The 142,417-nt window shown below is 44.7% G+C and overlaps 4 protein-coding genes across 8 annotated transcripts; 1 reads left to right on the top strand and 3 right to left on the bottom strand.

Annotated features, from left to right (window-relative positions):
- Positions 1 to 1,301: 1,301 nt before the first annotated feature.
- Positions 1,302 to 52,853, bottom strand: Slc39a14 (solute carrier family 39 member 14). 3 transcript variants are annotated; one of them, XM_042667211.1, is made up of 10 exons: positions 52,718 to 52,853; positions 51,509 to 51,627; positions 18,694 to 18,972; positions 15,709 to 15,895; positions 11,541 to 11,710; positions 8,590 to 8,712; positions 7,379 to 7,567; positions 6,723 to 6,930; positions 5,977 to 6,161; positions 1,302 to 4,389 (listed from the first exon to the last, which is right to left on the bottom strand). In XM_042667211.1, exons 3-10 carry the CDS (start codon positions 18,955 to 18,957, stop codon positions 4,243 to 4,245), a joined length of 1,473 nt encoding a protein of 490 aa, XP_042523145.1. In that variant the 5' UTR covers positions 18,958 to 18,972; positions 51,509 to 51,627; positions 52,718 to 52,853; the 3' UTR covers positions 1,302 to 4,242. The 3 variants fall into 3 exon arrangements, with proteins under 3 accessions (XP_042523145.1, XP_042523144.1, XP_042523146.1); XM_042667210.1 differs by lacking the exon at positions 11,541 to 11,710 and adding an exon at positions 13,859 to 14,028; XM_042667212.1 differs by lacking the exons at positions 11,541 to 11,710; positions 51,509 to 51,627 and adding an exon at positions 13,859 to 14,028.
- A 6,323-nt stretch (positions 52,854 to 59,176) lies between these two features.
- Piwil2 (piwi like RNA-mediated gene silencing 2) lies at positions 59,177 to 94,245 on the bottom strand. Of its 2 annotated transcripts, XM_042667214.1 has the most exons (22): positions 94,048 to 94,245; positions 91,875 to 91,962; positions 91,598 to 91,736; positions 90,982 to 91,185; positions 88,838 to 88,948; positions 87,115 to 87,232; positions 85,740 to 85,864; positions 84,662 to 84,742; positions 84,280 to 84,393; positions 81,169 to 81,357; positions 79,731 to 79,815; positions 78,693 to 78,782; positions 76,533 to 76,673; positions 74,423 to 74,536; positions 72,419 to 72,607; positions 68,880 to 68,981; positions 67,563 to 67,679; positions 66,787 to 66,875; positions 65,401 to 65,506; positions 62,096 to 62,349; positions 61,218 to 61,325; positions 59,177 to 59,687 (listed from the first exon to the last, which is right to left on the bottom strand). In XM_042667214.1, the coding sequence occupies exons 1-22, from the start codon at positions 94,228 to 94,230 to the stop codon at positions 59,531 to 59,533; spliced, it is 2,904 nt and encodes a 967-aa protein (XP_042523148.1). In that variant the 5' UTR covers positions 94,231 to 94,245; the 3' UTR covers positions 59,177 to 59,530. The 2 variants fall into 2 exon arrangements, with proteins under 2 accessions (XP_042523148.1, XP_042523147.1); XM_042667213.1 differs by lacking the exon at positions 61,218 to 61,325 and having other exon boundaries at positions 94,048 to 94,230.
- Positions 94,246 to 113,305: 19,060 nt separating this feature from the next.
- On the bottom strand, positions 113,306 to 119,079 carry Polr3d (RNA polymerase III subunit D). Of its 2 annotated transcripts, none has more exons than XM_042667206.1 (9): positions 118,972 to 119,079; positions 118,517 to 118,690; positions 117,136 to 117,179; positions 116,004 to 116,155; positions 115,731 to 115,855; positions 115,359 to 115,527; positions 114,781 to 115,046; positions 114,235 to 114,387; positions 113,306 to 114,066 (listed from the first exon to the last, which is right to left on the bottom strand). In XM_042667206.1, the coding sequence occupies exons 2-9, from the start codon at positions 118,679 to 118,681 to the stop codon at positions 113,944 to 113,946; spliced, it is 1,197 nt and encodes a 398-aa protein (XP_042523140.1). In that variant the 5' UTR covers positions 118,682 to 118,690; positions 118,972 to 119,079; the 3' UTR covers positions 113,306 to 113,943. The 2 variants fall into 2 exon arrangements, with proteins under 2 accessions (XP_042523140.1, XP_042523141.1); XM_042667207.1 differs by having other exon boundaries at positions 118,517 to 118,686; positions 118,967 to 119,079.
- Positions 119,080 to 134,919: 15,840 nt separating this feature from the next.
- On the top strand, positions 134,920 to 141,775 carry LOC122096634 (phytanoyl-CoA 2-hydroxylase interacting protein). Its single transcript, XM_042667220.1, has 4 exons — positions 134,920 to 135,084; positions 136,240 to 136,414; positions 139,422 to 139,539; positions 140,700 to 141,775. The coding sequence occupies exons 1-4, from the start codon at positions 134,920 to 134,922 to the stop codon at positions 141,232 to 141,234; spliced, it is 993 nt and encodes a 330-aa protein (XP_042523154.1). The 3' UTR covers positions 141,235 to 141,775.
- Positions 141,776 to 142,417: the final 642 nt, after the last annotated feature.

Here is a 142,417-nt window from a genome sequence, read left to right on the forward strand (position 1 = left end):
TTAGTGGAGAAATTTGCCTAGCATGCACGAATCCCTGGGTTCGATTCCTCAGTACCGCATAAACAGAAAACGCTGGAAGTGGCAGTAGAATGCTAGCCTTGAGTAGCTAGGATTACAGGTGTGAGTGATGGGCACCCAGCTCCACTTAATATTATTGAGATTTTTGTTTTTAAAGAAAGGACTACCTGGGTGTGGTGGTGTATATCTGTAATCTCAGTACCAGGAGGCTGAGGCAGGAGTTCCAGGCCCATTTGGCTACACAGAAAGATCCAACTGAGAACTAGTCATTTGGGGACTTCAGATTTACATAAGTCATGAGGGTAAATCAGTTATTTTACCTAAGGGCTTATTTCCATTGTTGAAGGAAAGTAACTTCCTTCAACCTTACAAGTAGGAAATGTAAGTTTAGAATTTTAAGTCTACAAGAGGATAGTTTCTCATAAGAAACACACATATGGCTTAGATAAATAAGCCAACTCAAATTTAAAATAGTGGATTTGAAAAGGGAAAAACAGATTGATGGGAAGCTTTGTTTTTTGTTGTTTTTGCTGAGCTGGGGCTAGAACCCAGGGCCTTTTGACTATGGTTGGAAGGCAAAGCATGCTACCACTGAGGAAGAGTCCCAGCTCAAAAGTTCTTCCTAAGAAATCTCACAATTCTTTTGTCCTACAAGTGAGTGAAGACATAGGCTCCGTGAAAAAGAAATAATCTTTTATTTTACTCAAGGCTAGCACTCTACAACTTACCACTTGAGCCACAGTGCCATTTGTGGCTTTTTCTCTTTATGTGATACTGAGGAATTGAACCCAGGACTTCATGCGTGCTAGGCAAATACTCTAGCACTAAGCCACATTCCCAGCCAAGCTATTCAGTTTTAAAGTGAGCATACTATGGGCCTGTCTTTCTTTCTTTCCTTTCTTTCTTTCTTTTTCTTTTCTTTCCTTTTTTCTTTCTTCTGGTTGTGGGGTCTGAACTCTGGGCCTGGAGGCTGTCCCTCAGCTATTCAGCTCAAGACTAGAGCTCTCCCACTTGAGCCAGAGTGCCACTTCTGGCTTTTTCTGTTTATGTGGTGCTGAGGAATCAAACCCAATGCCTCAGGCATGCAAGGCAAGCACTCTATCACTGAGCCACCTTCCCAACTAAGCTGCCTTCCCAGCCCCTACTAAGGACTTTTCTAAACTTCCATAGTTAAAATCTAAAACCTGGTAAAGCAAGCTTTGGAAAGTCAGCAGGACATGATCGCCACCTTGTGTTAAACAGTCTTCATTACACCCCAAGACAACACATCGGACTCTTAACAGTTACAGAATATAGCTTTATTTATAGAATCTTACAAATAAAACATTTACAGTCCACATAAGTTAATTTTCTTTTCTAATTCTTCCCATAACACCTGAGTTATTTAAAAAAATACTGTGATGAAATTGCAGAACTGTAAAAGAGGAAATATGAATAAAAACCTAACCTCTCTCTTGCAAAAAAAAAAAAAAAAAATTACTTAAAAAAGCAGATTTCCAGAATATTACTCAATTCTTTTGGAAGAAGACTTGCCAAAAACAGACCTTAGCCTACCTAAACAGAGAAGTCTTTTCCATCCCAAGTTGAAGGACCATTGAAGTCCCATATGGACACTAGACACAAAATGCCTTTGAGGACAAGGACAGAGGGGAGGTATGCAGTGAGGTGAAAGTGGAACCCTCTTGCCGGCTAAGGGGTCCTTGCTTGTGTTGACAGGAAGCTGGTTCAATTGTAAAGAGAGAGACTGATGGTGTAACACCAGGGGACAAAAGTCCACTGAACAACTCAGTCTCAGACTTCTAATATGTACAGATGCTTGAAACTGCAAATCTACCTTTTAAAAGACAAAAGAAAAAAAAAAGACACTGCCATGTTTTCAATTCATGGGCAAATCTGTGGCCAACGGCAGCAACCTGCTGACTCAAGTGTGTCCACCCCTCCCTCCCAAGCTCTGATTGGGGCTGGCCTCTGCACCCATGCCCTTTCAAGAGGGCTACCCTTGGAAGCAGCTAGCTGTCTGTAAAAGCAAAGTTCATGGGTTGTTTATTGTAGGTGCACAAAAGAAAAAGAAAAACAAAAAAGGCACGCACCCTGTCATTTCATGCTTACTGTTCAACTTGTTAAAAGATTTTAAGCTTCTCTCCTAAATGAAGAAAACTCACTAACTCTTAACTCCATATTCTACTCAAGAAAAATGGTTATATTAACATTTTAATACATCAATGTGAGCTAGGTAAAGCAAAACCTTCCACTCTTTTTTTTTTTGGTGATGCTGGGGATAGAACCCAGGATTTCATGCACACTAGGCAAGCACTCTACCACTGAGCTCCAACCCAGCCCTAGAGTGCTATATTCTGCCACCTCCTGAAAGCAGTTTAAAAACAAAACTGAAAAGACAAAGAATCATTATAAACAATAACAACAATGATAATATAAAAAGTTAAATTCTGACATTCAAGGAATTAATTCTTTGGTAAAACTAGACCCCAACCCTTCCAGGATTCAGTCCTGACATTCAATCTAGAATCTTGATTTAGAAATTTCCTCCTTCCTCAGCCTTGTCTCAAAACTTACCCAAGTCAACAGGCAACAACAGGCGAGACATTTAGCAAGTATCACAACCAGTTTTCTCACTCATCTTCATTTCAGGAATATTCCTAGCAAAGGGCTGATTCCCATGGAGAAGAAAAAAAAGATGCTGCTTTTAATTACTAATGGGACAATTGATATTGGCAATGAACTTGTACTCGTCGGTCATGTGAATGAACATGGCCCCTGGGCTGCAACTGTGGGCACCACTAAGAAAGGCTCCGGGAGAGACTGGCTCCCCAAAGTAGCTAAAGAATCCACATTATCAATATGATAATAATAAATCAATTCACCTAGTGAACCTGGAGATGAGCTCCCCTGGAAGCCAGAGTTATAGAAGGGGGAGAGGAGTAGGGAGGGTGCCACAGTGCAGAGGCTGGTCTATAGCGTTGAAAGACAAGCATACCCATCTGTTTTCTGGAGAGAATTAGAGCGATTCACACTCAATACAGGGTTCACCTTTTTTCTTGTTTGGAGCAAAGGAGGAAGTGGTAACCTAGCCAGTACCTTTAATTCCTATTCACAGCAATGGCACCTGCAATGCCATAACTCACAATCTTGACCAGAGTCCCGAATCCCTTAGTACTCAAACTTTTATTCATATGATTAGCAAGTCCTAAGTTATGCCTGATTACCCTTTGTCATAGTAAAGCACAAACTGCTGCATCCCAGTTCTTCAATTCAGCTTGCTATTCTAAAGCAGAAGACGTGTCCAGGGATAGGAAGTGTGTGCGATCTCCCCCTCTAATACAAACAAATGTGCTCAGAATGTGCTTTAAGGGAGGCATTAAAGTCTTAGAAGAAGGAAACTGGGAAGAGAAGGTGGAAATCACTGCAAGACCAATTGTTTTCTGTGGATCTTCTGCCTCTCCATTCTGTCAGTGTTAATTAACCAAAACAGAAGAGGTGACCCAGGGAAGTAAACCTCCACATTAGCTCTCGCGACAGTCCTGAGGCGCCAGGTACTGCACATAACCAACACCCAGCATCCAGCAGGAACAAAGGAACATTACAAGACTATTTCCCTCCTCACTCAGGCTGATCCTTGCCTCTCTCTGCCTGCCCTGCTGAGGTGCTCTGACTTTTAGTTCACACTGACAGAAGTTACAGGCAATGAAAAGACTGGGGAAATGGTAGGGATTTCTGTCTCTTGCTCATTCTCTCTAAGAATAGAAGAACCTATTCTCAAAATGAGCCAGCTTGAGGTCCAAAGAGTACATTTTGATTGATGGGTCCCAGAGTATGAATGCCTGGTATTTATAACCAACCTATGACCATGGGCTCCATTTTTACATGTAGGGTATGAAATTCAAAATCTCTTGGTGCTTCTTCTAAGAGAGAAAGGCCAGAGTAGCCAGAGAGAAAAGGGAAGCTTGTCCTGTACGTGGCATTCAGGTTCTAGAATCCTTGTGAGAGGAGGAAGCTAGGCACTACCTAGAGAATGGTTATCAGGGGCAACTTCTTCCTAAGACAGAGTATTTTAAAACAGCTGACATCTGAACAAAGGCCGGCAGTCTGAGTCAAGTTCTAAGGGAACTGCCTCTTCCAGGTGTTTTGTGGATGCTGAGTCCTCAGGCCGGGGACTAGATACAGCCCACGGCCCGACGTGCAATCCCGCTGACTTCCGGCAGGGTCCTACCCGATCTGGATTTGTTCTGAGTATTTAGTGAGGACCAACATGATAGTGAAGCCCGTGAGCAGGCCCAGGTTCTGGATGGCAAAGGGGATCAGGACGCTGCCCTTCCTCTCATCCTCCTGGCAGACCTCATTCATCTCAGGAAACTGAGAAAAGAGAAATGGAAGAATAGAAATTCACCTTTCTTTACCATCTAAGAATGGGACAATTTTGGGGTATATTGCAGTTTGGTTGACAAAATGGGCAGCAGCAGTAGCTAGGACTTGAATGTGACAGCATCCCTCCCAAGTGTTTCCGGTGATTACAGCTACACAGGTAAAATGCAGCGCTGAGCATTAGTCAAATAAATTCTTGAGTTATTGATAAGGTTAATATAGAAAATGACCTAGTCATTAATAAAACTGAAAGAAAGCCTGTAGACTTGAATATTTAAATGCTGGCTAAAGACAAAAATCCTGTTTTAGAAAAAAAAAAGTCTTCAAAAACACATGAAAAATGGCTAGGGATATAGTTCGGTGGTACAATGCCTACTTAATATGTATAATCTTGGGTTCAATCTCTAGCACTGCAAAAAAAACAAAAAACCAAATAAACATTTGAAAAAATATATTTTTACTACAAAATGTCATCACTGGAGACCTCTTGGAGAAATCCAGCAATTGTATAAGGGGTCAGAGAATGGGCTAACACAGGATTTAAGGTCAAGGGCTGCTAGGTCAATAAGGCCAGTGACAAGGTGAAGCTGATTAGATACATTGTATACATGAATGGAAATGTCACCATGAACCCCCTCCCACAACAAATTTCAAAAGAAGACACACTTGGGCTGGGAAGGTGGCTCAGTGGTAGAGTGCTTGCCTTGCATGCATGAGGCCCTGGGTTTCATTCCTCAGCACCACATAAGAAAAAAAAGCCAGACGTAATGCTGTGGTTCAAGTGGTAGGGTGCTAGCCTTGAGCTGAAGAGCTGAGGGACAGTGCCCAGGTCCAGAGTTCAAGCTCCATGACTGACAAAAAAAAAAAAAAAAAGACTGCTGGGAGCCAGTGGGTCACGCCTGTAATCCTAGCTACTCAGAAGGCTGAGATCTGAGAATCACAGTTCAAAGCCAGCCAGGGCAAGAAAGTCTGTGAGACTCTTATCTCCAATAAACCATCAGAAAAACTGGAAGTGGCACTATGGCTCAAGTGGTAGAGTGCTAGCCTTAAGCTGAAGAGCTGAGGGACAGCGCCCAGGCCCACAGTTCAAGCCCCAGGACCGACCAAATAAAAAAAGGTACACTCACAGCCCCTTCCAAAACCTAATGTGTTCTTAAAAACTATTGCATTAAAGCTGGGTGCTGGTGGCTCATGCTTGTAATCCTAGCTACTCAGGAGGCTGAGATCTGAGGATCTCAGTTTAAAGCCAGCCTAGACAGGAAAATCCAATTAACCACCAGAAAACTGGAAGTGGCACTGTGGCTCAAAGTGGTAGAGCATTAGCCTTAAGCAAAAGAGCTCAGGGGACAGTGCCCAGGTCCTGAGTTCAAGCCCCATGTCCAGAAAACAAAACAAAACAACTACTGAATTGTACATGTCAGATAATTAAATTATGTGATTTATGAAAGATCTCTCAGTAAAGTGACCCAAAACAAAGTAACCAGTGTCCCTTAGCTGTCCTCCTATCCACACATTCAGTCATCTAGTCCAGTTCTGCCTACATAACATAGACCAGGGCATAGACCATGGCAAACTTACCATATCAGCCAGAGATATGTACAAGAACATGCCTCCTGCCAGTGCAAAAATCCAGTTGGCAGAGAAGTGGCTGCCGGCCAGGATGCCAAAGGCCAGACCCACATAGCAGCAGCAGGCAGAAAGGAAGTTGAAGAAGAGAGCCTGCTGGATGCTCATGCCAGCATTGAGCAGGATGACAAAGTCTCCTACAGGGGGAGAGTAAGAAGAGGACGGTGGTTGAGTCGGCACACAGAGAACATCGATGAGTCATTCTGCTTAAACCATGGATGAAGTCTGAGTAAAAATAAAGATAGCCCCAGACTGCTATGAAAGAGGAAGACACCTCGTCTTCCTATTCAGGAACTGTCTTCATCTGTCACACTGGCAAGCACACTGACACATTTCCAGCTTAGATGCTGGAAATAACTTGGAGGGTTTTTAAAGTAGATGAGCAACTACCAATGACCCCATTGACAGTGAAATAAAATGAGCTCTCCAACAAAATTAAGAGGGAGAAAAGTTAGTTACAAGCCAATAAAGGCCAGGATTTGATTGTGAGTTCAAGTCCTGGTACCAGCACCAAACAAAAACCTTCCAGAATCAACCAAACCTCTGCACTCTAAACTATGATCTGTACAACGGTTATAGTGGTTGGATGTGCAGAGCTTAGTGGAGGTGTTAAATGCAATGTGTACTGTGAGGAGCGGGAAAGTAGGTGGGGGGGCTGTGGTGAAGGAGTAGGTACAGTGGGGGGACTCTTAACTTACCCAGTTCATGTGGGAACTCCTCACAGAGAATGGCTACTGAGGTGCTGACGCCCTGAAACACGGACACGGTGAAGGAGGCGCCGATGGCCAGACCGTCAATAAAATTGTGGAGGCCATCACTGAGGGTGATCATCCAGGCCAGGGTACCAATATCAGAGTAGCGAACACCTTTCAGCCAGTAGCAGGCACTTTGGGATGCCTGCAGGTCCTAGGAGAAAGCACATGCCCAGGGCCACAGAGGGTTACAGTGTGGACCCCCTGCCTGTCTCCCTTAGGTCATGACCTTGCCTTTTGTTTTTTTGGCCAATCCTGGGGCTTGAACTCAAGGTCTCGGCACTGTCCCTGAGCCTCTCTGTGCTCAAGGGTAGCGCTCTGCCATTTGAGCCACAGTGCTACTTCTGGGCTTTTCTGTTTATGCAGTACTGAGGAACTGAACCCAGGGCTTCATGGAGGCTAAGAAGGACTCTACCACTAAGTCATATTCTCGCTGACCTTGCCTTTTATTCCCCTATTCTTGAGAAAGGTCTTATTATTCTGACCACGCTAGTTAGCAACTCCTCCCACCTCAGCGTCCCAAGGACTACAGGCTTGTGCCAATCCACCTAGCTGAGACCATTATCTCCTAAAAGATCCTCTTGCAACTGATGGCCACTAACCTGCACGGAGAGTGAGCCTACAATGACCTTCTCGTCCAGCCCAGGGTCCTTGCCATCCAGCTCGCTGTCGCAGTGCTGAGGGATCATGTGGTCCAGATCCCCATTCTGTAGCTTCTCGGTCACACCCTCTTCCTGGTCCTTCTTGGAAGGAAGCGTGTCAGATGTGAAATGGTTATGTCCATGATGATGCTAGAGGGACAACAGGGAGGGGGTCAGTGTGACTGTTCCCCAAAACACCAGCCCAAATGGGCATCTGCTTAGATTTTACTGGGGGGACCTCATTTCTACATCCAAGGAAAGCTAAACAGGCCACATAGGGACACAAGGGAAGCTCTTACCTACAGCAACTCGCCAAGTGGGAAGGCAGAGATAAGAGTGTTAAAGTATCAAAGTAGACCTGTGAGGACATCACCCAATCCAGTGAAGATGGCCACTGTTCTAAGTGCTCAGAGGCCCACCTTCATAAGGGCTATACCCTTTCAGCTCAACCACCATTTCAGCACCAATCACATGCCAGTAACTGAAGAAAGCTTTTTGGAACTATATACTACTAGTCAACATCAGCCCTATTTTTTTTTTTTTGTACCAGTTCTGGGGCTTTAACTCAGGACCTGGGCACTATCTCCTAGCTTTTTCTGCTCAAAGCTAAGTGCTCTATACCACTTGAGCTACAGATCCACTTCTGTTTTTTTAGTGGTTAAATGGAGACAGAAGTCTCCAGCGATTTTCTGCCCAGACTCTGTTTGAATTCCAATCATCACATCTAAGTCTCCAGAGTAGCTGGGATCACAGGGATGAGCCACTGGCTCCCTATAGCCCTTGTACTGATTACACAATGTTATCATAAATATATGTGTGTATACACATACACATCTATCTATCTATCTATCTATCTATCTATCTATCTATCTATCTATCTATCTACCTATCTATCTATCTATCTATCTATGTGCATATATATAAAATCTTAGCTCAGGACAAATTACCACTATTAGTAGTGGGATTCACTGGCCAAATCCATTTCTAGTCCAACTTCTGCTCCACAAATATCCTTCCATGGGCTGATCCTGGTTTTAAGACCTCTGTCATTTCTCATATAACTTGGCAGAAATCATGAACCACTGGTACAGTACCATACCAGGCCCCCACAACAGTGTGTTGTGAGGCAGGTGGTTTTCCTAGAAACCCCTTTATAAGCAACTGGGCCTCACCTCGTTTTTTGGCTTAAGAAGCATCTTCAAGATCTTCTCTGTGAAAAAGAAAAGGTAGAAGCCCCCAAATACTACCGCAGACTTGGAGACATAATCATCTTTCAGTGGGTTGAAACCAAAAGCCTGTGGACCCAGGAAAACACAATGAGTTGAAACAAACAAAAAGCCTTTGCTGGTTGTCTTTTACCTCCTAACTGTTCCTTGACTCTAATAAAGGAAAAAGCTGTCCTGTGGCCTATGATAACTTTGTAGACTGCCCATTAGCAAAATCTAATCTTGATGTTTCCCGGATGTGAGGTCACTATCCTGGCTGGGTTCCTTCTTGCTCACCTTCTGATGCTGAAGCCATTTTAATCTCAGGAAAAAACAGTCCTGTAGATGGTTTTCTGTTTTTTTCTTTCTTTGAGGCCTGTCTAGGCTGGCCTCAAATTCCCTATTTTCCTTCTTCATCTATCTAGTGATGGGATTACAGGCATGTACCACCATGCCTGGTAGTTCTCTACTTTTACTGGAAACCCTATCTTAATTTCTTTTGGTGTTTAGCTTTAAAAGCTATCCTGTCAGCAAATTCCATGTGTCAGCAGAGGTCACTTGTGTTTGTTTTCAGCTTATCTAGTGTCCCTGGCTGACCTGCCTGTAAACACAATGGGAAGTGGCTTAATGATGCCTTCTAAAAAGGGAAAATTCATTCCCCAGAAACCAGTAAGGATTGCAGTGTCTTCCTGACCACAGACCTCACAGGGACCACAGACTAAGAGCAGGCTATGTCTTGCAGGCATCAATCTCAGTGGTATTGCGCAGGGGTTTGAAACAATGCATATTGACAAAGGCTTGTACTCAGGAGTTCAAAGCCAGCCTGGGCAGCACAGGGAGAATTTGTCTTTAAGGAAGAAAAAAAAAAAGGGAGGTGGGGATGGGGAGGAGGGGGGCGGGAGCTGGGTACTGCTGGCTCATGCCTGTAATCTTAACTACTCAGGTTCACAGCTCAAAGCCAGCACAGGTAAGAAAGTCCATGAGACTCTTATCTCCAAAATATTTTTCAGAAAAAGTTGGAAATGTCGCTGTGGCTCAAGTGGTAGAGTAGTAGCCTTGGAACACAAAGAGGCTCAGGGACAGCACCTAGGCCCTGAGTTCAAGTCCCAGGACCAGCAAAAGAAAAAAAAAAGGGAGGGAGTAGTTATTTTGAGTCCTTTTTTGATAATCTCAATTGTTAAGAGGAAGAAAAAGATGGGAGTGGCAATTGGGAAGAATATCCCAAGTTCAACTCCTGATTTAAAGTGCCAAAGCGTCCAGTGACCTGCTTCAGGAAACAGGTCTCTGACATTAACTCCAATCCCAGGGCTTGAGAAAGCTGAGACAGGAAGATTGCAAGTTCAAGGCCAGCCTGGGCTATCTGGCAAGACCTTTGTCTCCAATAAAAATAATTTCTAGCTAAGTGCTGGTGGCTCAAACCTATAATCCTAGCTACTCAGGAAGCTTAGAGCTGAGGATTGTGCTTCAAAGGTAGCCTGGATAGGAAAGTCCGTGAGACTCTTATCTCCAATTAACCACCAAAAAACTGGAAGTGGTGCTGTGGCTCAAAGTGGTAGAGGACTAACTCTGAGCAAAAGACCTTAGGGACAGCTCCTAGGCCCTGAGATCAAGCCCATGACTGACAAAAAATAATAATTGCACCGGGAGGAAAAATTTTTTCATCACAACCCTCTAGTGTTATTTACCAAGAGGTGCAAAGGCCAAGTCGGGTAGAAACAACACAGTCAGACCAGGAGAATGGGAGAATCACAGGGAAAGGCACGGTGGAAAGAGTTAATAACTATCACCTCTCCACACACAAAGCCAGGCAGTATGGCAGAATTCACGAAGCATGCTTTGGGTTTCATGGGACCTGGACTCAGCTTGGGATGTTGGGGGTGGGTGGGAGGGGGGGGGGGTAATCTCATAAAGATCAGGATCACGGGGGAAAAATATAACTTGTTCTGCAGATTTCACAAGAGTTAATCCACTAAAAGCACACACAGCATTTCAGAAAAGATCATGTGTTCTAAGAAGCATGTGGAATCATCTCCTGGTTTTGTCCAGTCCTGCAGACCACCTACAGTGAAATGCCTTGTGCTTATTATAATGAATAGGTCTACTGAAAAGATTACACCAAAGCTGAAGAAGTATCTCCAAAGCTGGCTATCAGACCTTGCAAATACTAGGTTCCTTTCTCTTCTATGGGAGGTTTTTTTGTTGGTCAGTTGCGGGGCTTCAGCTCAAGGAGGGCCACAGCCGCCACTTCCAGTTTTCTGGTGGTTTATTGGAGATAAGAGTCTCACAGACTTTCCTGCCCAGGCTGGCTTTGAGCTGGGATCCTCAGATCTCAGCCTCCTGAGTAGCTAGAATTACAGGCGTGAGCCACCAGCGCCCGGCTCTATGGAAGGTTTTCTCAAGGTAAGCAAAATCTGATTGTTATTTTAGTGATTCCCTTTGCCCCCAAACTCCCTACTGAGAACTGGTCTTTTTATTGAGACCCATGGATTCTACTGATGTGTTTATACTTCTCTGCACCAAAGCCTCAAACTGACAGCCATGAAATAACATACCTACAATACTTCTTTTCATGAACAGTTACAGCACTTTACAGGTACCAGGTGTTTTGCAAATATTAACTCAGTGAACCCTCACAACATGACCTTGAGGTCAATCCTACTGTTTCCCTATTTTACAAGAGGAAACAGAAGCAGAGCGAGGTAAATGGCTGGCTTAGATTGTAAAGGCTGGGATTTGAACCTGGCTCTTAATAACTCTGTCATGTGGCCTCTCCTAGGTCTTGCCTAAGTCCTAGCTTCACTTTCTAAAAAGTGGTAATTACCCAGAGGTCCCCCTCCCGGGGCCTTCCCCCTGGGCTTGCCCACACAGTGTCCTAGCTGATGGGCAAGCTCCAAAGGGAGTGCTCTGGCTTGCCATACCTCGGGGATGAGCTGGAAGAGGGCGTTGGAGTAGAGGGTTCCAATCGCCAGAGCTATGAAGTAGAGCAGCAGCCTCTTGTAAAAGGTCTTCTTCATGAAGGGCACCACGCTAGCCCCCATGAGGGAGCAGAGGGAGATGACGGTGACACAGAGGAGACCGTATCCCCACACTGCCAGCCCACCCGAGACAGGGAGCCAGGCAACCACCATTTGAGGGAAAGCAGATGGAGAGGCAGGGAGGCCACAGTGAAAGTTGTGGATATTAACAAAGGGGACAAAGGAGAAATCAGAGAGACAAGCAGGGAGGGAGAGAGAAATAGAAAATTTGTTAGTGATTCAAATCTGATGAAATTGTCTTCAATCAGTGCAAGAGAAAGGAGTGTGAGGTGGCCTTGGAACCCTGTGACTACCATCCCTTCTGCATTTGGTGGCCTGCCATATCTGCCAGCTTGTGTGATGGCGGCAGGACAGGATGCTGTCTGATCACACATGTGAGGTACCCTCAGGCCTGCCACGGATTTTAACAGATCACAAAAGCACGAGAGAATGCTCAGTAGGCTGCTTTTGTTGATTTACACGTACAATTTGTGTCACAGAGGGCAAATGTGACACTACCCGAGGATGGTTTGGTTCATCCAAAATACAACCAAGTCACATGGAGGGAAGAAGGGACACAGATCAGATAAGACTCAATGTCCATGACATTCAGGTTTTGAACTTCTCAGTTCTTTTGGCTTATTTCCATTGGCTTTCTGAGGGATGCAGAGGTAGAGAACAGAGTTCCAAGACCAGCCTACCATACACACTCACACACACACACATGCACGTGCGCGCGCACACACGTGCACATACACACACACACACACACCCCACACAATTTCAAATGTATTACCCAAGGTGACACACTCTAGGCTATGAGTCCAGTCCCAGAGAAGGGCAGGACAGAGCAGAGCTGGTGTGACACTCCCTGAAAGCCACAGGGTAGATCATGTACAATGAATGACAGGAATTTCATTCAAACAGGCAACGATGATTTTTTTTCATTTCAAATCTTTAAAAAATTAATAAGTTCAAATTCTGGAGCTGAAAAAATAGCCCAAGATGAGGCCTCCCTAGAGAAGGGACCCAGGGGGATCCACGATGATGGAGCTAGGGATTCTTAAACCATTTCTTCCTCCAGGAACTGGCGAGGTATGACACCCTGTTTGGCCCCTTCTCAGGTGAGTCTTTTGAATAAAAAGGGACAGGAAGCCACTGACATGGGCTCTTTATGAAAGGCAGTCCCACTATTCCAAAAAGAAAAGACCAGATGTCTGAAATACTGTTGTAATACCCCTATCTGAAAGGAAATGATGGGTAGACTATCAACTTGGGTCTTATTTTTATAGCTCCTCAGTGATAACAATTAAAAACAAAATTACCAAACAGTAAAAACAGTTAAGTAAGGGTACCAAGTCAGCCCTATCAGGAAGAAATCAAGATGCAAGGCACAAGAGATTTGAGTTCTCCTTTTTTTTTTTTTTTTTTGGGTATGTTTAATTTTGCTTATTTGTTTTTATCAAATTGCCTTTGCTCATATATACACACACACACACATATATAATCCGCTTAAAAAACAGGATCCTAGCTACTCAGGAGGCTGAGAGCTGAGCATCAAGGTTCAAAGTCTGTTTGGGCAGAAAAGTTCACAAGACTTTTGTCTCTACATATCCAGCAAAAAGCTGGAAGCAGAGTATGGCTCAAGTGGTAGAGTACCAGCCTTAAGTGAAAATGCTAAGCAACAGTATTCAGGCCCTGAGTTCAAGTCCCAGCACTGGAACACACAAAAAATTAGGATTCTCACTTTTTAGGCCAATTCTACATCTAGATTGGTAACCCTTTCCTCTGCCTCATTCCAGATGGATTGTCAAATGGGGTTCAAACCCAAGTACCCCCAATTTCTTTGGATCAGAGGTATAGTACATAGCACCAAACACAGGGAAAGGCCGACTAACTTCAGCTTCTCTTTGGAGTCCTACCAATGGGGCTTAGGAATGAGACAAACAAAGGGTATAAACGGGGAGGGGTAGAAATGCTAGAAGCCTTGCATCTGACGTCACCTGAAGAGGCTAGAGGTCACCCTGAGTGCCTAGAGGAGAGAAGGCCCTGAGGTCCAGAGTGAAAAGTCATTGGTGCCCCTTGATATGAAGGGCTGGTTCATTTCACAGGTAGTTGTCGGAAATCTAAAAGTATGGGGGGCAAGGAGAGGGGGTCAGCCAGAAGGGAGCTCGGCTATGGCAGCCCAGGGAAGGAGGTCCTGGGTGCCTGTTCTACTGCACCTCTGGGATGAGCTGGAAGAGCGCGTTAGAGAACAGCGTTCCAATGGACAGGGCGATGAAATAAGTGAGCACACGGCTGAAAAACGCTTTCTCTGTGCACGGCAGGACGAGAACTCCCAGGAGAGAGGCCAGGTTAATCAGTGAGACACTGAGGAAACCAAAGCCCCACACTGCGGAGGAACAAGAACAGACGAGGGCCTCCATTACTGATGGCAGCACTCCTGTGGCAGGGCCAGGCCCACAGTGATCTGGGGGCTCCGGGGGAACCCAGGCCGACAGTCCCACCAGCCCCTCAGGAAATGGCTGTTGAGTCTAGTCTCTTATGAGGTGCTGTGGAGAAGTCAAAGTTGCTGTGTCAAAGAAACTTACCTTATAGATGACAAGACTGGGAAGCAAACCAATAATGAAGATTAAATACTGTGAATTAAATGACTAAGAAACAAGGAGACCTAACCATGGCAGCATGTGCTATGGGGTAGCCTTCACTCTATCTGACTTCCGCAGGCAGCCAGGGCCCCACTTGTCATGTGGTGCTTGTTCTCATACTAGGTCAGCCCCTTGTGGTGAGAGCAGATGTACTGGATGGTAAGGGGTGAAGAGGCCAAGGCAGGTCTTTCAGGTTGGTACTCCTGTGGTTTAGTGGGACCAAAAAGAAAAGTAGGGCCAGGTACAGTGGCACTTTCCTACAATCCTAGCTACTCAGGAGGCTGAGAGTTGAGCTGAGGATTGAGATTCAAAGCCAATCTGGGTAGGAAAGTCCATGAGACTCTTATCTCCAGTTACCTACCAAAAAGCTAGAAGTGGAACTGTGACTCAAGTGGTAGAGTGATAACCTTGATCAAGAAAGCTAAGGGACAGTGCTCAGGTCCTGAGTTCAAGCCCCAATTAGTGGCAGAAAGAAAGAAAGAGAGAGAGAAAGAGAGGAAGGAAGGAAGGAAGGAAGGAAGGAAGGAAGGAAGGAAGGAAGGAAGGAAGGAAGGAAGGAAGGAAGGAAGGAAGGAAGGAAGGCAGGCAGGCAGGCAGGGAGGGAGGGAGGGAGGGAGGGAGGGAGGGAGGAAGGAAGGAAGGAAGGAAGGAAGGAAGGAAGGAAGGAGGGAAGGAAGGAAGGAAAGAGGGAGAGGGGGAGAAAGAGAAGAGAGAAGAGAGAGGCAGAGAGAAAGGGAGAGAGGCAGAGGGAAAGAAGGAAGGAGGGAAGGAGGGAAGGAGGGAGGGAGGGAAAGAAGGAAGGAAGGAAGGAAGGAAGTAGGGAAGGGAGGAAGGGAGGGAGGGAGGGTGGGCTAAGCCAGGCATTGGTGTCTTACACCTCTAATCCTAGCTCTTCAGGAGACTGAGATCTGAGGATTATGGTTTAAAGCCAGCTTGAGCAGACCAATCCAAGATACTTCTGACTCCAATTAGCCACCAAAAAGCAGGAAGTGGATGTATGGCTCAAATAGTAGAGCCTCAGCCTCAAATGAAAGAGTTAAGGAAGAGTGCGAGGCCTCAAGTTTAAGTCCAGGTACTGGCACACATCCACACACACACAAAAAAGAAATAAAGGAAAGAGGAAGGAAAGAAGGAAGGAAGGAAGGAAGGAAAGAAGGAAGGAAGGAAGGAAGGAAGGAAGGGAGAGAGGGAGGGAGGGAGGGAGGAAAGAAGGGAGGGAGGGAGAGAGGGAGGGAGGGAGAAAGAAAGGAAGGAGGGAGGAAGGGAGGGAGGGAGGGAGGGAGGAAGGAAGGAAGGAAGGAAGGAAGGAAGGAAGGAAGGAAGGAGGGAGGGAGAGCAGGCCCAAAAGCCCAACACCAAGGGCTCACCAGCCTGTGTGACCAGGGTCTGGCAATGTGGTCAAGCCATCAGTCCATCACACTCACCTTCAATGGCACTTGGTTTGCCCTCTTTGGTCTGCTCATTCTCCTCATTCTCTTGGTTCTCAGAGGCACAGGCCCGGGAATCCAGCTGCTGGAGAATGGTGGGGCAGAACTCCTGAAACTCACTCATTCCAATCTGGGACTGTTGGCTGAAATTGTGGGCAGCAAAGAGATCTCTAGAACTGAAGCACTGAAATGAGACAGAGGAAGAAAGACTCTCAAGAACTAATGGCTACTCTAATCAGCAACCTACTCAACACTCAAGAGATAAAAAGACAGATATGTCCAAATCGCAGGAAGTCTGCAGCCTTATGTGAAGAAATGGAAGGGTAAGTCTTCAAAAATGAAAAACACAGGGGCTGGGAAGGTGGCTCAGTGGTAGAGCGCTTGCCTTGCAAGCCTGAGGCCCTGGGTTCGATTCCTCAGCACCACATAAGCAAAAAGAAAGAAGCCGGAAGTGGCACTGTGGCTCAAGTGGTAGAGCATTAACTTTGAGATGAAGAGCTGAGGGACAGTGCCCAGGCCCAGAGTTCAGGCCCCATGACCGGACCGCCCCCCCCCAAAAAAAAAAAAAAAGAAAAAAGAAAAACACACAGGGAAGTTCCACGTGCTGAGCACATCCATCTGTAAATGGTTTCAGGGCAAAGTTTTAGGAAGAACCAGTTTTTAATCATTATGACAAGGGTTTGGTTAAGAAAAGTACATCATGCCAGGTGCCAGTGGTTCATGCCTATAATCCTAGCTACTTAGGAGACTGAGATCTGAGAATCATGTTTCAAAACCAGCCCAGGTTCCCTCCCCCACGGTATAACCCCTGCTTTCACTGTATTTGTATAATTTGTGGAGGGGAAGGGAAAAAATAAATCGTTTAAATAGGGAAACAGGTGGACCCATTGCAACAATGAGATGTACAAGTCGTTATGTCAAAAAACGAACTTTACAACTTTGGTGGGGGGGAGGCTCGGGTAGGGGGGGCTGGGAGGGTAATGGGAAGGGATGGGAAGAGGAAACAAAGGAGGAGGCAACAATGCTTGATAAGAAATGTACTCGTTATCTTGACCAGGTAATTGTAACCCCTCTGTACGGTTATTTTCACAATTAAAAAAAAAAAACCCAGCTCAGGCAGGAATGTCCATGAGACTCTTTATCTTCAATTAACTACAGAAAGACGGAGTGGGGCTGTGGCTCAAGTGATAGATGCTAGCCTTGAGCATAAGAGTTCAGGAACTGTGATCAGGCCATGAGTTCAAGCTACAAGCCTGGCAAAAAAAGAAAGTACACCTGAAAACATATACATCATTCAGATACCGAATGTGGCTACTCATCACAACAGCCCAGGAAACTACCATGTTCAAATGCAGATTATGGATATTTCTGTGCAGTCCTGGCATGCTATAGAGTTCATCCTCCAAAGGTGGGGCTCCAGGACACCTCAGCAACAGTGGCACTGCCCAGTCAGAGTCACACCTGGGCAACATTAGTCTCCTTGACCTTAAAGAATGGTCCTCAGCCTGAAGGAAATTGATGGAGGCAGGGAAGGAAAATCTAAAGATTCAAAGCTGCCTGCAGAACAAGAAGGAAGGGCCAACCAACTGGAACATGCAGGCACCTTGGGAAGTATCAGCACGTGGTTCTCACATACCGTGCTCTGGAAACTGCAATTTCACTAATTACACTTTATACATGAAGCCTCCGGTCTTTTCTGAGTTTAGACTGACCTTGGCTTACCTCTGAGAGTCAGACCGCTGCAGGTGCTGATGACATAGGTTTCTGCATCTATAAGATTGAGGGCTGGCCTCTGGTGACCCCAGACTAAGACTACTGCTGCAGGCTCTAAGGCCCACACACAAGTCCTCTGGATTCAGGCAAGCTCATATACTCCATGGCCTCTGCTGCTATACTGGGTTTCTTTACTGATGCAGACATCAGCCAAATATAGCCACATGTAGCTCTGCATCCATGCTATGTGGTATCCATGTCCACTTGTGTGTGTGTGTGTGTGTGTGTGTGTGTGTGTGTGTGTGTGTGTGTGCTGATACTGGAGCTTGAACTCAGGGCCTAGGTGTTCTCCATTAGCTTTTTTGCTCAAGGCTGATGCTCTACCACTTGAGTCACATCTCTACTTCCAGCTTTTTGCTAGTTAATTGAAGATAAAAGTCATGTGGACTTTCCTGCCAGGTCTTTGAACTTCAATCTTCAGATCTCAGCCTCCTGCATAGCTAGGATTACAAACATGAGCCACTGAGCTTGATTCCCTTGTCTACTCTCTTATTACAGAGTGTTCATCCTTCAAAGGTATGGTTCAAGGACAGCTTATGCACAAACTCTCCCTGACTATTCCAGCACACTCATCTCTCCCTCTCATTTCTGAATCCCCCAATTACTGTCCAGCCCATAAAATAGGATGCTTTGTTTTCATTCCAGCTAACTGAGCTCGCCATCTTGAAAGCAAACTTAAGTATGACAAGCTTCTCTGTTTCTTACAAACATCCAGTAAACACAGGAACAAGGCAGATGTATAAAGATCCTCCTGGCTGGCTTCCATTGGACTGCCACAAACAGCATTAGAATTACATTGGCCAAGATGGTCTAGAAGGGAGAACAAGACACAAGAGCCAAAAGACCTCTGTTCTCTGGGTTCTGGAACTGGTACTCCCAAAGTTCTCAGGGGACCTTGAGGATAATTCTTCCTGCCACTGGATAGAGTATAAGGCTCATTTGCCACAGCCTCTTAGTAGATTCAAGTGGCCCATGTACAGCTCCAAAGAATAATACTTTGAGGGGTGCTGAGAACCCCAGTTCATAGCTTCTCTCAATAAGGGCTTAAAGAACCACATTAGATGCCAAGACTGCACTGATCCTGATGGGTAAAAAGATCAAATGGCCTGTCTGCTGTCACTAAGACCTGCTTACCAAACTGCTCAGCCATCCTGCCCTGACAGGGCATTGACAGGCCAGGGATGCTGCTGGCACAGAGGAAAGCCTTACCTTTGACAAGTTCCTGTGTCCCTGCTCAGGCTGGGTGACATTCTCCCGGCCTACTCCCACATCCAGGTGGTTGAGCAGGTCCTTCAGCTGTGGAAGGGTGAGGCTGCCATTCTTACTATAGCGCTGCATGAGGTCCTCCAGGAAAGATGCAGCGCTGACCAGGGGAACTGCCTCAGAAGAGGCCTGAACCTGGAGAGCAGGTCTCCATAGGCTAAACAAGGCCAGCAGGAAACAGCCAGGAAGGGTGGGACACAGCAGCTTCATGGTGACCAGATGCACCTACAAGAGAGGAAAGCCAGGTAAAGGCAAAGCCTTTTTCTCTCCCTGTCCACTACTATCTGTAGACCTTCTAGCCCCATGCCAACTACAGGGCTACTTCTTCCTCCCAGCCTGAGAAAAGCTTCATTGAAAAGGATAGAATGACAAGAAAAAGGGCAAAGCCAATATGTTTGACTAAATTTAGAACTTAAAAAAAAATTGAGGCAGAGCACAGAGAGTTCACGCTTATGATCCTAGCTACTCAAGAGGATGAGATCTGAAAACAGAGATTTGGAATCAGCCTGAGTAGACAAATCCACCAAGAGACTCTTATCTCTAATTATCCAGCAAAAAGCTGGAGCTCAAGTGGTAGAGTGCCAGCAATGAGGGTAAAAAACCAAGCAAGATTTCAAGGATCTGAGTTCAAGCCCCAGAACCAACACAAAAAAATAAATGAATGAATGAATGAGAACACATATTTAAAACTTGGACCACAGCAAGTACTGTGGTGTACACCTATAGTCTTAGCACTCAGGAGGATGAACATGAGGAGTTAAGGACAGCGACATATCTGTCTCAATAACCCCTCCAAACTTGGACTCATACTATTTTACACTTATCATGAGAGTAAAATAGATTTTCGATTTAAACCTTGGAATAAGGATGTGGCTCAGTGGTAGAGTACTGGCCTAGCATGCATGAAGCCTGGGTTCAATACTGTTGCTAGAAATAGTTCTGGATGTTGGGGTGTCACATTGGAATAAGGATATCAACTTGAAGGGATGGCAAGGCAAAGCTTACTTTGTGTGTCATCAGCCAAAATTCTGGCAAGCAAGCACACAGAGGGAGCAGGCTGATCCTTTTTTATCCCTAACCCAGCAGGCCCTACCACTGTGCTCACATTGGCTGAGGTTCACAATCTACAAAAGGATATAGCTTAATTAAGCATGCAAGTAAAATTTAAGGCGCATCTAACAGGATGTCTTAATTAAAGTGCTCAGGAAAAGGATGTATGTAACTAAAATGTAATTAATAAGGGCCAAAACGGAACCCTTCAGAAAAATAATTCTCTCAAGATTAACAGAAAGGAAGCAAACTATTTTGATAGAAAAGATACTTGTCTTACAAATCCTCAGCACTGGGGCTGGGAAGGTGGCTCAGTGGTAGAGTGCATGCCTTGCATGCCAGAGGCCCTGGGTTCGATTTCTCAGCACCACATAAGCAAAAAGAAAAAAAGCCAGAAGTGGCGCTGTGGCTCAAGTGGTAGAGCGCTAGCCTTAAGCTGAAGAGCTGAGGGACAGCGCCCAGGCCCAGAGTTCAGGCCCCATGACCGGACCCAAAAAAAAAAAAAAAAAAAACAAAAAAAAAATCCTGAGTACTATAAATAAAATTAAAATATAAAGTATTACCTCGTGTTCATAAAGCTGACTAAACAGTAATGTACTGTCAGTGGTGGTTAAAAGAATGGGAGCCTTTGAAAAATTATGCGATAAACCCTTTAAAAGTATTATCTTACTTCTAGAACGTACCCTGATTAAAGTAACGAAAAAAGAAAAAGGCTATATACCATAAGATGTTACATATAAATAAATTATATCAACTTAATGGAATAACATGCAGCTATAAAAAATATCATGAATATAAAGTTAAGTAAAAATATAAAATTAAACTGCAGAGTAAAGAACAAACAACAGAAAAATGACAGCTGAGGTAGCCAGGCTGGCAATGTTTTTTCTTCTGTTAATCATTTCCCTTAGTAGAGTTATAACTTAATTAGTGACATAAGCAAACAGCCACAGGGAAATGAGCCTCCCTGCTCGGAACCAGGAAGACCTCAAGTCACAGCAGTTTCCCGCCCCAGAACTAAGCATTCAGCTCTATCCCTCCCAATGTGTCCCTCCACCTTGGGGTCTTTGCTTCTGTCAGAGAAACAAGAGCTGAGTTGCTAAGAACCCTGAGTTGCTGGAACTCTGGCCCACTCTGGAGAAATGTATTCTCGGGTAAGTTATTTAATCAGAGACAACACAAACCAACCTAGGACAGCCACGTAGCTTGCCATGGCTGTTACCATTAGATAGATTCTGCTTGAGTTTCCACTCTGCTGCTTACAAAGTGGAGAAATAGCACTGGGCAAGTTACTAAGTTTCTTCCACCTCACTTTTTTTCATCCACTACAATGGCGCAGCCATGGCACTGGATTATCATGAAGATGGAATGGCTTAAGCCATGGCCAAGCTTTTGGAATTTGTGCATAAGAGCCAGACACGGTGGTGCACACCAGTCATCTCGGCACCTAGAGGATGAGACGGAAAGATCTCAAATTTAAGGCTAGCCAGGGCTATACAGTGAAACCTTGTATGCATGCATGTATACACACACACACACACACACGTATATATACACTAAGATAAACAAATGAATAAATAAACACATCCTGCTGTTATTATTTAAGCAGGGCTCCCCAGCTCTGGCTCTCAGCCCAAACATAAAACTGCTGATGAACTTGTCAGAAATAACCCTGTGGCTAACTTTACATTTTTTTTGGGGGGGGGGTTATGCCAGTCTTGAATTCTGGGTCTGGGCACTATCTTGAGCTTCTTTTGCCCAAGGCTAGCTAGCATTCTACCACCTGAGTCACAGCTCCACTTCCATTTTTTTTTTTTTTTTGGTGGTTATTGGGAGATAAGAGTTTCACGGGCTTTACTACCCGGTCTGGCTTTAAATCATGATCCTCGGGTCTCAACCTCCTGAGAAGCTAGGCATGAGCCACCAGCACCTAGATAACTTTACTTTCAACTTAAAGTATTACAATGCTGTAGCACACACATCTTATAAATCTTCTACTATAATATAACCAGGGATAGTGGGCACTGGTGGCTCACGCTTGTAATCTTAGTTACTGAAGAGGCTGAGATCTGAAGATCAGGGTTTCTTATCTCTTAATTAATCACCAAAAAGCTAGAAGTAAAGCTGTGGTGCAAGTGATAAAGTATTAGTCCTGGGCAAAAATGTTAAAGGACAGGCCCAGGCCCTGAGTTACAAAGAAAATCAGGGACATCCAGGTTGCACACAGGTGGCATATATAGAATCTGGGGTCATAAAATCCCACTCCCCAACAGAATACAATTTAAGTTACACATGGATGAACTAGGTAACTTCAAAGATGGTTTGTAAAAGTCATAATCAGAGACTCAAAACTCTGAAATTTAATAGAAAGCTAAACGATGTAGTAAAGTCAGGAGTATCTTAGGCAAAAAATGACTACAACTGGGTGCTAGAGGCTTACACTTGTGATCTTCACTACTCAAGAAGGCAGAGATCTGAGGATTATGGTTGGAAGCCAGGTCAGGTATAGTCTGTGAGACTGATTCTCTTATTAACCAACAAAAAATGCTTACTGGATGCTGGCTTAAACTGTAGAGTGCCAGCCATGAGATAAAAGTCTAAGAGAAAGCATGATTCTGAGTTCAAGTCCTAGTATCCATACCAGAGAGAGAGAGAGAGAGAGAGAGAGAAACTCATTGTTCAAACAAAGCAGTTCTCTACCCAGCCAGCATTGAATGGCCAACAACGTGTGCTATGCTGGCAAAATGAGGGCAGGACATGGGTTCAGGAAAGCAGCGATAAAGAGATGACGGGCAGTGGCTAGCATTTGCCATGGCCAGATTGTGCTAAACACTTGGCATTCATTGTTCCCTCTTAACAGAATTTGGGGACCTGATTACTACTTCAAGAATAGGGAGCCAGGCACCAGTGGCTCACACCTATAATACTAGCTACTCAGGAAGCTAAGATCTGAGGATTGTGGTTCAAAGACAGCCTGGGGAGGAAAGTTTGTGAAACTCTGATCTCCAATTAACCACCAGAAAACCAGAAGTGGTGCTGTGGCTCAAGTGGTAGAGTGTTCATCTTGAGCTGAAGAGCTGAGGGATAGTGCCCAGGCCCAGAGTTCAGGCCCCACAACTTAAAAAAAAAAGAAGAGGGAAACTTGGTTTCAGAGATTAGGAAATATAGCCCACAGCCAGCAAAGCCAGAAATGGAATTCTTCAGGAACTGAAGCTGAGTTTGAATGACATTAGAGTCAACGTGTCTTTAACTAGTGGGCACAGGGCATGAAGGCATAAAGGGCACTTTCTGGGCACCATGCAAAAGCACAAAGCACACATGCCTCGGAGCAGATCTTCATCAGCTTCAGGTGCCACCCTAGATCCAGGCTTGGCTGCCCTGTAGAGCTAGAAAAGGGAACACACAGGGTGTCTCAGAGACCAAGAATCAAGAACAGAGTATTGTTCTTACTGCAAATAAAGTTCTCAATTTATCAGTGGCACCTCAGGACACAATGAGAAAGCAAACAAAACTGCTTTAAGTGTAGGCTCCCTGGGGTGGCTGTAGCAGTTCACAGCTGGATGGGCAACCAGGGGGAGGTGGGCATTTATACAGTGTTTCTTCTCAGTAGGCGCCCATCCCCTATGTGGCTGCTAAGGCATCTTGGATGAAGCTTCTCCCAGATAACCTTTCCTCCCTTGCTCACCCTGCCAGCCTGGCTGCTCACTCCTCTAGGGAACAGGCTGCTTTGGGCTTCTGCTCACACTCCCAGGACAGAACCGGAGCTCCATAATCCAGGCCAGCCCCGACAGGGCAGGCAGAGTCAGCAGGCAGTCCTGCCACATGGACCCCACTTGAGAGCTAAACTCACCCTGCAAAGGCTCAGGGACAGTAAGGAGCCTAGGGCGGTCCTGGAGCTGCTGAGGACACACTCCAGACCCAAGCAGACCTGATCATTTGGCAGAAATGAGAGGGGTGCTTTCTGCACCAGTGGAGATATTTTCCTTCCTTTAACTGTAAGTTGTTCTTAGCAAACCCAAAGTTTATACAAGGTTCTTTGGAGAGAAGAAAACAAGAAAGAAACCACACACAGCTCTTGCCACAGCTGGGAGGGCAGGTCTAGGCAGTGGGCTTTGCCAGTGGCAGCAGGAAGCCCGCCTGCTCCATGTGTGGCCAGAGACCGAGCCAGCTGCCCTCAAGGGCAGAGGACATTTGCCAGGAGTGCTCTTCTTAGCAGAGGCCAAAGACAAAGGTCCAGTGTGGCACTGGAGCAGGCCTGGACTGCTGGAGAAAAGATGAGGCCTGTGCTCCTTGTCCACTGGGCTCAGAGTCTGAGAAGTAAATTATTCCAGTACCTTGGGTCTGTCTTCAAGTATCAGACCTGGTGTTCCAGGGAGAATGAAAGACAAAGGAGAAAGTCAGCAAGACATTTGGTCTAGAGCCTTCTGAGGAGCTTGCAACATTTCCCTGAGATCCTTCCAGGGGTCCAGGAGCATGTCGTCCTAGATGTGGCAGTTCTGCTGGGCACATTTACTGCTAAGCTTCCCATGCTCTCTGGGCTTTTTAGCCCTGCGTCCCTTCTCAGAGAGGGCATTTACTTTTCCTTGAAGTGACCAGACTGTTCCTAAGGCCAACAAGATGTGTTCTTGAAGATCTTCCTCCAACTCCCTTTGTGTCCCCCAACATTGTTGGGAGCACAGTACACCACAAGGATGATTTGAGGGCACAGAGGGGAGGGGTGGAAGAAGCCATATTGATAGAAATGTCTCCCCAGGTAACAATGCTCGATAGGACATGTACTAATTACCTTACTCATTTAACTGTAACCCCTCTGTACAGTATCTTTTTTTTGGGGGTGGGGGGTCCGGCCGTGGGGCCTGAACTCTGGGCCTGGGCGCTGTCCCTCAGCTCTTTAGCTCAAGGCTAGCGCTCTACCACTTGAGCCACAGCGCCACTTCTGGTTTTTTTTTTTTTTTGCTTATGTGGTGCTGAGGAATCGAACCCAGGGCCTCATGCATGCAAGGCAAGCGCTCTACCACCTTCCCAGCCCTGTACAGTATCTTTACAATAAAAAATATATACAAAAAAGGAAATGTCCCCTCCCCAAACAAGGATGAACAAATATAACAGTGGTACTCACTGAACAGTATGTGGAAAATGAATGGCACACTAGACAGTATGTGAAAAATGAACTTGTAGGTGGAGATGGGAGGGAAAACTGGGAGAGAGTGATGGAAGGGAGACATGGTTCAAAAACACTTGTACTCGCTACTCGCTACTGACTCATGTAACTGAATTTCCTTTGTGTATCAACTCTACAAAAACAAAACACAAATTTTTTTAATTAAAAGAAAGAAATGCCCCCCGCCCCCCACTCCACTATTGCTTTTACCACTCACTGGCCCTGGTGAATTATCTTCAGCTTTCTGCTTGTCATCTGAAACTCCATGGACATAAAAAGAGAGCCCTGTTTCTCCTACGTGTCTCTCAGGAGAGACTGTGAGGCACCTATGGTTTCTATCCATCAACCAGATGTCACAGACGGGCTCTCACCACCATCTTAAGAGTTCTGGCCCAGGAAAAAATTTACTTATGCAGAAAACCTTAATGCAGCCAGGACTTCAAGTGTCTGTCCCCGCCCATTCCAGGGTTGTATGACCTGTCAGATGACAAGCTACACTAACATCAGGGTCATGGTGACAGGGGCTTACTGGCCTCCCCCTTCATTATGGATTCCTATCTGGCCATGTGATCTCTCCCACCAAGGAGATCCAGGGAAAACAGCATCGAGTCCTTGAGCCTACAGAACTGTGAGCTAAATAAACCTTTTCTTTATAAAGTACCCAGACTCGGGCATTTCTTTTTTTCTCTTTGTCGGTCATGGGGCTTGAACTCAGTGCTTGGGTGCTGTCCTTAAGTTCTTTTGCTCAAGGCTAGCACTCTGGGCTAGCCATACACCATTGAGCCATATACTATGTCCAGTTCTCTGGTGGTTAATTGGAGATAAGAATCTTAAGAAGACTTTCTTGCCTGGCCTAGCTTTGAACCATGATCCTCAGATCTCAGTCCCTGAGTATCTATGATTATAGGCATGAGCAACCAAAACCCAGCTTGGGTGTTTCTTTATAATATAAAATAGATTAATACAGAAATACACTTTTAGTTCTATGAATATTTTTTAAAAGAGAAAGTATGTTGAAGAAGTATACTGATTTCCATTAAGATGGAAAATTGGGGGCTGGGAAGGTGGCTCAGTGGTAGAGCGCTTGCCTTGCATGCCTGAGGCCCTGGGTTCGATTCCTCAGCACCACATAAGCAAAAAAGGAAAAAGCCAGAAGTGGCGCTGTGGCTCAAGTGGTAGAGCGCTAGCCTTGAGCTGAAGAGCTGAGGGACAGCGCCTAGGCCCAGAGTTCAGCCCCACAACCGGACCAAAAAAAAAAAAAAAAAAAAAAGATGGAAAATTGACATAGCAGTACAATTTTTCCTTTCCTTCATAGGAAGCAAAATGAGTTTAAAAATAGCAAAAAAGGCAGGCACCAGCTGCTCACACTTGTAATCCTAGCTACTCAGGAGGCTGAGATTGGAGGATCCTGGCTCAAAGCCTACAAAATCCAACAGCCAATAACCAAGCAAAAGGGTATAAACAGATACTTTAAAATCAGACAGGAAGAAAAGAATAAAGGTGTACTACATACTGCTTACCTACCCCTTTCCTGCCAGCCCAAAAGAAAAAAGCAGAACTTGGACAATTCTCACTAAGATCTCCAAACCTGAGGAAAGGTAAACTGCCACCAATTTTTGTCCATGTGGAGTGGTGCGAGAAACTAATGAGGGAGATGAAAGTAGAATAGCCAGGCACCAGCAGTTCATGCCTCTAATCCTACCTACTTGGGAAGCTGAGATCTGAGGACACCAGTTTAAAGCCAGCATAGACAGACAAAACTTACCTCCAGTTAAACAGCAAAAAGTTGGAAGTGGAGGTATAGCTCTAGTGGTAGAGTGCCAGCCTGGAGCGATAAAGTCAGGCAAGAGTGCAAGGACCTAAGTTCAGTTCAAGCCCCAGTACTGGACTCTCTCTCTCTCTCCCTCTCTCTCTCTCTCTCTCTCTCACACACACACACACATACACACTCACACAGTAGAGAAATGGGTTGACTCTCTAAGTCCACATACTGACCTGGGGAAAGTACCCAATTTCAGAGAGTCATCTTTTCCTCCCTCCCTCCTCCCATTTATTCCAAAATGAATAGAATACAAGTCCCAAACAAGTGGGCTCAACCACATTATCACAGGGACCCTCCCAAATCCCAGAGCAGAAGACAGACTCTCTTTCCCTCTGTCTCTGTCTCTCTCTCTCACACACACACACTCTCACTCACTCACTCACTCTCCCCAGACCACACACTGTAAAGTATGGCCCTTAGCATACCTGTGGTTAAGGTGGGAGACAAGCAGCCCCAGGTTGGTGGAAGGAGAGTTACTTGTTTTTTATGATCTACGTACAGAACATCTGAGCAGAATAGAACCAGCATGAACATGATGAAAAGGAAAAGCGGGTGCTGGGGTGCAGCTCAGTGGTACAGAGTTTGCCAAGCAAGCAGGCAGCCCTGGGACTGATCCCACTACCCACCCCACACACATAAAAAGGCAGGGAAACATCACAAAGACACCAACTCACTAAGACACCTCCAGAGGAGGCAGTGAACAGAGAGGAAACCATACTACAAAATGAGACAAAGATAAATTGAACATCACTGAACAGCTAATAAGTGATTGTAACTGGATAACCAAATTCTACCAGTAATTCAGAAGAGAATACATTAAGGAAAGCTGGAGACGACCGCAGGGAACATAGGTGGAAGAGACCAATAGAAGCAAACAGGAACAGAGACATCAGTACCAAGATACCTGGTACTCCCAAGAATAGAATGGAAGACATGTTCAAAGGCCCAGGACACAGTATTGCTACAGATGGGCTGTACTCCATGCCACTAAGCTGTACTCATCACGTCAGAATTTTTTTTTTTGGGGGGGTGGGGATGGGGGTCAGTTGTGGGCTTGACCTCAGGGTCTGGATGCTGTTTTGTTCAAGGCTAGTACTGTACCACTCTGAGCCACAGCTCCACTTCTAGCTTTTTGGTGCTTAACTGGAGATGAGAATCTCATGGACTTTCCTACCCCTACTGGATAGGGATTTCAGTCTCAGTCTCCTAAGGATTACAAGCATGAGCTACCAGCCCCCCCGCCAGAAAAATCTTTATTTCACATAATCCATTGTGAAAATTAATAAACTTAACTAAGACCATTTTTTTTTTGGCTTGTTTTTTGTTTTTTCCAGTTGTGGGGTCTGAACTCTGGGCCTGGGTGCTGTCTCTGAGTTCTTCTGCTCAAGGCTAGCACTCTACTACTAACTAGAGCCACAGCGCCACTTTTGGCTTTTTCTGCTTATATGGTGCTGAGGAATCGAACCCAGGGCCTCATGCATGCAAGGCAAGCACTCTACCACTGAGCCACCTTCCCAGTCCTGGCTTGGTTCTATGAAACAAGATCTCACTACACATAACCCAATCTGCCCTTGAACTCTATCCATGATGCTGCCTTAGTCTCCCTAGTACTAAGTGCTGGGATTACTAGTGTACAATATCATGCCCAGACTTAAGTGGGGGAAAATTCAGACTATCTTCCTTATGGTATCATTCAGTATCAGGGGATGTAAGGATGTCTATACAATTCTAAGGGAAAGAAAATATGGACCTAGAATATTATTATTATTATTATTATTGCCGTGGGGCTTGAACTCCGGGCTTGGGCACTATCCCTGCACTCTTCAGCTCAAGGCGAGTGCTCTACCGCTTGAGCCACAGCGCCACTTCCAGTTTTCTAGTGGTTAATTGGAGATAAGAGTCTCATGGACTTTTCTGCCAGGCTGGCTTTAACCATGAACCTCAGATCTCAGCCTCCTCAGTAGCTAGGATTACAGGTGTGAGCCACCAGAGCCCGGCTCTAGAACATTATTGTTAAGATTTTGTACAGATTTGTTTAAGATACCAGGCAGAAATCTCCAACTATGAAAGAATTCAGAGAACAAATCAGTTTCCTTGCTAGGAAGAAAATGATTTCACAGTGAAATGTAGTTAATAGCACAGTAATAAAATTAAAAGAAGAGTTGTAGTATGGTTCAGTAATAGAGTGCCTGAGGCCATAGTTTTTTTGTGTTGGCTTTTGGTGTTAATGTGCCAGTGTTATAACTTGAAATCAAAGTCTCACACTTTCATTCAGTTTTCTTGTTCATGCTTGGCAGTCTACCACTTTAACTATGCCTCCAGTCCAGCTTTTTTTTGCTGGTTAATTAGAGATAAAAGTATCTTGGATGTATCTTCCTGGACTGGCTTCAAACCTCAATCCATGGTTTTGATCCACAGCACAACGAATGAAGAAATAAGCAAACAAAGAGCTCAAGAACATTGAAACCATGACAATGTGACTGCTAAGTGTGAAAAACACTTAAATAAGAAATAACAATAATAGCGGGCACCAATTGCTCACGCTTGTAATTCTAGCTACTCAAGAGGCTGAGATCTGAGGATCTCAGTTTGAAGCCAGCCCAGGCAAGAAAGCCTGTAAGACTTTTATCTTCAATTAACTACCAAAACGCCACAAGTGTGGAGCTGTAGCTCCAAGTGGTAGAACTCTATCTAGTCTTGAGCACAAAAAGCTCAGGGACAGTGCCCAGGCCCTGCATTCAAGCCCCAGGACATAATAACAATAACAACAACAACAATAATAATATTATGGGTACAAGATATAATCTAAATGTTATAAAAATGGAATTTCAATAGTATAATTAAAATGATCAGGATATGATCATTTTAATTCACAGCTAACAGTCATTTCACAGCTAACAGTCATTACAAACTGTTTGAAATGAAAACACAAAAGTACAGATAGGGCTCACAAGTTATTTTCTAAATTATCTTTTATAAATAATGCATTTCTTTAAAGCTTAGTAGTTTTACTTTAATCTCACTGCAATTTCTTTTTCTTTGTTCACATTCAAAGAAATTTTAAGTCTATTTTAAGTTTATTAAGTCTAAGAATTTTAAGTCTATTTCTCCATAACCCAATAGCCTGATATTGATGACAGATATCTCTGCATAATCATATTCAAAGTGTTTTTGGTGTTGCTTTCTCTTTTTTTTGTTTTTTTTTGAGTTTTTTTTTTTTGGGTCCAGTTGTGGGGCCTGCACTCTGGGCCTGGGCGCTGTCCCTCAACTCTTCAGCTCATGGCTAGCGCTCTACTGCTTGAGCCACAGCACCACTCTGGCTTTTTTCTTTTTGCTTATGTGGTGCTGAGGAATCGAACCCAGGGCCTCAGGCATGCAAGGCAAGCGCTCCACCACTGAGCCACCTTCCCAGCCCGCTTTCTTTTTAACTTCAGTCCATATGGGTGCAGTAGTCTAAGATGGGTGCACATAAAATCACAAGTCAGAAAAACTTTCTAAGTATGGTTCAAAATTTAGAACTCATAGAAGTCAGCACTTATACATCTCATTACAAAAACTGTCCAACTGCTCTTTTTCCCTAGCTACATGCCCCCAACACTTTCGTGTTTACTGCTTTGTTTTTTGCGACAGGGTTTCAGTAACTTTGTCTGAGCTGGCCTTAAACCTCAGTCCCCCCTCCCTACAATCCCAAGTAGCTCGGGTTACAGGCATGTGTTGTCACTTCATCTTAAAAACTTCCAAGCAGTCTCCAAATACTTAGGAATATTCTTGACATTTCTAGTCAAACAAACATCAATACAGTCACTTGTGTAAGTTCTAGTATCTTCAACCAGAAAACCAGCAATCTTGCAGTTTAGTATTGCGGCAAACACTTCTCTAGAGTAGTTCAAGAAAAACTATCCAGCCTATGGCCCTCCACTCACTCACCAAATGAACATCCCTAAGAACAGGCAGCCGCTCTCACCCCATAGGAGCTATCCCCGGCTGGAAGCTTTACCCAAGCGCAAATACCACAGAGCCTGGCTCAAAAGCATTCAATGAGCCAGTTCTCCAGCCTCCTTTGACCCTCCTACCTAGTTAACTGTTCACTCTCCTACATACCCTAAAAGGCCATGCTCTCTGCTCCCACTTCCTAAGCCTCAGGCTTTGGCTGGACTAAAGGCCACCCAGAGTGGGAGATTTTCACAGATAGATGTGCAGTGCCCCATTTCTTCTCCCCAAGAAAATTCATACTGCTGGGAGGGGCAGGATAAGAACACTCAACAACAACAACAACAAAAAACCCACAGTGATGATGACCCAGAAGCAGGAAATAAAATTAGAACCAGCAGCCTGCTGCTCATCAACCAATATTTACTGAACCCCCTGTGTGTGTGTGTCAGCAGCAGTGGGAGGAAGCTATGAGGCCAGAGACTAGTGGTCAGGACAGCCAGCATAGATAGGCCCAGAACGTTTATTTTGTTCCATGCTGAGCCCAGAGTGGGTTTAATGGTGGACAGGCCCAAGGCTGAAGTCAGAATTGGAGGAAAAGCACATGCTGGGACTTCAGCCCAGCCAGGAGTTGGGGCCTGAGGAAGCCAGGAGGACTTCCAAAACTGAGTCAGGCAGCTGAGGACAGGAAAGGGGCTCATCGGAGCTAGCCAGCACTCCCCACCCAACAACCCATTCCACCCATGCCTGGCCTAGTTCAGTCACCCTTCTCATCATTCACCCATCAACAGTTCCCAGACACTTGATTGCAAAAGTCTGACCTGTGGTGCTGGTAAGTTCACTCCTGTTTGCCAGACCATAGGGTCCAGCATGCGGCTTAGGAAATACGGTGCTCATATCCCACACTTACATCACCCACTAGCAAAAAAAAAAAAAAAAAAAACCAACCCTGGCTTTCTCGGGGTCAATGAAAAAAGGCATGTTCTAGCAGATAAATCATCAGATACCACGGTGAGTCAGAGCGAGAGCCAAAGGTGGGGGCTGCCCCTTGCATACTGTCTGCAGTGCACAGTGGCGCTATGGAATAACGGCCCTCATGGGGGGAAGGCAGAGGTAACCCGTACATCACTTAGTTCATGCAGCTCCTTCCCAGTTCCATCTTCTGGGTGCCACATACTTGCCCTCATCTTGTCCCAAATGCTTTTTCTCAGAAGTCATCTCAGCTACTCCCTCTTCCAGAAAGCCATGGACAATTCCCATTACTTCTCCCCTACTACTTTAAACTGAGTTAAGTTCTCGCCCTGGAAGCTTCTCTAACTAGTTTTTATTCCTTAAAAATCAAAGAGGTCCTCACCTACTAAACCTTCTATATTTCCCCCAGCTCCTTTCCTGGGTCCTGCACCATGCTAGGCATAAAGGGGCCAGAAGCAGAGAATTTCTGCTAGAAGATGAGAAGTGTGCTGTGCCCTCTTGTCACCTGTGTGACCCCCCACAGCCTGAAGAAGAATACAACACTTCTTCCATAGGCCCCCCATCCCCCAGGCCCACAGGCCACGTGTCCCCCAGATCATCTGTAGTCAGCTGTCAGGGTGATGGCTTCCTTCTCCTCTAAGTTCCCCTTTATCTTAAAGTTCACTTATACTAATTGAGCTTAAAAGCTATTTTATACATATCAGGCTTAGAACTCAGTCCAGGAGTTCATTCATCCAACATATTCATTTCCCTTGGTTACCAGGAATAATTACCATGAATTAAGCTACTCACTGGGATGGAAAGGAAGCACTGAGTACCTGTCCTTATACAGCAGGAACACAAACATTGGAGAAGTCACTGACAGCATAATGACAAGGCAATGCAGAGCTCAGGGTCCAGGTGGGCAGGCTAAGCAGAAGGAGAGTCTGCATAGGCTATTAAATGGCCTGAAGACTGATGGGTACTTAAGAGACAGGCTCTAGGCTAAGCACCCAGAGAGTACACCCAGAGCCTGGGAGATGCTGCCTCCTTAGCCATTAGTAGCTAAGCTGCCTGTGCTAGAATTCTGCTGCCCCTATCAGAGACCATGACAACAAAATGGATGTCCCAGGGTCCACATTGAGGAAGAAGGGCCAGCCTCTTTCCACAGGCTGTGTTACAATTCAAGGCCATCCCAGGATTGAGACCTTTTCTCAATTAATAGCTGGGCTTGGCAGTATGGGTCTGTCATCCCAGCTACAAGAGGAAGTGTAAAATAGGAAGATTGTGCCTATGAATTGAGACCCTATCTACAAAATATCCAGTGCAAAAAATGGCGGGAGGCATGGCTCAAAGGATATAGCACTGTGCGGAAAAAAAAGGCTAGAATGCTTGTCTCCTAAGCATGAGGCTCTGAGATCAAATCCTACTACCTCCAAAAGAAACCAGTCAGGGCTGCTCTGCAGGTCACATGAAGGTGAAGAACCTTCATGGTGTTGGGCAGGAAGCATCTTACAAGCTCATTGTGGGGTTTGAGGGGTGAGATGTTGATGATGAGACGCAGAGCCTTAAGCATGCTAGGCAAGTGTTCCATCACTGAGCTACATTCAAGTCCTTGATTTTTATTTTATTTATTTATTTATTTAGGTCAGTCATGGGGCTTGCACTTTGGGCCTGCGTGCTGTCCAGTTGAATCCAAAGATCAAATCTTCGTTTCAGGCTTAACAGCAATCCTAGCCTGGCACACTTGCCCTTCCCCAAGAGGGCTTCATGCCTCAGAAGATACAAGTAGAGTCAGAAAGACCACTTGACCCCAGCACTATTAACAAGTTGGCCCAAGTACCCTACTGTAGAAACCACTCAAAAATGTTAGCTCCAGTTCTCTGGCAGCAACACTTGGCAAAATTTGCCCTCAAGGCCTCTGCCTGCATTGCTCCACCTGCCAAGACTGCCTCCATCCTGCCCCTCCGGCCCTCCTGCAGGCCTGCTCAAGTCCCATTTCTCAAAGGCTATGACCTGACCTGGCCAGTCTTCACAGCTAAGATGCTGAAATGCCCAGCTCTATGTGTATACACGTGTGTGCATGTATGCACAGCAAGGTTGCACATTTCTCAAGAGAAATAGCTCTGGAGCAACGGCAGCACCATCACCCACTAAGTGTGAAACTGGCCCAGTTATGTGCTTTTAGATGAGCGCTCTGGTGATCTTGGAGGAGGCCTTGGAGCAGAGCCTTCCCTCTACTTCCTGCACTTTAACAAAATGGGGCAAGAAGGAATGCCCAGGCTCCCTTCCTGCCCGGCACCAACATTCCTACATGGATACTGCCCACCAGCCTGTGACCTGGCACCCTGTGCTTTCACCTTCTTAGTGATCACAATTCTTATCCACAGACTGATAAGTGAGCCCTGTTCCCATGAGAAAGAAAAAAGAAAAAGGCCAATTTCTAAAGTGGCTTAGAAAGGTGGCAACAGAAGAAATGATAATCACAATCATGAATCATAATTTCTCCAGCTCCTCTCCCACTGTCTGTCCCTCCTCTCCCTCCCAGCACATTCTCTGACCAAGGCCACAGAAAGCTATCATCCAATTACTGAGGCAAGGCCTTCCACATCCTCTGCTCACTACATTGTGAGGCTCGTCATGGAGCAAAGCATCCAGCTCCCTAAGATACCACACACCCAGAAAGAGACCACTCCTTCCAGCTACCTGGGCCTTGCTTTCCTGTACTGGTCCAGCTTTTATCACACATCAGTTTGCTCAGATAAAGGCCTGCTGTGCATTGGGCAGACATCTGTGCTCTGGCCTTCTCATCAGGCATTACTGGTTCTGGGCCCCGTGCTCCCTCCAGAATGCCCCGCCTCTCCGGTCACACCTGCATTTTCCGATCTTCACTTCCCCACTGGGGAGTGTCAGAAGGCTGCACCTGCTCCAGCTGCTCCCCTAGCCTGGGTGTGGCTGGATAGGAAAAGTGGTTTCTCTTTCTTTCCTTTTGCTGAACTCAGCTCAGCTTGATTGTCCTCCAACAGCTCTATGACTTGAGCCATGCCCCCAACAATTTCTATTCTATTCTATTCCAGGACAGACTTCCCTGGAACCAGCCTCCCCATCCTCCTCAGTTTCAATGTCAAGCAGACTTAGAAACTTGGAACAGGCTTAAGTTTCTTTTTTTTAGTTCCTACCTCCCCCTTCCCCATGGAAGGGGCATTAAATTCTGGGCTTCTTGAACCTCACCCTCAGCCCATTTGGATTTAGTTTATTTTTCAGATAGGGTTTCTCACTCTCACCAGAGCTGATTTTAGACTGTGATCCTCCTACCTCTACCTCTACCTGCCTCCCAAGTAGTTGGGATTATAAAAATGCATCACTACACCCATCCTTAGAGGCTTATTAACTGTTTGGGCTTAACAGTCTGATGAAATTGGCAGGAACTTCCTAAGTACTCATTGTGTGGGTATGCAAATCCAAAATACTTATTTAAAAAGGCATAACCTCACTCTGTGTAGCATTATGCATGGTCACAAGGTCAAGGGTGAAGCACAGGCTTGGTGTCTTCGCAAAGCTTTCCCAGGTAAGGTACAAAGTTGGGGCAAAGGCAACCAGATTTATAGTTGTTATCACACTAAAGCTGTAGATCAGGGCCACATGGTCAAAGTTTCAATTTTTCAGGTTATGATGGTTGTTTCCAGAAAAGATCATACAAAAGAAGTATCATCTTCATAAATATGGCTGCTTATACCTTATTTCTATGTGCCCTCTCCTCCCCCTCCTACACTGCTTTCCTATTAAAAAGGGATCAACATTCTAACAGGACTTAAAGGCTTACCCTTTCCAGCCAACACTAACCCCAAGAGGCAATCGGATTGTCACACAGAAAGGGTTCTTGATTGTGGTTTGTATCTTGGAGACAAGCTCAGGTTTGGATGACTTTCATCCCCAGGGAAGAAGAACGGATGGACCTAAGCTTCGTTATAAATATACTATTCACCAAAAACCTGTAGACAACCCAAAAGCCCCTGAACAAGAGTATACTGGCTGGGCAAAGTGCAGGTGATTCTCAGGAAGGAACCTGAATATGTGGATCTGAATGTGTGCAACCAAGCACACATTCAGAGATTTCATTTTATTTATTTATTTATTTTTGGGTCCCGTCATGGGGCCTGAACTCTGGGCCTGGGTGTTGTCCTTCAGCTCTTCAGCTCAAGGCTAACACTCTACCACTTGAGCCACAGCGCCACTTCCGGCTTTTTTCTTTTTGCTTATGTGGTGCTGAGGAATCAAACCCAGAACCTCATGCATACAAGGCAAGCGCTCTACCACTGAGCCACCTTCCCAGCCCCACATTCAGAGATTTTTAATAACAACTGCCTTTTCAAGTTTTTTCTTGAAGACCTTCTCCAGCAAAAGCTGGAAGGACTGTCTCAATCTGAAGATGGGGAAAACCCATCCAAACTTTCCTACTAAAACCAACAGAGCACAAGAAATCTGAGTGGTAAAATGTTGAAATATCAGTTAAAATAGAATTTCCTAACTGGCCTTCCAGTTAGCACCTACCCCTCTACTATTAATCCCCATCCCTGCCCTAGCACACAACAAATACACATCATATACTCAAATCTTCTAGCTACAACCTTAATGACTCATTCTCCTAACATATAAATCTGGCTGGGTTTGGTAACTCAAACCTGTAAGTCTAACTACTCAGAATGCAGAGATTGGCAGGATGGAAGATGGAAAATGGAGGTTAACCCTGGCAAAAAGTGAAACAAGACACATCTCAAACAATAGAGCTGGGCCTGAGAGTATATGTATGCACCTGTCATCCACACGAGTTAAGAGGCATATATAAATAGGATCAGGGTCAAGATAGCCTGGTCAAAAACATGAGACCCTATTTGAAAAATACTAAGGCAAAAAGGGCTCAGGAGGTAGCTAAAGCAGTAGACAACCTGTTCAGTAAGCACAAGATAATGAGTTCAGAGCTCAGTTACAACAAATTAAACAAAACAAAGGAAAGTATGGATTGGATTACAGTTCTTTCTTTGCATTAATCCTTCCAATGACTTTCCAGTTAAAGTAGATGGAACTCTAACCTCTCATTCCAGACCCTTGCCTACCCAACTAGCTCTGTGGTAGAAGACCCTTCTGACTGGTTCAGCACCCAAGCCTTCTTTCTGTCCCTTTAACCCACCAAGCTCTTCTGATCTCAGTCTTTGCACTTCCTGTAACCTGGGCCTAGAAGGCTCTGGTCAATATCTTTGTAACAGGCTTGGTTCAAAGGTCTCCTCTGGTGTTGAAGGTCACTTTGTACCAAAACAAAAACAAACAAAAACAAAAACCTTTCTCCTAGTCGTTCAGAACTCTAGCATCCTACTTCATTTCCTCTAAGCACAAATCATTTTCCAAAATTCTTCCTCTCTCATGATATATATTAGCTGTCTCCTCTTACTAGATAGACAGTAAAACCCCATAAGGGCAGAAACTGGGCTCCTATTTGATTCCTGGAGCCTGGCACATTGTCAGTCTCCAGTGAACACCCAAGACTGGGTTCCCTCTGCCCATTTATGGCCAACACACAGCTGGGCTTCTCTTCGGTGTCTGGGATTCAATAAACCACATCAGCCTGGGAGTGGGGGGTGGGGGGTGGAGGAAGCCCCTCTCATGAAGGGCCACTTCAGGGAGCTGAAGATCCCAGATGACAAGTTAGGTAGCCTATGGTGGGGTGCAGGATCCAAAAGAAGGTAGAGGAGAGAGGGAGGCCCAGGTAGACAGCAAAGGTACCCAGGATGGAAATCATCTGATAATCCCAGCAAAAAGGAACATTTTACCTTTCTGTACAGCAAGGGAAGAAAAAGGGAAACCCATGAGTACTGGCTGTCTCTAGAATTTCTCAGCTACTCATGGAAACTCTGAGTTTCCTCCCATTACGCACACAACCCCCAGGACTTGCCAACAGCACAGAGGCTGGGGGAGGGGGCTTGGCAGTGGCTGCCAGGAAGAGGGTGTGTGAGTGAAAGTAAGCAAGGTCACAGTTGCGCTGGTCCCCAGAGCTCACATCCAGTCACCACAGCCACCCATGGCCAAGGACTCTGCCACATGGGTCGGCTGGCAGTTAGCAGGGCAGCCAAAGAGGGACGGGCAAGGACAACACGGGATATCTGTTCTCAGGGCTGGACAGGCTGTCCCACAGGGAACTTTGGTCAGCTGCCCGGGTCTGGGGGAGTGGATGCCTCTGTACTTTTTGCACCTTTCTGGGAAAGGAGATGGGAATCACATGGCTTACTGCCCTGGAAACTACCCAGGGACCTAGTATCCTGACAACCTGCCCAGCCTGTCACATGGGAAGTACCCGACTCTGGAGGGGACGGGGGATGAGAAGTGGAGAATGATGCTTGGGCTGGGGAGGGCAGCGCACAGGACACATCACCTGGGAGCAGAGCCAGCCTTCCCGCAGGCCAGCATGCTGCCATTGGTTCCAAGCCCTGTACTCTGTGCTCTAAGAAAACAAGCATCCCTGGGGACTGGCAGGGGAGCCCTCTGGCTTCCAGGAAAGGACAGACAAAGTGCAGGGCCTTCATGACTGACAGACCCGTTTGGACTTGCAGTAAAAGAAGTGAAAGATCCCCAGCTGGTAAGAGCTGCTGCCTTCCTGGAGGAGGAGGAGCACTCAGGAAAGCTGTTGGCCTCTGTGTCCCACCTGGAACAGGCACAGGAAAGGGCCCCCAAAGAACGGAGAGGATCTTCTCAAATTAAGATCCAGGGATGAATTGGCAGGGACTGCAGTTCACCAATATTTAAGGGCTGACTGAGGGTTGAACGTCTCTTACCCAAAATGATTGCTATCAGAAGCTGCTCAGGTTAAAAAAAAAAATCAGATTTGGGAACATCTGCATGGACTTTCTTGGGTTTCAGAAATTTATTTGTTTCATACACACCTTGTAGACATAGTCTGCAGGTAGTTTAAGATTTGTGTGTGTGTGTGTTGGTCCTGAGGCCTGAACTCAGGACCCAAGCACTGTCCCTGAGCTTTTTGACTCAAGGCTAGTAGTGCTCTACCATTTGAGCCATAGCTCTACATGTTTTTTGGTAGTTAATTAATTGGAGATTAGAGTCTCACAGTTGTAGATAACTTTTTTTTTGCTTGATCTTGGGGCTCCAACTCTGAGTCTGGGCGCTGTCCCTGAACTCTTCAGATCAAGGCTAGCAACTTCTAGTGTTCTAGTAGTTTATTGGAGATAAGAGTCTCATGGACTTTCTTGCCTGGGGTGGCTTTGAACCTTGATCCTCAGATCTCAGCCTCCTGAGTAGCTAGGATTACAGGTGTGAGCCACCAGCACCCAGCTACTTTTTTTTTTTTTTAAGGATTTTGTGAAAAGGTTTCAGTGTGTAATCTTCTATTTGTTTGACATTGGCATTCAAAAAGCTTTGGGTTTGGGAACATTTCAGATCTCAGATTTTGAACATTTACTCAATTCCATACTTCTATTCCCTTTGAGTATCTATTTTACTGAATTCTCATCGATGTTCCAACTCTGCCAATGTGACACTAAAAAAAAAAATGACTTTATAGTTCTGGTAATTTGTACTTCTTTCACTCCCAGTTTGGCTGAACACATTCTTAACTTTATAAACATTAATATTTTTGTTTTACAAATTTTCTATGGCTCTGCTTTGTTCATGCTTGCTCAGTTTGCTCAGTTACATTCATCATCTTTTACTGGTTTAAGAGTTTACTGGACAATGAAAATAGTAACCTTCTGCTGTATGTTTAAATAATCTTTTTTTTGTGTGTGTGTGCTGGTCCTGTGCTTGAAACTCAGGGCATGGGCTCTTTCCCTAGGCTTCTTTGGCTGGATACTAGCATTCTACCACTTGAGCCACTGTGCCACTTCCAGCTTTTTTTCTAAATAGTTAATTGGGGATAAGAATCTCACAGACTTTCCTGCCCAGACTGGCTTCAAACCACTATCCTCAGATCTCAGCCTCCTGAGTAGCTAGGATGACAGGTGTGTGCCTGGAAAAACTTCTTAATTAGTTGTTTTGCCTTTAATTTTTACTAACTGGTATAAGTAGCACTATTTTTAAACAGAGGTGAGATTTTAAGAAAAAAGTCACCATTTTCTTTAAGGCTCTGATTCTAATACCATGCTTGGAAAAGCCTTTGTCACCCTGAAATAAGACTGCCTGCATTTGCTTGCACTTTAAAAACTTAAATTTCATCCAGGCTCTAGTGGCTTACTCTTGTAATCCTAGCTACTCAAGAGGCTGAGATGGGACAATTGTGGTTCAAAACCAGCCTGGGCAAAACCTCTATGAGACTCTTATCTTCAATTAACCAGCAAAAAGCTGGATTTGAGGTGTGGCTCAAGTGGTAGAACACCAGGCTTGAGTGAAAAAAGCCAAACAAGAATGTGAGGTCCTGATTTCAAGCCCCAGTACCACCACATATGTAGAACTTAGAAAGAGGATTTCACTTTATTTTTTTTCTGGTCAGTCAGTTATCCTAGTATTGTTTAGTGTGTAATTGACCTCTTTTAAAAACCTAGAAGCCATTTCTGAGCGGTAAAAACTAGAAGTAAAGCCAGTCACGTCCTGTGTACTGGAGCCCGCATAGTGCTGCTCCACGTGCATTTTCCCCTTCTCCTTCCTGACTGTGAGTATAAGCTAGAGGGTGACAAGCACCAAGGACATATATGGAAGATGGCAGAGCAGAAAGACAAGCGAGAAGAGCCTGGGTCTCTTCAGGCACCAATGCTCGGGCATATTGGCCTCCAGACTGCTCATCTCCGGAGACTTAAAACACTAGCACTGTTTAGACAGTCATTCCCAGCTATACCACACACTTGTATGCACACCACTTCTTCCTCTTTAGTTTTATAGTAATGGTAACAAGAACCGCTAGGATTTATTGCTGTTGCCAGGTATGTACCATGCTAAGCAGTTTGCATTATTTCATTTAATCTTCCCAGCATTTTACAGCATGTCCCTAAGTACAAGATGTATTGGTGACAGATTTTCAAAATAGGGGAAAAAAAGACTGTATTAAGTATACCCATCAACAACACACTTCCCTATTTTGAAAAATACAACAGTAACAGTTTGAGGTGATCAATATGCCAATTTCCCTGGTCTGGTTAATATATTTTGTTTATATGTATTGTCATATTATACCTTATACGGCCCCCTAAGTATGCTATCACATGTCAGTTTTATTATTTATCTTTTAGTACTAGTATTTGAACTCAGGACTTTTGTGTGTGTGTGTGTGTGTGTGTGCCAGTCCTGGGGCTTGAGCTCAGGGCCAGGGTACTGTCCTGAGCCTCTCTGTGCTCAAGACTAGCACTCTACCATGAGCCACAGTGCCACTTCTGGCTTTTTCTGTGGTACTGAGAAATCAAACCCAGGGCTTCATGTATGCTAGGCAAGCATTCTACCACTAAATCACCTTCCCAGCCCTGAATTCAGGACTTTTCTGCTCAAGTACCAGAATCTTGAAGAGTCCTGCCTTGCAAGTAGCTGAGATTACAGGTATGAACTACTGGTGCCAGGCCAATTTTGGTGTTTTTTTCCTTTTTTAAGCTAAATTTTGTCAGGTGACTTTTTAAAAAAATAATAATTTACAAACAACCAGTGGGATGCTCATGACACATATATAAGTCTAGCTACTCAGGAGGCTGACATTTGAGGATTGAGGTTCTGAGCCAACCAAGGCAGACAAATATGACTCTTATCTCCAATTAGCAAACAAAAAGCCAGAAATGGAAGCATGGCTCAAGTGATAGAATGCCAACATTGAGCCCAGGTATCAGCAAAACGTAACTAAAAAAAAAAAAAAAAAAAAATCAAGGAAATGTGATATCACCCCACTTTACAGATGAAGACACTGAGGCTAAGAAGGGAAGAAGCTGTCATGATAGTGTGTGTCTATATTCCTAGAACATGGGAAGGGAAAGCAGGAGGACTGTAAGTTCATGGCCAGTATGAGAAACAGAGGGAATTCAAGGCCAGCCTGACCTATACATACAATAGGCCTTGTCACCCAAAAAATAAAAAAGAAAATTCACACATGAAGAATGAAAGAACTGATTCAATACTACAAAGTGGAGCCTGGTAGTATACATCTATAATCCCAGCTACTTAGGAAGCAGAGGCAGAAAGATCACAAGTTCAAGGCCAGTTTGGGCTACCTAGTGAGACTTCATTTCGAAAACAAATATAGGGGCTGGGAAGGTGCCTCAGTGGTAGAGCACTTGCCTTGTATGCATTTGGCCCTGGGTTCGATTCCTCAGCACCACATAAGCAAAAAGAAAAAAGCTGGAAGTGGTGCTGTGGCTCAAGTGGTAGAGCGCTAGCCATGAGCTGAAGAGCTGAGGGACAGCACCCAGGCCCAGAGTTCAAGCCCCACACCGGACCCAAAAACAACAACAACAACAAAAAAAACCCAAAGATATACAATAACAATTCAGAAATAATACTATTTGCTAATTACTACAACACATACTGAGGTCTGTTTTAGGGCTTTGTACTTTTTTTTTTTTTTGACATGGGGCTTGAACTCAAGACCTTGGTGCTTTCCCTGAGCTTTTCTGCTCAAGATTAGTGCTCTACCACTTTGAGCCACAGTACCACTTCCAATTTTCTGGTGGTTAATTAGAAATAAGAGTATGAAGGACTTTCCTGCCCAGACTGGCTTTGAACTGAGATCCTCAGATCTCAGTCTCTGGCCAGCTAAGATTACAGGTGTGAGCTACTGGTGCCCAGCCGGACTTTGTACTCCTGATTGTTCCATTTATCCATCCTAGGCCAATGACACATTTTTCTTCCTTTAGTGAAGTAGGTCACAAGCTTCTTTTTAAAGTTGTTCATGGCTATTTTTCTACATATATTCTTTCAGAAACACATTTCAAATCACTTGGTCAAGTCCTCAAACCATTTCAGAAATTCACTGGATGAAAATTATCTTTTTGCGGGGAGGATGCAGTACTAGTGCTTGAACTCAGAGCTTGGTGATTGCTCTGCTTGCTTGCTCAGCACTTGAGCCATGCCTCCAAGTTCTGCTTTTTTGCTGGTTATTTCGAAGGTGGAGGCCCAAGAAACTTTTTTGTTTGAGCCTCAACCTCCAATGCTCTGGATCTCAGCCTCCTAAATAGTTATCATTATAGGTATATACCATCACACCCAGCCTCAACAGCTAACATTAACAGACTACCAATACTCTTGGGCATGGGTAACATAACGATGAACAAACAGATAAAACCTCCCACCCTCACAGACCCGGCATTTTTGCACTAGCTTCAATAGTGAAAAACAAACTGGGCATGGTGGCTCCTACCTGTACTATCAGCACTTAGAAAACAGAGACAGGAGAATCATGAGTTCTAGGCCAGGCTGGGCGATATTGCAAAAGAAAGCAATATAACTATACCATGGAGGGGAATTGTTAAAATAAAGGCAATCCATATAACAAAATATACAGAGATCAAAAGGGGATTCTAAGTCAGTCAGACTTCAGTTTAAACCTAGAATCTGAATTCACCAACTTCAAAGATTTGGATCAAGTCAAAACTCAATTTTTTTTTTTTTTGGAGGGTGTGGGGAGTGGTACCAGTGTTAGGACTTGAAAGCAGGGCCTGGCTATTGTCCTAAGTTTTGTGCTCAAGGCTAGAACTCTATCACTCCACAGCTATACATCAGGCTATTTGATGGCTAACTGGAGATAAGAGTCTCACAGACTTTCCTGCCCAGGCTGGTTTTGAAATGCTATCCTCAGATCTCAGCCTCCTGAGTAGCTAAGATTACAGAAGTGAGCCACACCTTCCTTAGAGTAGCTAAGAAAACTAATAAATAAAAAGTATCTGGCCGGGCACCGGTGGCTCACGCTTGTAATCCTAGCTACTCAGGAGGCTAAGATCAGAGGATCTCGGTTCAAAGCCAGCCCGTGCAGGAAAGTCCGTGAGACTCTTATCTCCAATAAACCACCAGAAAACAGGAAGTGGTGCTGTGGTACAAGCGGTAGAGCACTCGCCTTGAGCTGAAGAACTGAGGGACAGCACCCAAGCACAGAGTTCAAGCCCCACGACTGACCAAAAAAAAAAAAAAAAAAAAAGTATGTGATATACAGAACTTGCTTTGTGCAAGAAGAGTGATGTGGGAAGAAGTTTGTGACAGGTCGGTACAGGGTTCAATCACCTAGCAGCATGGGAGTGGGGGTTACCTCAGTTCTGGACCAGGGCTTCCTGTGTGAGGCCCAGTGTCTCTCTATCTACTTCTGATTCATCAACCTTGTGCTAGCCTGACTTTTCACATGGGCTAGATGCTGGCATACCCTCTAGCTAGCTACAGAGGCTTACTTGAACTCTTTGAACTCCGTTTTTCCTCTGTTAGAGAAGTCCTGTGGGATACCCGCTCACATTCTCAGCCGTGCATGTTACAGGTCACTGTCACGCTCAACAGGACCTCTTAGTACAGGCTGTACTACAAAGCAACTGGATCCAGAATGGGGAGGACCCTCCCCCCCGAGTTTTCAGATCTGAGCCAACACTGTGGACACAGAGAGCCTGGGGCCCTAACCCCTATAACAGCTAGCCCTGATTTCTGTCTTAGGTCTGGAGGGAATTTCCCTTTTTTGCTGGGTGTGGTGGTGCATGTCTGTAATCCTTGCACTTGAGAGGCTCACTGAATCACTGACTTCCAAGTCAGCCTGGGCTATAGTAGCAAAAACATATCTCAAAAAAGAAAAATAATTTAATCTTGTTTTTGTTTTGTAGCTCCATCTTTCCACTATTCTGAGTCTAGGAGTTTCAATAAGACTCTCCAATTCACCTATCCAAAATCTCAGGATGTGAGCTGATTGGGAAAGAGGAATTTGATGAAGAAATTTTGTTAAGTTTCAAGAATTTGATGATGAAATTATGTAAAATTTCAAGAAGTCATTGGATGTGCTCTAAATCCAATGACTCATGTCTTTTTTTTTTTTTTTTTACTTCCCTGCTCCCCAGTACTGGGAATTGAATCCAGGACCTTGTACGTGCTAGGAAGACTTCTACCAACAACTTGAGCAATGCTCTGAGTCCCTGCCCCACTGAGGTTAGGAGGATGTGGACACAGACACACAGAAGGGAAGGCCACGTGAAGACAGAAGCAGGCATTGTGATGTTGTCACAAGAAATGCCAAGAGCCACTGGAAGCTGGAAAGGATAAGGAAGGATTTCCCCTGTGGCCTATTGGAACAGAGTCCTACCCACACCAGGGTTTCACACTTCTGATCTCCAGCACTGTGAAAGAGCCTTCCTGTGGCCTGTTAGGGAACATCCTAGGCAAACACCTCTGGTGCCCAAAGTCTAGCTTGATCATTTGATCTATGGTTAGAACTCTAAGATGATCACCAATAACCCTGTCATTGTGTGTGGGCAGGAACTGTAAACAAGAGACTCCAAGCCTGGGATTTTGTTACACAAAAGGGATTCTGCAGTTCTCTGTTGACATTAAAATAGCAAAGGAACCACTAGGGACCTAGAGGAACTGAGAGAGGCTCCAGATTGTCACCCAACAGGGGAACAGTGTGGGGGTGGGGGAGGAACCTCAGTCCTTCAGCCAGGTAAGCTTGGTGGTGCCACTCTTCCAGGTGAGAATGCCAGCTAACACTTTGTAGGCATTGTACTAATCTGCTTGCCTGCTCTGATAGAGAGACTTTTACTTGCTGCAGCAGTTCTGGTGACAGGTGGCAGGGCCTGCCTGGGCACAGGGTTGGAGACGTAACACTTGGAAGTAAAGTGCTTACCTAGAACACATCAGGCCTTGGGGCTCCATCCTGGTACCACAAAGAGGCCGAATCTGCATGCCTTCCCATTCTAGCTGCCTTCTCATTGACCCATCCTACCCATAATGTTAAGTGCAAGCCCAGCAACAGCAGATGGTATTGTAGAAATGCATAACAGGTATTTCTGACTAGGTGTTGGGCCAGGCAGACTTTGACTTCTAACATCACAGTACAGTATGTTCAATGGGTCAAAGAGCTCTAAAACTAGGAAATGCATAGGAAGATTGCCTAGAACAGATGAGGAAAGTAAAACAATGAAGAGAGTACAAGCATGTGTATTGAGGGGCAGACTTGAGGGACAGACTTGAGGGACATATAGAATAGACAGATGGAGTGTTCAGTCCATCCCAGTGTAGCTCTACGTGCAGAATCCCATATTTGTGAGGGATGCTCACCTCCACTCTGGATTCCGTCATCCCATAGCTGAGGAGTGAAATAAATCCACACCGTAGATTGGTGTCATGGTAACATCAGATAACACAATTAGAAAATGAACTACAACCCAACATTAAGACAATGATTCAATGGACTAGGTATGGTGACGCATGCCTGGAATTACATCTATGTGAGATACTGGGTAGAAGACTGTGGTCCATAGACAGTCCCAGGCAGAAACACAGGTCTGCTATCTGAAGAAACAGACTAAAGCAAAAGGACTATAAAGACTCAAGTAGTAGAGTGCTAGCTAAGCAAAGGCCTAGAATTTAGGCCCTGGGAGGAGAGAGGGAGAAAAAGGAGGAGGAAGAGAAGCAAAGAGAGGGAGGGAAGGAGAAGATGGTAGATCATTGAGAGGGGTTTTTCTCTGTTGGAAAGGAATAAAACCTTGGTATTAGATTGGAGTAAGTGGTATCAGCACAAACTTATGTTTTCAAATACAAATACAGAAATCGTGATATGTAGATGTATTTATGCATGGGTTAGTGTCCATATTTCACAGCCTCCATGTGCTAAGAGGTCCAGCAGCAAAGATAACCCCAGTAGTGAACAGCACTTTAGCAGCAATCAGTTTTGTTTCTCTATACCATCTGGCTCCCTGGGAAGTGGCTGATTCTAGAGTCAGAGCAGAGAAATGACAAGAAAAGCTCACAGGAATATCTTAATGTACTATAACACAAAAAAAAATTAAAATAAAAAAACGAGAACATAGTGCTTGTCAAAGAACACAGGACAGAACTAAGGAAATCTTAAAATGGCCAAAGCTGGGTTCAGTATATGTGAAGCCCTGGGTTCCATTCCAGGTACCCCAAAGAAGCTTAAAGCTGGAACAATTTGAGTGATAAATAATGATCATAGAGTTGTATTCCACAGAACAAAACCTGATATAAATGGGAAAGAAAGGCCAGCTCTTCCTGACAACAGAAACAATAAACCTAAGAGGAAAGAGGGAAATTGAGACTCATTAGGCAAACAACTCAGAAATTGTTGTTGCAACTAAGATCCACAGATGGATGCTAAAATTAGAGGGGGAAAGTACAAGGAGAAATAGGATTGCAATCTACAGAGGGAGGAAGATAATAACTTTTCCAGTGAGAAGATGCAGTAGACACCAAGTGGTCAGGTAAACATCAGCAGCAGAAAGACGGAAATGGTTGAGAGTGTAGCTCAGCACAAGGACCTGGTTTAGCCCTCAGAAGACACGCTCACCTAAATGCCGGACATGACTACCTCTTTATGATCCTCTGAAAAGGATGTAACATTATGCTTATGTTTTTGCTTAGAATCCATGACCACATTCTAATAAGAGCAAAGACCTGTGTGCTACAGAGTAGAGGAGATATGAAGAAAAAAATCTCAACTAAATGAATTAAAGGGTGGCAGGTCAGATCCTAGACCAGAAAAACAACATCAGGAATGATATTTGTTACATTTTTTTAAAGGTCTACAACTTATAATACACCATGCCAACGTTGATTTCCTGCTCTTGATAATTGTACTACAGCATAAAGAATCTACTCTTGCAACTCTTTAGAACACCTCAATTTAAAATAAAAGGCTGGGTGCCAGTGGGTCACACCTGTACAGTAATGCTAGCTATTTATTTATTTATTTTTGCCAGTTCTGGGGCTTGAACTCAGGGCCTGAGCACTGCCTCTGAGCTTTTTTGCTCAAGGCTAGCATTCTACCATTTGAGCTACTGTGCCACTTCCGGCTATTTCTGTGTATGTGGTACTGAGGAATCGAACCAGGGCTTCATGCATTCTACTACTACTCTACTACTAAGCACTCTATTACTAAGCCACATTCCCAGCCCTAGTTATTTAATAGAGGTTAAGGTCTAAGGATCAAGATTTGAAACCAGCCCAAGCAGAAATGTCTGTGAGCCTCCATCTCCAATTAACCAGCAAAATGCCAGAATTGAGATGTGACTCAAGTAATAGAACACTTGAAGAAAGAAGAGCATCAACAACCTGAGTTCAAGCCCCAGTATCAGAACAAAAAAATTAACTACAACTAGAACATAGTGTGGTAGCCATTGCCTGAAATCCCTGCATTCAGGAGACAGAAGCAGGAGAATCTTGAATAGAAGGCTATATATAGCAAGAGATCTTTTTTTCTTTTGTGTGTGTGGGTTTTTTTTGGTTGGTTGTGGGGCATGACAGCATTGTCTCTGAGCTTTATCGCTCAAAGCTAGTGCCATACCATTTTGAGCCACAGCACCACTTCTGGTTTTCTGGGGGTTAATTGGAGATAAAAGTCTCACAGATTTTCCTGCTCCGGCTGGCTTCAAACCATAATTCTCAGATCTTAGCATCCTGAGTAGCTAGGATTACAGGTGTGAGCCACAGGAATCCAGCACAGCAAGAGATCCTGTCTCAAAGAAAGGGGGCAGCAATTAAATAAGGTGTGTGCATAAAAGTGGGATTGTAAATATGGTTCAACTGTTTTAAGCTCTAATATTTTTTTAAAAATAAAAAGCTAAAAGGCACCAGTGTAATCCTAGCTATTCTGGAAGCTAAGATTTGAGGATTGCAGTTCAAAGCCAGTCTGGGAAGAAAAGTCTATGAGACTCTTATCTCCAATAAACTATTAATCTCAAGTAGAGCTGTGTCTCAAGTGGTAAAACATTAGTTTTAAGCAAAAAGAGCCCAGGGACAGAGTCCAGGCCCTGAGTTCAAGGCCCAGGACTGGTACAAAAAACAAAAAAAGAAAAACTAGTTAAACAGATACAGCTAAACTTTTACCCAGCAATCCCATTTCATAGAATTCCAGACTCATACACATAGGAAACACCACTTGCACAATGTTATTCATTGAAATCTGGTACATAATGGAAAAACCTAACTTGAGGGAAATACATTTTAAGAAACAGAGTACTCCATGGTGTGGAACACTAAGCAGCCATAACAGAGAACAGCAAAAACATTCCATGAATCCATATGGAAAGATCGGCAGATCCAGACTAAACAAAGGGAAGGAGGAAGAAGGGAAGCAATAGAATTACAGGGGCTATTCCTAAGCGTGATTTTTGGGTACAATCTCAAGTCTACTTATTGGACCTAAAGCTACAAAGAAAAGGCCTTGACCCTAAACCACAAATCTCAGAGAAGGGACCAGGATGTAGCTTGGTGGCACAGTCCTTGATTACCCAGCATGCTCTAGGCTCTGAGTTTGATCCCCAATACCACCTTAAAAAAACGTCTCTGTGAATAAAACAAAGATATAATTTTAAGAGAAAACAGATTACTGAAAGCATGGTTGTTTGTTTTTTTTTTTTTTGGTACTACAGATGAAACTCAGGGCCCTGTGCATGCCAGGCAAGAGCTACCTTGTTGAGCTACATCTCCATCCCTTTAATTCCCAATTTTTTTTTTTTTTGGTTGTGGGGTTTGAACTCTGGAAAGTGCACTGTCCCTAAGCTCTTCAGGTCAAGGCTAGTGCTCTACCACTTGAGCCACAGGGCAACTTTCAATTTTCTGGTGGTTTATTAGAGATAAGAGTCTCATGGACTTTCCTGCCCAGGCTGCCCACAATCCTCAGATTTCAGCCTCCTGAGTAGTTAGGATTACAGGTGTAAGCCACCAGCACCCAGCTAATTCCCAACTTTTAATGGATATTTTATTAAGTATGAATACTGAGTGCTCTGAGAGCCACTAGGGACTCTGGTAATAAGCTTAGGACTGTCACACAAACCCCAGAACTCTCCAGGGCCTGCGGCTGCAGGTCAGGAGGCTGTACAGCAGTCAGGTCTCTGGTTGCCAAGATAGGGAATTTGGTATCCCAAGACTGAGCATGTTCTCTTGACAGATAGATTCTGTGACTGTCTCATCTTACATGGCAGGTTCCTGGCCTGGTCCAGAAATCTGGACCAGGGGGCAGGAGGCTCTGCCTCCCCATCTCATCTGGGCCCAACGAGAGGCACATCTGGAAGGTAAGATGGCTGTTGGGGCTTGGAGCCATTGTGGTGCCACTGCCCTTTGCAGGCAAGAGGCCCTGGGCTGGCAGCAGTCCCAACTGAGCAGACTCTGGACTCTTTATCTCTTGGCATTCCGACAGCCGCCAACCTGGAGGTCAGAGAAGGCCCTCTATAGAATCTTGTGTGTGTTGTTGGGACAGAGGGTGGAAGGGAGGTTGACAGACATAACATGACCGTTCTGTGATCACTTCTCATTCTCTCATCTCTGGAGTCTGAAAGAGGAAGTAGGAGATGCTCCAGAAGAAACTCCTGTGACAAAAGCAAAATCCACCTCCCTTTCCCTCAATACACAGAGACAATTGTCACCTGCACTTCAAGGTATCAAGAAAAAAACAAGTACGATCAGCAACTTTTCCATACTTAGGAATCAAAATAAACACTTCTTTGGTATTCACCTACCAATTGGACACTAGGGAGCAATGTTACCTGGGGACACCAATTAACCTCTCTGGATCCAGTATCTTTCAGTTTTTCAAATAAACTCCATCCAGATAACATGCTACCAGGTCTGTGGTTTGCAAAGGGCGGGGCATTCCTTTCTTCCGGCATCAAATGTGACCAGGTGGAAGTGCTCTGGCACAGTGAGGAGAGGAGTTCCTGATGCTAGACGGCACTAAGGAGATCCCAAGACTGTATGGATATTGGATGTGGGTTGAAGTTCATCTGGATATGACCAGGTAAGGAAAGGGGAAGATAGGAAGCCTTTGAAAACAGGAACACACACACACACACACACACACACACACACACACACACACACACACACACACACACACACACACACACACACACACACACACACACACACACACACACACACACACACACACACACACACACACACACACACACACACACACACACACACACCCCTTTCCTGAACATTATTAGCTTAGAGGAGGAGTATCTCTTCTTTGAAGAACTATTTCCAGAATTAAATACAATGGTAAAGCACCCATTCCACCCACAAGGATGACAAGTTCTAGGCACAATCACAACAGCCCATGAGACAGTTAAAACAGACCCAAGGGGTTATGAAATTTCTCACTAGAGTAAGGAGGCCAGGATTTGGACACGTAGACATCTGACTCGGAAGTCCTAAACTCTCCTTCCTGTCACCATGCACTACCTGAACTTCACTGCCCCTAGCAGCAAGAATCTCAGGTAACCACCTCACTGTTCATCTATGGTGCCCATCAAAGTGCCCCACTCAGAGCACAGCCATGTGCATCAGACCTGCTCTTCTCAGCAACTCTGGCTTTGGATCTGTATTCTGGGAATCATGGGGCTCTGTACCTCAAGGAGCCCATAATTCTGACTCCTCTTCTTGCCTAAATGACAAGGATAATAACACAGTTACCCCCACCCCCACCCTTTGTCAGTAGGCTTCTCAGCCAATAGTGGTCCTCAGCTTGTCCTCTTCCATAATCCCAGAGGCTAGGTGAGTAACAAAAGCCAGAATAGGTAGGAATGTGTGTTCCTTCCAGAAGAAGAGACAAGACCCAGAGTTTTCCCTCTCCACTGTTCAATTCTCCTCATCATATCTAGAAAGTAACTTAGTCTACTAGTCCATCTCCTGACCATTACACAACTGAAACAAAACAAAACAAAACTCACCTGAGGTGCCAATAAAACGGGAATACGTGGTTTATAACCCCAGCCTCTGAAAGTTTGATTCTGGACAATCCTTCAGGTGCTTCCTCAAAGAAAGTTCCTTTCCGTGTTTAGGTGAGGGCCTACATTTTAAGAGGTAATGATTATAGAAACGTACATACTGTAGATAAGCCATCTAGTCGGACCTTAGTCATCCTAAAGCTAGAAGCTAAGCCTCAACAGAAGCAGAAGCCAGAGTGACCACCCTCAGGCCAGCTCCTACCATCACCACCCCCAGCAGGCAAGTGCTGATCTCCATGGCTGGAGGCTACCAGGAAAGAAATGACGAAAAGTCAGAAATTCAAATATGGATTGCTCAGAGAGGAAGAATCCGGCACTCTGTCCCTGACCAAATCATACTCGAGTCCTTTTGGACACGTGGAACCATGCAACTATTTGGAAAAAGCAGTTTTTTGGGGACCTAGGCCCAGGCTAGCACTAGATCCTTTAAACTGGACCCTCAACCTAGAGAAAGGGCAAATTTCTACGTTTTGATTGGACCTCAGGATCCCAAGATGAAACTGCCTGGATTTTTTTTTTTTTTTTTTTTGGTCCCGTAGCCCTAAGACGCCAAAAGAGGGCAGCCTGAACCCAGACCACCTAACTTGGTCAGTCGGAACAAAAATAACCCAAGAGCCATCCTCGCGGTAAGCCAGGTTGCGGGGGGAGGCGGTCAGCGCCTCCCAGGAGTTACCGGGTCCCGCTACCGCCCCGCAGGAAAATTCGGGGCATCGATTTTGAGCTTCGAGGTGATGGGGACCCACAATCCCCAGAAGGCGCAGCGCAGACCCCAGTGTCCCCTCGAAGCGGACCCAGGGTCCGCGCATCAGATTTGCCCGTGCGCCGGGCTGTCGCCACGCTCCTGCGCTCAGGGTCCCCAGGTCCCTGGAAGCCCACCGCCGCTCTCTGCGCAGCTACCGGCGTCCTGGGCGCCCTTCTCGGCCCCATCCCGCGCCCTCCTGCCCAAGGGACAGTCGCTGTGACCTCCTTCCTTCCCCCTCGCCACCGTGGCACCGCGGCCAGGTGCCGGCCGCATCCGGGCGCGCGCGCTCCCCGGAGCGGCTCCGGGTCCTGTGTGCGCCGGCACCCCCGCCCCCACCCGGCGCCCCCACCCCGGAGCGCGCCGCCCCTGCACGTCAGTGCCCATCCTGAGCGCCCGCTCTCCGCTCTCACCTGATGCCCGGCGGCTGGCAGCAGGGCCCGCGCAGCCTCTCACGCCAGGCCCGGGGGTGACCGGCAATGAAAGAGCGGTTCAGCCGGAGTGTCCGCAGAGACAGCTAGAAGCCCCCCTCCCTGCGTCCGGGCTCCGTCGAGATGCGCATGCCCGGCTATATACCCCGCGCGTCAGCGACAGGCCCCGCCTACTAGGGCCCCGCCCCCACGTGGCAGGCCCCGCCCTGCCGGGCTCCCCTGGGCCTGCCACGTGGGGCGACCGGCGTGCAGCCGCCAGGGAGCCAGCCAGCTCCGGGCTTCCGGCGCCGGGCAGCCCGGACTCGGCTGGTTCGGCTCTCTCCAGCCTTCCCTCGAATTCCATCCCTGATTCACCGAGGCCCACGGGCTCCTCCTTCTTCTGGAAACCTCCCATTCCACTACACCTTCTCCCCACCTCCGTGGGAAGCGCTCACACTCTGGCCTCCGCCCTCCCAGGTCGAACGCCTTCCTCGCTTGAAATGAAGCCTGCACTTTAACTCTGCTGACCGATGTCAGCAGGCTTCTCCCCTCCCGGCCCATCCTGAGACGCTTTCTAGGAGGGGGCGCCCCGGACTCTTTCCACTGCAGAGCTCCCACAAGCCAAAAGAACGAAAATGTCCCGTTCGAGTTCCAAATCAACCAAATGATCCTCGCTTTTCAAGCTAGATCTCACACCACTTAGCCGCAATAACCCAACACCTGAAGGAGTCAGACGGGGCTAAGTGTGCCTTTATGTGCGAGGGGACATCCTGGAATCTCTTCCGTTGGGGGACTGGCCTATTGAGATGGAAGTCTGCCTTCGGAAATGCAAATTTCTTGACAAAATAAACCACCATTTAAACTCTGGTTGTCCCACCTCGGGCGAGTTGTGGATTATTTCCTCTAAAGCCAAACTGCTGACACCTGGGTCTGTGGAACTCAAGAGGAAAAGGCTTTAAGTAGAATGAGAGCCGACGGAGTCTCTGCCTCTGAAATTTGGGTAGGAAAAGAGGGACACACAAGTCTTGGAGAGCACCGCCCCACCCCCCACCCCCCGCCGTGAAGGCAGCGTTAAGGGGTTCAAAAAAAAAAAAAGCAGGCAGTCCCTAGAACAGAGATGGCAGGAAGGACCACTACCCATCCCCCCCATCCCTTCCCCCTACCCGCCCCCCCTCCCGCCCCTCAGCCTGCTCTCTGGGCTGGGGGGAGGATGGGAAAGCAGCAGTGAAGCCAGCGATGGATCTTCTGGTCACTCTGGAAGAAGAGACTTGCAGGACCCTGGGATTTCTAAAATTCATTTATCCTCACCTGTAATTACAATGCTCCAGTGGGTAAGGGGGACAAAAGTGCTATTGAATTCTCATTTATTTTCCAAGTAAATTTAAGGTAATGATAACTCTTGCAGAAATTTCCCCAGAGCTCTTTCATCTCTGTAATAGCCCTTTATATTTGTATTTCTTAGTTAAACTTGCTGTTCTGCCAACCTTATGTCATTCACTTGTGACTAAACCAAAGGGCTGTCAGAAAAAGTTCCTCATCAGGCTTTTCCTTAAAGAATGGGAAAAAAAATGCGTAGCCCATCAGAAATAAAATACTTCAAATACATAGAGCCCTGGATAGTATGAAGTCCATAAGCACAATTTTTTTTAAAAAAGTTCTTTTCTTGCTATAGCAAGTAGTTCTATGGTTGTTTTTTTTTTTTTTTTTTCTCCAGTCAATACAATAATGCTACTCCTGGGAAATTTAGGTATTCAAGCACTCAGAAAGTGCGGAGAAGGGAGAGGAGGAAGGACAGACACCCACCATAGGGCCTAGCATGCCATTCTCACTTCTCTGCAACCAACTAAAGGTAGAGAGAGCTGCCAAAGTCCACAGGGGCAACCAACACTGATAAGCTATCAGTAATCCCAGAGGGGCATACAATTAATTATTAACGTAGCTCAAAATCAAAAGGTCATGTCCCCATATCTAGACTCCCCAATTCTATAGGTTTATGTTAATTAAATCCTACATTGTCATTGTCCTGCATGCATAGTGCCAGTTCAGTGCCCCAGTGGTCCTACCTTTTACCCCCTCCATCCCACAACTTAAGTATGTCATTGTTAGAATCCTAACTATTCCTCCCCCTCTCCCGCAAAACGTCTCTATTATTCTGAAGTATATTTGATCTCCTTCCTTCTTTTCTTCTTTCCTCCTTTCTAATTCTTCTTTCTCTTTAGATTGGGCCTCATTCACTTTGTAACTCAGGCTGGCCTCAAATTTAAGGTGCTCTGCCTCAGCCTCTAGAGTATAAGTATGAACCACCACACTGGAATTTTTTTTTTTTACCATAATCCACATTAGAAAATACCTTACTCCAATATAAATAATACACCAAACATTATACAAAATGTCAACTGGGGTTATAGGTCAGAGGAAGAGTGCTTGTCTAGCATTTGGGAGGCCCTGGGTTTGATCCCAGGACACACATACACACAAAAAGCAAACTACAACAAAACCCACAAAATGTTAATAATACTCAATGCACTGGTAATACATAATTCCTTTTTAAAAAGTAGTAACAAGGATGGAATGTGGCTTAGTGGTTGAGTGCTTACCTAGCATGCATGAAGACCTGGGTTTGATTCCTCAGCACCACATAAATAGAAAAAGCCAGGAGTGACGCTGTGGCTCAAATGGTAGAATGCTAGCCTTGAGGGAAAAGAAGCTCAGGGACAGTGCCTAGGCCCTGAGTTCAAGCTCCATGTCTGGGGGGAAAAAAAAAAAGTAACCATCTGACTAAATTGATTCCATGACCTTTGTTGGATTGTGATCTACAGAATAAGGCTTATGATCCACTTTTCCCTTCCATGTACCTCATTTCTATTCCTAGTATTACACGCAATCTGCCTGGATTTTAAGAAATTCAGTATAACATCTAGTGTAACATCTTACACATAACCAACTCTGAAGAAATATTTGCTGGATGAATGAATAGTCCAACACACCAAGTTTGATGCTGGGCAATATTTAAGATAACTGAGCACCAGAAACTGATAGAACATTGTTGCTATTCTGCTCAAACCATGTCTTTGTGCCAAAAGTATGTAGACAGATTTCTCCTATGTGAAGTGAGGGAAACAGCATTAGGCAAAAAGCAAGAGAATGGAGAGCTCCTCCTCCTACCTTGGCTGTGCAGAGTGGAGCCAGGGACTCAGAAACCAATACCCCATTAGGTAGTGTGTGGTGAAAGGGGACAAAATTATCTTCCTCTCCCACCTCTGTATCTATAAGTTCTCTACCACAGTAGAGAACTTATATGCCAAAGAGAACTTATATGCCAAGAGTCCATAGCTTTTCTACAGCCTGTGAGATCAATGACCAATTTCTCCAGTGCTTACAGTTTTTGAGGAAAAAAAAAATGTGATTTCTATATTTGGTATGGCTTAACAAATTTAAAAGGATTGGTGGGAGCCAGGCGCCAGTGGCTCACATCTGTAATCCTAGCTACTCAGGAGGCTGAGATCTGAGGATTGCAATTCAAACCCAGCCCAGGCAGGAAAGTCTGAGACTCTTATCTCCAATAAACCATCAGAAAACCAAAAGTGGTGCTGTGGCTCTAGCGGTAGAGTGCTTACCTTGAGCTGAAGAGCTCAGGGACAGAGCCCTGAAGAGCTCAGGGACAGAGCCCAAGCCAAATTCAAGCCCCATGACCAAAAAAAAAAAAAAAGATAGGTGATGATGTGAAGGTCCTTTGCAGCTCTGAGGACTCATGTGCTAGCATCTTACACACTGTCAGCCAAAGGGTTAAAAAGAAGTCTTAATTGTGATTCCTGTTCCCATCTGATAGATTCACAGCCAAGCAAGACAGCTGAGAATACATGCTTGGTTGCAAGTGACCTCCAGGAATGTGTGAATTTTATCTACTTTATCTATTTGTTCATAGTAACCCCTAATGATCCCTTTTGCCCAAATATTAGCAATTTGAGTCTTTATTACTGATCAGTCTAATTAATGGTCTGCCATTTTGTTAATCTCTTCAAAGAACCAAGTTCTGGTTCCACTTACTTTTTTTTCTTTTTTGGGGGGTGGGGGGAGGTCAGTCGTGGGGCTTAAACTGGGCACTGTCCTTGAGCTCTGCAGCTCAAGGCTAGCATGCTACCACTTGAGCCACAGTGCTTCTTCTGGCCTTTTTTTCTATTTATTTGGTGCTGAGGAATTGAACCCAGGGCCTCATGCATGCGAGGCAAGCACTCTACTGCTGAGCCACCTTCCCAGCCCTTGTTTCTGTTTTCTATTTCATTAATTTCTGTGAGATTTTGTTGTTTTGTTGACAGGTATAATGGAAAAGTCAACGGGCAGAAAAGGAAGCAGATACACCAGAAAGTATAGGTAAAAGACAGACATTTCATAAAGGGTGGAGAGCCACGCTTGGACATTAACTGACTCTCCCAGGCAAATGGAACCTATGGGAAGAGAAAACACACATAAAATGTATATATGCCTCATTAGTCTCTGAGGTAAGACTGCCAGAATGTTTTCTGGTTAAGCATTCCTGCCCTGTTCAGGGTGAAATTACCTAGCTAACACAAGTGCACCTGGCTTGCAGAATGGACAATCTGGTGGTACAGCTCTCTGAAGGAAAAGGAACTGTATACATTTGACATATAAATAACACTTTCCAACAAATTACACATTTATACAAATTTGTTTTTATTTCCCACCTTATGTTAACCCAACTATTTGACATTGAAACTGAAAACACATGAATAGAACACTAGGAGTAAAAAGTGGGGATATTAGGCATTATATTCAAGTATTTGTTCTGATTAAGAGAAAAAGACTATTAGTAAATCCAACTTCAAAAGAGAAATTCAAAATGCTTCCAAAGAAAATGAGAAAATGGGGTTGTTCTGCCAGAGATCAGTGGTTCAATCTCTTTGGGCTCAGTGCTTTTAAATTCCAAGTCTGAGCCTTGCCTCAATAGGGGGGCTCCAACTAAAACCAGGAGTGCACCTGAGGACCATCGATGCTCATCCCTTCCCAGCCTCTTGGTGTTACAACAGATAAAGCTTACTTGGTGTCTTTTTTCTTTTCTTTTCTTGCTGTATCAGGGATGAAACCCAAGGCCTTGCATATGCTAGGCAAGCACTCTACCACTGAGCTGTATCTCCAGTCTAGTTTCTTCTCTGAGATAGCTTTAAAGGCTAACCTTTTTCTATACACTCTTGTTTTATTTTTCCATATTGTATTTCCAGTGCCGCAGATTGAACCTGGGCCTTCCACCTGGCTAGGTAAATGTTGTACCACTAAGCTAAATTCCTAGCACCAGTACTCTGTCATTTAAAATGAGCATTTCTGCTCTATCTCCTCTTTTTCCATCATATAAAAACATGAATAAACAAATAGAAATTTGAAAATGTTAAATAATTTCGCTTTGAAAGTCCAGCCTGAAAGAGCTGGATGGTTTTGAGACAGGACTGGGGAGAGCCACGCAGAAAACCATCGCTTCCTCACAACACTGAGATTCAAAGGTCTGGTGACTACAGTCTAGACTTTGCAAGAGTGTCTAGTTTTACCCAGATGGCTTCTGGATTCTGGAAAACTCCTAGTTAAGTGAGCCCACAGCTGCAAGAGCTTCATTTGCAAGAGAAATGTTCTATCTCACAGACAATACAAAAGCAAAGGCTATGCACCTCCAAGAAAGGGTCAATAAAAACTCAAAACTACCCAGAACTCTCCTAACTGTTCCATTCTTTTCTGTTGAAATTGTTACTTAAAAACTCAAACTTGGGGCTGGGAATATGACTTAGTAGTAGAATGCTTGCCTAGCATGCATGAAGCCCTGAGTTTGATTCCTCACTACCACATAAAAACAGAAAAAGCCAGAAGTGGCGCTGTGGCTCAAGTGGTAGAGTGCTAGCCTTGAGCAAAAGAAGGTCAGAGACAGTGCTCAGACCTTGAGTTCAAGCCCCAGGACCAGCAAAAAAACAAAAACAAAAAGAAAAACCCCTGAAACTTACTGCAGACCAGTCACAAAGAGCAAACTCTGCCTTACAAACCCACCTTTTCAATGTGTGTGTTGGAGGAGCAAGAAAGTAATATAGTACATAGTAACCAAAATGGTCAGAAAAGGCTCAGCTAAACATTCAGAAAGCCAAGGCATAGCTGCAAGCTACTTTTAAACTAAGTCATTACAGGTGTCATCAAGCTCCTCTCCAGGAAAGGTTAGACAGCAAGGGCCTGCCTGACCATGCCACAAACTATTTTACTACATGCCTTCCACAGATGTCAGCAACAGCAAGATCTCTGAAAAACTCTGCCTTACAGACTAATTTTTAACTGTTTCAGTTGCTCAAATAAAGTAACTCTCTAAGACATTTGCAATGACTTCATTATCACCTATGGCACTAGAAATGGCAGTAATTCTGTTAAGCACAACTTCTAGGTGTAAGTGCTGTCTCTACTGGCCAAAAAAGCTCATATTGTCTTGGGAGCTCTTTACTGACATATGAGATATTTGGGGCCTTCCACATGATAAACATACATCTATCTACCTTGGGAAGTTCTTAATGGCCCATCCTGCATTCACACCACTCTAAGCAGTAGCAGTACTGTAGTACCATTGGCAGCAAGCCCATTTATATCTGAGACTAAGAAACTTGCTTCTTGTTGATATCAGATTTTAACACACAAAAAAGAAATCTTATTCTACAAGGTTGGAGAAAGCAAAGAATGAATGCTGACATAAATGCCACTTTGGTATGTCGATTCTGTAAGAGATGCAGCTGAGTTAGAAGTCCAATTTCTCCTTGCCAGCCTATTCCTAGGCTGCCATCACAAGAAGAACAGGTTCTCACACAGCTGGATAGCTGGTTCCTGATGTAAGATCTGTCCAGACAGGAAAGCTAGCTTGTGGGCATACTTGCAAGGAGCTGGAACTCTGATGGTACCAGGCCAATTCCAGTACATGTGGCATAGTTTGAAAGTCAACCTGTAAGGCAAGAATAAAGTATGATCCTTATCACCCTCCACCTCCATTTCAGGGTAGGATAATGCTTGGGGATGTGACACAATACATTCACTAGCAACTGGTGAACCCTGGAATACATGATGCCATTCTTTCTAAGTCAGAGAATGGGTAAAGCCTCTCATTTCTAATTATCTCTTGTTTGTATATTAAAGTAAGAAAATCAAATCAACATGCAGAGAAAACTTTTTTTTTTTTTGGCCAGTCCTGGGGCTTAAACTCAGGGCCTGGGTCCTGTCCCTGAGCTTCTTTTGCTCAAGGCTAACACTTTACCACTTGAGTCACAGAGCCACTCTTCTGTTTTTGTCGTACTGAGAAGTCAAACCCGGGGCTTCATACATACCAGGCAAGTACTCTACCACTAAGCACCCACATTCCCAGGCCAGAGAACACTTTTTTTTGTCTGTAGGCAAAGTCAGCAGAAGGAGTACCTTATAGAGTATTTATATACTCTGAACTTAAAGACAGTGGGTCCCAAACCTTAGTAACCTGGAAAAGTTTTTAATAACAATGCTAGGGGACCTGGAAGCATGTATCTGTATTCCCAGCTACTTGGTAGAGGCTGATGAAGAAGGACTGATTGAGCCCAGAATTTGGAGCAACCTGGGCAACACAGCGAGATCCTCCCTGTTTAAAAAACAAAACAGCCAGGCATTAGTGCCACATGCCTGTTATTCAATCTACTCAGGAGGCTAAGATCTGAATATGAAGGTTTGAAGCCAGGGTCAGCAGAAAAGTCTTCAGACCCATCTCCAATTAACCAGCCAATGGTGGACTGGAGGCATGACTCAATTGGTAGAGTAGGCCAGCTGTGAGTGAAAAAGCCAAACCAATGAAGAATGTAATGCTCTGAGTTCAAGGCCTGGTACTGGCAAAAATAAATAACAGGGGTTGGAGGCATGGCTCAGTTGGCAGAGTGTCAGTTAATGAGTAAAAGCATCAGGTCAAGCCCTGGTCTCAGACCTAAAAAGAAAAAAGAACAAAACAACAGCAGCAACACACACACACACACACACACACACACACACACACACCTTAAGGTGTTCTGATTGGAAGTCTGAGGCTCTTCAACTCATTTTAATGTAGAATTAGGATTATCAAACACTCCTTAAAAACATATACTATTCAAAGATCTGAGGCTGGGCTCTGGCAACTCATGCCTTGTAATCCTAGCTACTCAGGAAGCTGAGATCTGAGAATCTCTGTTTAAAGCCAGCCAGGCATGAAAAGTCTGTGAGATTCTTATCTCCAATTTACCACCAAAAATCTAGGAGTGGAGCTGTGGCTCAAGTGGAAGAGTGATAGACTGGAGCAAAACGTCAGGGACAGCACCAGGTCCTGAGTTTAAGCCCCAGGATTGGCACCAAAACACAAACACAAAAACAAAAGATGCGAAAAAAGGCGAGGGATAAAAATATTTATTAGCAGAGGCAGTAACCTCATCTTAGCCAGCTGGTCTGAATTACAGAGAGAGAGAGTTCCTGATAGACTCACCTCTGCATGTGATCAGGGCTCAGGTTTGCAGTGTTGAGAACACAGACATAATGTGTAGGAATGCCACAGCCTTGCCGCACGTGATGTGCAAGAAGGTAGAAATCCACCCTAGTCAGGAAAAATACCAGTTAATGAACAGACAGTTGGATTTGGTCAGAGAGCACTGCAAAGGATCTTGGGCATCTTTCACCAAAGTCTCAGAGACATAAATGACTGGATCAAGAACACACAAGAACCAAACCAAGATTAGAACACAGGCCTCCTTGCTTATCACGTTAGAAATTCCTTAAGTAAGGGGTTTCTTAAGCATATGCTGTTTTAGGAAAGGAATGTATGTTCAATATTTTATACTGAGCTGGGCATGATGGCACATGCCTGCAATTGCAGCAACTTGGAAGGCTGAGGCAAGAGTACTGCAAAGTTATAAGCCAACTTGAACAACATGGCCAGATTGTCTCAATTTTTAAAAAAAGAAGGGAGGGAGGGAGGGAGGAAGGGAGGAATAAATTATACCTAAGAGGTAAAAGCTTTGCTATTTATATTTTAAGCAAGTTCGTATGTCCAGGCTGCTGGGTAGAGTTCTCTGTACTTCCACTGACTCAGGGTACTGCCTATCTCATGAAAAATTTCTCTGACCATAAACTTGGCTAAATTTAAAAAGAAAGCTTGTGTGTATGTGAACACACATGTGAACATGTGTGCGATAATGTGTTGCTGGGATAGCACTCATGGTAGGCAAGTGATTCTGAGCTGCATCTCTAGCCTAGGCCTTATTTTTTAACAGTACAAATCTCTAAGATTCCATTGTACACCTGTCCAGGCAATACTCAGCAATCTATTCTTTCCCACATGAGGAACTACCTTTTTTGCTAACTTACCACTCACAGCTTGTTATCGTGTGATCAACCACAGTCCCTGGGGATGGAGTCACAAAGTCCTTGGAGGTAGCAAGATACAGATTGGTGCTGATTTTCTTCTGAACTACAAACACCACCATCTTGGGCTGGTAATTCTCAAAAGATTCAAAACACTTCTGCAGCTGAGGAATCTCATAGTTGGCAACTGTCTTTAGCTGGCCATCCGACACTCCATCACGGTACATAACAATCTTTTCAGGTAGACAATGGTTCACCTGAAATATGGTTCACTTGGATGAAATGACTGATAGGGCACATTCAAATTGTGTAGCCTGGAGACCTGGTAGTAGATGCCTCTGACAGTTGGCCCTAGAGCTACGTACTTGATAGGCAGGGATTAAAAAGCTTCTAGTCATTTCTAGATTTTCTCAGGGTAGTAAAACGGGCCGGGTGTTATAAAGTATGAAAGGAACAGCAAGGTGTGAGTCACAGGCATAAAGCATATCATCAAAGTGAGTAAGTTAAAGGGAACAACAAGAAAATTATGGGCTGAGTCAGTCCTCCTTATACTTGGATTTAATATTAATAACTGTCTAGGCAAAGAACACTAAAATGTCTGAAAAATTCTAACAAATGAACACACATGCCACACATCTACCATCCTTGCATTTGACATACTTGTAATACCCAAAGCTGTTGAGAAGTAGAAGGGTTCTTCACTAAATATTATTCTACAATCTGGTGGTAATGTGAAATATTTGTACTGTAGCTAATTAAATGCTGGCTCAAATCAGTTTAAAGAATAACTGTTTCCCCGTTTGGGGAATGTAATTATGCTCAGGTTGTGTTCAAATAGTCCAGAAAATAGTTCGGTTCCATTTTAACCTACACGTCCACTTGCAAGTACTTTGGATGGATGAAGGTGTGGCTCAGGTGGTAGAGCACCAGTTTAGCAAGCATTCAAACCCTAGTACTGCCCTCTCTTCTGGAAAAAAGTACTTCAGTTTAATTTTAGTTTTGATCCAAATGTGCTCACTCTAGGTTTTTGTTCACATTTCCCCTCAAGAGCTAAATTATGAATTTGATTTAAGAATTATTTACATATATTCACTATTCGTTACATGAAAATTTGATTTCAAAGAACTCTGGTTAAAAATAATCACCTAAAGCTGGGCACTGGTGGCTCACACCTGTAATCCTAGCTACTTAGGAGGTTGAGATCTGAGGATCACGGTTCAAAGCCAGCCCAGGCAGGAAAAGCTGTGAGACTCCTATCTCCAATAAACCACTCAGGAAACCAGAAGTGGCGCTGTGGCTCAAGTGGTAGAGTGCTCGCCTTGAGCTGAAGAGCTGAGGGACAGCGCCCAGGCCAAGAGTTCAAGCCCCATGACCAACCAAAAAAAAAAAAAAAAATCACCTAGAATCTCTTGGAAGTTTAAGTCTGTGTTTCAAATATTGTATAATTGTTCCCTCTTTTTTTTTTGTCAGTCGTGGGGCTTGAACTCTGGACTTGGTTGCTGTCCCTCAGCTCTTCAGCTCCAGGTGAGTGGTCCATTGCTTGAGCCACAGTGCCACTTCTGGTTTTCTAGTGATTTATTGGAGATAAGAGTCTCATGGACTTTCCTGCCTGGGCTGGCTTTGAACTGCAATCCTCAGATCTCAGCCTCCTGAGTAGCTAGGATTACGAGTGTGAGCCACCAGCACCCGGCTTCCCTCTTTTTTGTGCTAAAAAATGTCAAGTACTCCAACATTTACAACATATATTTTATCTTCACAGAAACTGGAATTACTGCCTAGTTTGGGGTACTGTCTTGTGGAGAGAGAAGGCTAGCATCTTCTTCCTCCTCTTCCACAAAAGAACTTCGGTTACCTCCTGCCTCCAATAACAATCTTGTATAAAAAGTGTGACTCTTAAGGTGTCAGGCCACAACTCAGGGTTTCTTAACCTTGGCATGCCAGTATTTGTTAAACAAACACACACAGACTTATATAACTATAACTCCTGTGTATATTACCTTTATAATAAAAATTAAAACACATAAACACAAACAATAACTGTTTTTAAAAATAAACAGCCAGACACAGTGGCACACATCTGTAATTCTAACTACTCAATGGGCTGAGTTCTGAAGCCAGACCAGGCAAACAAATGTGATAAAAATATTTTTCCAGTTAGCCAGTAAAAAGCCAGAAGTAGATGTATAGTTCAAATGGTAGAGCACCAGCCTTGAGCAAAAAAAAAAAAAAAAAGCCAAGCAAGAGTATGAGGCTTTGAGCTGAAGCCCCAATATTATAAGCATGGGAAAAGAAAAAGACACAAATGGTATCAGACTCTCTAATTTCTACATAAAGGACTAGCCCTGGACCTACAAGCACATCTCAGTGCTTCCTTTGATGTACTGTACTGACCAAGGCAAAAGCCAGTACTGGGCTGGGAATGTGGCTTGTGGTAGAGTGCTTGCCTAGCAGGCATGAAGCCCTGGGTTTGAGTCCTCAGTGCCACATAAGCAGAAGAAGCCAGAAGTGGTGCTGTGACTCAAGTAGTAGAGTGCTAGGCTCGAGCACAGAGAGGCTCAGGGATAGAAACCAGGCCCTGTGTTCAAGGCCTAGGACCGGCAAAAAAAAAAAAAAAACAGTACTGTGCTTGCTCACTGTTCCAGACCTAATTATCAACTTAATGACAGTAATTCTCCATGGTTAGCATTCTTTGGAGTTCTTTTACAGGGAAGTGATTTATAGGGATACCTTTGTCTTAGACCAAAATGAAGAGAGTCAGCACCTAATGATAGTCATAAAAAGCTGAGTAAATTCATAAGCTACTTTAATTGCTGAAATTTACCCTTAATTCTTTGATAAGAACATGAAGATTATATCTACAGCCATCAGGTTGACAATCAGGGAAATAATTACTACTTACCAAACTGAATTGAGGCATTAGGCTCTTTGGACTGATCAACACAAGCAGAAGCTTAAAAGGAGAACTGAGCTTGTTGGGCAATAACTCTTTCAAAAGAGACTAGCCTTTGATTTGAGATCCTTCCACTACACCAGAATACTGTTCAAGAGGTCAGATATAACTGGGCCTTTGTTGCATATACCTGGACTTCTAGCTATTCTGGAGGCTGAGAGATGAGGATTGTGGTTCAAAGCCAGCCCAGGAAGAAAATTAACCATCAAAAAGCTGGACGTAGAGGTGTAGCTTAAGTTGAAGCCCCTGGCCCAGGGGCTGAGTTGAAGCCCCAATAACCAGCATAAAACAAAACAAAAAGAGTTTCGGTAGATAGTCCTTAAAACCTCCCAAATGGTAAGATTTCTGTTCTCCTCACCTCATAGTACTTTCTCAAGGAGTCCATCAGGCACAGTTTCAGGCTATCCACAATCTCCTGATGAGGTATCTGGAACACTACTCTCGAATACCACTTAGTGAGGGTGCTAAGCAGGGTGGTGCGGAGAGAGAGAAAGGAAGATGAATAGACACGAAGAAGGCCAGGGTCTGCTGTTCACATACACAGGTTTCTCTCTTGATCAACCCAACAAACACTGCCTAGAATATTTATTTGTGTTGAATATAAGAACATACAGTGAGGGGCTGGGAAGGTGGCTCAGTGGTAGAGTGCTTGCCTTGCATGCCTGAGGCCCTGGGTTCGATTCCTCAGCACCACATAAGCAAAAAGAAAAAAGCCGGAAGTGGTGCTGTGGCTCAAGTGGTAGAGCGCTAGCCTTGAGCTGAAGAGCTGAGGGACAGCACCCAGGCCCAGAGTTCAGACCCCATGACTGGAACCCCCCCCCCAAAAAAAGAACATACAGTGATCTGGGAAGACATACTTAAGCCATATACAAAATACAAAATAAATATAATTGTAGTTATTTCCTACAAAAATGTTTCCAATAGAAAATATTAGTAACTGAATAAATTCTGTGTAGCAGCTGAAAAGACTTGTCTGAGCTGTTATTGAAATGGAAAATATTCAAAATACATAGTCTAAGTGCATAAAAGAAACTAAGAAATTGAGTAGTGGGCTCAGTAGTTGAGCACTTGCTTGTCTAGCATGTACTAAGCCCTGGGTTCTATCCCCAGCACTGAAAAAAACCAGAAACTGAGGAAAAATATGAATATCTCATTTGTGTAAATAAATCAGTATACATGTGTGTGCATCTGCCCCCCCCACACACACACACATAGAGTCATACACCACAACTGCATATTTGACAATGGTCCCTTAAAGTTTCTATCACCTCCTGATGTCATGACCATCACAGTTTGTGTAAGTACACATTACTAATATCCATGCAATGATGAAATCACCTAAGCAACATATGACTGTATATTCACCACACAACTGTGTAAATACGTAAGAAAGAATTGGAAAGTACACACACATCAAACTTTTGATGGTGGTTAACAAGAGATGAACCATGAGGAACTTTTTCTAGATTTCTGCAGATATTTGGAAGAAGCATACCTTACATTTTTGTAATTAGAACAAACAAAAATACCTTATTTCTAGGGAGAAAACAATCAACAATGCAGGGAGCAAACTTGCACCTGGGGCAAGTTTGATAAGTAGGCCATAAACAAGTATCACATTAAGAGATAAGAGAAGGAAGGAGTTAGTATTCTTTATATTGAACTACCAAGTACTTAAAACATTTCTTCTATAGTTATAATAAATAGACAATCAACTGTAGTAGAGAATATGGCTAGCACTTACAGATTGATGCTTGCAACAAAACCAACCACAGATCGCATGCCTCTACTGGGATCATGGTAAACATCCATTCCAATCACCATCAATTTTTTCTATAGTAAGAAACAAAAGCAAAAGGCAAATTCAGATCAAGGAAATCTATTACTCCATATTTAACTATTATTTGAACCCCAAAGCAATTATCCTCCCATCCCCACACTTTACACATGGGAAAAAAGAGAAATGGTGCAATCAATATGACTTTACCTAAACATGATGCCCAAAGTCAGATCCAGACCAAGGATCAACAAACACTTTTCATGAAAGGACTAATGACCTAATGGGCTCTGTGACCTCTTTAGTCTTTCAGGAAGCATTCAATGCTACCTTTATAACAAAACAGTCACAGCTATTACATAAACCAGGATATTATGTTCCAGTGAAACTGTATTTAAAGACAATGAAAAGTGAATTTTATTTAATTTTTCATGTATCATGAAATATAGGTCTTATTTTTATTCTTTTTCACCATTTTATTAGGGCTCGGTTTGGTGGCACAGGCTTATAATCTTAGCTACTCAAGAAGCAGAGGTAGGAGGAGTGAGGTCTTCGACAGGCCTTGGGGAAAGGTATGAGACCCCATGTGAAAAATCAAGTAAAAAGGGCTGGGGGCAAAGCTCAAGTGGTAAAGTACTTCAGCACAAACAAACAAATAAAAAGATCATTCTCAGCATAGACAGCAAGAAAGGATAACTAGACAGCTGAACTGAATGATGAAGACACATCTCAGCATCACTCACCAGAGGAATATCCACTCCCCAGAGCTCACCACCCAATTTGCAGTTCATCTGAAGTAAAATTTTCTGAGCCACACTCCGAAGCCTGGTGGGCTGACCAATGGTTCGGACATTGATGACCTACAATGAAGGACCAAAAAATATAAGAAAAGGCAAAAAGCATCCGTCTCTCAGAAAATGTGAACAATTTAAAATAAGTTGTCTTTCATTTCAGCACCATGTCCACATGCATATATAAACCTTCCTGATGCTCAACACTTTCATATAATACAAGAGTATTTGCATATAATCTGTGCACATCCTCTAAATCATCTCTAGGTTACTCATTACATCTAATACAATGTAACTGCCATGCAAATAGCTGCTATACAGCATTGTTTAGAGAATAAACACAAAGAAAGAAGTTTGTTACGTGTCTGGTACAGATGTAATTCTTCTTTTTTGGTTGTGGGGCTTGAACTCAGGGGCCTGAGTGCTTTTCTGCTCAAGGCTAGCACGTTGAGCCATAATGCCACTTTTAGCTTTCTGGTGGTTAATTGGAAATCAGTCTCACAGACTCTCCTGATCAGGCTAACTTTGAACTGTGATCCTCAGATCTCAGCCTCCTGAGTAGCTAGAATTACAGGCATGAGTCACCAGTGCCCGACCAGATGTAATTTTTCTGTTTTTCTGGGTTTTTTTGTGTTTTTTTCCCCCCATTCCTAGGGCTTGAACTCAGGGCCTAGGCTCTGTACCTGAGCCTCTCTATGCTCAAGGCTAGCACTCCACCATTTCAGCCACACCACCACTTCTGGCCTTTTCTGTTTATGTGATACTGAGGAATGAAACTCAGGGCTTCCCAGTCCCTTTACGAGTATTTTTGATCTATGGTTGGTGAATCCATCGTGTGGATCCCATAAATATCAGGGATACTATATAATAAGTTTGTTTAAGAAACTCAAGTTAGTGAATAAAATAGTTGGCATTAGTAATTAAATTCTAGGGTCTCTAGCCATTCATGCCTGCAAAGACATATTACCTATAAACAACCCTAACAAATGAAAATTTACAAAAGTATCTCCTGCAGAGTGGGTATTCTTTAAAACCTTCTAGGAAAAGCAGCCAACACTCTCAGACAGTGTATCTCTCCCTAAATCAAGCAGAAGGGATCACTGGGGAGAAGGATACACTTGGGGAAGGAGAGCTTCCTATTGCCTGCCAGATTACCCTTACGGGCCCTACAGCACAAGATGCCTGGCTTCTAAAAGCTATTTTTGTCTTTTTGAACAGATATCCCCTCTTCCCAAGAGTCAGGGGGGCTGCAATGTTGTCTCCTCTTACCTGTGAAGGCACTGGGGACTGCACACAGCACAACTTCTTGATGGCCCCATAGAGATCATCTCGTGTGCCCATGATAATGCACACAACCATCTGAAGCTTTCCCTGGGGGAGAGAAAATGTACACAGTCAGGATTTAAACTGTCTGGGACTTTTATGGGAATAAAGGAACTGAAAGAAAGAGGGTGGACATTCCACCCAGAAAAAGGCTGTTGAATCTGACTCAGTATTTGGCTCAGAATGCTCTGTAATAGACAGGTAATATGTTGTGATTAGCTACCTAGTGCTAACTCTCACTACCAAATATGTATTTTCTGGGTGATCTTAGGTCCTGGGAAAGGACCGGGCTTGAAAGTATGCAAGGGTTTTGATTTACAGCAGTCAATTCCTGTAATATGTGTACCACTCTCTTAGTGAACTAAGAAACTACTTTTATGCTAAGGATTCCATTCCTTTAGAGACAAATGCAGAAAGAATGAAGCTACTGACAAATCCACAGTAGTCCTTCCTTACTTTCTGGTTAGGGAGAGAAAATGATACCAAAAGCAATACTGTATCTCTCTCTGTACCTCTATCTCTCAAGTCAGTAGCACTCAAGTGAAGTTAGTTTGTCCATTCTTATGCCAAGCACTGCCAAACAAAGTAATCTGTAGTAAATTGCTCCTAATCAAGACTGGTGTTAAGACTTCTCAGAGGACGGCAGTCTAGCAATTACATCAAAGTCTAGCAATTACTCAGTCATGTAGAACTTGCTACACACAATGAGCCAATAAGCTGAACACAGAAAATCTCTCTTTCTCTCCCTCCCTCCCTCCATTTATCTACCTAATCTATCATATCTCTATATATACTTATCTACCTTTTTACATTTCTTTATTATTTTGGGCTTAGATGCTATCCCTGAGCTCCTTCTGCTTGAGCTCTATCTCTTTGAGCCACAGCTCCACTTCTGATTTTCTGGTATGTACCTGGAGATGAGTCTCAAGACTTGGCAGCTCTGGCTTGCTTCAAACTGTGATCCTCAGAGCTAAACCTCCTGAGTATTATAGGTGTGAGCCACCAGGGCCCCACTATCTACCTATATTATCTATCTATCTATCTATCTATCTTTCCAATTAATTATCTGTCTTAGTGGTATTGGGGATTGAATTAATAACCTTATACCTGGTAGGTGAATACTCTACCATGTTCCAGTCCTGTTTGCTTTAAACTTAACATTTAAACACAGTAAGGTTCACATATATGCAAATCCAGAATTTTGGTTTCCATTAAAAAGGGAACAAATTAAAAATCAATTTGGTAGTGGTACTCACTAGACACTATGTTAGAAATTAACTATATAATTTGTGGGGTGGGAGCAGTAGGAAAAACTGGGAGAGAGGGAAGCTGTAACACTGTCCAAAAAGAAACTAACTCAATTTTCTGACTTACCTCTGTATACCATCTTTATAATAACAATTTTAAAAAAGAAAAAATTATCAATTTGGCAATAGAGGGTTTTTATTTCTAGTCACACAGATTACCCTGTTCAATTCACTGCAGGCCTTTCTTGGTCCACCTTATTCACGTTTCTTTCTTTTTTTTTTTTTTGTCGGTCGTGGGGCTTGAACTCTGGGCCTGGGCACTGTCCCTCAGCTCTTCAGCTCAAGGCAAGCACTTTACCACTTGAGCCACAGAGCCATTTCCAGTTTTCTGGTGCTTTATTGGAGATAAGAGTCTCATGGACTTTCCTGCCCAGGCTGGCTTTGAATCATGATCATCAGATCTCAGCCTCCTGAATAACAGGATTACAGACATGAGCCACCAGTGCTGGCTTCATTTGTTTCTTACATAACTTCTGCACACCTGGGCTTACAATCCCTCCCAAAGAGAACAGTAAACAGAATGTTTGGATGATGAGAGATACTGTAGCAATACCAGTATAAGGAAGGGTGGGTAGCCAGGCACTGGTGGCTCACGCCTGTAATCCTAGCTACACAGGAGGCTGAGATCTGAGGATCATGGTTCAAAGCCAGTCCAGGCAGGAGAGTCCATGAGACTCTTATCTCCAATAAACCATTAGAAAACCGGAAGTGGTGCTATGGCTCAAGCGTTAGAGCTCTTGCCTTGAACTGAAGAGCGCAGGGACAGTGCTCAAGCCCAGAGTTCAAGCCCCACCACCAACAAAAAATAAATAAATAAAAAGGAAGGGTGGTAAAAAGTATTAATGAATCTCATATGAAAACTGTACTCTCATACTCAGAATGAAAGAAGCTCCAAAACAGGATTTACTAAACTGACGTACTGAGCTATTCCTTTTGAAAGGAAGGACTTACCATTGGCCAGGCTGCAGAGAACATGGAAGGCATAGGAAGTCAGGAAGAAATCCTGATGAAAACATGCAAGCAACAGGAAGTAACATGCTACGGACAACATGCTTCTAGCCTCAGCTATTCAAGGAAGTTGAGGTAGCAGAAAAATTACTGAATCTGAGAGTTTGAGGCCAGCCTGAGATAAAAGTTCTAGGTCAGCCTAGATGACAGAGTGTGACTCTATTTAAGAGAAAGAAAAAACTTGAACAACACACGTGTCAAAAGAGAAAGCTATCAGGCACAGATAATCTAATTCCAGCATAGATCTTATCAGAATAAGCTAATTACTTCTATAGACCTTGCTTGTACCTTTGTTGTCTCCCCAGTCTTCCTCTACTTTATTTACATACAGATAAGAGTGAGAAGCCTCAACTTGGAGTTGGGAGTGCCCAGGCTCCAGCATTCCTGATCAGCTGTCAGGACTCAGGTAATGGGCCACCAGCCAAGTTGTTCACTAGAACAATTTACATCTTGAGCCAAACCAGAGAAGTGGCAGCTCAGTACAGAATAGTGCAAGAGGGTACCTGGTCCAAGCTGCTTTCTGAGTACAACATGTTTTCCAGATAACCAGCTAAAGTTAAGTTAGCTATACATGAAAAAGGTTAGAGAGTAAAGAGAGGAAGGGAGTAAAAGAGAGGGAGGAGAGGAAGAAGGAGAAAGTAGAGAGAGAGGGAGGAAGAAGAGAGAGGGAGACCCTGAGTTCAATCTGAGAGAGAGAGAGAAAGAAAGAGAGAGAGAAGGAGGGGAGAATACAGCCTACCACAAACAAAAATAATCAAAGGGGCCAGACATGGGTGGCTCACACCTGTAGTCATAGCTATTTAGGAAGCTGAGATCTGAGGATCACAGTTCAAAGTCAGCCAAGGCAGGAAAGTCTGTGATTCTCTTATTTCCAATTAGCTACTAAAAAGCCAGAAATGGAGCTGTGGCTCAAAGTGGTAGAGTATCAGATTGAGCATAAAAGCTAAGGGATAGTGCCCAGTTTCTGAGTTCAAGCCCTAAGATTGGGATAAACAAAACAAAAACCCAAAAACAAAAGGCATAGAGAATATACTTTCTAAGTTCAGTGTTTTATGTGCAAATGAGTATGATATTATTGATAGAAGAATAGTAGCCAAGATAATTTAAAATTAAGTATCCAAGTACTCTGAAAGGGAGATCCTATAAGTTACAGTTACGTTAGCTTATTACCTCTACTCCCAATGTGGACTGGATGGTTCTGATGTAGGTCTCTATCCGGTCATCCTTCAGTTCAACACAGGTTGGTGGATTTATGCGCATGCCGATGGGGCCAGCCACCTTCTCTAACATGTTAACCAGTTCTCGGGCATGATCAATTGCTCTCTTTGGGTAAAAAAGAGCCCAGAAATGCATGGGCACCTAGGAACAACAACATCCTACTTTTAAAGTTTCCTACAACTTAAAAGATTTTAGAGGATATTTTATTACAGAAAATAAATGCCTCTTCACTCTCACTCCTTGAGTCCTGTTTTATCTAATGCTTATCATTCACATAGATTCATCAGTAAATTGTGGCATAGTGTCTTCACAAAATACCATACAGCAATGAGAATTATACTCAATAATATAGATGAAATGCATGAACACAAGGAAACCAGACATACTCTATGATTCTACATTTATGTAAAGTACAAAAACAATCAAAATGAGCCTTGCTCACTACTAAGAAGCCTATGTCCTTACTAAGTCTGGACAGTAGTTTACAATGTGTGTGTGTGTTTGTGTGTGTGTAGGTAAAGGGTAGGTAATAACTAGAGAAGAATGTAGGACAGCTTTGGGGACATTACTGTTTTTATATCTTTGGTATTGATTACAGATTTAACTTGTGAAAATTCTTTTTTTTTTTTTTTTGGTTGGTTGTGGGGCCTGAACTCTGAGCCTGGTCACTGTCCCTCAGCTCTTCAGCTCAAGGCTAGCACTCTATCACTTGAGCCACAGCACAACTTACGGCTTTTTCTGCTTTTGTGGTGCTGAGGAATCGAACCCAGGGCCTCATGCATGCAAGGCAAGCACTCAACCACTGAGCCACCTTCCCAGCCCCACTTGTGAAAATTCTTAAGTGTGCTTTTCTTTTCTATTTGTTATTTTTCTTTAAACATATTTCAATATACCTTTAAAGATGAACTTATGTATTTTATAGAGGACCACAAAGATGAAGATGCTCAAAACATATAAACATATACTATACTGTCCTTTTGTGAAAATAGTTATTGAACTATTTGCCTTGTGAGGTACAGGCAGTAGACTTCTTTCATGAATAAATACATCTTTCAGTGACCCTCAGTGGCAAATAAGGAAAGGAAAGAGAAAGGAATGAGAAACATGGCAACATATGTCCTTCTATCCAGTCAGTGGGCAGGCAGAGGGCTCCCAGCTCTCAGCTACCTCATTACTGTATAGGAAAGACCTTGATTAGGAAGCAATTCAAGACTTTCGGATCGGTTCCCAGGGAAGATGGCCACGCTGCAGGAGGCAGACGTGAAAGTGGGTAGCAAGCTGAAACTGAGCAAGAATGAGCTAAAGAGACGCCTGAAAGCTGAGAAAAAAGTGGCAGAGGAAGCAATTCAAAGTGGATTTCAGTTAACTTCCTCTTAAAAAGAGGATACCACATCATGTTCTGTTTCTAATTCCCACACTTGGGAGGAACACCGATTTTTTTTTTTTTTTTTTGTCAGTTGTGGGGCTTGAACTCTGGGCCTGGGCTCTGTCCCTCAGCTCTCAGCTCTCAGCTCAAGGCGAGTGCTCTACCACTTGAGCCATAAAGCCACTTCCGGTTTTCTGGTGCTTTATTGGAGATAAGAATCTCATGGACTTTCCTACCCAGGCTGGCTTTGAACCATGATCCTCAGGTCTCAGCCCTGATTAGTTAGGATTACAGGTATGAGCCACCAGTGCCCAGCTTTGTGCGTGCGTGCGTGTGTGCGTGTGTGTGTGTATGCGTGTGCGTGTGTGCGTGCGTGCGTGCGTCTCGGGGACTTGAGCTCTGGGCCTACGCGCTGTCCCTCAGCTCTTTAGCTCAAGACTAATACTCTACCACTTGAGACACGGAGCCATTTCCGGCTTTTTTTGTGGTGCTAAGGAATCAAACCCAGGGCCTCATGCATGGAAGGCAAGCAATCTACCACTGACCACTTTCCCAGCCACTGGTTCTTTAACACTTCAAAAATCACTCACAGTCAAGATGGAAACATCTCTGGTTACTTCCTTACTCCAGTTTAGGTCCTGAGATGTGATAAATGAAGTATTTCTTAAGTTAATTCTTTCCATTGGTAGAACACGTCCATCAATCTATACAAAAAAAAAAAAAATAATGTATGTATGACATGAGTATCATTGGTACGGTTGTCTCTGATGCTCATCACATAAACTTGGCCTTGCTACAACTTTTAAGAATAGCAGAAAAGGGCTGGGAAGGTGGCTCAGTGGTAGAGCGCTTGCCTTGCATGCATGAGGCCCTGGGTTCGATTCCTCAGCACCACATAAGCAGAAAAAAAAAAAAAAAGCTGGAAGTGGCACTGTGGCTCAAGTGGTAGAGCACTAGCCTTGAGCTGAAGAGCTGAGGGACAGCGCCCAGGCCCAGAGTTCAGGCCCCACGACCAGACCAAAAAAAAAGAATAGCAGAAAAACAAAACTTCTAGCAATGAAAAGTCCATGTCAATAAAGGCCTGCCTACACAAATAAAATGCTTATAGGTATATATCTTCTTTTTACTATTGAGTTTCCGGAAAGGCCCTTTACAACATTGTGTGTCTGCTTCTCTTTGATTGGCAATACTGAGGTTTAAACTCAGGACTTTGTGCTGTCTAGGTAGGAACTACTCCAGCTAGAAAACATTGTCTTTTTAGGACAGTGGAAAACAGAGTAAGTTTATAAAGTTCAATAAAGCCGTGAAATAAAGTAGTGGAAACTCTCTATCAGGAGAGGTGTCTCAAAGAGGAGTCCCAAGAATACAATCTTTGAAAAGTATTTTAGAGGAAACACTGAAAAGAGAAAATTTAAAGCAAAATTTCTTGCTGGGCACCAGTGGCTCACACCTGTAATCCTAGTTACTTAGGAGGCTAAAATTTGAGGATGCCAGCCCAGGCAGGAAAGTCCCCAAGACTCTTTTATCTCCAATTAAACACCAGAAAACTGGAAGTGGCACTATGGCTCAAAGTGGTAGAGCGCTAGCCTTGAGTTTAAAAGCTCAGGAACAGTGCCCAAGACCTGAGTTCAAGTCCCACAACCAACAAAAAAAAAAAAAAAAAGAAAATTCCTTGTGTTTTTTTTTTTTTTGAGACAGTGTCAAGATGTAGCCCAGCATTGTCTTAAATTCATGATTCTTCTGCCTCAGCTTCCCAAGTGCTGGAATTATAGGCATCACTATGTTCAGCTAAGGCAAAATGTCTCAATAAAGTTAAAAATAGGCTACATTCCAGGCCTATCCTTTTTTTTTCTTTCAGTCTTCCTTCCTGGAAATAGAACCCAGGCCCTTATACAAGCTAGAAGTGTTCTGCCTACCACTGAGCCATATCACCAGACCCTACTTCATTCCTTCAACCCATTATTATCCTCATTACAGATAAGGAAACTAAGACAAACTAAAAGCAGCTTGCTCAAAGTTATCAAAATGACTTGGTAATAAAGTTGGAATTCAAAGCCAAAATAGTTAATACCAAAGCCTGAGGACTTTGCACCACCCATGCAGCCTCTGCACTGTGGATCAAATCTGCACAAACATAACACTGTATGTCATAAAACAATGAGACCACACAAGTTGGAGACTCTCTTATACCTATATCGAGAATAGAAATAGTATACTTAAGAAAACTCAAGTTAATTATTGATAAAGAAAAAAAATTCTGTCCAGGCAGAAAAATCTATAGGCCTTCATATCCAAAATAACCAGACAAAATAGGGCTGGAGGTGTTCCCCTCAAGTGGTAGAGTGCCATCCAAACAAGCATGATGTCCTGATTCAAAGCCCAGTAGTACCGAAAAATAATAATTTGGGTTAAAAAACTAAAATAAGTTGTAACTCAATATTATTCTTGCTATTTGTTTGGACAGAAATGAAAATCCTCTGATCCATGGGAAATACAACAGGGAGAAAATTTTGGCATTGGCACTCACAAATTAAGTCAAGGAAATTCAAGTACCATGACTAAGATGATAAAATAGTTTAAGACTAAGCAAAACCTAAAAACTAAAGACAGGTCAGGAGGCTATCACCATGTCTCTCTCACAAAGCTCTCTAACCCTTGGCTCAGTCAGCGTCATTTGCTGCATCATCACATCTGGTTTACCTTGTGTACATCCTTCTCCAGACAGAGTCCCCAACGTATCAGCTCATTGTTGGCGGCCTCATTCTCTGAAATTCTCTGCAGCAAGCATTCCAATGCATTATGGTGCTGTTTGGGGCTCAGGTTGATCTGCTGAGTCAAATCCTGAATTGAATTAAATAAAAATAAGAAGTATTATTTCTTTTCATAAGAAATTAAATAAATCCCAATATGGCTGAAATGTTTCTAAAAGAAACCTGCTTTTCACTGAAATAATTACAAAATTTCAAATATCTCTAATGACTTTTATAAATCTTTCACAGAAATGTGAATGAGATATAAAGGGTTCTTCATTGTTTTTGTTTTATTTTTGCTGGAACTGGGCTCAAATTTAAAGCCTTGTGCTCTTGCTTGGCCTTTCTACTCAAGGCTGTGTGATCTACCACTTGAGCTACAGCTTTTTGCTGGCTAACTGGAGATAAGAGCCTCCTGGATTTGTCTGCCAACGCTGACTTCAAACCGGATCCTCATATCTCATTCTCCAGAGCAGGGAGGATTAGGCATGAGTTACCAGTGTCAAGCTAAAAATTTAATAATGGAAAAGATTTAAAAATGTTGCCTCTTTCACTCTTGTGATGTCTTTATCTCTTTCTAAAAACATCATCTGAATTTAAATATTCCTAAGAGATTCTATGAAAGAGAAGCAAAAATTTTAGATACACATATCTAAAATTTGGGAAAGGCAGGAAAAAAAGCATCCAGCATCCAGCCAAACACAACAGAATAGCAAACGACAATTAGTCTTGCAGTCTGTCATTCTACACTACCAATTTGATGACAGCACAAAGCATTTTCTGCCTAGTAGCTGTCATAGCGTCAATGAATAACAGGTACTTTCTAAATAATTATTCGGTGCTATCTAATAGGTGGGTATGAAGATTTGTGTGAAGGTAAGTGAGTTCTTTTTTTCTATTTGCTATTTAGAACGTCCCTGGAGCTATGTAGATAATTCTGTGATCATAAAGTCATTAGGCAACCCAGGGTTGTAAGGAAGAGGCCTTGACCTACATAGGCAAAGCAGAAGTACCAGAAGTCAAGCATGAAAGAAAGAAATCTCTCCTAGGATCATCAGCTTTATGTTAGGCTTTTTATGATGTTATTAAAAATTCTACGTGGCATCTGGGTGGGTGGCAGAGAGCAGTTCAAACATGAACAGACCTTAAGTGGTAGCAGTGGTAAAAATTAACATTTTGCCCAGGGGATTGCTGTGGCCATCTCTGACTCTCAGCTAGTCTTGTACAATAAAGGTCTACCCTTATTACTTTTTTTTTTCTTTTAATTTTGTTTTTGTTTGGGGTGGAGGTACTAAAGTTTGAACTCAAGAGATATGTACTAACTGAACAGGCACTTTACCACTTGAGCCATGTCTCCAGTCCTTTGTGTGCTGATTATTTTTGAGATGAGGGTCTCAATTTTTCTCTGAATCAGCATGGACTAAAATCCACGTATTTTACAATTCCTCCCATAGCTGGAAGGCATATACCACCACACCTGCTTTTTCTGATGAGACGGGTTCTTGCTTTTTGCTATGGCAGGGTTGAACTGTGCTCAATCCTGCTATTTATGCTTTCTCCCATAACTTGGATGACAGGTGTGCATCACAGTGCACAGCTTTTTTTCTGTTGGGGGGGGGGGTCTCACAGCTTTCTTCCCAGTCTAACCTTAAACCAAAATACTCCTGATTTCTACTTCTCAGTAACTAGTAGGCATAAGTCACCAACATTTAGTGTTATGTGGTAAGTTAAGGCTTCACTATCTCCTCTACACCTTCAAAGCCTTTACAGAAATGTTAGTTATTTGGTATTCTTCAGAAACTTCACTTTGGTCATGTGACCAATCATTAACCACTGTCAATCTGACTAATGAGGAAAGGGTTCTTTAAGCTCTATAATCCAATGCCCTCTACTCTTCTAACACACTGTGACACACTCTTTACACTGTGTGGGGGAAGGGATAAGATCATGTTTCACAGAGAGAAAACCTAGAGCCTGGAAGAAAAGATGTGCCCAGATGGCAATGCAGGCTAGAGTCACAGCAGAACCTGGCCCTGGTCTCCCTCAAAGTATTATGAAAAGATCACTGCTCAAAGCAGGCATATTCTGCTAAGAACAGCATGATTCCAACCTTCATGGCTCTGAAGTCCTTCTTCATCTTCTCTGGGATCCCAGTCATGAAAGAAAGCTCAGGCAGCAGCAAGATTTCACCTTTCAGGAGCTTTGACAAGAGAACAGAGAGGCAAAGTAAGGCAGTGAAGAGGATGGCTTCCTTTTGCCCACATAAAACAGCATAGTCCTAAGTGGCCATGGTGATATTCCTCACCACTAAGAAACACAAACATAAAAGCCCTGGGGGAGGGGACAGGGAAACACAAGTATTTTATTTTGTGCTAGTACTGGGGCTTGAACTCAGGGCCTGTGTGCTGTCCCTGAGGCTTTGTGCTCAAGGCCGATGCTCTACCATTTGAGCCACAGCTCTACCTCCAGCTTTTTGGAAGTTAATTGGAGATAAGAATGCTATAGACTTTCCTGCCCAGACTGGCTTTGAACTGTGATCCTCAGATCTCAGCTTTCTGAGTAGCTAGGATTATAGGCATGAGCCACCTGTGCTCAGCTACACAACAAGCATTTTAATTTCCCACTCAGTCACCTTACAAATACCTATTATATTAAATAAAGGGGAAATAGTCAAACTGCCCAAAGGAAAGGGAAAAGTAGAAAACAAACACCAAGTCTGTCTCTTTGTAGATCCATGACAATGGTAAGACAATACGTCCTGTCAGGTTGAATGCTCTCTTCTCATCTTACCTTGCTGATCCTCAATCTTCACATTTAAGACAGGAGTCAGGTGACAGGGTACTTCCCCAAGCCCTTCCCAGTTAACATAATGTCTTCTTCCCTACTGGATCCAGAGTTTTAATTTTCATGCACAGGAACTTCTTATTCCTTTTACCTAAATTGCTCATGTGGATATTTAGCTCTTCCTTGTGGAGACTTCAAAAGCAAGTCCTAGCAGTTTCTGTGTCTAGATGAGAGACCAAATACTGCCAGGCTGGCCACAGTGTAATCATGGTACCAAGGCTCTGGTGGAGCATAAGGAAGACTGCAAATGGCCGTCAGGACAAAGAGCTTCTGCTGAAAGTATGAACCAAACACTGCTACTCACTGTGCCATGGTTGCTCTGTCTCTCACTGGGCCTGTGGATCAGAAGTGGCTGGTCCTCTTCCTTAACTGTGATACCATAGTTTTTGCTAGAACAGAGCAGAGGCAAGAAACATATCAACAACAGCACCACTATAGCAGTACATACTGTATCTCCCCCCACCCTTTTGGTGCCAGTTCTGGGGCTTAAAACTCAGGGACTGGGCTAGGCACCAGTGGCTCATGTCTATAATCCTAGCTGGAGGCTGAAGTCTGAGAATCATGGTTCAAAGCCAGCCTGGGCAGGAAAGTCCATGAGACTCTTATCTCCAATAAACCACTAAGAAACTGGAAGTGGCATTGTGGCTCAAGTGGTAGAGCACTCACCTTGAGCTGAAGAGTGCCCAAGCCCAGAGTTCAAATTCCACAACCAACAAAAAAAAGAACAAAAAAAACAACAACACACTTCAGGGTCTGGATTCTGTTCCTGAGCTTTTCGTTCAAGGCTAGGGCTCTACCACTTAAGCCACAGCTCTACTTCCTGCTTTTTGTTAACTGGAGATAAGAGTTTGATGGACTTTCCTGCCTAGGCTGGCTTTGAATGGGCTTACAACTAGCTAACACTCTTGTCAAGGATCCATTAGAAATAACGTAACATGGTTACAACTGTAAAAGCAAAACTTCAATTAAATAAAGGAGTACTAAGGCTAAAGTCCAAGAAAGAATTACATTAAAACTATCAGGCTGAACAGGCATTGGTGGCTCATGCCTAGCTACTCAGAAAGCTGAGATCTGAACCAACAGTTCAGAGCCAGCCCAGGCAAGAAAGTTTGTGAGACTCTTACCTCCAATTAACTACCAAAAGACTGGAAGTGGGTTGTGGCTCAAGTGGCAGAGCACTAACCTTGAGCAAACTGCTGAGGGACAGTACCCAGACCCCTATTTCAAGCCCCAGGACCAGCACCAACAAAATAAAACAAAAACTACCAGGCTAAGAGATACAGGCAATCAAAAGACGAAATGATAATCAAATAAGTAATGACTAAGGTTTAGTCTCTGGTCTCAAAGCCCTGAGACTAATTTGTGTAGTAAACTTCCAAAGTACCAAAAGTATTAAAACTGTTAAGAGTAACACATTAGGTCAAACCCTACAAATGTAGGTGTATTACTAATCTATTTTTTTTTTTGCCAGTCCTGGACTTGAACTCAGGGCCTGGGCACTGTCCCTGAGCTTCTTTTGCTTAAGGATAGCCCTCTACCACTTGAGCCACAGCACCACTTCTGTTTTTGTCTATTTATGTGGTACTAAGGAATCGAATCTAGGGCTTCATGCATGCTAAGCACTAAGCCACATTCCCAGCCCCTAATTATTTTTTTTAAAACATATTTCACTCAATATCCTTTTGAGAATGGGAGGTTACATCCCAGATCCATTCTCAGCATGAACCAGTGTCTATTTCCACCTGTAGTATTCCAGGAATGTGATCTCCTTTCCATCAGACATAGTGAAGCTGTCTTTCGGGGTTTTATCCCAGTCCACATCATCAATACGATAGGTACGATTGTTGTAGCGGGTGATAACAATACTGCCAACCAGAAGCTTACTGAACTCATTCCGGAAGTTTTCTTTGTTCTGCTGATACATGGCATACCTTCGGAAAGAAGCACAAGGCTTTTCAATTGCATTTGTACATATAGGGTAATATGAAAGGGAAAGGGGACCCACACAAGTCATTTAGAGGTCTAATGGTTTAATCACAACTAAACACCAACAGAAAGTTGTATCATTTATTTATTAAATTTACTTGTTCATTTGTATGGGTGGTACTGGGATTTACTGAACTCCAGATGTGTGCTTGTTACAGGTAGGCATTCCACCACTTGAGCCCATGTTCCCTGCACTTTTTACTTAAGTTTTTGTTTGTTTCAGCTAGGATCCGACATTTTTGCTTTAGGGCTGTTCTCTGTCTTCCCATTTCTACCACCACTCAAGCTAAAATTAGTTATGGGTGTGTACTAACATGACTTTTTTTTTTTTGCCAGTCCTAGGGCTTGAACTCAGGGCCTAGAAGCTGTCCCTGAGCTTCTTTTCCTCAAGGATAGCACTCTACCATTTGAGCCACAGTGCCACTTTCAGTCTTTTCTGTTTATGTGGTACTGAGGAATCGAAGCCAGGGCTTCATGCATGCATGCTAGGCAAGCACTCTACCATTAGGCCATATTCCCAGCCATGACTTTTTTGAGACACGATCTTAATAACTTTTTTTTTTTTTTTTTGCCTGCACTGGTCTCAAACTACCAGTTTAGCTAAACTATCTAAACTAACATTTTATCTATCTGATCATTTTCCATATCTGATGAGAGCTTTAGTCCCCACTCCCCATGTGACATTTGATACTCCCCTAGGCTTGCCTCTTGGGTCTATTTAGCCAGAATTTCCCTAGACCTGATGTTTCCTGTTAGAAAATTCCCAACCAATGTTGACATCCCCCCATCCATCCACTAGAACAAAGTTCCTTAGTTATAAATTTCCACTTTTCAAGTCAGGTGTAGTAGAGTGCTGTCCATAAGGTGCTGCTTAAGGAAGGAGGGACTGAGGCAAGAGGCTCTACTTGAACACAGGAATTTGAAAACAGCCAGGATTGGTCTCAACAAACAAATAAAATTTACAATCCCACTTTTCTTTATATTTGGAGCTGAGTAGGTTTCTCTCCCTTACCGCAAGCCTACTTAAGAGTGATCACTGTACCATCAACAATCTGCCTTACCATTCTCTTTTTCTTTTTTTTCTAGGTCCAAGAGCAGAACTTGAATTCAGTACCTGCAGCCACTTTTGCTCATTCAATAGTGTTCTGCCAACTGAGCCACACCTCTAACCCCATGCCTTACCATTCTTTAACAACTGCCATGAATTATTTAACAAACACCACAACTAGATACATTATAGTAAAACTTCTAAAAAGTGAAGACAAATTTAAAAAGAAGGCTGGTACTGGTGGCTCATATTTGTAATCCTAGCTACTCAGTAGGCTGTGGTTTGAAGCTAACCTGGGCAGTAGAGTTTGTGTCTCTTATCTCCAATCAACCATAAAAAACTTGAAGTGGAGATGTGGCTCAAGCTATAGAGTACTAGCCTTGAGCAAAAAAGATCAAGGACAGCACCCAATCCCTGAGTTCAAGCCTGAAGATTGTCATTTAAAAAAATTAAAAGGCCCTGCATGCATGAGGTCCTGGGTTCAATTCTTCAACACCATATAAGCAGAAAAAGCCAGAAGTGGCGCTGTGGCTCAAGTGGTAGAGCACTAGCCTTGAGCTGAAGAGCTGAGGGACAGTGCCCAGGCCCAGAGTTCAAGCCCCATGACCGACAAAAAAAAAATTTTTTTTTAATTAAAAGGGATTTAAAAGTCAACAGCTACATGACCAATTGATCGGTCAATAGAAACAATGATGCCAGAAGATAATAGAGTATTTCCAAACTCTTAAAATATCTGCTAAATCTAGAATCTTTTTTTAAAGGAAAAGTAAAAGACATTTTAAGATAAAATCTCAAAGAATGTATCACTGACAGATTCCACACTAAATGTCCTATTACAGGGAGTTCCTTTAGACAAAAAGAAACTTCCAGGCCCAGAGTTCAAGCCCCACGACCGACAAAAAAAAAAAAAAAAAAGAAACTCATCCCACATTGAATCCTAAAATGTGCAGAAAGGAATATACAGCAACAAATAACATTTCAGGAGATTATGGTAAAAAAAAAAAAAAAAAAAAAAAAGCCTATGAAGTTTCCAAAGGGATGGAAGGTCAAGGAAGACCTACAAAGACTCTGGAATCAGAAATCAAAATGGCTTTTATCTTTCAACAGCAAATCTAAACACAAAGAACTAGATAAATGAGGTGGCATAAACCCAGCAGTTAGGAGATGGAGGAGAAAGGATGGTAAGTTTGAGGGCAGCCTGGGATGGATAGTGAGACCCTGCCTCAAACAAAACAAAACAGAACTAGAAAGCAATACCTTCACAATTTTGAGGGAAAAGTATCTCCAACCTAGAACTTCATGCCCAATAAAACTTAGATAAACTAAAGACATTTCAATCCCATAAAGTAACTAAGTCATTTCTTTCCATACAGACATATTTAGGAAAATATTGGAAGACATGCTACTTGTTAGAATCAGGGAACAATCCCAGAAGAAGCGGATAAGCTATGAGGGGAAAAGAAGGGCTTGCCGAGAGACAGTGAGGGTGAAATCAGCCTGGACAGCCAAGCGGGGGCCCAGGATTTACCAGCCATTCTAAGATGGTACTGAATTCTATGGGAATGAGCCATGAAACGATTACTGAGAACTTAACAGCAATAGATGATATCTGCTCTTAACTGGTAAATTTTAGTTGGCTCATTAACATTTGGACCTATGTAAACCAATCCTGGTGATGAAGGGAAGCTGACTATGTTTCTAAAGGCTGAGCTCTTCTGACCTATCGGAAAAGTTACTCCTTTTAAAGAAAAAAAAAAAAAGGTATACCAAAAAGTCCTTATCAGCATGTTAAAGAATCCACCATTCACCATCCACTCACATGACATCCAGCACAGAATCGTTACGGATGACCTTATGAGAGACATCAGCAAGCAGGAAAAGACCTCCATCTGTCCTCCGGATGCTAGCTGCATACCCAGGCCAGATCTGCAATCTGAAGAGAGATAATCTTTACAGTTCTGAAAGGAACAAGGCCAATTCCATGTCCTCATTTGAAACAATTGTTTGAATCCAAACTGCTTTTCTGTCGTAACAATGAGGAAGCCTCAGAAAATAAACTAAATCAGTATCAGTGCAAATTTACTGAAAAAAAGACTTAACCAATAAATTATGTTCACTACCATAAAACACTGTTGAAATATTTGTCCTTAGTAGTTTCTTTCCAGAATATTCAAAGGTAAAGGAGAAAAAAACCCACCGACCTGTGTTGCTGTAGTACCATGGCACTTGTAGGGTCATAGAAGTTTCTCCCCACAAGCTTCATATCTAAAAGTTTCATTACCCTGAAATTAAAAATCAGAACGTATTTTATTTTTTTCTCTTTTGTAGTGCTGAGGATGGAGTCAAGGGTATTCATTCATGCTAGGCACATATTCTACCACCAAGCTACACACCACTCCCCAGCCCTTGAATGGGCTAACAGAAAAATGTTCAAATTAAGCTCTATTTCTCTTAGCTATGTTTTCCTTTGGAAGTCTAAAGGGTCAGAAATGTTTGTGTTCTTTGCAAAATATAGCTTTTATGTTAAGAATAACCTTGTTAAAAGAAAAACCATTTATCTTGCATTTTGTACAAATGACAGTAACTAATTAAACACCAAGTTATTTCCCAGACTCAGTTTCCACGTTTGGAATCAATAGCCTTCCAAAGGGTGTTATGCTTGTTCCTGGCAGTTCAGTTTACTCAGCAAAAATTAAGTTCTGTTTTATCAAATGAGAGAAGTTTTGGAATAATAGCTATAGAATTAGAGAGTCTCAAAGGAAGCTAAATAATTGTTGCCTTGTCTTTAATCAAAAAATCCAAGGGGATTCTTACAGCACATGTTTCTTGCACTCTTTGAGTAGTTCCCTTACTAACAACACAAGTAAATACATAATATAAACATCTTTTTTCTTACAAGTTTCTTTTTTTTTTTTTTTGTCGGTTGTGGGGTTTGAACTCTGGGCCTGGGCGCTGTCCCTCAGCTCTTCAGCTCAAGGCGAGTGCTCTACCACTTGAGCTACAGCGCCACTTCCTCTTACAAGTTTCTTGAAAGAAAGCTATATCCCTACCCAGCTACCTCCAAATCTCAATTAGTATACTCAAATCTGCCCAAGCACACTTATGAGAGAATTTTTGAGCAAGTGAGTATCAAGATCTTCCACTTATTTACTACAAGTTTCCAAACCCATCTAGGGTTATATCCATGATAGATGTAATGCTAGCCACATTGCTTGAAGAGTATTATCAAAAATACAAGGCTGATGTTGAAACCCAGCAAGATTAAAGCTGTTTTCTTACCGCCGGAAGACAACATTGTAGAAGGGAATGCACAAGTCAGAACAGGGCTCCAGGATCTTTGTCAACTGAATCTTTACGCTTATCTCCGCGTCATCAGTTTTCCTTTGACTTTTTAACTCAACAACCTAACCGATAAACATACACAAATAAAAAAGAAATGACTACCTGGCACTGGTGGCTCATGCCTATACTCCTATCTACTCAGAAGGCTGAGGTCTGAGGATCATGGTTTGAAGCCAGCCCAGGAAGAAAAGTCCATGAGATTCTAAGTGGAGCTGTAGCTCTACTTGAGTTTTACCTTGAGCAAAAATGCTCAGGGATAGTCCTCAGGCACTGAGTTCAAGCTCCAGGACCAGCACAACAAGAACAACAAAAACAGAATCACCAAGCTATGATCTAACCCAACTGTATGAAAAACACTGCAATATCACAAAATATTTTGTTTTCCCTCACTTTCCTGCCCACATCAGCAAAACTACAGCATGACTACCAAGAGTCAAGAGATTGTTTGGTAAGAGAAATCCATAGTTCAAAGTTGAAGTTTTAAGCCATTTTTCTCAAGTTATTTTTTGGTAGTACTGGGGTTTGAACTTCAATGCCTTGTGCTTGCTATGCAGATGCTCTATCACCTAGCCATGCCTTAGTCCTTGTTTGTTCTGGTTACTTTGAGATAGGGTCTCTTTTTTTGCCCAGGCCTGTGTTTAGACCTCAGTTCTACTTTACACTTCCCACCATGGCTGAGATGACAAGATAGGAACGCACCACGGTGTCCAGTTACTTCCATTAAGATGGAATCTAGTCAACTTTTTTTTTTTTTGCCCAAGGTGGTCTGGAACCATAATTCTCCTAATCTTAGCCTCCTGTGTAGCTAGGATGACAGGCAGGTGCACAGTTAAGCCATAATTATCACAGAAGCCAAAGTCTTCCAACCACTTTTTCTATGTGAGAAAGTACTTCTTGAAGACCTCAAATGCTAAGTTTTCTATTAAATCTTCAGACATCTGCCTTCTTTTTAATCTTTTATGCCAGTACTGGGGCTTGAACTCAGGGTAATGTCTTAGAGATTTTTTTTTTCTTTTCAAAGCAAACACTCTACCACTTGAGATACAGCTCTACTTCCATCTTTTTGAGAGTTATTGGAAAAGGAGTCTCATGGGCTTTCCTGCCTGGGCTAGCTTTGAACCACAATCCTCATATCTCAGCCTCCTGAGTAATTAGGATTATAGGCATGAGCCACTGGCATCCAGTGAAATCTTCTTTACTTCTAAGAATAAGTAGATGTAACTCAAATGTGCAGGAAAGTCTTTGATTTCCTAACATTCAAGACACTAGAGCACTCAGGTTTCATTTAAACAACTATTTCTTTGGGTCTTACTTGTGGAAGTTTAACAGGTAGATAAAGAATAGATCCATCAAAAGCAGTGACGTTTCCAGTGACAGAATGATGATCCCTCAACATGCCAAATCTCATGCTTTTGCACTCCACGTTGGGGCTGGAAAATAACAAAAGAGTTGTTTACTTACATTTGACTGAAATCTTTACCACAGCTGTGCTCTGGGTACGGTAGAGAAACAGTCATTTGTAACCATGCTCCATCTAGTGGTCATATTAAAAATAATATAGTTGATTGAAAAGATGACTCAAGGATACTTTCTCACAGCAGCATTAGAAAATACAGGGAAATAATGGAATGTGGTGGTACTTGCTACTTAGGAGGCTGAGGCAGGAGAGTTTAAAGCCTTAGCCAGGTACTGGTGGCTCACATCTGTAATCCTAGCTACCCAGGAGGTTAAGGTCTGAGGATCACTGTTTGAAGCCAGCCAAGGCCAGAGAAGTCCCTGTGAGACTCTTATTTCCAATTAACCACTCAAAAATCAGAAATGGCACTGTGACTCAAGTGGTAGAGCACCAGCCTTGAGCAAAAGAGCTCAGGCCTACGCCCTGAGTTCAAGCCCCTCAACCCCTCCTACACACACAAAAATAATAAATAAAATAAAGCCTTCCAGGAGGGAATGGAGGAAGTTGGAGAGGAAGGAAATAAAGAAGAAGGAGGAGGCAGGCAAACTTAACATGTATGTATCAGAGGGAAGGATACAGAGAGTGAGATACTGGGGTGAAACTGGAATACAGTATAAACATGTGTGGGTAGGTAACAATGAAATCCTTCCCATCTTTTGTAACTCATATAAGGCAATAAAATTATATGTACATGCTAAGTAGTGTGCAACTACTTAGTAACAGTAATTTTTTAAAATAACTAAAGCACCAGGCACCAGTGGCTCACACTTGTAATCCTCCCTACTCAGGAGACTGAGATCTAAAGATATTCGTTCAAAGCCAGCCTGAGCAGATAAGTCCAGGAGACTCTTACCTCTAGTTAACCACAAAAAAAGCCAGAAGTAAAGCTGTAACTCAAGTAATAGAGCACTAGCCTTGAGCAAAAAAAAGTTCAAGGACAATGCTCTGGCCTTGACTTCAAGCCCCAAGATTGGTACCAAAACAAAATAAAAACATACAAACCTGAAACACAAAGAGCTAGAGGAATAGCTCAAATGGTAAAGCATTTGCTTACCAAGAACAATGTCTAGATTTCAAACCCAAGTACTGCTTAAAAAGAAAAGAGGAAGATGCCAGTGCCTTCCACCTGTATTTCCAGCTACTCATTTCCAGTACCTAGAATAATTCCAGTATTCAGTTATTCCAAAGCTAGCTGGTGGCATAGGTCAAGTGGTATAAGGTCAAACTGTGACACTAGCAAAAAATAAAATAAAATGCAAAATTATACACAGAAAGTTGCAAAGTCATGGAAGAAGCCCATGCCAAGTAAAACACTCTGAACTTCTGCTTCACATTAAATCCACTTCCAGCATCACACATAACCACCACATATCTGTTATGTTAAAATTTGAGTTGGTAATATAGCTAAAAATATGCCCACAAAATTGTTAACCATAACTTCCTGCTAGCATCCAAGTATGGGCATCCTTCCATGGAAAGGTTCATGAGGAATCACACAAGTGAGTATTCAGTTATTCCAGGAGATGTGCACCATTCCTGCCTTCCAAGAAATGAACAAGAGAAAAAGAGGTGCAAATACCTGAAAGTCACATGATACTGATAAACTGCTTCATTATGACACTGTATTTTGATGAGGTTTAGTCCCAAAGACTGAAGTGTTCCTTTTGATCCTTGTTTCACAAAATGCTCTCTGGAAAAGCAAAAATATTTATGAAGTATTTTTTATCATAATATATTATATGTATGCTTAAAATATCACAATGAAGGCCAGGCACCGGTGGCTCATGCCTGTAATCCTAACTACTCAGGAGGTTGAGATCTGAGATCAGGGTTCAAAGCCAGCCAGGGTAGGAAAGTCTATGAGACTCTTATCTCTAATAAATCACTGGAAAACTGAAAGTGGCGCTGTGGCTCAAGTGGTAGAACGCTCGCCTTGAATGAAGAGTGCAAGAACAGTATCCAAGCCGAGTTCAAGCCCCATGACCGACAAAAAAAAAAAAAAAAAAAAAAAATCACAATGAAGACCTTTTGTACAATTAACTTATGCTAATAAAATTTTTTAAAAAATCACCAGCCACATGTAATGCACCAAGATGAAGTTCATGGTACAATTAATGCATGCTAAAAAGGGGGGGGAAAAAAGAGGAAAAATGAATGACAAGAAAGTAGGGTAGACTCCATGAAGAGAATTAGTACACCTCTGAGAAGGGGGAAAACTAACAAGTGGGGAATAAATAAGATGAAATATGGCTGAAGCAGTTCATTTGCAGGTATGAAAACCGAATAATGAAGCTGCGTACAGGTGGCTCATGTCTGCAATCCGAGCTACTCATGAGGCTGAGATCTGAGGAACATGGTTCAAAATCAGTTTGGGAAGAAAGATCCTTGAGATTTTTATCTCCAATTAATCACCAGAAAACTGGAAGTGGAGCTGTGGCTCAATGTGGTAGAGTTCTAGTCTTGAACAAAAAAGTTCAGGAATAGTTCTTCAAACCCAGAGTTCAAGCTCCACAACTACCACCACCACCAACAACAACAAAAAATGTACTAATAAAAGCTGTTGAAAATGTTTCAGAAGGAGGGAGAGGCACAGGGGAAAGCCATAGAAGGAGTGTAGTTGATGTATGTGGTTTGAATGTGTGGAAATGTTACAATGAAACCTCCTTGTGCAACAAATGTATGCTAATAAAAACAAGAGCACCAGGAGAGTGGTGAGCACAGATTTCAGAAGCATTCATACTTCTTCTTTTCTCAGATTTCAGCTACTCTGGAGACTAAGTCCAAGAAAATCCCTTGAGCCCAGGAATTCAAAGCCATCCTAAACTACAACACCTATAGGTACTCAGAAGGTTGAAACCTAGAGGACTTTGGTTCAAAGCCAGCACAGGCAGAAATCTTTGAGACTCCATCTCTAATTAACCAGCCAAAAGCTGGACTGGCACTGAACACGGAGTTGGTAAGTGGTACACATTGTCAGATGAAATTTTCACCACACAGCTATCATTGACACAAATACCTTCCAGAAAGTAATTCACAGTAAAATAATTGGGGAAAAGCAAGACTGCTCAGGTGGTACAGCACCAGATGTGAACAAGAGAGCTGAGCAAGAACTCAGGAGCCTTAAGAGCAAGTCTCACAATGGCAGAAAACCCACAAACCTAAATATACTAAAACCAAAGCCAAAGCTTATCAACCAACCTATATCACCAACAACAAAAATACTGGGGGAAGTAATGTTTTTCTACTTTTCAATTATAGACATACAAACCAAAACTCCAAGATATACAAAACCAAGCAGTGTCTAATTAGATTTGGCTACCATACCTCTCCTAGTAATAGGACTGGAATGAACAATGCCAACTGCTTCTAGAAAGATGTTGGTAGTATTTCTCCTAAATGACTTGGTTGTCTTTGACATGCCAGAGATGTGTCTACCAGAACTGGGAAGGAAATGACTCGCCATGTCTATTCTCCATACATACTATCACATACATTCATTATTAAACCCACTGATCCCACTGGCAAACACACACACACACACAGACACACACACACAGACACACACACACACACACAAAACAGAAAAACCTCCCAAACACCCCATGATTCTTAGCATCCATGGAGGACTATGGGCACACACTGCTACATGGCAACCCAAATACAGGAACACATGAGGTGCTTCTTTCATAGTCATTTTACCATAGAACAGGCAATGAGACTTACTTTTCTTTTTGTTCCAAAGTTAAGCTGGGAGGGGAATCCACAGAGTGCAGTGAGGTCAAGGGCAGTGTTGGGGGTTGTGACAACTGTGGGGGTTCCCGAGCAATCAGGCCAACTGAACCAGGAGACTTATTCACTCCTCTGCCTAAACCACCAGCTCTTCCCAGTGGAAACATAGAAGCATCCAAATTCCCTCTTCCAAGCACTCTGAAATGGGGAAGAGAGAAGCAAATCAGGCCTTTCTCAGTCATATTTCTATGTGCTCTGCATCTAGGTAACATTCTACATTCTCTTCTTGGAGGAGTGAGCCAAAGATGTCCAAGCACAGCTGTGGGATTCACTCAAAATGACGACTCATCCTCCAACAGCTCTTGATAGTCACTCTCAGAACCACCTTTCAGAGCAGAATTGACTCATCTAGACTAAAGAACAATCAGGATAGAGGGTTAAGTGGAGAAAAGAAAGGGTTTGTGACCCACTGGTTGCATGGATCACAACAGAGCTTCTTCCAGTAAGCATCCACTTTGTAAAGGCTCATTCATGAGAAAACGCTGAGTTCCCATAAACTCTCTTCCCACCTGAACACTGGGGTCACACAGGAAGGTGACTTATTACCTACCTGTTCCAAGCAACAGAGACCTCTGCCAGCTTGCTATCTCCAGTTGCCAACACAGATGGATCAGGGAAAGGAGGATGAGGTTCTTCTTTATCTTTGTGGGTCATATTAGCAGAAAAACCTCTGCCTAAAATGCCTCTGCCTGAAAAAAATTTTAAAAATCAAAGCTTAACTGAAACAGTAAGTATACAGCTATTTTTTCTGAAGGCAAACTGCATGGATTTCAAAACAAAGCAAGCATCCATACCTCTACAGTTCTCAAATTAAATTTTCCACATACCTAATGGAGGCACTTCACGTTTGGGAGAGGTCGGGGACATTGTGGCAAGGCCCATGCCTTGAAACATGGAACCCAAACAAGCAGACTCCTGTGGGAAGTAGGTAAGTAAAGTTATTTGGAGACATAGTTTAAAACTCCACAAGTAATGGCTTTTCTGGAAGTCTGGAAGTTTACAAATTCTATGTTGCAATTATAAATGATAAGAACGATTGTACAAGGCTGAGCACTGGTGGCTCATACCTATAATCCCAGCTACTCAAGAGGCTGAGTTCTGAGATCTGAGGATCCTGGTTTGAACCCAGAAAATAAGAGTAACTGTACAAAAATTTTCTCAGTGTAGCAATGGCACTCTCTGAACACTATGTTGGAAATGAGCTATACAACTTGTGGGTGGGAAACAGAGGGAAAAACTGGGAGACAGTGAGGGAAGGGGTGGCATTGTCTAAAAAGAAATGTACTCTTCATCTGACTTACATAACTGTAACCCCTCTGTATATCAACTTTATAGTAATTTTAAAAAATTTGGTACTTATGGTCACATAATACTAGATTTTTAAAGCATAGTTAGTTGAAAAGTCAATTTGATGCACAATGTAACAATTATTTCCTGTATACCAAAAGGGAATAAGAATACTGGTTAAAAAATTTTCAAAATAGGGGGCTGGGAAGGTGGCTCAGTGGTAGAGCGCTTGCCTTGCATGCCTGAGGCCCTGGGTTCCATTCCTTAGCACCACATAAGCAAAAAGAAAAAAGCCGGAAATGGCACTGTGGCTCAAGTGGTAGAGCATTAGCCTTGAGCTGAAGAGCTGAGGGACAGCGCTCAGGCCCAGAGTTCAGGCCCCACGACCGGACCCAAAAAAAAAAAAAAAAAATTTTCAAAATAGCTAGACCATTTGAAGTAGCAAGTTTTTTTTTCCTGTGTTAAAACAACATCCAATGGAATTACTACTGCTTTCCAGTGGCAGTCTTGAAAGATTACTGCTATACCAGTCACACACAAACCTAATCAGTTAATCTAATTAAACAGATAAGATTACTGTCACACAGTTTTATCACAACTCATTACATTTGACAATGTCATCTCTTAAAATGATCATAACTAAATGACTAGGTTCTTCCTATACATGTAATTTGTCTTTGACACAACTTACTATGGATTAATACTATTTGTTAAATCACAGCTATTAAAAGATTAAGAACACACACATGTTCACACTGCAGTAGCAAGAGCTGAAGATCTCTGACTTAAAGATTTGGGCAAAGTGGTTTGAAAGAAACAAATCTAACAATTATTATCTCAGAGGCAGGAGTTACTACCAATACCATAGAGTCCAACCAAGGTAAAAACCTAAACACTGCCGGGCGCTGGTGGCTCACGCCTGTAATCCTTGCTACTCAGGAGGCTGAGATCTGAGGATCGCGGTTCAAAGCCAGCCCAGGCAGGAGAGACCGTGAGACTCCTATCTCCAATAAACCACCAGAAAACCGGAAGTGGCGCTGTAGCTCAAGTGGTAGAGCGCTTGCCTTGAGCTGAAGAGCTGAGGGACAGCGCCCAGGCCCAGAGTTCAAGCCCCACGACTGACCAAAAAAAAAGAAAAGAAAAAACCTAAACACTGAGGAAAAAAAAACCCCAAACAAACAATAACATACAACAGGCTGTAATTTTGTTTTTGAGACAGTCTTACTATGTACCTCAGGCTAGCCTAGAACTCACTAAGTATTCCAGGATGGTCTTGAACCTGCTATCATCCTTCCTCAATTTGACAAGTTCTAGGATTATAACCATGTACCACCACACCAAGCTCTTTTCACTGGTATATATTGGCAGTCTGTATCTTTAAACCCAATTATGGCTGGAAGGATACAAGCTAGAGAACCAACCTAAGGTGATTATCCAAGTCTAGTATTTATTACAAAGCACTTATTCTAGGCTTGCAACTTTAGGTTTTGAATTGTACACCCAGAAAGAAGTAACTACTTGGAACAAAACAAATTAACTTCCCACCTCCCTCTTTGTCCCTCTTCCTTCCCCTCCCCCGCCCGCCCCCAAAGCTCCTGGCCTTTTAGCTGGTTTTCTGTCTTAAGTACTTTGAAATCCATCATGTCCACTAATTACATACATTACACTGAGTACACATGCATGTTACTCTTGTGCATCTAGTTATGGTCTTACCCTTTGTATTGGCGGCTTCTGGGTGTTGTCCAGCTTTCTAAACATATGGCCTCTGCCTACAGGTGCCTTAACCAGAGCTGAGTCCAAAGGTTTAGGAGAATGTGGCCAACAGCCTGGCATGCGAATACACTGAGATGAGTGGATGGGAGCAGGACCCCTGAATGGTGGTTGAACAGGATCCATCCCAAAGCTGTAGACACAGGTGTTGATTCTGTTCTGGTTAGTCACCTGTCAACATTTTTAAAAGAGAAAAGTTCCCAATTCTTTTCCTTCAAGAAAGACAGGCTCACAAAGCATAGGGAAAAAAGTAACTGAGTCAGATCAGTGATTCTATTAGCCTTCTGAAACATATTCACTTCAAAAGTTTCTATGTTTAAGGCCAGGCTATTCACTTCAAAAGTTTCTATGGTTAAGGCCAGGCTCACGCCTGTAATCCTAACTACTCAGGAGGCTCAGATCAGATCATGCTTCAAAGCCAGCCCAGGCAAGAAAGTCCATGAGATTCTTATCTTCAATAAACCACTAGAAAACCGGAAGTGGCCCTGTGGCTCAAGAGGTGGAGTGCTAGCTTGAGCTGAAGAGCTGAGGGACAGCACCTAGGCCCAGGGTTCAAGCCCTATAACTGACAAAAAAAATTTTTTTTCCTATGTTTATATAAAGAATAGACTGAGCCAGGTGCTGGTGGCCCATGCCTATAATCCTAGCTAATCAGAAGGATGAGCTCTGAGGATAAAGGTTCAAAGGCAGCTACGGCAGGAAGCAGAACTGTGGCTCAAGCAGTAGAGCACCAGCCTTGAGTGAAAAAATCTAGGGATAGTGCCCAGGCCCTGAGTTCAAGTCCCAGTACACATACACACAAAGATTGAAACATAACTCCTAAGTGGCTAGTGTAGAAGTAGCTAAAAAACATGGTTAATTCTTTGAACCCAGCCTTTTTTACACTATCAAAGCTTGCTATTATTCCCTTTCTCAAAGGCATCCTTTCTCCCCCATTACTGCTAAAATCATGCTTATAACTCCTTGCTCACACCACCCATTGCTAAAGAAGTACATACTAAGAGGTGCTATATCATGAACCAATCACCTATCTCTGGAATCCTCCCCCTTCACACTTCCCTCACCCAATCTGCACATGAAATGATTTAGGCCCCTCCTTAAATGTCTGCAGTGGTTAGCAGCAGACACTTAGCTAAATGAAAGGCTTAACAGGAGGTGGCTCCATCTGAGGATAGCCCTACCTTTTGACTCCTGCAAGCAGGTGGTGAGGGCTGGGGGCGCACTAGGCCCAGCGCCTAACGGAAAGCCAAGCGAGGCCCTGAAAGCGTATCCCGCCCCCTTTCAACAGAGCCAGTTATCTTCCCACCAATAGCTCTGCCGGTAAGGGCGGGAGGGGGCCTAGCCCAATCTCCTTCCAAAGAGGTCTCAGTTCAACCTCAGCTGAGCGCCCTCCCTTCGTAGGCCGCCACCTCGTGTGTGAGGCGGGCCGCGCTCTTCCGGTCCACGTGCCTCGAATAACGACTTCCCGCCATTCCCCTCCCCCGCCCGCACACCTCCCACATGGCGGAGGAGGCGCCTCGAGGGGCCGGAGCTCTGCCGTCCTCAGGTGCTTCACCAAACGCCCACCTGGGTTACACCACAGCGAGAGAGACTTTATCCTCTTTGCCCTGCCACTCCTGACCTCTTCTCACCTGAGCAGTAGGGAGAGGGAACACCGTCTTCCCCCACCTACCACGCAGGAGCCCAGAGGGTTCGCTGGGTCCTGAGACGGGAAGGGGAAACCCGAGGCTGATCCCATTGGCCAAACAAAATGTCACTCGCAAGACCTAGCCATCTCATTGGCTTATCTGCATAAGGCTTACCCTTTCCTTCAGTCTGCAGGAAGTTAGTTCTAAGGGGGTTCAGGAAGTTATGACGAACCCTAAGGCCTCAATGCTCTACCTTTTGTTGTTGGTGGTGGTGGTCGTGGAGCTTGAACTCTGGGCCTGGGTGCTGTCTCTCAGCTCTTCAAGCTCAAGAGTTGTGCTCTACCACTTGAGCCACAGCGCCATTTCCATTTTCTGGTGGTTATTTGGAGATAAGAGGCTCATGGACTTTCCTGCCCTGGCTGGCTTTGAACCTCTATCCTCACATCTCAGCCTCCTGAGTAGCTAGGATTACAGGCGTGAGCCACTACCGCCTGATTCAGTGATAAATTATTTTAAAAGCTCAACAAGCTTGGAGTTGGAAATGTAACTCACTGGTAGAGTTTTTGCCTAGCATGGACAGGCCCTGGGTCCATCTCCATCCATCTTCCCCTGCACACATCCCCATCTCCTCTAACCCCCCATTTTCCCTTATACACATCCTCCAACTCCCCCAAACCATCTCCCTACATTCCCAATCTCCTACATACACATTCCCCAACCCATCTTCTCCTGTACATAATTTCCTCCCCCCTCAAATGAGCTTCGATTCACATTTAAACTCCACAATGTATGATCTATACACTTCAAGTATAAAATATGAGACTAGTGATTTTGATTGGTGTAGGCACTTGTCGAGTGTGTGTGAAGCCTTAGGTTTGATATTCACCAACAAAAGTATACGTTCAGCAGGGCAGCTGGGGCTCATACCTGTAATCCTAGCTACTCAGGAGACTGAGATCTGAGGATTGCAATTCAAAGCCAGCCCCGGAAGGAAAGTTTGTGAGACTCCAATTAACCACTATAAAACTGGAAGTGGTGCTGTGGCTCAAGTGGTAGAGCATTAGCCTTGAGCTGAAGAGCTGAGGGACAGTATCCAGGCCCGGAGTTCAAGCCTCATGACCAACAACAACAACAAAAAATCCATTAATAGGGTTGCATACAAATATAAATACCATTTTAATGAAATAATATATGTAATATACTTAGTACAAGGAGATGGCTCCCCAGTAAATGTTGCCCATTATTATTTATTTATACCAGTTAAGTCATGCCTCCAGCCTGGCATTTTGTTGATTAATTGGGGAAGGGAGTATCACAACTTCTTCTGCACCCAGTTGGCTTGGAACCTTGATCCTGTTAAGTCTCAGCCTCCCAAGTAGCCAGGATTACAGACATGGTCATTGGCACCCAGTTTATCATTATTGATGCATAAATTTGTGAGCCAAGAACTTTCTTCAAATTATACAGAATTATTAGTGGTTGGTTCTTCAATCATAGTATATTTCCACCCAAAGAAACATTTTTCCCTCTGTCCTATTTCATCCTATTTCTGCCCCTGTATTTGTGTGTGTGTGTGTGTGTGCCTGGTGCCGTGCGCACGTACACACACATGTGTGCATGCCAACCCTGGAGCTTATACTCAGGGCCTGGACACTGTTTCTGAGCTTCTTTTGCTCAATACAAGTGCTCTACCACAGCTCAACTCCAGGATTTTTTAAAGCAGTTTATTGGAGACAAGTCTCAAGGATTTTTCTGCCTGGGCAGGCCTCAAACTGAGATTCTCAAATCTTAGCCCCTTGAGTTGCTAGGATTACAGATATGAGCCACTTGTATCTGGCATCCACCCCTAGATTTTAGGAGGTCATTGGGGTCATTTCTGGAGGTATCAGAAAAGACCAAATGGAGACCTTCAAATGCTCTTCATGGAATAGGACAGAGGTCGACTTCACCCTTCCCAGGTTGAACTATCCCATCCAATTGGACTACAACAGTAATTCTGGAATCTGAAACTGTCAGTCAAATGAAATCTTTTCATCCTGTCAATTGTTCCTCTCAGGTACTTGTCACAATGATGAAAAGCTAACTAACACAAGTGAAATCAAATGTCTCATAGTGCCCTTACAGGAACAGAATTCAACTTTTATTAGTTCTGGATCTGACATTCAGTGGTGACTCATGCATCTGAAACTTTTACAAAGTTCTCTGCTTGGTGCCCAGCCTGTGGTAGTGGGTGTACTGCCAAGTGTAGAACATGATGGATCCAGGAAGCAAAGGTGGCTATCGGGAAATGGAGGCTAGCCTGTACCTTGATTGCAGTTGGTCTCATCAGAGAATGGGCCCTCACTTTGGGCCCCTACATAATTGACCCAGACAATTCTACCAACAGCCATAATTTGTTTCCATGTTTCATGGCTCCAAAGAGGGAAATTTTTAATCGCCAGTCTGTAGTTTTCCAAGTGGCAGACCAAATAGCTAGGCCATTGTCAACATGTCAGTAAAAAACAGACCAAGATTCATCAATAAGTATCGGCCAGAGCTTTGAGAACAGCTTTGAGTTCTGTCCACTGAAGCAACTGCATCCATTTTGTGTTCCACACAGCTGGCACTGTTGCTGAACAGTCCAGCAGTTGAAGAGACACCACTGGGGTCAGCTTAGCAAAGCATCAGTACAGTTTAGGACCTAGAATTTAGGGGTTCTTATATAAACTAATTGCTGCATGAGCTAGTGGCTTTGCTCTGGGCTGTGGAACACAGGATAAACTTCTCTAAAAGAACAGCTGCTGCCTTTTTTGTTTTTCTTACACAAAGCTGAGCTGTAACTGGGGCCAGGGTAGCACGGAACATACCATCTGATCTGAGAGGCTTACTGGATCTTTTCTGTACAGCAAGATGTTGAATCTGAGTTTTAGCCCCCTCCCCCCCACCAAATGTATCAACCACAGGTTTTGATAGATATTATGTGGTGACCCTTTATCAGGTGTTCAGTTTTGATGAGAACTCAGTAGCAAGCTAAGAGCTGTTTTTCAAGAGGGATGTACCCTTAGTTACATCAGGGAGGCAACAAAGTCATAATACCCTAAGGGTATTATAATGGAGGTTGTCTCTCTTTGCCACATGCTTCAACCAGCAAATGACCAAAGACTTTTAGCTCAAAGGAGTCATTAGTGTTGTGGGGTCCTGAAAATATGGTGATATCTCCGCACACAGCATTTCCTGATTGGTATAATCCACTTTGACATTTATAAGTATACATAACACAGTAATGTAAAGCAATAGTTGATCACTCACTACAACAAGCCACAAGAACAATACAAATAAGTCATGCCTTTATCCTTTCGGGCAACATTTATTTGTATCTTTTTTTTTTTGGGGGGTCCGGTTGTGGGGTCTGAACTCTGGGCTTGGGTGCTGTCCTTCAGCTCTTCAGCTCAAGACTAGCGCTCTACCACTTGAGCCACAGCACCACTTCCGGCTTTTTTCTTTTTGCTTATGTGGTGCTGAGGAATTGAACCCAGGGCCTCAGGCATGCAAGGCAAGCGCTCTACCACTGAGCCACCTTCCCAGCCCTATTTGTATCTTTAATGTGCAAGAATATATTAAGTTCACAGTATAAAGTCATACCCAAAATTACCTATACTCTTGTGTTCTAGTAGGAATATCAGATTAAAAAATATACTGAAAACATGGTGGTGAATGCTATAAAGAAAGCAGGAAAAAGCAGATTGGCAGGGTTAGAAGTTTGGTTAGTAGTTTGCTTTAAGGTGTTTGTTTTTTTAGCTAGGTGCTAGTGGCTGATGCCTGTTAATCCTAGCTACTCAGGAGGCTGAAATCTGAGAATCGTGATTCAACGCCAGCCTGGGCCGGAAAGTCTTGACACTTTTATCTCCAATTAACCACTAGACAAACAAAAGAACTGGTCGTACAGCTGTGGCTCAAAGTGGTAGCATTCTAGCCTTGAGCAAAAAAACTCAGGGATAGCTCCAGGCAGAGTTCAAGCACCATGACCAACCAAAAAAAAATTTTTTTTTTTGGTAGGGTCTTGATATATAGTGTAGGCTAGCTTTCAACTCACAATCCTTCTGTTTCAGCCTCCTGAATGCTAGGATTATAGGCACTCATGGCTATCTTTATGGAATAAGGGAGTAAGGGAGTCTCAGAGAACGGGAAGACTTCTAGAAATAAAACTTACAGATATCTGGATATAGGCAGGAAGAAAAAGACTGGTAAAGCCCCAAAGCTAAAGCAGCCAGATCTGCGCGGCTGTAGCAGGATTACCCAGGTAGAGACTACTGGCATATGATACTGTCTTTTAGAATGAATGGATTTTGGCTTCTTAATAAAAGAAACATATCTATCTGAAGTGTTTTGTTTTTGGTCATTGGGGCTCGGCTTGAACTCAGGGCCTGGGTGCTGTCCCCGAGCTTTTTTGTTCAAAGCTAGTGCTCTACCACTTTGAGCCTCAGCTCCACTTTTGGTTTCCTGGTGGTCAATTTGGAGGTAAGAGTTTCATGGACTTCCTTTCTTGCTTAGGTTGGTTTCAAATTGTCATCCTCAGATCACATCCTCCTGAGTGGCTAGGATTACAGGTGTAAAGCAACAGCACCTATCTATCTTATCTAAAGTATTTTAACCTATAAAACCTAGATGTATGTTCCTTGGCTTAGGGAGAAGTCCTTTTCTTTGGCACAGGCCTGCTGACTGTGATTCCATGGGATCTGAAATCCTTGCCCCTCCCCCTCCAGTATACTGCTAAGATCACCAGTTTGCATTGCTCTAAGTGTCCTGAGGAAGTGGCACTGTGGCTCAAGTGGTAGAGTGCTAGCCTTGAGCTGAAGAGCTGAGGGACAGAGCCCAGGCCCAGAGTTCAAGCCCCACGACCAACCAAAAAAAAAAAAAAAGCAAAAGTGTCCTGAGAAATCAAAGCACAGAGATCTTGTAAGATGGTCAGAGGGCAGAATTACCAGGGACGTTCATGTTTCCCTCCTAGTTTTGTATCCATCTTGTCTAAACTTTATTTTTTTTTTGGGGGGGGGGGGGCGTCCGGTCGTGGGGCCTGAACTCTGGGCCTGGACGCTGTCCCTCAGCTCTTCAGCTCAAGGCTAGCGCTCTACCACTTGAGCCACAGCGCCACTTCTGGCTTCCTTCTTTTTGTTTATGTGGTGCTGTGGAATAGCCCAGGGCCTCAGGCATGCAAGGCAAGTGCTCTCCCACTGAGCCACCTTCCCAGCCTCTTTACTGTATTTTTTTGAGCAACTTGTCTGTTTTTCCCAAGCATTTTCCTTAGCTCCTCTATCTTTGGGCACTCATATCTTTGAAGTTTATATAACTCATTTGAATTGTTTACAGCATTTTCAAGAACAGTAACTTTCTTCACAATTGTGTGAGTTATGTGATTATGAGTGTGAACATGACTGGCCACAACAAGCCTGGGAATACACATGTGTCATGGAAAGCATTTCCCTCAGCAATGGGAGGGGAGCAGCATGCCCTAGCACACACTGACACTGGCTGAGAGAGGACGACACTTGTTAGTATTAACCCCATCTTTGGTCTTCAGCTCCACCTAGACCTGAGCTCCTCCCTGCCCTAGAATTCCTGCCCTCTCTCTCTGTTCAGACCTACCTTGCACTCACATCCTTCTGCCCTAGAGTTCCTGCCCTCACCTCCTCCTCCAGACCTACCTGCCACTTGGATAGGGGCAGACACGCTCTCTCTTCCAGGGAGATATGGCTCCTCTAATAAACGTTATAATAATCTTTCTCCTATTTCTGCCTGCCTCTGCGTGGTCCCCTGGGATGATTGTGAAAGATTCTTACATTTGGTGCTTGAAACCCAGGATAGGTTCCCCAGTGGATTTGCTCCCCACTCCACTTCAGACAGGGGTCTGACCAGCTGCCCTGGGACCTACCAATAGTCCTACCATCTGTCACTAGAGGACCACCAAGGTAACTTTTCTGAGTGTTCTACCTCCTGCCCATCTAATACCGGCTAATTTATTCCTACTCCCAGGTTAGTGACCAGTACGAAGGCTTAGATTCCGCTGTTCGGGCCACTGGCCCTCCATGGGGGCTCTTGGGCCCCAGAACGCTTGGCCAAGTATCTAAGCCTCATTCCAAGGGCCTTCCATGGCCGAGGGACCCAGTGATTCAGTGAGACTCGAATTGGCTGTTGAGTTCCCTTTTAAAGGAACCAAAATGCACTACCAAGGATATTTGGCAGCAAGCTCGGGTTCCAAAGGTCACTTACCATGGGAAGGAAATTACAAAGGAACTTTAGCTGAAAGGTTTTCTGTTCTTACTTAGCATGGAGATTCTGTTAAATTCTGTAAATCTTGAGCTCTCTCTAGCATTGACCACTTGGTAGATAATAAAGAAGCTGAACAGGTACCATCTTGGCATTGGTAAATCTCCAAAAAACTCTTGGAGGTGGAGTCACATCTACCCCTCAGGTAATGCGTGTGCCTGAGTTCCTAGAGGCAGGGGCTGTGATATGATCTCAAGCTCCCGATGACCCTGCCCCCTGCTTAGCTCAGCTGCTAATTTCAGCCAACTATGAACCTTCCCCCTTGACCTGACCCAGGCCCCCAATCAGCCCAGGAACCATTATGGTATGCCACATGTCTGTGTTTATGTCCTGTCTCTTGTCTACTGAAAAGTTTTTTGCTGTTGGCAAAGTTTTGTTTTTATAACGAACCACATGGTTCCATCATAATTAGGCAAAACAATACCACTAAAATTAAAAAAACCTTAAATGGCCAATATTAAAATATAAGCATGCTCTATAATTTGTGCACAAACATATCTATTTGTCTATATGTAAAATATGTAAAATGGTCATAGTTTCAAAAGTTACCAAGTGTTCTGCTTGCTAAAAGATCTTTGTCAGTAGAAGCTGTGGTTTCAGTGGCACCAGCCTGCAAAAGCCAGTGTGAATCAGGTCTTTAGCCAGTATGTATAGAAATTTTGCAGGTAAACAGCAGGAGGTGCAACAATCCATACACGCTGGGAGGCACCACAGCCTCGCCCAGACCCCAGCCTTGCTCCATCACACATGACCAAAGCCTGGTGATTCAGGGTGAAAAGCAGAAGCCACTTCAGATCCACTGAAGCTCAGACCTTTACATCATCCTGATTTGTGTTCCCTTCCACCTGTCTGTAATGTTAATCCACACAAGTTAGACCATAAGGGTATATAAGCAAAAAATGTGATTTGATTTCTGTGCTATGTTGCAATTGGATCTATTGCTAAAAGAAAAAAGGATGCTAAGTATAGATTCTTGGTACAGTGCTGGTACTCATAATTGCTATTTGTTCAAAATTTCCTAAATGTAACTCAAACTACAGAAAAAAATGGCCATTTTAAACAATAGACCAAGAGGTAATGGGGGTTGTCCACTGTTTCAAAGGGGCATTTAAATGTAAATTAAAGTGATTTTGGGAAAAGGGATTAAAAATGGCATCCCCTTTGTAAAAATTTTGGGAAGTAGAGTGGCTGGCTTCCTAGAAACAAAACAAAACAAAAAAAATTAAGTAAATGTTTGTTTCAAAGTGGAAAAAGGTAAATTAAGATTACTAAAATGATTGTTTAATTGCTTTTCCAATTTGCTCTTATACTTTTTTTTGTAACAGTTTCTAGCAGGCTCACAGCAAAGAACAGAGGATTCTTACAAGTTTTGTGAGATGTAACTTTGGCCCTTAATAAGTTCCAGGTAAAACCATGGTTATAAAACTACTTCCAAGCCGTGCGCCAGTAGCTCACGCCTGTAATCCTAGCTACTCAGGAGGCTGAGATCTGAGGATCACGGTTCAAAGCCAGCCTGGGTAGGAAAGCCTGTGAGATTCTTATCACCAATTAACCAGCAAAAAACTGGAAGTAGCACTGTGGCTCAAGTGGTAGAGAGCTTGCCTTGAGCTAAAGAGCTGAGGGACAGAGCTCAGGCCCAGAGTTCAAGCCCCAAGACCAACAAAAACAAACAAAAAACTCTACTTCCAATGACCACCCTTGTTGCTTTTTTTTTTTTTTTTTTGGGTCCAGTCGTGGGGCCTGAACTCTGGGTCTAGGCGCTGTCCCCCAGCTCTTCAGCTCAAGGCTAGTGCTCTACCACTTGAGCCACAGCGCCACTTCCGGCGTTTTTCTTTCTGCTTATGTTGTGCTGAGGAATCGAACCCAGGGCCTCAGGCATGCAAGGCAAGCCTCTACCACTGAGCCACCTTCCCAGCCCCCTTGTTGCTTTTAATTGGAGTAATAGTGGCCTTTTGAGAGACTCATTGATCTGAAAACCTCTGTTTGAAGCCAGCCTGGGCAGAGAAAGGTTCCTGTAAGATTGTCATCTCTAATACACCAACAGAGTGTTGAAAAAGTGGAGTTGCTTTAGGGCTCAAAGTGGCAGAGTGCTAACCTTGAGCTGGAGAGCTGAGGGACAGCATTCAAACACTGAGTTCAAGTGCAGCTACTGACCAAGGGAAATGCCAAAGGTACATTTATCCCAGCATGGAGAAAAACACTCCTGGGACCCTGGCAATGATGAAGGACCCAGAGGCAGTTACCAGCCACTGCTTGGATGATGGAAATGATGTCAGATCCTGCAGTCACTAGTGCCTGGCCCTTCAAAAATTGATCAGAGCTGGGAGATCATTGGAAGATAGTTTGTAAGCATGCCTTTCTAATGCCCATGTTAATCTATTTCATAACTGGGCAGGAACTTGCCAGTCATCTGTGATAGTGCACAATAAAAAGCTAAGGTTGTAAAATGTGGAGGATAGTTTAAATCCTAACCCCCTTGTATATGCTCAATGTCCTAATTGGCAGTGACTTTTAGACTGGCACCCACCACATAAATTCATCTGATAAGGAAAGAAAGTTTGGAGACCTGAGATTATGTCCCTATTGAGATCTGTCTAAAGGCATACACAGGTAGGCTTTGTTAGGGTCACTAGAGACCAGCTTTCCTCAGCCAGCCAAAAAAATGCTTTTGCAAACCAGAGTGCTAAACAGACTACGCTGCTACAACCCAAAAAAAGGTCTGTGCATTTGTTAAAAGTTAAATATTGTATATAAGCCATTTTAAACAAGCTGCCCAGAGGCAATGGGCAGTACCTGGAGTGCCAATCAGTTGCAGTTTGAAAACATCTACTGAGTTTTGATATTACAGAGCTCTGGCAAGTAATTGTTAGTTGATTATTAACAAGTTACAGGTAACCTCTATCTCTATTGAGCTCCTTGTTGCTTTAATTGGAAATAAAAAGGGTTTTTGTGACAAGACTCCTTTCACTACATTTCAAAGCCAATTTTTCTGGGCACACACACACACACAAAAATCCATCTAAAACTCCGACTCCCAACTCACCAGCAAAGAGCCAGGCTGGAGGCATGGCTCGAGAGATTCTTACCCCTAAGTAACCAGGCAAAGACTGGAAGTGGCATTGTGACTATAAGTGGTAGAGTGCTAGCTTCAAGCAGAAGTGCTCAGGGACAGTGCCCAGGCCTTCAGTTCATACCTGGTGAATGCCAACTGGGAAAAGCTATCCCAGCAATGAACACTGAGACCCCCCATGACGAGACTCAGTCCTGACAACGGGGAACTGTGGAGAAGAGTAAGAGGAGATAACAATTCTAAATGGAGTCACTGTATACTCATCCTTTCAAAATTAATCAGAACTGGGAGATCAAAAGAAATAGTTGCTTGACTGCCTAATGTCCATACCTGTCTACCTTCTAACTGGATAGAAAGTCTTGCCTTTGCTAGCCTCTGACTGGTTAGTTCCAACCAGTCCACTATGCTCTTCCCTACCCAGTTGCCAAAAATCCTAGACAACCCCTTCCTGCCCCTAGTCCAGTTATTCCTCCTTCCCTGTAGTGGGCTACAACTGGACTTATGCTCCAAATGGAACTTTTCTGGCATATGGCCAGTGTGTGTTCTCCTATGTCATTCATGTTAATGACCTTGTCATCTTGTCAGATTTTGCCTGACCTTTCCAAAGATTTATTTTAACAGGGTAACAGTCCCCCACCCAGGACACCACCTGTGAACAAGTCAAGGCCATCCTGTTATTACAGGCAACTGGAGACTTCACTTACACTGCCCTGCCTGGCCCAGCACACACCCAGATGCTAGAGACCCCAGTCCAGTGACTCCTAGATGCCCCCAGGCCAGCAGGAAGTAGCCAAAAGAGCCCATGACACCCATTGGCTCTGATAACAATTATCATGGAAAAGACGAGGATCTTTATCAATCAAACTGTCAAGTAAATGCTTCTTGGGTGGTACCCAGCCAAGCAACAAATCAGGGACCTTTGACTACTTCGCCCCTTTACAGCAGGAAGTAGCTTCAGAAGAAATAACCTCTGCCCATAACCCTAGCCTGGTATGCCTATTGTTATTAAACAACCAAATGGGTAATGCTAGTATTAACCCCACCTTTAGTCCTCAGCACCACCTAGACCTGAGCTCCTCCCTGCCCTAGAGTTCCTGCCATACAGATGGCCACTCCCTCTATCCACCCAGAGCTACTTGCACTCACATCACTTCTTCCAGACCTGCCTGCCACTTGGATAGTGGAAGATGCCATGTGCTTCCTCTTCTGGGGAGATATGGCCTCTCTAATAAATTTTATAATCTTTCTCCTGTGTCCGCCTGCCTCCGTGTGGTCCCCTGGGATGGTCATGAAGGATTCTTGCAATGCTGGGCAGCTATCCAGTCAGGGTTCTTGCTGAACCTCTTCTTTTTCTTTCTTTCTTTTTTAATATTCATATAGTTTAGAATGATCCTTGATGACAATCTAACTTTACAAATGCACGATTGATAGATATGTAAATAGGTACAAACATTCTATAGGGCAAAATCTATTTTTAAAAACTCACAAAAGCTGGGAAGGTGGCAGTGAAAATCTATTTTAAAAAATTCACAAAAGCAGTGGAAGAGTGCTTGCCTTGCATGCATGAGGCCCTGGGTTTGATTCCTCAGCACCACATAAGTAGAAAAGGCCAGAAGTGGTGCTGTGGCTCAAGTGGTAGAGCGCTAGCCGTGAGCTGAAGAGCTGAGGGACAGCGCCCAGAGTTCAGGCCCCATGATCCACAAAAAAAACAAAACAAGAACAACAAAAACCCTGAAAAATGTCATACATAGGCTGGGAGGGACCTGGCTCAGGGGCAGAATACTTGCTAAGCATGAACAAGGACCTAGGTTCCATTCCTAACACTGTAAAGCAAACAAGCAAACAAAAAGATGTATCTCTTTTTGACAAAGCTACCTGGTTTTAACTCATAATCATAAGTCATGCAGTTCAAGCAATCCTAGCAGCTCAAAAGACTGAAATCTAGAGGATTGTGGTTCAAGGTTAACCCAAGCAGAAAAGTCTGCTACCCAACATTTCCAAATGAACTAGCAAAAATCAGAGCTAGAGGTGCGACTGAAGTACAGTGCCAGCCCAGCAAGCATGGAAGCAAGCAGGTTAGTCAAACTCAAAGCCCTGAATTCCAACCCTAGTACTAGCCAGGCGCTGGTGGCTCACGCCTGTAATCCTAGCTACTCAGGAGGCTGAGATCTGAAGATCTTGGTTCAAAGCCAGCCTGGGAAGCAAAGGCCGTGAGACTCTTATCTCCAATAAAACCACTAGAAAACCGGAAGTGGTGCTGTGGCTCAAGTGGTAGAGTGCTTGAGCTGAAGAGCACAGGGACAGTGCCCAAGCCCAGAGTTCAAGCCCTATAACCAACCCCCCACCCCCTTCCCCCCCAAAAAACCCTAGAACTGCTGAGAAAAAAGTTAAAATTTTTTGTTTTTTGAGATGGAGTCTAGTTATGCTGCCCAGGCTATGACAAGTATATACCACCTCACCTGGTTAAGCAAAGCTATTTGTGCATGCGTACATGTGTATATGTGCTGGTCCTGGGGTTTGGACTCAGGGCCTGGGAGCTATCCCTCAGCTTTTTTGGTCAAGGCACTATAGCACTCTATCACTTAAGCCACAGCCCTACTTCCAGCTTTTTTGTGGTTTATTGGGAATCATGGACTTTCCTGCCCAGGTTGGCTTTGAACCGGGATCCTCCGATCTCAGCCTCCTGAGTAACTAGGATTACAGGTATGAGTCACCAGCAACCTGGCACAAAACTTTTTTTTTTTTTGGGGGGGGGGTCCGGTTGTGGGCCTGAATTCTGGGCTGAGGCACTGTCCCTCAGCTCCTCAGCTCAAGGCTAGCGCTCTACCACTTGAGCCACAGCGCCACTTCCGGATTTTTTTTTCTGCTTATATGGTGCTGAGGAATCGAACCCAGGGCCTCATGCATGCAAGGCAAGCGCTCTACCACTGAGCCATCTTCCCAGCCCACAAAACTATTTTTAATAAGAATTCTATTAAGGCCGGGTACTGGTGGCTCACCCTGTAATCCTAGCTACTCAGGAGGCTGAGATCTGAGGCTCACAGTTTGAAGCCTTCCTGGGCAGACAAGTCCTCATGAGAATCCTATCTCTAATAAACTACTCAAAAAAGCTGGAAGTGGCACTGTGGCTCAAGTGGTAGAGCACTAGTTTTGAGCACAAAGAGGCTCAGGGACCGTGTTCAGGCTCTGAGTTCAAGCCGTAGAACTGACAAAACAAAAACAAAAAAACCCCACAAAAAACAACTTCTGTTGAAATAATTGACAATGTGGGCAATTTAACAGGATTGTTTACCAACAATGAACAAGATTGCTTATGTTTATCTTTTTTTTTTTTTTTTTGGTCCGGTCGTGGGGCCTGAACTCTGGGCCTGGGTGCTGTCCCTCAGCTCTTCAGCTCAAGGCTAGCGCTCTACCACTTGAGCCACAGCGCCACTTCCGGCTTTTTTCGTTTTGCTTATGTGGTGCTGAGGAATGGAACCCAGGGCCTCAGGCATGCAAGGCAAGCGCTCTACCACTGAGCCATCTTCCCAGCCCTGTTTATCATTTTTTTAAATGATGAAAAATGGGAAAAAATCCAAATATCCTGAAATGAGTGAATTCTTAGGTAAATTTTATACAGTCCAAGATAGATTCTAATATAGCCATTAGATTTAAAATGTACAAAGTAAGCACTATTTCCAGAAGAGTTCCTGTGATGTTTTTCCTAGGGAGAGCTCAGTAACATGAAATAATTGCATAATCAGGCACTGGTGGCTCATACCTGTAATCCTTTTTTTTTTTTTTTTTTGGTCGGTCGTGGGGCTTGAACTCTGGGCCTGGGCGCTGTCCCTCAGCTCTTCAGCTCAAGGCGAGCGCTCTACCACTTGAGCTACAGCGCCACTTCCTATACCTGTAATCCTAACTACTCAGGAGGCTGAGATTTGAGGATCACGGTTCAAAGCCATTCCAGACAGGAAAGTCCATGAGACTCTTATTTCCAATTAACCACCAGAAAACTGGAGGTGGCGCTGTGGCTCAAGTGGTAGAGCACTTGCCTTGAGGGAAAGCACCCAGGCCCAGAGTTCAAGCCTTACAACAGACAAAATAAAATTGCATATATTTTGGCTGAGATGGAGCATATAATAGAGTTTTGGATTTTGATAAAAATGTTTATATGTGTGTGTGTGTATATATATATGTATATGTATATATATATATATATTTTTTTTCTTTTGCTAGCACTGAGGATTGATCTCAGAGTCATGCTTTTTCTCAGCTTTTTCACCCCAGCTGGTATTCTACCACTTAAGCCATGCATCCACTTCTGATTTTTGCTGGTTTAACTGGAGTTAAATGTCTGCCTAGGCTGGCTCCAAATCTTGTTCTCAGCCCCCTGAGTATATTTAGTGCTCAGCTAAAACTGGTTTAGCAGAATTAAAGTGACTGAACCTTAAAAGAAAGTCTACCTAGCTGTTCCTTACAATTTTACTATGATACTTTACAAAATATGATAGCTGTTACTATAGATTGTCTACCTTCTTCTCCAGGTTTTTTCTCTACTAACAAAACCTCATCTCACAGGCCTCAGAAATCCCAAAGGCCAGGGAATAAACTTGCCTTCCTTTCCTATCTAACAATTCCTGGTCTCAGGGGAACTCAAGGGCAAGTCTGCTGGGGTTGCTGAAGGCTAACCAACCTGGCTAAGAGCCAAATGAGGGGAGATCTCTTTCATTGACACCCACTGCTTGGCAGCTTTAGCTTCTACTATGGTTTGCATGTGGTTTGTCCTCCAAAGTTTCATGTACTGGAAGCTTGATCCTCAGTATGGAGATATTGAAACATGGCAGAATCTTTAGTGTATAGAGGTCACTGGGAGTCATCACCCACCCTTGGAAGGCATTAATGCCAGTCTTATGGAGTTAGTTCTAAGAGTAGGTGGTTATAAAAGAGCAAGCCTCACCCCTGATGATCCCTCCTTGATATGTGACCCCTCTTTCTCACATGCCTCCCATCACGTTGTGATATAGCCAGGGGCCCTCAGAAGCAGTAAGGTGCCATGCTCTTGGACCTCTAGAACTGTGAGCTAAATAAACCTTTTTTGTAAAATACCAGGCTTCAGACATTCTGTTACACAGAAAAGTGTACTAATAAAGTTATAGACAATGAGCCAAGCACCAGTGGCTCACGCCTGTAATCCTAGCTACTCAGGAGGCTGAGATCTGAGGATCTCGGTTCAAAGCCAGCCCAGGCAAGAACGTCCATGAGGCTCTTATCTCCAGTAAACCACTAGAAAACCGGAAGTGGCGCTGTGGCTCAAGCAGTAGAGCGATCACTTTGAGCTGAAGAGCTGAGGGACAGCGCCCAGGCCGAGTTCAAGCCCCATGTCCGACCAAAAAAAAAAAAAGTTATAATGTCATTTGAACAAATGATGGTGAGAATTGTGGCAGCCATTTTGGAACACTTAAGATAGAAGAAATGGATCCAAGAAAATCTTGGCACATTTTTGGCTGTCACTCAATTCTGGGACCATCCACCTCCAGATTCGTTATGTGATAAACATCTTTACTGCTAGAGTCACCATCAGTTTAGTTTTCCGTTACTTGTGCCAATCACAAGTTGCTGACTGTGCCACATGTGACACCCAACCAATGCTCCTGTCCCTTCCAATTTAAAAGCAATTCAACAAAGAAAAACTACTATAATCTTATTCTTATGGAAAGTAAAATAAGTATCATTGAGCTTAGGAAGGATAAGTGATTTTTTTTTCCTCTCGTAAAGAACAAGACTTTCGTCCTCTTTCTAACAAAATGTATATACACAGATGCAGGTAGAAATAAATTTGCATCCATTTTCATCCATATATGAATTGCCTTTAGGCTTCTCTCCCTGCTATTTGCACATATTTGTTGGTAGAAATGTATGCTTCACAGGCTCAGCCTGATGAAATCTAACTTGTGCAATAAAGATCTGAAGACAGGTGGCAAGGACTGAAAAACAATCATAAGCTGTATTCCCCAAGACAGCTGAGATGGTGAAATGAACATAAAGGTGGTACATTTGCTTCTTCAAGCTTTCTTAGAAGAGTCAAAGGACTGCTGGGTGTGGTGGTACCAACCTGTAATCCCAGCACTTACTAACCGAGCAGGACTGAGCGGTCACCTGTGCTACACATAAACCCTGTCACCAAAAAACAACAGCCAAGCATGACTTCAAAACCTCATCTCAATAAAAGCTGAGTCTGTGGTGTGCAGCTGTCATCTCAACTATGCATGAATAATAAACAGGAGGCTCACAATTAAGGCCAGCTTGGAGAAAAAAAGCAACTTTGTTCTATAAATACTCAAAGCAAAGGGGCTGGAAATGTAGCTCAAATGATGAGTGCCTGCCGATCAAATGCAAGGCCTTGAGTTCAAACCCCAGCAACACTAAAGATATACAAACAAAAACCAAAGAACTAATGATTGCAAAATACTAAACATCTAAAGACAAGAGCCATTAGGACAGTCCCCCCAAAAGAAGAGTATTTCTGAATCAAATAAGAAAAAAAAAGAAAAAAAAAGAGAATACAGGATTACAACAGAGACCTAAGAACAGTTAATAAACTAGTTAAAAGAAGAAAGATCTGGGACAAAGTTAAATGAAGCTCTCTCAGTCTTAGACCTAATAGGACTTCCGTGGCACATACCCCCAAGGAATCCTTCCTATTTGTCTCTATAAGGAGGAAAGACAAGAATAACACTAGCCAACATAGCTAACATAGCTATTGTTTCAAAGGGGTAATGTGGTCACTTTCAATCCCCATCACAACTGCTGGTTGGACAGTTTGAGAGACGCTGAAGGAAAAGCTGCAGTCATGCTAAATGTAAGGAATGAAGAGAGGCTAAACAAAGACATATCCAGAAGCTAGTGGGTCACCTTGTAGTCCAAAGGAAGCAGACCTGGCGCTTACTTGTTGCAGGGAAAACACACTAAACCAGCAGAGAGGAGCTGTGCCACCATTGAGCTGGTGAGGCTTAGCTACAACCTGTAGACATCCCAGCCCTAATGATAAGGGAGACAGAAGATGCTCCTCCAGGAACTCACTAGACAGAGTGCAATGACGCAGTACAGAGAACATCAGACTCTAAAGCTCCAGTGAGCATGACAAGGACTGGGGTCTACCTTCAACAGTGGACATGGAGATGATAGAACAGGAAGCAAAGGAGCTCTCTCAAATGCAAAGCTTTTGAAGAGGGTAAATCCTTTTTACCTTTTTAATCTTCTAGCACTATTATTATTATTATCTTTAGTACTATTTGACTTTAATGTGGTGATAATTCTTTGAGTAGCTACAGGTTTGAGATTTTTTTTTTTTTTGCCAGTCTTGGGGCTTGAACTCAGGGCCTAGGCACTGTCCCTAAACCTCTTTGTGCTCAAGGCTAGCACTCTACCAGAGTGCCACTCCCAGCTTTTTCCAAGTAGTTGGCTGGAGATAAGAGTTCATGGACTTTTCTGCCTTGGCTGGCTTTGAACCACGATCCCCAAATCTCACCTTCCTGAGTATCTAAGATTACAACTGTGAACCACCAGCGCCTGGCAAAAGATATTTTAATAACAGCTAGAAGAGTATAGTTACCCCTAGGGATGGGGGCTCAAGAATGAATCCTAGCCTGCTACATCACCCAAAGGCTTTTGTAGGGTGCCAGGAAGGGTCATTGACTTGTTCTAACAGAATCTACAGCTAGACATATGGGAGGCACTTGGCAAAGGGTACTAGGAAATAAAAGGCACTCAATAGGGGGTCTAGACATTTATAGCAGCTGGCTCTGGCTGGGATGGACTACAGAGTAAGGATGAAGAAGACTGGGCTGAAGCTAGGCAGTGAAGTGCCTACCTAGCATGTGCAGGGCCCTGAGTTCAGTCTCCAGCACAGGGGGCAGGGAGGAGGAGGACAAAAGGGCTGGGAATGTGGGTTAGTGGTAGAGTGCTTGCCTAGCATGCATGAAGCCCTGGGTTTGATTCCTCAGTACCATATAAACAGAAAAAGCCAGAAGAGGTGCTGTGGCTCAAGTGGTAAAGTGCTAGCTTTGAGCAAAAGAAGCTCAGGGACATTGTCCAGGCACTGAGTCCAAACCCCAAAACTGGCAAAAAAAAAAGGGGGGGGGGGAGAGACAAAAGTAGAGATGAGAGCAGCTCTAGCCACTTCTTGTAATGCCCACTTTGAAAATAGACTGAGACAAAGGAAAGGGAAACTAACCTTTATTGAAAGCTTACAGATATACACATCTGGCCTTGTGCAAGGAGTTTTCATCCACAATATTCCATCTGATCTTCATACCACCCTGTGAGGTAGGTATTATCCCCATTTTTTTGTCAGATGAGGAATAGGAGGCTCAAAAAAGTTAGGTAGTTTGTCCAAGGATATAGAAACCAAGGACATAGAAAACAACAACTCAAAACTGATTAATTAGGTCTTAGACTTGCTCTCCTGTCTGCCTCCTAGGAGGGAGGGAGCCCCTCAACTTCCTACCCCTGCATCCCAAGACCCAGAAGGAGCCTGAACCATCCTACCTTGGGAGGATGCAGTCAGTTGAGAAGATTCAGGCATAAATACAAAAATAAATAGCAGAGATGAGTCCCCAGCAGGGAGGTGTGCCATCTATAACCGTACTGTGGGAAGGTCACTGTGCCGTTCACAGCTGCCAGGAGAGGGAGCTGCGTGGGCCCCGTCTGGGGGAAAACTGGGACGATGGCTGCCAAAGGCTGGAGTGGGTGGGCTAAACAGGCCCCTTCTAGGTCACATGGATTCAAAAACGAACAAAACGTCTGGAGCAGGCAGCAGCCGTGGGCACAGTCGCCATCTTCCTCCATCTGCTCGTTTCACCGGTGTTTGTGATCCAAGAGGGATTCAAAATTGGGAGAACATACAAGTTTGTGCTTCACATGTCCCAGGACTGTCATCTCCCCAGTCCTACTCTCTCCAAGGCCTACAGACACCAGCTCCTGCCAATGGACAGAGACAGCAGTGAGAACCACAAACCCATGATCAGCCCTCACTTCTCTGAATGGCATGATAGCCTATGATGTATGAGAACACCCCTTATTCCCAAGCACTTGCTTGGCTCAGTAATTTCAACCTGTCTAGCCTGTCCTGACCCACCCAGCCCTTACCTGCAGAAAGGAGCAGGTGGTTCCCATCGTCACATCCAGGGTCACTTTGCCCAGGAGGAGCTGCACCTTCCCTGACTTGCGGATGAGAAGCTTGCCCACTTGACCTTCTGTCAGATCAGCCAAAGTACAGGTGTTCTCTGCCAACTTGGCTTCCTGTGCAGAGAAATGACTGGTGAAAACTGGGCAAGAGGCTTATCCCACCATCTCGCAAAGGATTCTACATCCCAGAGGGGCATTGGTTATAAAACAAAATTCACAGCAAACAAACAAGCGAAACACCTATTAAGTGCTAAAGCTGAATGATGGTACACAGGGATGTATGACCTCCCATTTGTCTATGTGCAAAATCACTCATTATAAAAAGTAGAGATGCACACTAGTAGTGTTAGAAGCATGGGTCTCTCAAAGCCCTCAAAGGTGTTAAGCACATACACCCAATGTTTTTACATTTTGGCTTGGATGGCAAATTTTCATTTCTCTCTACCTAAAGCTTTGTTCCTGGTGCCCCCACCCTGGAATTTTTCCATAACTCCCTTCCAAGCATACCCGGTCTTTCTCCTGCTTTATGACCACCATCTGCCCATCCTCGCCCTGAACCTCTGTCTTGACAGGCTTGATATCCTGAGTGGGCGGCTGGCCAGGGAGAGTATCTGGCAGTTGGAGGAACAGTAGCTCCTCATCCTTGGTGAGACTCAGCTCCCTGAGCAGCTCTGCCACAGATATATCCTTGGGGAGGCCTGGGGTCTTCCTGGCTGCTTTGGGAGGAGCCTTCATCTTGGTCTCCTCTTCCTCATCTCGTGGCTCTTCTTTCACTGCCCAGGGTGAGACAAAAGAAAAGACACTGAGCAGCCACTCTCTCTACCATCTCTTGTTCCCTGGCTCTTTACGCCACACTATTTCAGTATCACCTGCCAGGAAGCTGGAGGGACAGACACTGGTTTTGCAGAGCAGAAGAGACAGCACACTCCATTGTGACTACCCTAAAAAAGGACACATGGGACTGACACATGGATCCACGTCCACAGGTGGGCTCTCTCAGAGCGGGATTTGAGTAGCAGTGCTGGAGATCATGTAGAGGCTCCCTGGGTTGCCACAGAATAGAGAAGATAACTGACACTGGATACCTTTTACAGCAGGCATATCCACCTCCATGTCTTCTTCCTTGGGGCCGGCCAGCCAAGGCTTAACATCTGGTTCCTCATTCTCCTCCTTAAAAAGCCACCCCGAGTGTGCCAGTGGCAGCTGTACAGGCATGTTTCGAGTATCATTCCTTAGCCCAGGATCATCAATGAACTGTCAAAGAAGAGGTGGGGGTCACAAACTTTCCTGGCACATGTGCTTGGATCAGTCCATTTTAATTCTTTCCTAACCAAAGGCCCCTGACTCTTACCAGGGTTCCAGGATATTAGGGAGCTCTTCTTCCCCTGTCAGCTCCCAGAAGCTCTCTTCTGTAGCCACAAGAAAGTCTGCCCTGCCCCCAGCCTCCTGCTACCTACATCATCCTTTTCCAGCATGCGCAGGATCTGCTTGGTTTCTTCATCTGTCTCCCTCTTCTCTTTTTTGATGTTGATGATATGAGAGGGTCCCATGTCTGACACATCCACGGTCTTGTCCCAGTTCCCTATGGGAAATTACCCAGTTCACTATGGAGAAACCGGGAAGAGGGCCAAGAGCAAAGACAACTAAATTGGGAGTAGGAGAATTCCATCACTCTTTCCCTTTCCTTGGGCTGTCTGAATTAAAATTCACTGTTGGCGTCTCTCTGGTACCTTTTTTCTTCATCATTTCTGCAGGGCCCTGCTCAAAGATAGAGTGGGACTGGATCACTTCTGGACGGCCCCGGCCCCGTCCATGCCCCTCACGCTGGCGGTCTCGATCCCGTTCACGCTTCTCCTTCTTCACAGTAACTTCTTCCTTTGGCCTGAAAAAGAGAATGGATGAAGGAAAACCACACACACCCCTGGGCCTCTACAAACTGGCCCCTTCATTACCTCTCTTCAACCAACTGAACAGTTTATGGGCAAATAAGTACATCACAAGAAGCGGAATCCAATCCCAAGTCTTGCATTTTTTTTTCGTGCCTCCTTGATTAGGCAGGGGCCTTTTAATTTGCTTTGCTCTATTTTCTGGTTCAAAAAAGTGAGCTTTTTTTCAATCAGAGAGCTAGAAGACAGAGGAACTTAAGAGCACAATACATGTATAAATGTGTGGCTCTCAAATGACTGTAAAAGAGAATCATTGGAAGTAAAGGAATGGTTCAAGTGAAAGAGAACCACTCTTGAGAGAAAAAGCCATGCGAGAGCATGAGACTCTGAGTTCAATCTCTAATAGTGGCAGAGGGGGAGGGAGGGAGAGGGAAAGGAAAAGGGACAGAAGGGGGGGAGGGAGAGGGGGGAAGAGGAGGAGGAAGAGAGGGAGAGAGAGAAAGTAAGAGCGAGCAAGCGAGAGAGAACACCATTCCACTGTGAATAAATTGCTACAGATAGGCTGTTATAGTTTGAGTCTAACTACCCTAAAAGATTCGTGCTTGTTAAAGACTTAAATCTCTTCTAGTATGTGGGGCTTAGTGCAACCCAGCCCCTTCCTTTTTCACTCCCTCAGGCACTCCCCACCATGATACTTTCTTATCAAAGCCAACTAAACCTCTAAAACTGTAAGCCAAAAAAAACCCCTTATCTCTTATAAGATGATTATTTCAGGTATTATTACAGTAACAAAACTGACTAAACACACAGTGTCTCAGATGTGTGTGTGTGTGTTAAAGCTGGTACATAATGGAGTTATGGCTGAAAATCATTAGTAAAAAGGACATAAATTCAAGTTTTTGAGATGTACAACCTAGTTTTTTTTTCTCAAATTCATAACACAAGTAAATAGGGAATAAGAATTCACAACACTTACTCTTCCTTGATCTTGCGACTGATGATATTTGGAGTGAAGGTTTTCTGGAAGTAAAATACAGGAGTCACTGATTGTTAACTTCTAACCTCAAAGTACAGAGGGCTATAAAAACTCACAATGGGCATCTTCTATGGGCCAAGATCAACAGGGTTCTCCTGTCTACATTTCACACATCCAGGGTTTTTTAGGCTCGGAATGAAAAGTAGGCCCTTTGTGCTCATGGAGACAGTGGAAATTACACCTAGAAGAGGCACCTTAAACTACTTTAACCATCAGCTTTTGCTTCAGTCTTCTGACAGGAGATCTCCACCTTTGCAAAATCAAAGAACAGAAAGTGCTGTACAGAAAAGCTAGTTGCACAGGAACAATTCTAGCAGCAACATTTGAACAGGTAAGATAGCACTCAAAAATGGAGGACCCTGGGCTGGGAAGGTGGCGGCTCAGTGGTAGAGCGCTTGCCTTACATGCATGAGGCCCTGGGTTCGATTCCTCAGCACCACATAAACAAAAAGAAAAAAGCCAGAAGTGGCGCTGTGGCTCAAGTGGTAGAGCACTAGCCTTGAGCTGAAGAGCTGAGGGACAGCATCCAGGCCCAGAGTTCAGGCCCCACGACCAAAAAATAAATAAATAAATAAATGGGAGGGCCCAAGCTGTCACTAGCAGTTTCTAAGGCAACTTAGTCTTAAAATAGTGAGGAGCACCTGTCAGCCCAGCTAAGCGGGAAGCCTGAAGATAAGGACTGGGGAAAAAAATGGGACAAGACCCCACTGAAAAGGAAAGAGGGCTAGAGATGTGGCTCAAGTAGTAGAGCACCTGCCTAGCAAATGCCAAGGCCCTGAGTTTAAACCCCAGTACTGACCCTATCCCACTCACCAAAAACAACAGCAATAAATCCACCCAGCTGCTTTATGCATCTGTCATCCTACCCTTTGGTCACATACACAGGAAAGGCCAGGGTCTCTAAGGCCATGCCTAAGATTCATTATCCATTAGACTAGAAGCTTAGACACTAGTATAGAAGTTTGCACACTGGTATCCACCGAAAATTCAGAGCCCTCAAAATTGCAAGCAAAATTTACACCTGGCCTAGCTCATAAGGTGTTCAAAACATACGAAGAAAATTAACACTGCTCATGTGTCGCTTCTGAATGCCTAAGCTATCATCGCTGCCCTTCAATTACTGGCAGGAACCACCTCAACATCTTGGACCTGGACTGGAAGGTGTACTGGACTAGAGTCCCTAGAATTGGAAGCAATCCGGGAACAAGCCTCTAGAGACCCAGCGTCCCGCTGAGCACACCGTGGGCCCTGTGGCATCATGAACTCCAGAGGCCAGATACTCAAGGTGGCTGGGTTTCTCCGGAAACGCGCTGTCAGGTACCTTCTTGACTCCGCCGAGCGTGAGGTCCCTGGAGCGGATGGAGGGAAGGCGGCCCGGGGTGAGCGGGGGCGCGGGTCGCCGCCCGACAAGTCCCCGAACCCCAGGGAGAAGGGGCCGTGGCCCTCCAGGAGTGCTGGGCTCGCCGGCGGAGTTTCCTTCCGACATGTCGCCTGGGAGAAAAAAAGAGCAAGCTCGGGACTGCAAAGGAATCCTAGGGGGCAGAGGCGCGGGACCCGGCGGAACCCTACCACGTGGCCTTCGTCCCCGCCCACGTGATCCCCGCCCCGCCCACGCGACCTCCGACCCCACCCCGTCGGCGCGGCGGGCTGGCCGCGTCTCAGCGCCACCCCCTCACACGTGGCGACGCTTCCCGGGGTACCCAGGTTAGAGCCTCTGGCTCGTGCTTTACCCGCTCCCGAACTTCCCATGCCCAACGAGTCAGAAACGCACTTGGGCTGTGGCTCCACACCACGCTCGGCGATTTCACCTCCGAAGCTATCCGCCACCGGCCCTCGGTCTCCGTGCAGGGCGGAAGTCTGCGTGGCAAGGCTCGGGCGCCACCATCTTGCCTCGGGGCGGAAGTGACGCCCTGGGGGCGTGGTCTGGCCATGGTATTTATTAGACCGCGCCTCGCTGCCCTCCGCCTTCTCTTCCCGGTTCTTCCCGGAGTCGGGAAAAGCTGGGTTGAGAGGGCGAAAAAGGATGAGGGGGTGGTTTGGGCTGCACGAGGGTGTGGCTCTCACGGGGTCTTCGCCCGGGACTTGGAAGCGGAGGCTCCGAACTCGGGACTGAGAGACGTGGGACTTGCCACGCTGCAGTGTGGGGAGGCTGTAGCCTGATCTGGGAGCAGTTGGGGTCACGGCTCAGGACAGGGAGAGCTTCCACCGAGGTGCCGGGTTCTTCCAGGATGCAGTCTCTCCACGGTGACCCTGGAGTGGTCACAGTACCTACGGCAGCAGCCTCGCCTCTGCTCGGAGGTGGGGCTGTGAGACCACCCCTGAATCAGCTATAGCAAAACCATCCAGCTCCCTTCACCACACCCACCCTGAGCTCAGGACCATGTAGTCTCACTGTGCGCACTTAGTCATAACCTAGAAGGACAGATCAAGTTTGTCCAATTGCTAGGAAGCAGACAGGTCAGCTGGGCAAATGGTTTTTGCCTGTTATCCTAATTACGCAGGAAGCTGAGATCTGAGGATCGCTGTTCAAAACCAGCTCGGGCAGGAAAGTCCATGAGACTCTTTACCTCCAATCAACAACGTATCATAAAGGAGTTGTGGCTCAAGTGGTAGGGTGCCAGCTTTGAGCTAAAAAGATAAAGAACAATGCCCTGGCCCTGAGTTCAAGCCCTACCAGCCCACACCTTACACACACACACACACACACACTCCAACAAAAATAACGTTTATTGTAATTTCAATGTTGCTCTCCAAATCAAGTTCAAACTTCAGTACAAAAGAAGAAGAAGGGGCTGGGAAGGTGGTAGAGTGTTTGCCTCGCATGCATGAGGCCCTGGTTCGATTCCTCAGCACCACATGAGCAGAAAAAGCAGGAAGTGGGCGCTGTGGCTCACAGCACTAGCCTTGAGCTGAAGAGCTGAGGGACAGCGTCCAGGCCCAGAGTTCAAGCTCCGTGACCGACAAAAAAAAAAAAAAAAGGAGGACGAAGAAAAGCAGAGATCCTAAGTTCTGTTTACTTCATCACCCCAATCTTGCAAACTATACTACAGTATCACAACCAGATTATTGACATTTTTACAGTAAAGATACAAGACATTTTCATCCCCATAGGATCTCTCTAGTTGCCCTTTTAGACACACACCTCCCTCTACCCATTCCTCCCACCTCTAATCTGTTCTTCATTTCTGTAGTTTTGTTATTTCAAAAATGTTCTATAAATGAAATCATACAGTATGTGACTTCTTGTTTTCTGGGGTTCTTTGGGGGGGGGAGGGGTTGTTTTTGGTACTGGGACTTAAACTCAGGGCCTGGGCACTGTCTCTGAGCTTTTTTGCTCAAGTCTAGGGCTCTACCACTTGAGCCACACCTGTACTTCTGGCTTTTTTTTGCCTGTTAATTGGAAATAAGCGTTTCATGGACTTTTTTTACCTGTTAATTGGAGATAAGCGTTTCATGGACTTTCTTGCATGGGCTGCGTTCAAGCAGAAATACTTAGATCTTAGCAATACTTAGAAATACTTAGCTACCTCCTGGGTAGCTAGGAATACAACTATGAGACACAAGCAACCAGCTTCTTGGGGTTTTCTTGTTTTGCCATGATTTGCTTTGAAATTATGAAAGGTTGGAGCTAAGGGGCTTATGCTTGGCTAGGCAAGTATACCAGCTATAACCAACCTTTATTTGCTCTTGTTATTGTTGAAATTGTGTCTCACTTTTTGCCCCAGCAGCCCAGGACCTGGAGCCTCCTACTTATGCTTTCTGTGGTGGCTGGGATGACAGGTATGTGCCACCACATCTAGCTTTTTGTTGTTGTTGAAATGGAGTCTGATGAACTCTTTACCTGAGCAGATTTCTAATGGATATCTTCCCAACCTTAGACTCCAGAGTAGTTGGGATTATAGGTGTGAGCCACTTCTCCCAGCCTTGGGGTTGCTTTTGTAACAGTATAATTCCATGAAGATTAGCTAAATTGTATATATTAGTAGTTTGTTCCTTTTATTGAATATCTGTGGCTTACCCATTTATTCTTTGAAAGAAGGACATTTGAGTTATTTGTAGTTGTTTGCTAATGTGAGTAAATTTGCAGACATATGCAGGTTTTTTGGGGGGAGGGGAGGTGGTAAGCATTAAGGTTTTACTTTTTTAGAATATTTGTCCATGTGTACAGTTGTTGAGTCATTTGATTAATGTCTTATTATTTCCATCAGAAATCAACAAATTGTTTTCCGCATCACCTTAAGCAAGCATATTTTATAGTTCTTCATCCGGATTGCTAAATCGCCTTCAAAAAGCATTATACCAAGCCTGGTGTAGTGGCTCAAGCCTATATAGTGCTCAGGTGGTAAATACATTTTTAAACTTTTGCCAATAATATATTAGTTGATTTCTAATCAGAACTTTTAAGACTTTTTTCCTCTCCATTGCTTTTAACATCAAACAGAATCAAACTCGAAGCCCTTAGCTTCTGCTTTGAACACTACATGAAGTCCATTGATTATGTTTTCTGAGCTTTGTGTTGTTGTTTTTTTCAGGTTTTGTTTCTGTTTCGTTTCCATACAAAGACACTAATCACAGAAAATTTGGAAAAAATTTAAAAGCATGGATTTAAAAAATTAAGTCATCCTTTAGTATCACATCCATTGTTTTAAATATTTGAAGTTGTTCTTTGCATTTAGGTTTCTTAAAACTATAATATTTTATATATAGTGATAATATTTTTCTTTAATACTCTTTTATAAAAACGACAAAAAGGATATACAATTATTACTTCTTTTTGGGAGGGGTTTGAACTCTGAGCTCTTCAGCTCAAGGTGAGCACTCACATCTTGAGCCACAGCTCCACTTCTAGTTTTCTGGATAAGAGTCTCATGGACTGTCCTGCCCAGGCTGGCTTTGAACCATGGTCCTCATATCTCAACCTCCTGAGTAGCTAGGATTACAGGTGTTGAGCCAAGCATGCATCTACTTTGTATTTTTTGCTGATTAATGGGAGGTAAGAGTCTCATGGGCTTATCTGCCCGGGCTGGCTTCAAACTTCAATACTCAGATCTCAGCCTTCTGAGCAGCTAGGATTACAAGCATGAGCCACCAGTGGCTATTTATTTATTTCTTTCTTTATTCATTTTTGAGATAAGGTCTCATTATATAGGCCAGGCAGGCCTAGAATTCTCATTGTTCTTGCCTCTGTTGGCTTCCTGAGTATTGGAATTACAGGAAGACATCAGTATTCAGCACATACTCAGAATTTATTATGTGTCTAAGGCATGGAAGTGGCGAGTGAGTAACATACCCAAGGCCTTGGGTTGGATCTACAGCATTAAAAAAAAATTCTAGCTGGGCTCTGGTGTCCCAAGCCTATAATCCTATCTACTAAGGAGTCTGAGATCTGAGGATCATAACTGGAAGCCAGCCAGCAGCAGGAAAGACCATGAGATTCTAATCTACAAGTAACCACCAAAAAGCCAGAAATGGAGCTGTGGCTCAAGTGGTAGAGCACTAGCCTTGGGCAAAAAAAAGCTCAGGGACAGTTCCCAAGTCCTGAGTTCAAGCCCCAGAACACCCTCACTCTCTCTCTCTCTCTCTCTCTCTCTCTCTCTCTCTCTCTCACACACACACACACACACACACACACACACATACACACACACACACACACACACACACACATCTAAGGAATGGGAGTATGAGACACCTGCATTTTTCTGAATTATTAAGTATACTTCTAAATATTTTTAGCTACATAGTATTATAATTTTTAATATTTTTTTCAGGAATGTTCTCTAGCATACTGTATGATTCCATTTCTAGAAATAACAAATTTACAGAATATTTTCTTTTTTTTTTTTTTGGTCGGTCGTGGGGCTTGAACTCTGGGCCTGGGCGCTGTCCCTCAGCTCTTCAGCTCAAGGCGAGCGCTCTACCACTTGAGCTACAGCGCCACTTACGGTTTTCTGGTGGTTTATTGGAGATAGGAGTCTCACGGTCTCTCCTGCCCGGGCTGGCTTTGAACCGCGATCCTCAGATCTCAGCCTCCTGAGTAGCTAGGATTACAGGCGTGAGCCACCAGCGCCCGGCTCAGAATATTTTCAAACATGCCTCCAGCCTATTTTTTTTTTTTTTGCATTGGTTATTTTGTGAGACAGGGTTTTGCCTGATGCTTCAGTTGACCTGGACTGTGATTCTCCTATTTGTACTTCCCGGATGCTAGGATGACAGGTTGTCCTGCCATTGATGGACATAGAGTATTGAGCACCCCCTCTCCAGGCTGGCCTCAGCTTCAATTCCCTGATCTTTCACCTTCCAGGTAGCTAGGATTACAGGCTTGAGGCACTGTCCTGGGCTGGTTTCTGTGAATTCTTTTTGGGCATTGGAAATATTAAATGAATGAATTGTAAATATGCATAGCACTAAAGTACAAGGAATGTGTGGTATGAGAACCAGGTTCAAGCTATTACATGTTTTCTGTGAGTAATTCATAATTTATTTACTTCATTTTGTGGGCCATTCATTTCCTCATTGCTTTGACCTCTAAACAGTGCAGTGCGCTAAGACACGGTCCTTAGAATTCTTTTTTTTTTTTTTCTTCTCTGCTCTTATTCCACTGTCATTGTCTGCTTTGTCTATATCAAAGGAGGAAAATGTTTTATGCTGGATTCCCCAATACATGTCTTCAGCCTGGAGGTCTCTGAACTCCTAGAGACATAGCTCCTTCTGCCTATCTGCAATGCCATTTGGATAAGTTTACCAGACTTCTCCAACACAGGTCCACACCTGATGCCTTCATCTTCCTCTCACCTGCTTCTGCAAAGTGATTCCCATCTCACTAAATAACAACTGCCTTCTCTAGTTGTTAAGGTCAACAAATCTTGCAAGTCTTCTCGATCTCTTCTTTCTCTCATGCTCTACATTTTCCATGTTTTCTTACCATATATTTTTTTTTCTGATGCTGGCATTTGAGGTCACGCTTCCTGGACTTACTTTCTCAGCTGGTGCCACTTGAGCCATACCTCCAGACTTGTTTTTCTTTTTGTTAATTTGGAGATAGATTCTCCCTGACTTTTTTCCCAGATTGTCTTTGAACCTCTATCCTCCAGATCTCAGCCTCCTGAGTAGCTAAGATTATAGGTGTGAGCCACTGGTGACTGGCTGAATCTTACCACTTTATATTACATCCACTGTAAACCTTCCTAGTCTAGGCCACCATCATTTTTGTCTGCTATCATTTTTTTTTTATTTTTTGGGGGGTCCAGTCGTGGGGCCTGAACTCTGGGCCTGAGCACTGTCCCTCAGCTCTTCAGCTCAAGGCTAGCACTCTACCACTTGAGCTACAGCACCACTTCCGGCTTTTTGCTTATGTGGTGCTGAGGAATCGAACCCAGGGCCTCATGCATGCAAGGGAAGTGCTCTACCACTGAACCACCTTCCCAGCCCTGGCTGCTATCATTTTAACAGCTTTCTGCCTAACCTCCTCTTAGCTGAGCCTCCACAGTCAAATCTCAAATAGTACAATGGACATATTTCACATCAGGTTCCATCTCTACTTAAACTCCCCAATAGATGCCTATTTCAGAGTAAGAGCTGAAGGTCCTCTGGGACCCCTTCATGATCTGACCTTCCACCCATCATTTCTCTGGCCTCCAGTCCTCTGGGAGCTTCATTCATTTTTTATGCTGCACTACGCCCTGTATGTTTCTGGGACACATCTGGCATGCTCGTGCTTCAGGGCCTCTGCACCTGCTACTTGGGATGCTCTTCCCCTACAGAATTCTGCATGGCTTGTCCCTCCCTTCTGCTTCAGGTTTTAATCCCAACTCACCTTTGTAGAAAGCCCCTGTCTGATGGCCCTATTGGAAATTGTAACACCACCCCCTACACATCTCCCTTAATGTTCTCTCTAATTACTGACTTACTTTTCTTTATAGCATTTCTCACCAAGTAATGAACTTGAGCGTTTATAAGTTTATTTGGTACTTTTGTTCCCACCAGAAAGAAAGCCCTATTTCTTTGGGGTAAGGGGTTAGAGGAGAAGAATGGATGGATGGATGTCTTATCTCTTTCCTCTTCCTGCCTGCAATAGAGCTGGATATAATAAGTGTCCACAATTTTTTTAATGGATGAATGAATTCCAATTTGTGTTGAGATCAAGGAACAAATCTGGATGTGGGTTAGAAAAATAGAAGGGTAGATTGTTTCCTGGAGGTAATTGAAGTTTGATGCAATTAATATAAAAGCCATTTGGGGCTGGGGATGCAGCTTAGAAGTGGAGTGTTTGCAGAGCATACAAAAGTCTCTAGGTTTGATCCCTAGCACCACAAAAATAAAAGCGATTTTAGTTGTATTTTTATGTCTTCATTCTTTCCTCCCCCCTACCTCTCTTTCTACCTCCTTCCCTGCTGGAGATCAAACCCAGGGCCTTGTTCTTGCTGGGCAAGGGCTCTGTCATTGAGCTACAATCCAGCCTCTTCATTTGTCTTCTTTACAGGTTCTTTTGAAAGCAACCCTCTCTATACAATAAGTGTGGCAAATACATAATGAATGAGTGAAGCCATTCTATCACAGCAGTAGCTTGTGTTCAATATGTCAAGCCCTTGTCCCTGCATGTTGCCATGTGGTGCTCTGTGGTATTCTGTATTTCCTGCATTAAGTTCTTCCACTTCAGTGTCGCTGACTACTCCCTGTTAGTCTCTCACATCTCAGGCCACTTCATGTCCCATTCATGATTGTTCTTTTTTCCTTGGAGTTTCCTTGTTCTTCCAATATTTTATTGCTGCATCTTTTATCTCCTATAGTTTTTCAAAGTTCTTAAATAAATAAAAAAGTATAAATATATTATAATAAATATATTATTTATATTGATCTATACTTGTTACATATGTACTATTTACATATTACAATATAAAATAATATATCTATATTTTTATAGATAAAATGTTATATATATGCAATTCAACATTTTTCCATGCCTTGAAATAGTTAGATATTTAGACTTTCACAAGCTAAGAATCAAGCTGGGAATGTGACTTAGTGGTAAAGTGCTTGCCTAGCATGCATGAAGCCTTGGGTTTGATTCCTCAGTACCATATAAACAGAAAAGCCAGAAGTGGTACTGTGGCTCAAGATCAGGGACGACATCCAGGCCCTGAGTAAAGTGCTATGACCCACAAAAATAAAAAAATTAAGTAAAGTACATAAGAAGTATTAGGACTGTTAAAATTGGTGTGTGTGTCTGTGTGTCTGTGTGTCTATGTGTTTGTGCTAATACTAAGGCTTGAACTTAGAGCCTCATAGTCTCACTTGGCTTTTTTGCTCGAGGCTGGCACTCTATTATTTGAGTCACATCTCTACTTCTGGCTTTGGAAATAAGAATCTTAATGGACTTTTCTGTCTAGGCTAGCTTTGAATCCTGATCTTCAGATCTCAGTCTTCTGAGTAGCTAGGATTATAGGCTTGAGCCACCAGCACCTGGCTGGACTATAAGAGATTTTTGTTTACAGAGCCTTATTGTGTATTATCAGACTCTATATTTGCTGTATAGCCTTCTACCATGAAGAATCTGGCCTTTGTATTCAGGCAGATCAGAAAATAAATACTGGTTTTACTGCCTTTGGGTTGGGCTTGCTTTCCATCAACCTTTTAAAAATGGAATTAATGATCTACTTCTCAAGGCTATTTGAAGAATCACATGATTGGCACTGTGTCTTTAGGCTTAATAAATGCTTTTGTTATTGTACTAATATGGAAACTTTTAACTGTGTACAAAAGCAGAGAATAGCTTATAGGATCTCAAAGTACACAGCTTTAATAATACTTATCCACTCTTGTTCTATCTCTTCTGCCACCCCCTCACACCCCCGCTCAAGATTATTTGAAACAGATCACAGATATTATGACATTTATCCATAAATACTACCATCTGCTTTTCTAAAGGAAAGGACTCTTAACAATAGCCACAGTATTGTTATCAGAGCTAATTGTTCCTAAATAGTATCAAATATTTAGTTATGAATTCCAACTTCTCCAATTGTAATATAGACTTTAAAAAATAGCTTGTTAAACTAATAGTACTCAAATGTGATTCATGCACTTGAGTATTTTATTGCAAGTATTATTAATGTGGGGAAAGACTTTGCTGTAAAGATGTCCCTGAAATATTCTTTAGAATAAAGAAAAAGGAAAGGAATCATAAAAGCATAGGGAATTGGCTTCCCCCAAAAGGATGTATAACCTGACAGTGATACACAGACAGCATTTTTTTTTTTGGTCAGTCATAAGGCTTGAACTCAGGGCCTGAGCACTATCTCTGCGATTTTTTGCTCAAGGCTAGCACTCTACCACTTTGAGCCACAGCTCCACTTACAGTTTTTAGGTGGTGGCTAATTAGAGTTAAGAGTCTCAGGGTCTTTCCTGCCTGGGCTGGTTTTGAACTACAATCCTGATTTCAGCCTCCTGAGTAGCTAGGATTACAGGCGTGAGGCACCAGTGCCTGGCTTCAAGAGTGTCAAAAATGACACTTCAGGGTATGAATACAGAGTACTCAATATAAGTATGTGATAAATTAAGTGGAAAATGTGAGATGAGTCTGAGGGTGAGTGAATGGACGGATGGTGTCAGGGGACACTTTGATCAAGAAGCACTGGACACTTTGATGCACACATTAAATTGTAACCCCTTGTACATACAACCTTTGGAAGTCTAGAAACAGATTAAATTTAAAAATAGAAAATAAAATGACACTACAGAAAGACTGTGCAATGAACAGAAAAGGTATTAGCAAGTGAATAACATATGTTAGAAAACTGTAATGTTCCTCTCACTTTTTTGTTCATAAATTATATACATATATGCCGTTTTCTGAATGGTGTGAAAATGAGCAATTTTAATTCCGCCTTAATTTTTACAATGAAATGTTCTCATCTTTTTACAATGAGCATGTATGACTTGTATAAGAAAACATTTCTTTTTTTCTTTTCTTTTCTTTCTTCTTTCTTTTTTTCCTTCTTTCTCTCTTTCTTTTTTTGTCAGTTGTAAGCCTTGAACTCTGGGCCTGGGCACTGTCCCTCAGCTCTTCAGCTCAAATCAAGCACTCTACCACTTGAGCCACAGTGCCACTTCTGGTTTTCTGGTGGTTAATTGGAGATAAGAGTCTCATGGACTTTCCTGCCTGGGCTGGCTTTGAACCGCAATCCTCAAATCTCAGCTTCCTGAGTAGCTAGGATTACAGACGTGAGCCACTGGTGCCCAGCATAAGAAAACATTTCTGAAAATAAAGATGCAGCTGGGTGCCAGTGGCTCACATCTGTAATTCTTGACACTCAAAAGGCTGAGATTTGAGAATTAAGGGTTGAAAACAGCCTGGGCAGACACTCTTATCTCTAGCTAGCCAGCAAAAAGCCAGAAGTGGAGGTGTGTGTGGCTCAAGTGGTAGAGCACCAGCTTTGAGTGAAGAAGCTGAGTAAGAGATGAAGGCCCTTAGTCCAAGCATCAAAACAGATACAAAAATAAATAAAAATATAAAGATGCAGAAGTGCATCTTGATGGTTGGTTGATTTCCTATGCAGGTAGTTTGACTGACACACAGTGCTTCATTCTTACAGCATGTGTCCTCTCTTGATCCGAAGAGGAGCCCTGGGAGGCAAGAAGCAGCATGAGCCCCAGAAGGGCTGTGTCCTCACCTGCCTGGCCATTGTGCCAGTAGGCAGCTGCACAATGGAACATTCAGTCAGCTGCCATTCCCTGATGAGGCACATGAGCTAATGCAGTCTCTGAATGCCATCCTGAGCAGGTGGGAGGTAGAGGTGGGGCTAGGACTCATCTTTCTTTTACAGAAGAGAAAACTAAGTCACAGAGAGTCTGCCTGTCCCCTTTAGCTGTCCCTCAGATTGGTCCTACCAGTAGGGTTGTAGGCCATATGGCTAGTGCTTTTCATAACCAGGAGGTGAGTTGCAACATCATCTCACTGTCGGTGTGTGTGTGTGTGGGGGGGGACTTTGTGTTTGGTCAAAGGAGTGCTTATTCTGCTTCACCGTGACATACCATACCACATTCTGTGGTTCTGGATCTGACCAGACTCGCTCAGGTTCTCACGCCCAAGTAAGGCTGGGCTGGCTTCTGCTTGGCTTTGCATTCTGTGAACTTTTCATTCCCTGTCACTGTTACCTTCACTGAACTTCACTGCCAATGCCTGCAGCCTCTAAAATACTCTCCATGAATCCTTTATGCTCAGCTCCCGTCTTACATTCTCTGAGACCCTCACCCCTTAGCCCATGTGACACCTTCCATCCCCACAGCACACCCACTTCTCCCCCCAGTGTCTTCCACCATCTCCTCTCTGCTCTGGAGCTGACTTCTTTTCCTGCTTAGTACCTGCAACTTATATGCATCAGCCCTCAAATCCTACAGGAGATTGGGTCCAGGATCTCCACCAATATCAAAATCCTTGGATATTCAAATCCTTTATATAAAATGTTATGGGATTTACATAAAACCTTTCATTTCCTCTTGAAATTTTAAGTTATGTCTAGATTTCTTATAATAACCTAATGCAGTGAAATTGCTCTGTAAATGGGTATTCTAGTATATTTTTTTAGGAACTGACAAGAAAAATTCTGGACATGTTCAGTACAGGTGCAATTAAAAAACAATTTTGGGGGATGGGAAGGTGGCTCAGTGGTAGAGCGCTTGCCTTGCATACCAGAGGCCCTGGGTTCGATTCCTCAGCACCACGTAAGCAAAAAGAAAAAAGCCAGAAGTGGTGCTGTGGCTCAAGTGGTAGAGCGCTAGCCTTGAGCTGAAGAGCTGAGGGACAGCGCCCAGGCCCAGAGTTCAGGCCCCATGACCGGACCCCAAAATAAAATTTTTGATCTTTGATTGATTGTGTCTGCAGATAAAGAGTTCTTGGGTACAGAATGTTCTTTTGCATTCCTTGTTCTGTAATTCCATCATCTAAATGTCCATCTATTCTCCTCTGGAAGATTGTACGCTCCTTGCAGGTAGACATTGTCAGCAATGACGAGAAAGATAGCAAGTCTGTCAAGTGACTGGTACTTCTATCTGCCAAACCCGAAGCAATGTGATTTACATAATGATCTCATTCCACAATGACAGTAAACCTGTGTTATCCCACTTTACCAATGACTGAAACTGAAGCTCCAAGAGAGACTGAGTCACTTGTTCAAGGTCACCTAGCTGGCAAACTGTAGAACAGGAATTGTTCTCATTTTCTGTTGGACTGTAAAGCCTGGGCTTTTCACTCTGCACAAATTCTTTGTCATTGTTTTGCTGCTTGACTCAAAATTCCTTGAATGTTCTTCTGGGGGCATTCACAGATCCTTGTTTCTTGGTGGTAGACAAGCCTTCTGCTAGCTGATAATATACTCTCTGGCTGACATGCTCAGGGCTTGGCTTCCTCGATCCCAGAGGGTGGGCTGAGATGAGAACACTCAAAACTCCGTATGACTTCCCACCCCCTGCATTCTTGCTGCTGTGCATTCTTTACTACTATATAACTTCTCTCTCCTGCTTATTTCTTAGGAGACTAGTGGCTAGGAGATTCTGACTAGATAATATGGACTATCCAGGGCTGCCGGTCTGGTATGTCCTGATAGAGTTGGTAAGAAAATGGAGCCATAGATCAGTGAAAGTCTCTGTCTAGAGAGAACCCAGAGAGAAGACAGGACCCCTCCCACTTCCCCCACCCCCATTCCATACCCATTCATACAGCCCATCTGGACCCTTCCCCTCTATAGCCTCCTTCCCCTTTCCCCAATCAGAATCCTTATTTACGGGTCCAAGCTCTTGGGATAAGCTCCACCCCTCTCCCAGCATCCTAAAGTTTGGGGGTTGCATACAAGTCAGAGATTTCCTAGTTGAGGGCGTCTGGAGGCCCTTCTGAGGGTAGCTTGTCCTGGAAGGATAGGAGAAAGGTGGTAGCAGTTGCTGCCTCCAAGGACATCTGTGTAGCTCCCTGGGGGACCCTCTGCCCTCCCCCGCCCCCTCAGCCCAGGCTAGCAGGGACCAGGCTTGCTTATTATCACCTGACGCTGAGCAGCCACTGATCCCATTGGTGGAGCCAGATTCTGTCTGGCTCTCCCGTTCTTTCTCGCCTTCCCTGCCTCTCTCTCCTCCACGCTGCTTTGAATTTGCTCTTGCCTCTCTTCTCGTGTGTGCTTGCTCGCTCAGCTGGGAACCTCGTCTCACTGGGGGCGGCAGTGGTCGCTGCCGAGTCAGATAAGAGCTGCCTGCTAGGCATGGAAACAGCTTCCTTGGCAGTCTGGAGAAGAAGAAACGCTTGCTGCTGCCTGTAACCCAGGAGTCCGGCTGCTGTCCCCTGCCTGGGGAGCTCATCCACAGAGAGCTCTCTCTCTTTCCTTCCTGCCAGGATTCCCTCTGCAGAGCCCAGTAAAGCCAGGTGAGTACCCTTCTTCCTAGACCATCCTGCTGTCTAGCCTGAGAGGCTGTGACCTGGGGACGCCGGGGTCCTGCCACTGTCTGGGGACCCACTTGGGTTGTCAGGCCTGACGACCTTGCTCCCTTTCCCCTAGGTCCTTGGCAAAGAGCTTAACAGCTGGATCTGGTCTCCGGGGCGACACAGTTAGTTACCCCGTGACCATTCTGCTGCAGTCAGCGATGCCAACAGGGACAGAGGGTGGGGGAGCGATCCCTCTGGCACGCTCATGGCTTTCTGCATGGGTACGGGGAAGGAGCCCCATGTGAACAACGTATGTGCATACTTGCCAGAAAGCTGGAGACTTACTTGCGTAGCTAGGTCTGTCGGCATGCAGTGATGCTCTGTAAGGGATTTGACCAGCTTTTGGCATGTCTAGGAACATAGCTTTCTTGCACGCGTGAGGTACATGTGTATTTGGGGGGGCATCGCTTATCTGAGTAGCCTGTGGGCATATGTGGGCGGGGACTCTGTGAGGCAGTATATTTAGGGGGTGGACATGTCACCTGTCATGTGGGTAGGAGTGGATGTGGAGGGAGGGTAGCAACCAGATGGTTTCTATGTGGGGTGGTACAACTCTGGGGCAAGATGGGGAGGGTGGGTGGGAAGTGTGGGCAGTTACCAGAGTCTGGGGCAGACCTGCTTAGGTGCACAAACCTGTTGGCATGTGAAGGATCAGGCTGGCAGAGTTTGGCCAGAGACAAACATGTTTTCAAAGTCTGAGTCTTTGAGTCTGGAGAGGACTCCAGAGAGAATAGCAGAGAGCCCAGGCGGGGGCTGGTGTGTGCACGGATGTGCATATGTGCGCAGTCAGGCCTGTGCTATGGCTGGCATGCCTCCTTGAGGATGTGGCACACATACGTGTTGCTGCCTGCGGCTTCCTCTTTTTCTCCAAATATGGCTCGTGAGGAGGGGCACATGCGTGTGGGTGGGCGTGAGACCGTGGACATGAACATGTGTGGGTCTGGCATGAAGGCGACAGCTTGCAGAGGGAAAACTGGGGGACATTCTTAGACTGTGCGAGGTGGCAGAAGCTTCCCCCCTGGCGCCCCCCGCCCCCCGTGCGTAGGTGTCTGGGAGTGAGGATGTCTGAGGGGGCGTGCACAGGAGTGGGTACCCCTCCCATGTGCATGCCTGTGTGCCTGCCTGTGTTGCCCTAGGTGCATTCACACGGCAGTGTGGGCGTTTCCAGGGTGTTGCCTCAACCTGTCCCTCACAGCCTGCCCTTCCCAGGCATCTGGGCGTTGAGAGGCAAGGCCCATGCCCACCCTGATCCACCCTGGCTGGCTCTCTCTCCCTGTCATTCTCCCAGGTGAAGGTGGGTAGTTATCTTGGGTCTCCAAGAACTGGAGAGGGGAAAGGATACACAGCCACCCTGAGCCTAGAGCCCTCTGCCCCCCACGCCTACAGCTGCTGGACCTCTAGGAAGACTCTCAGGAAAGGAGGTATCGAGGCAGAGACAGGAGGCATCCATAGGGCAGATCTCACGTGGGTGGAGGCTGTTCAGGGCTTCTCAGTCAGGTGGGAGTGTGTCCGTGTTCATGTATATGGGAACGTCTGTGTGTGTGTGTGTGTGTGCATGTGAGGGGCACAGATATGTCCCCCTTGGAACTTCTTGTCAGGATCTAGCGTGATGGTAGCTCCCCACTGTTTCAACACCTGTTCCCCGGATTACAAAGCAATTTTGAGGGTGGACCCATTAGCACCCCTACTTTTACTTACCATAGGATACTCTGTGCATGGAGCACTGGCACTTTAGGGTGGGAGGCCAAGATGAAACAGGACCCGAAGGACGGCGGGGGCAGGTAAGGGCCATCACTCAGAGCTTTCCCTGGTACCTGCCACCCAGTCAGCCCACAGGTTCATTTAGAAGTGCTAGGTTTTAGAGCAGGCTTAATTGACAGGGAAGTGTGGGCTGGATCTTCTAGAAGCTATAAATAAAGTACCTGCTCTTCTCAGGCACACGTTACCCTTAGCTCCTGGGAAAGAAGAGGAGAGGTAAAGAGAAGAGAGGAGAGAAGGAGGTAGCATGAAGTATGCTGGGTGTTGGGCTAGGGGAAGGAAAGCAAGAGACTGAAGCTAAAGGCCCGGGGAAAGTGCACCCACGGTTATGATCTCCCCACCCACGTCCCCACTGGTTCCGTGGAGCTCAGGCGAGCCAGGCTATAGGTAAGCACAAGCGAGAAAGATGGCAGAACATAGTCCTTTCACACCGGAAGGGCCCCACATGCCAAAGCAGAACCAAAGGAGCAGGAGAGGGAAGAGAGGGAAAACACAATTGCTTAAAGGAAGAAAATTCACACCAGAAACATATATATCCCATGTATGGCCACATGCATACACAGAGATATACACATACACATACACATACTCTGATGCAGCAACCTTAGCTCGGTGGGAAAGATCTTGACCTCAAGAGTATGAACCATTTGCTGGTTGTATGGCCTCGGCCACGTTAGCATCCCTAGTCTCAGCTACCTATCTGTAAAATGGGGAGAATGACAGTAGCCAACTATAGTGAGGCTCTTTGGGAAATAACGTCAGTGGGATTACTAGAACATGCCACCAATATCAAAACTAGTTATATAAGAATTGAGTTAGAGGATCAGCAAAAGAAGACAGAGTGGCTGTCCAAAAAGTTAGGGGTCCGCAGAGCTTGAAGACGGCTGTAGGCCAATGACACCCCTCCCACTGTGAATGCATTCACTGGCACCTAATCTGGCACTTGTCCTCTCAGCCCTCACTGGATCACCCTTGGGAGGAGAGAGACCTGAGAACCAGGGTCTTGGCACCTGTGGACTTTGAGCTACACTGCCTGCCACCTCCTCCCTGCATGTGCCTCAGCCCCTCCGCAGGTGCTTCCTGCCAGGCCTCCACCTCCCACCCAGACCCTCCCCCCCCCCCCACCCTTTCTCTTTTCACGCCTGCTGGCTGAGGGCCCCTCCCTCCTCAGCACCATCTGCTGCAAATCTGTCCCTGCCCAACGTTCACAGCATACCCACTGCCTTTGCCACCTGTCAGGTGCCATCTGCTACGTGGACCCTCCAAGGAGAGTGCAGAGTCCCATAGGAAAGACCCCACCCTACCTCCCGCCCTTCCCCTCCCATCTACCTGCTGTCTTTTCCAATTTAACAGGCAGGTGCATTTGATGGGGGTGCCGAAGGTTCTAGCTCAAAAGGCATGCTGGGAGCAGCACATTCCAGAAAGTTCTGCGGTGGGAGGGAGGCGCTGATCCCTTCCTCTGACTCTCAGTCCCCACAGGAGCCAAACCAGAGGGGAGCATGGAGCTACTGTCCACCCCCCACAGCATTGAGATCAACAACATCACTTGCGATTCCTTCCGCATCTCCTGGGCCATGGAGGACAGTGACCTGGAGAGAGTCACCCACTACTTCATTGACCTCAACAAGAAGGAGAACAAGAATTCCAACAAGTTCAAGCACCGGGTAAGGAAGAGCGCGCCTGGCGCCTGTCCCCAGCTGCTGTGCCAGGGGGAGGCAGGATGATGAACCACTTGGGAGAAGTTGGGGCCGATTCGGGGGGCTGGTTTTCTCATTGAGTCATCTTAGGAAAATGACTTCTCTGAGCCTGAGCTTCTTTCTGGTAAAAAGGAAATAATCACACCTAGCCTTGTGGGCTTGTTGGGAGGATTTCATGAGTAATGTGTGTGTGGTGCTTAGCATGATGCCTAGCACAGTGCGAATGCTTTTATAAGCATCAGGACTGGGACTTCTGACAGGGGCAGAGTGCCTGGTAGGTGAGATGGGGAAGATGCTATCACTCCTAGGGGTGATGTCGCAAGTTCTAACAGGCACAGAACGTAGCAGCCTTGCCGACCAGATGAGCAGCATGGTCCTCGGACAGGGGTGAGACCTTTTGTGCTGGATACTCGATGTTCTTGTCATTCTGTGTGCCCCTTACCTGCCTACTGGTCTAGAAAAGGAATGTGAGAGGGTCCTCACTGGTGTGTCTTTTCCCTGGGTTACCAGCTGGTATGGGAGCAGGTGGGAGAGGGCCTGGAATCTTCTCCAGCTGGTAGTGAGGTAGGGAGAAGCTGGCTCCCAGGACGCAGGCCTGGTGTGGGCTATTCACCCTCGCTCCTCCATCTCTCTGGATCTGGCTTCTCCTGATCCGGGTGTCTTTTGGCAGGCCAGTTGCCACGGTGATGTGAATGTTCAGCACCACCCCCTGAGTCCTCCCCCCCAAAGAATAAGGCATATTTTTCTTTCCTCCCTGGCTTCTCAGCATTTGCTGTTGCCATGGAGACGGCACTGCAGTGTGCAGAGCTCTCGAAGTTTCCCTCAAAAAATGAAGGTCTGACTACTTTCAACTTTGGTGGCCTCCTCTCAAGTGGCTTTCCCCCTCTGTTCCTAAGAGAATAGGGTGGAAAGCTGGAGAGAGCCGGTGGTGTGGCTGTCCCAAACCACTTCTTGCTTCCGTAGGCATATGGTGGCCAAGAGACAGACCTATTGGGTCCCCGAGACTCTCTTCCTCCTTGGAAAGAAGAGGGGACCGTATGAGGAGTCAGGATTCTGGGAGAACACTGGTTGGGGTAACCTCCAGATTGACTCTTGGCTCTTGGTCTGTACCCCGTTTCCCAGGATGTCCCTACCAAGCTTGTGGCCAAGGCAGTGCCACTACCCATGACGGTGAGAGGTCATTGGTTCCTGAGCCCCCGTACAGAATACAGTGTGGCTGTGCAGACGGCGGTGAAGCAGAGCGACGGCGAGTACCTGGTCTCGGGCTGGAGCGAGACAGTGGAGTTCTGCACTGGGGGTGAGGCCCTTCAGTACATTGCTGTTCTGCTTGCTTGGTACATGTGGCTCAGTTAGACCATGAAGGGCTCCATCTTTTGTTGTTGTTGTTGTTGGTGGTGGTGGTGGTGGTCATAGGGCCTGAACTCTGGACCTGGGTTCTTCAGCTCAAGTCTAGCACTCTACCACTTAAGCCACAGCGCCACTTCCAGCTTTTTCTGTTCATGTGGTGCTGAGGAATCGAACCCAGGGCCTCATGCATGAGGGGCAAACACTCTACCACTGAGCCACCTTCCTAGCCCCAAGGGCGCCATCTTAACCCAGCAAACACTCATGAACACCTAAGCATATTGTTGAGGCCAGAGGGAGGCAGACACACCGGCCACGACACTCCCCACCCTCAGAAAGAGCTCTTTTTTCTAACAAAAGATAGATCAGATTCTATACATTGGCAATACCATCTCCAAAAAGGGATGAACTTACTTTTCTGGCTTGAGCCAAACATATTTTAAAAACATGTGGCAAAACAAAACAGACGTAAGATAAAAATCTATCCTTGGCCAGGTGCAAGTAGTTCATGCCTATAATCTTAGCAACTCTGTAGGCTAAGATTTGAGGATCATGGTTCAAAGCCAGCACAGGCAGGTAAGTAAGTCTGTGAGACTCTTAGCTCTAATTAACCACAGTAAAGCCAGAAGTGGAGTTGTGGCTCAAGTGATAAAATGCTAGCCTTGAGCAAAAAAACAAAACAAAACAAAAAACAAAACACCTGAGGCATAACGCTCAGGTCTTGAGTTCAAGTACAAAACAACAAACCAACCATAACTACTTTTTTTCTTCTTTTTTGTCTAGGGGCTGTCCCTTAGCTTTTATGCACAAAGATGGTGCTTAACCACTTAAGCCACAGCTTAAGCTTCGAGCTTTCTGTGTGTGTGTGTGTGTGTGTGTGTGGTTAATTGGAGATAAGAATCTCAGGGACTGGGGGCTGGGAAGGTGGCTCAGTGGTAGAGCGCTTGCCTTGCATTCACGAGGCCCTGGGTTCGATTCCTCAGCACCACATAAGCAAAAAGAAAAAAGCGGGAAGTGGCACTGTAGCTCAAGTGGTAGAGCTCTAGCCTTGAGCTGAAGAGCTGAGGGACAGTGCCCAGGCCCAGAGTTCAGGCCCCACAACCGGACCCCCCCCCCCACCAAAAAAAAAAAAAAAAGAATCTCAGGAAGATGGGTAGGGGATGGCTCTAAGCCAAGATCCTCAATCTCACCCTCCTGAGTAGCTAAGGTGACAAGTGTGGCCACTAGCATCCTGCAGCTCTTAACTACTTCTAGGCAAATGGTGCAGTAGTGTTCAATGAATTTACATTATTATGCAACTAATTTCCATGGCTTTTCCATCTTGCAAAACCGAAACTCTATGCTCATTAAACAACCACTCCCCTTTTCCCCTCCCCCAAGCCCAGGCAACCGCATCCTACTTTCTGTCTAGGATTTAGACTACTGTAGGTGCCTTGCCTAAGTGGAATTATCCAGCATTTGGCCTTTTTGTGACTGGCTTATTTCTTTTAGCATAATATCTCAAGGTGCATGAGTTACTGTAATCTGTGCCAGAATTTCTTTCCATAGTATACAGAGACCACATTTTTTTTTCTCAGTGGTCAGTGGTCTCTTTAAAAGCATTTTTTATTGTTATCATAAAGGTGATCTACAAAGAGGTTATGGTTACACGTCAGGTAAAGACTCTATTTCTTTTTGGACAGTGTCATCTCTGCCCTTGTTCTCTCCCATCCCCACCCACAAGTTATATAGTTCATTTTCAACATAGTGTCTAGTGAGACTCACAGCTGCGTTTGTTCACTCTTTGTCCTTCCATTTCTGTGCCCCCTGTCAGCGGTCCCTTTTTGGAATGGCTGTACCTCGCTAGTCCTGAGTCTCTCCTTAGCCTGGCAAAATGGCCCCCACTGGATGGCCTTGCAAGCTCTTTCTGCGGAGCCTAGCTTACAGATTTCAGCGCCACCCAACACCAGCCTTGTGTGTGCTTCCTCACAGATGACCCAGGATCTGCCCCGTAACTTTCCTTCCCTTTTGGCATCCATGTGAGAACTGCTCCAGATTGCTCTCTGTCCCAACTAAGGGACAGGGAACATTCTCTGCCCTCAGGCATCTGAGGCGGCTGACTCCCTCTTCTGCCAAGCTCTATGCCCAAATCTCCTTGAGCTGCCACGAATCTGACTTTCGGGAGATATTCCTGGCCCTTGTGAGAGAGGCTTCCTGTTTTGCCCCAAGAACCGCATAAGCAGTGAGCATTTAAGTCTAACTGGGGAGCTGGAGATGGCTGCAGTCCAGTCTGTGCTCCTCTTGCCAAATCGAGTGCCCAATCAGGGACGCATCTACAATGAGCAAAGGGCACCCTTGCCTAATTTTACCAAGAGGCTGTCGAATCTAGCAGCAGGGGGCCAATTTTCCCATCTTGGTGGCAACCCTTCCCTGTTTGTCCTGAAAGGCCCAAGCAGAGCATCCAGCACTGCAGGCCTACATCCACTTAAACATTCACATGCTTTGTGGGCCCAGGCTCTGTTCTCCACAAGACTACCTCTGTAATTATAACTGGCTTTCATGCAGTGTGTGTGTGTGTGGGGGGGGGACCTGCTGCATTTGAGACACCCTCCCCGAAGGACCTTGCTTTCTCCCCATCCCCCACTTCAAGTCCTTCTTTTGCCTACTTAGCCTCTTTCCACAGGACAATGGCATGGGATGATAGCCCTCTGGATTCAGGGAGCTCTGAACCTCTAACAATGAGGACACAGAGGTGATGAGGACAGACAGCATGAAACTCTCCATGTTGCCAGCCAGTGCCAGCTGGCTTGTGCTCATCTGAGCCCAAGCTGTTGTAGGAGCTAGCTCTTATCCCCCTCCTTGACTGCTTCCGAGGACAGAGGTTGACCAGCAAGGCACAGTGGGGGTGACGGGGGGTGGGGGGGAGGGGTGGTGACCCTGCAGCTGGTCTTGGCTCACCTCGTCCTCCCGGACTCTTGCAGATTATGCTAAGGAGCACCTGGCCCAGCTGCAGGAGAAAGCTGAGCAGATCGCTGGACGAATGCTGCGCTTCTCCGTTTTCTACCGCAACCATCACAAGGAGTACTTCCAGCATGCCAGGTATGGCAACGCAGGCTTCCAGGCTGCTCCTGTCTCCCGCAGCTCTCCCTCTCCCTGCCCTGGCTGTCTGAAGTCACCACTGCTGTGGACTGGACCCTCTCCCCTGGACTCCCTCTGCCCTCACGGCACGGTTGATTCAGAAGGGACTGATACTCTGGGATTGGGCTCAGGAAAGGTGGGTGCTCTGGAACAGGATCACCTGGCCGAGCACTATGCTGGCAAGCCCAGGTGATTGAGGTCTTTGCTTGATCTCCCTCTGGGATAGTTCCTTCACTGGTGTCAGCTGTCTTTTCATTTCAGGACCAGGAGCACAGGGGAATTAGTAAGGAGAAGGCAAAATAAGAGCTTCAGGGTTCCGGGAATGTTGGGGAATCACTGTTTTCCAAGTTGGGGGCTGAGGAGCCCGAAAGCATCATGGGGAATCCTTTAGGGAACTGCTGAGGTACTGGTGGAGGGGCTTGGTGGGTCCTACCTTGATGGTCCCACCAGAGCAGCCTCAGTCTTAGTTACCTGTGTATGATTTCTGTGGGGTGGGGGAGGGGAAGAGTTTCTTCAGTGTTTGAAAATTAAGCGTCCTATCCCGCACCCTGAGCCTGCAGATGAGCAGCCTGAGGTCACTGTGAGCCTTAGTTGATCAGCTGAGCCAGCAAGTTTGTCATCACTCAGGCAGCCAGGATCAAGCAACAGTGAGGCGGGGCTAGGGCTGGCCCGCTCACAACCATGCCGGCCCACACTGCTTCAAATCTATGTCCTTCTAAGCCCAGCCAAGGCAAGCTGCCTTTATCATCATTATAGGTGAGAATCTGGACCCCACGCCCCAGGGCAGTAAGGACCTTAAGGATCTTTAGTATTTTTGTAAGAAAAACACAGGCAATGGTCTTGTTTGAGCTCCCTGATCAGTCAGAAAGAGACAGAACACCTACGTGGGCCAGCTCCCTACTGGATAGGAAGATGATGGCACAGGCTTAGAGTCTGGTCAGGGCTACAGTAGGAGAAGATTTCATGTCTGTTTGTAACTTGTGGAGACAGTGGGATGGTGGGGGGTGCTAGGAGTCCAACCAGTACACTCTTCCCAACCACACAGCAGCCAAGCCCCAGCCGAGCTAATTCGTGCCATTTCCCCCACCCGCTTCCTTTTGGCATTTCTTCCTGGCAAGCAGGACCCACTGTGGGAACATGCTTCAGCCCTACCTGAAGGACAACAGTGGCAGCCACGGCTCCCCCACCAGCGGCATGCTCCACGGTGTGTTCTTCAGCTGCAACACCGAGTTCAACACTGGCCAGCCCCCCCAGGACTCCCCCTATGGCCGCTGGCGCTTCCAGATCCCCGCCCAGCGCCTCTTCAACCCCAGCACCAACCTCTACTTTGCAGACTTCTACTGTATGTACACCGCCTACCACTATGCCATCCTGGTTCTGGCACCCAAGGGTTCCTTGGGGGACCGCTTCTGCCGTGACCGCCTGCCCCTCCTGGACATTGCCTGCAACAAGTTCCTGACCTGCAGTGTGGAGGATGGGGAGCTAGTCTTCCGCCATGCCCAGGACCTCATCCTGGAGATAATCTACACCGAGCCGGTCGACCTGTCCCTGGGCACCCTGGGGGAGATCAGTGGGCATCAGCTCATGAGCCTGTCCACTGCCGATGCCAAGAAAGACCCCAGCTGCAAGACCTGCAATATCAGTGTGGGCCGCTAGGGACTCCTGGGGAGCTGGGGAGCTAGGGAGAGATGAGAGGGTAGAGATGGGTGGCTTAGGTTCAGGGAGCTGGCTTTCTCTCCCCTGCCCCCTGCTCTCCACTCTGTCTGTCCACCCCTCTCCCTTTGGCAATAGAGGCAACAGATGGCGGTCCTCTTTATTAGGGTGGCCCAATCCAGGCCCCGTGGACTTGGGAGGGCTTTCCAGCCTCAGTAGGTTGGCAGGTGGGCTGCATTTCCAGAGAATTCTCCCTTCCTCCGGTTTCCCTCTCCCTTTCATGACTCATCCGGGCCTCCACCTCCCAGAATCCTACCCACCTCCCGGGCTCTCCCAAGAAGCCTCTCTGGGCCAAAGCCCACATGTAGCCTGGCTGTTTCCATGGAGACAGAGAGCTGTGGGGCATCTCTTCCTTAGCCCCACCTACCCCACTCAGGGCCACCCCAGGAAGCCCCCTCCCTGCTGAGTTGGGCCTGGGGGTTTCCCACTCCAGGCCAGGACCCTCCCTCTATAAATAGTCACCCGCACTGCTCTCACACCCTGGCTGCTCCTTACCCCAGAGCCTGTGCCCTGCAGGGGAGAGCTATCCCTTCCCCCCTCCCTCCGTTAGCCCCACTGATGTCTGCCCGCTGATGTCGAGAAAGAGGCCCTCTTTCGTCTTTCTGGCCTTGGGAGCCTGTGGGTTCTTGGAGTTTTCCTGGTCATCTATCTGGAGATAATCATTCCCCAGCAAACCTTCCTTGCTCAGATTGTGTGGGAGCTGGAGCAGCAGCCTTGGGGGGCCTGGAACAGCAGTCGCTGGGGTCGAGGAGGGGGCGGGACACCCCTGAGACCCCTTCCTCAGCAGGAATGAGCTGCCTCATGCCTTGATGGGGCCTGACTTAGAACTAGGGGACAGAGGGTTACTCGGGGAACGCTAGTACCCCACCTGCCACTGTGCTGACTGCTCCATGACCCTGTGTGAGCTGCACTGTGGGCGCTCTGCTTCTGGCACCTTGGCCAGCACACTGGCCCTCTCTGCTCTCGTGACCACTGCCTGGGGAGTTCTTGATAAAGCCCTCCCTCGGTTCCCTGTGTTTTTATCTTGTTCCTACTGTCATACGGGTCATGGGGGTGGTCCCCAGGGCAAGCCAAAGTAGTTGGAGACATGGGTGAGGACTGGAGCCAGTGAAGAGCAGTCCTCACA

Source organism: Dipodomys spectabilis, unplaced genomic scaffold (assembly GCF_019054845.1).
Source record: "Dipodomys spectabilis isolate Male_0828 unplaced genomic scaffold, ASM1905484v1 ptg000380l, whole genome shotgun sequence".
NCBI classification, from domain to species: domain Eukaryota; kingdom Metazoa; phylum Chordata; class Mammalia; order Rodentia; family Heteromyidae; genus Dipodomys; species Dipodomys spectabilis.

Excerpts from the sequence above, each read along its gene's own strand:
- Piwil2 (XM_042667214.1), bottom strand. The coding sequence starts at position 94,230 with ATGGATCCTGTTCAACCACCATTCAGGGGTCCTGCTCCCATCCACTCA. Across the intron at positions 81,358-84,279 it reads GATTCTGTGCTGGATGTCAT|GTATGCCATGTATCAGCAGA; the intron begins GTGAGTGGATGG and ends TTCTTTCCGAAG. Across the intron at positions 79,816-81,168 it reads ACATTCCTGGAATACTACAG|CAAAAACTATGGTATCACAG; the intron begins GTGGAAATAGAC and ends GCTCTGTTCTAG.
- LOC122096634 (XM_042667220.1), top strand. The coding sequence starts at position 134,920 with ATGGAGCTACTGTCCACCCCCCACAGCATTGAGATCAACAACATCACT. Across the intron at positions 135,085-136,239 it reads CCAACAAGTTCAAGCACCGG|GATGTCCCTACCAAGCTTGT; the intron begins GTAAGGAAGAGC and ends CCCGTTTCCCAG. Across the intron at positions 136,415-139,421 it reads AGTGGAGTTCTGCACTGGGG|ATTATGCTAAGGAGCACCTG; the intron begins GTGAGGCCCTTC and ends GGACTCTTGCAG.
- Polr3d (XM_042667206.1), bottom strand. The coding sequence starts at position 118,681 with ATGTCGGAAGGAAACTCCGCCGGCGAGCCCAGCACTCCTGGAGGGCCA. Across the intron at positions 116,156-117,135 it reads AGTCGCAAGATCAAGGAAGA|GCCAAAGGAAGAAGTTACTG; the intron begins GTAAGTGTTGTG and ends TCTCTTTTTCAG. Across the intron at positions 115,047-115,358 it reads GGATATGCCTGCTGTAAAAG|TGAAAGAAGAGCCACGAGAT; the intron begins GTATCCAGTGTC and ends CACCCTGGGCAG.
- Slc39a14 (XM_042667212.1), bottom strand. The coding sequence starts at position 18,957 with ATGAAGCTGCTGTGTCCCACCCTTCCTGGCTGTTTCCTGCTGGCCTTG. Across the intron at positions 7,568-8,589 it reads TTCTTAAGCCAAAAAACGAG|CATCATCATGGACATAACCA; the intron begins GTGAGGCCCAGT and ends TTGTCCCTCTAG. Across the intron at positions 6,162-6,722 it reads GGAGTTCCCACATGAACTGG|GAGACTTTGTCATCCTGCTC; the intron begins GTAAGTTAAGAG and ends CTCCCCCTGTAG.